A 144,179-nucleotide genomic window follows, 5' to 3' on the forward strand; every position below is an offset into this window, starting at 1 on the left:
AGTATAAAAGCCTAGGTCCCCATAAATAACCATGAAAATAACTTGAGTTTCATCGATATTTATCAGGTACTAAATGACGATGGAGTTCACTGAGTACAATTAACCCAAATCTTCAAGCAAGTCTTAGGTCTAGGATTTTCAGAGAAAACTTCAGAAAAAGTTTGGAAACAAAATATGGTTGCCAAATAAAACATAAAACTTGCTCAAGAAGCCAAAGCTTACTTTATATAAATATAAACGGAAGGAAAAACTAAGTGGATATGTCTGATTTCCCTCTAAACCTCTCGTTCCTTGTGACTAAGCACTTCTCTCTCTTTATAAATACGGGTCTAACAAGTTACAGAAACTTAGGACTATACTAACCAAATTCTCGTTCGTCTAACTAGACTGTTCAACGAAGATAATAAAATAATAATAAAGTATATGGTTCTTTTCAAGTTAAGGTCTTAACACTAAGGGCTTAACATGTCATCTAATAGTTGGGGTGGCGTATACTCTTCAGAAGAGTCCGCCAACCCAGACTTCACCTGAATACACACTCCAAGAATTCTTATACTTAGTCAAATTTAAGACCTTCCTACTTAGAACTCACTTTATATGTTTTACTTCTATAAACAGTATTCGAACACTAGGGCTTCACCAAGCGGATGTTACAACTATCCCCTACTTAGGAAATTTTGTCCTCAAAATTCACACATAAAAATAACTGAAGGAACTAATCTTTCATTATGCTATTTCTTTGTCAAGTAGCTTATTTAGGGCCATGATTCCTCCATAACACCTTAACCAAGGGAATTCTCTTATTTCTCAGTTCCTTAAATTTTCTGGCTAGAATACAGACTAGTTCTTCCTTGTAGGACAGGTTCAATTCAACCTCAAGTTCTTCAATCTATATCACATGATCAGGATTGGATCTATATCTTCTTAACATTGATACATGTAATACATTGTGGATCTTTAACAACTCAGGAGGCAAAGCCAATTTGTACGCCACTGGTCTAACCTTTTCCAAAACCTCATATGGTCTTACAAACCTCAGACTCAATTTTCCGTTTTGACAAAACCAAATAATCTTTTTACATAGAGAGACCTTTAGAAATACTTTATCCTCTAAATTCAAAGAGATTTATTTCCTTTTTAAATCTGCATATGACTTCTATCAGTCATGTGTAGCTTTTAAGTGACTACAGATGATGACAACTTTCTCTTCTGTTTTGCGTACCAAGTCTGGACCCATTACCTTTCTTTCGCTCAATTCCATTCAACAAGTAGGGGTTCTACACCTTCTACCATACAATGCTTCGAATGGAGACATCTTTAGGCTGGCGTGGTAACTATTATTATAGGTAAATTTGATCAAAGGGACATACTTATCCCAGTTTAATCCAAAATCAATCACACAACAACGCATCATATCCTTTAAGACTTGAATAACTCTCTCAGATTGGCTATCAGTCTAAGGATGAAACGAAATGTTAAACTTTAGCTTGGTTCCCAACGATTGTTGTAACTGATGTCAAAACCTTGAAGTAAACATTGGATCTCTATCAGACACTATGGATGAAGGTACCCCATACAGGCGTACTATCTCAACAATATATAACTCAGCTAACTTCTCCAAGGAATAAATGATATTCACTAGAAGAAAATGAGTTGACTTTGTAAGTCGATCAACTACCACCAAAATAACATTCTTCTTAGATGGACTGAGGAGTAGCCCCGAAACAAAATCCATGGTGACCCTATCCCATTTCCATTTGATAATTTCCAAAGGATACAATTTGGAAAAGGTAGAGTGAAAAATGTCGCCAATAGGAGTCAGACAAGTCAGACAAGTTGAAACATACTCTGAAATCTCCTTCTTCATACCTTGCCACGAATAAGAGTCCTTCAGATCTTTGTACATCTTGATGCTACCAGGGTGGAGTGAAAAAGGTCCCTGATGAGCTTCCCTCAACAATTCCTTTCTCAGTCTATTTCCCATTGGTACAAACAACCTATTCCCGAACCTGAGCTCACCATCATTGCCTATACTGAAGTTTATTGCTTTTCCAAATAACATCTTTTTTTTAAACCTGTCACACTGGGCATCCTTCATTTGTTCCTCTAATATCAGGTGGAGGCCTTTGGTGTCCCCTCTAGTCAAGAATTGGGGCCTCATAATCACTAGCCAATATGCTTTTCCTTTTCTTGTACGCCTTTCTTCGTTCATGGTTCGAAATTCTGGTGTCCCAGGCGTAGAGGAACAACACCAATCCATCCCGAAATAGGTTGGTTTCACAACTAGCTCCACTAGTAAGGCTCCACCATCGAACGTGGTCACCTTAACTCGAAGGGACAACAAGGCCACCATAGTCTTCCTACTTAAAGCATCTATCATGACATTTGCTTTCCTTGGGTGATATTCAATGATCATATCATAGTCCTTCAACAGTTCCATCCATCTTCTTTGGCATAAATTCAAATCATTTTGGGTTATCTAGTATTTCAGATTTTTGTGATTAGAAAATATGTGGTATCTTTCCTTATACAAATAGTGTCTCCAGAGTTTTAATGTCAAGACTACTGCTGCTAACTCTAGATCATGCATAGGGCAATTCTTCTCATAAGGTTTTAGTTGGTGTGATGCATAAGGTATGACCCTTCTTTTCTACATAAGGGCATATTCTAACATATTCTGAGAGGTGTCAGTAAAAAATGTATACTCAACACCAGGCTCTAGTTGAGCTAACACTGGAGCTTCAGTTAGGGCTACTTTCAATTCTTTGAAGCTCTGCTAGCATTCATTATTACAGACAAACTTCTTCTTTCTCAACAACTTGGTGAAAGGCTATGCTATAATCGAGAAACTCTTTACAAACCTCTTATAGTATCTATCCAACCCAGGAAGTTGCGAACTTCGGACACATTTTTGGGTGAGTTCCATTCCAAAACTCCTTTTACCTTAGCAAGGTCTACAATAATACCATATGTCGAGATAAAATGTCCCAAGAAGCGCATCTCTTTCAGACAGAACTCATTTTTTTTTAACTTTGCATATAACTGATGGTCACGCAAGGTCCTTAGTACAATTCTTAAATGCTTTCTCATGATCACTCTTGCTCTTAGAATAAACCAGTATATCGTCAATGAATACTACAACAAATTGATCTAAGTAAATTTGGAACACCCTGTTCATTAGGTCCATGAATACTGCCAGCGCATTCGTCAACCCAAATGGCATTACCAAAAACTCATAGTGTCTATATCTTGATCAAAAAGCTACCTTTGGCACATTATCATCTTTGATTTTTATCTTGTAATATCCTGACCTTAAATCCATCTTGGAGAAAACTGAAGCCCCACTTAACTGATCAAACAAGTCTTCCATCCTAGACAAAGGGTACTTTTTCTTTATTATGACCTAGTTCAGCTGACGTTAATCTATTCACAGGCGCATCGATCATCCTTCTTAACAAACAAAACTGGCACACCCTATGGTGATAAGCTGGGCCTAATAAAACCCTTACTCAACAAGTCTTACAACTGATCATTTAATTCCTTAAGCTCCAACAACGTCATTCTATAGGGTGTGCATGATATAGCTGTTGGAAACTCGATTTTGGAAAACACTGCAGAAAATAAATTTAGGTAAAAATCAAATTTTTTCTAAATTTTTTTCAAGACAAGAACTTTGTTGTGATATCTAAAGTAATAAACACTTAATCAAAATTGTACCTTTTGTATTTATCTAGGATGAACGCTTCGATCGAGTAGTCTTCTCCGTTAAACTTAAGCTCACGTCTATCAAGTGTGGGCTCGCTTTGAATCAGAAAATTTATCACAAAAATTACCAATGGGATAGTTTCATAATTTCTCTAAACTTTTGGGCCAAGTTGTAAATAAAAAAATATCTCCAGAAATTTTCTAAAATAATTTCTTCAGATAATTTTCTCTATAGAACTTTTCTCTTGAATTCAAGTGTGTGAAATAATGACCAAAAACTCTCTTTATATAGGGAAAGTTAAAGGCGTTCAACTATGATTAATCTTAATCACTTTAATATTAAATTAATATAATACTTATCAAGATAAATATTAGATTAAATTTAATATTAAATCTTATTAAATTAATAGAATATTTATCTACAAGATAAACATTAAATTAAATTTAATGTTAAGATAATCACTTTAACATTAAATTAATAAAATATTATTAAGATAAGTATTAAATTTAATTTAATATTAAATTTATTAAAATAATATTATTTTAGAATAGTTAATTTGAAATCAAATTCTCTTGTAGAGTCTCAATAGGAGTGTAATTCTTCCATTGCTCAACCACCCAAAAATCACTTAGATTTTTTAAATTAATTTTTAAATAAAATTCTTTAATCAAATTCTCTAGTTGAACAATTCTTACGATCACCCAATTTAATTCCACATGAAATAAACTGACTCAATTAAATTATTTCCAAAGTCATAGAATTTCCTTCTGATTCAAATACAGTCCGATTGAGCTTTTGTTGAGCTAGCAAAAAGAGTAATCGGACATATACAATTAGGCTCTAGTGATTGTAACTCTATCCAGAAGCATAGTTCCAATAATTTGAAATTACTTAATCATAGAGTCAGTCCTAAGAAGTACCATGATTGAAAACTCATTATTGTATACTCTTTACGAAAGCAATTCATCCAACTACTTTGTCCAACGACCTCGTCATGTGTGTGTTACCCTCATATGATAGCTTTGATTCATTTGTATTAAATTCGTTCACTCAATACAATCCTATTTTATATCATTGTCACTATTGTGTCATCTTAATGATTAATATGATCATTGTCAACAAATGACTGTGATAAATTACTCATTCGAGAACAAGTAACTCGTGGTCACATTCCATATTTATCAATCCACATAATGCCAATGAAAGGATATTGTTAATTTTTTAATTGAGCTATGAATTCCACTGTTGCTAGTAAAGCCATGCCATATACAAGTCATATACCCAACATACCGTCTATCAACTCGATCATCTTTAGAGCATAAGTCTCCACTTATATTAAAGCACGTGAGTTACATACGCATGGTCAGTGACTAACTCAGGATTTAGGTAAATCACACCATGAACGTCACAAGTGAATTATTTCACAAACGGATTCAAAATTAATTCATCTTGGTTCCATTCCAATATTTCATTCTTTCAATGAATACATCTATGTTTCTGCTCGTGGAGTCAACTACTCCGATAGCCAAGACTAGTCATCTCTTTAATTGGAATTGTAGACGACATAATAATCCTTCTCAATATTTGAATCAAATGCTCACTTTGATTTTTTTACGGGATTACAAACTCGTTTAGGTTATCTACTAAAATAAGTTGTCTTTCTCACAATGTAAACGTTCTTACAATGCCAGTTATAATAAGTTTGAACTTAGACAACCAATGAGCTAATATTTGCTTGTCATAATTTCACTATTCATGCAAAATATGAAAGACATAAATACGAAAGACATAATAGTGAAATATGAAATTAACTTTATTTATTTATTAATTATTTAAATAAATAGAAAACAGTTACATGTTTATTACAATATATGCACATTTCCCAACAATAGGAGTTATCCTTAGTTCCAACTCTATTGAGAACTCTATCTCTCTTTCAAGGGGCATACCAGACAATTCATCAGGAAACACTTCCAAAAATTCCCTCACTACCAATACTTGGCTAATTTCACTTTTGGACTTGGGCGTATCGAAGGTATACACCAAATAGGCATCTGCACCCTAAACAATCAATTTCATTGCAGACACCGTAGAAATAATTTTATTCGTCAATTTTGATTATTTATCAGAGAACAATATTTCTTCACCCTCAGCACTTGCAAGGCGTACACTTCTAGATCAACAGTCAACCATAGCATTATGCCTAGTCAACAAATCAAATCCCAAAGTAGCCCCAAACTCGTGAAAACTTAGCAATAGCAAGTCCACCAAAAACACATGCTCGCCAACAGACAAAGGACAATTCCTGATTCATTTATTCACTACTGTACTTTGCCCTGAGGGATTTGTTACCAAAATGTTCGTCTCAAAATACTCTACCTCAAGATTAAGACCCTCTATGACCTTAGTACATATGTAAGAATGAGTAGACCCAGGGTCAATCAAAACATAAATATCATTTCCAAGGAAAGAAAAGTTACCAGTTATAAATTCAGGTAAGTCAGTGTCTTCCTTGGCCTTCATCATATAGGCACAAGCTGAGGCGCAAAAACTTGTCTTGCTATAGTTCTTTTTTTATGACCCTTGCATTAAGCTGAACTTGACTATCATCTCTAATCTGCCTTCAATTTGGAACTTCTGTAGGCTCATTACAGATTGCTCCGTACTAAATTCAAGCTTAGACGGGCAATCTTTAATTAGGTAGTCTTTAGATCCATAATTGAAACAATCCCCTAATTTCTTTCTGTATTGACCACCGTGATTCCTTCTATAGTAGTTGCATTCAACTTTTTCCATTCTAGGACCTCCAGAACTTGCCATAGACGTTGCTGGCGTACTGAACCCTTCACATTTGTAGCCAGTGAACTGTGAGTCTTTCCTTGAAGCTGAAAAATTTCAGTCCTTTGGTTTCTTGAAACTGCATAGAGGTGGATGACTTGATATGCTTCTAATGTCCTTAATAATGGATTTCATCTTATGAACTTTGGTCGTTATCTCCACCAAAGTCTTGCATTTGGAGGCTACCACAAGAGCACAAATTTTATCTTTTAGCCCCAATTCGAACTTGTCACGCATCTCATTCTTTATTGGAAACATGTTCTTAACATATCGACATCCTGCCTTGTTTTAAATTAAAAATGTCTTTCTTCATTTGTTTGACAAACATCTCATTAATCTCTGAACTTTTCCAAGAAGAATTCACAGTTCACTATATGCTCAAGGGTAACACTGACCAAGGTTTCCTACCATTGGTATGCTACTCCTTTCAGTAAAGACATGACGCATTTAAGATTATCTTCTTGATTACACTTTAATTCATTAATGACCCTACACAGATGAGACAACCACTATTTAGCCATCGTAGGGTCACCACCCTTGCCACCAAGGAATTCCTTGGTGCCCCTTTTCCTAATCTTCCAAACAGGATCTATTTTAGAAGGAGCCGTTACAGGTGCAGGTGGCACGGGCTAAGTCGGGTGAACCACTTCAGGCTGTGGTTGAGGAGGGTGCTGAGGCTATTGTGGCTAGGGTTCTTATTCATTCCCCATAAACTGGTCAAATAGTTGGGTCATCATAGCAAAAAACATATTTTTTAATGTGTTTCCTACATTCTCAACATTATTGTTGTTGGCCATTGTAGCCTGTTCTTGGGTAGGGATATGGCTTTCCATCTCCTCAGTCGTTGCTTCCCTTAAACTATTAGACATGTTTCTTTTCTCACTACAAAAGAGATATTATCTTAGTACAAAACATTAAAGACTATGCCAGAGGTGTACTGTGCATGACACGAGTGTGACATTATCTTAGATTTCTTTGAGAATCAGCTAAACTTAGGCTCTGATACCAAACTTGTAACACCCTAAGCCCGATCCTAAGGAGGACTCAAGATTGGTGTCACTGTCTTAGAATCTTTTTCTTGAAAATTCGTACAAGCGTGGTCTTTATGAAAATATAGTTCAAATAAATATGAATTGTAAATCCTTAGTGAAATAAAAAATATATAGGATTATACATTTCCAAGGAAGAGGAAAAACATAGAATTGCTTAAGACCGTATTTGGCATAAACTTAAATTTAACTACAACGCCTTATATATACACATATAATTAGACAAACATTAATCATTCGAAGTAAATAATTTAATACTTTGCAAAAACATAATCACTCCACTGAGTTTTCATTGAAATAACGGTTTCAAAAGAGTAGCTTTAAAATACAAAATTCAGTCTTTGAATGACACCACTCTCATGTCATGCATAATACAGAATACTTAGAAACTCACGGAATAGATGTACTTCGAAAAGTGCTGTACTTCGTCAGCAATCCTAAGAAGGGAAGATAACTAAATAAGTTTAAAGAACTTAGTGAGTTCTAGAGCATACATCTCAGTTTCTTTATATATATCACCAATAAACCTTTCCAACTCAACAAATTATACAATTCGCCCATTGACGAGTACTATTCACAAATAGACTCTACTACAAACACTATTCCTTTGGCGCATACACTAAGCCCATGCAACCATGCAAACTACCTCCTTCGTGCCAACCATACCCAAGTCCATGATCAAGCCTTAGCATTCATTTCATTTGTTCCATCATGATTTGCTAATCTGGTTTGCATTAACACATGCCCTACCAAAGGCTACATAATCCCTTTTCATGTATCACGATCTGCCAGTCTAATGCTCATTTCATTAAAGGCACTGCCAAGATTTCATTTTCATAACTCAGTTCATATTGTTAATTTTAGAGATAATGGGTAATGGCTTAAACAAAAAGGAAGGCCCTTACTCCATTTACATAGACAACTAACTCAGATTTATAGCCATGAACCTTTATTCTCATACACAACATATCTTCTTATGGGATAAGAGTGCTTACCTTGGTCAAACAAAAACGAGAACATAATACACACATATGGAAGCAAGAAGGAACTCACCAGAAAATGTAACAAGATTAGGCAGCAAGACTTTTGCCCTTATCATGAGAGTTTTTAGGATTTTCTTGAGCTATAATATAAAGAGTTAATTCATCATATCATTTTACCTAATAAACTAAACAAGTTAAATAATAACATTAACAAGAAACCCAGAATCTGAAAGTTTTCTCACTTACACCTCAAGCTAACCCTAAAGCATAAAACTCTAGGGACCCGTAAATAACCATGAAAATAACTTGAGTTTCATCGATATTTACCAAGTACCAAACGACGATGGAGTTGGCTGAGTACAGCGAACCCGAATCTTCATATAAGTCTTAGGTCTAGGATTTTCTGAGAGAATTTCAGAGAATGTTTGGGAAGAAAATATGGTTGCCAAAGAAAGCATAAAACTTGCTCAGGAAGCCAAAGCTTACTTTATACAAACATACACAGAAGGAAAAATTTAGTGGATAAGTCTAATTTCCCTCCAAACCCCTTGTCGATTATGAATAAGAACTTCTTTCTTTTCATAAATGTGAGTCTGACAAGTTACAGAAACTTAGTTCTATACTAATCTAATTCTCGTTCGTCTAACTAAATTGTTCAACCAGGATAGTAAAATAATAATAATGCATATGGTTCTTTTCAAGTTAAAGTGTTAACACTAAGGACTTAACATTTTGTCTAACAGCTGGGGTGGCATATACTCTTTAGAAGAGTCCGCCAAACCACCAAGCTCGCCTAATGCAGACTTTGCCCGAAGGTGCACTCAAAGAATACTTATACTTAGTTGAATTGAACACCTTCTTACTCAGAACTCACTTTATAAGTCTTACTTCTATCAACAGTATTCGAACACTGGGGCTTCAAGAGGCAGAATGTTACATGAATTAAGTTTTATATTTTTATGATAGAAAAAATGTGATTTCACCATTTTACTAGCCTATATCTTTATAATTTTTAAAGGATTAAATCAAAATTTTCTCATTTTGGGGAGCCAAAGTGAAATTTTACCATATACTAATTTGAAATTTTAAAACTATAAAGGTACTAAAGGTAAAATTTTCCACTTTAGCGGGGGTTTAGAGCCCCTTCTAGCCCCTCTTGGCTCCGCCCCTGATGCCACTGTTACCCATATTGATTCAGTTGAAGGAGTTGATCATGAAACTGAAATCACACTAATTACTCTATTAGCAACCACTCTAATTGCCCTGCACAAAACCCAATTAGATTTAATCAAAAAATGGTTTATCACCTTAGTGCTTCCATTGACTCTCACAGTCGAGTCATCACCAAATTTTGAGATGAGATTAAAGTCGTCCAGCAAATCTGAGATAGTAAGATTGTTTTCCGCAATGACTTGTTAGCTTAGTTTAGGTAGTAAGTTTTGGTTGATTTTTAGGAAAATGAAGAGGAAATGTTAAAGTTTATTTAAACAAACTTGATTTTAATAAAGAGATTATAGAAATTAACTTACCAATTTAAAATGGGTGGTTTGAAATCAAGATTTGGGTGAAGAAAATGCAAAAGAAGATTTGAGAGAATGAAGAAAAATTAGTGTAAAAGATGAAAATGGTTTTTGTGAAAATAATTGTTCCCTTTGCATATCCCAAATGGAAATTTTACTATTTTACCATTGGTTTAACTACCACATAAGGACATCTCCTATTTCTAATCTTATTTATACACTTTTAGACATTGACCCCTTTAATTTTATCTCTTTTACAAATTAGTTCATAGGCCAAAATCTTAATTCCTAAATACCAACTAATTAATACAACTTAATACTCATAACTAGCTAATTAACGAACCATTAATTTGACATATTGCCCATTCCAGAAAACCTCTTGGTTTAACTTCTCAAAATGGCTCGATTTAGGAATTCTAAGCATTTATTTGAATTTTGGTTTTCCAAAAAATTTTGAGTGTTACAATAAAACGATAACATTAATGACCATTTAGTAGCAATTTAAAATTCAATGACCAAAATGTAATTTAAACCATACATAAATGACCATTTTTGCAGTTTACCCTTAATATTGTTAAAGTTAATGCAATTTTTGGCCCTTGAACTTAGCTACTAAGCTCTCATTGATTCCTATAATTTTTTGGTCTACTTTGATACCTGAATTTGATAAAATTTTCCATTTTAGTCCTTGAGCTTGGATTCCATAAAAAATGCAATGGTATAACATTTTAAGAATTCGTCACATCATCACTTGGAATTTTTAACAAATGTAATTATATGTTTTTTAATTTTTAGGTGATGATATAACATAATTTCAAGAAAATTACTAAAATGATATGAAAAATAATTGATTACTAAAATAATATGGATTTAAAATTATTTACCAAAATAATTTGTTTTCTACAATAAAAAAAGACTGGTGCAGAGAAGGTGTCGTCTTGAGCCTTGCAACATGTTTGGTTGGGTATATTGGCATAGCCATTACACCCCTATTCCGTGGGCCCCACTTAATCCCCCTTTAATCCTTTGTTTGGCTCAGTGTATTGCTAATACGGGTCTATTACATTACAGACCTAATCCCCAAAATCCACCGATTTCTAATCCCTCCATTTTGCTCAGTTTAGGTGTTGCTTCAGTTTACCCTCCCTGTTTTACCCTCCCGATCGGCTTCCCCTTTCCGTCTTCTGTTCCTTCCTTCTAGCTTGAGGTTTCTGTCGATTTGCTCCCTCTGTCTCTCAACCTTTTCTTTTCTTTTTCTTTACAACACAATTTACGCTTGGCCTTCTCAACCTTTTCTTTTCTTTTTCTCTCTGTCACTTTTTCGCTTGCTCTCAGTTGGTGGGTTTCCAAGTTACTGCAACTGAAAGGTAAACCGGTTTCTAACTCTCTTTTTCTCTCAAACTGCTTTAATGTTTGCAGCTCTAAATTTATCGCTGTTTTTTTCCCTGTTGATCCATTAGGTTCAAGAAATTGAGCTTTTTTCTGCTTCACATTTTATTTTGAGTGGTTATTTTCCTTCTTTACCATGTCAAAATTTAAGTTTGATTGGTTTACTTTGATGGGTTTGTGTTATTGGATTAATTTCTATGGATTTCTGTATTTTAATTAGCTTAAGTTCCGAGTAGAGTTCTATTTCTTAAAGAATGGAATGACCTAAAACTGTTAAATTATTATTCAATCCTTCGTGATACGCTCGGTTGTGTTGTTATTCAAATAAGATTATAAGAAATTTGGCTTATAACGCATGAATATGAGTTGTACCCTTTCTCTGCAACATAATTTTTCAGTTTTTGAAATGATCTAAATTTTGAGGTAAGCATTTGAAGTATTTACTGTACTACTTGCTGGCCTACCAGTTGGGAGTATGGGCTGGTTTGGAGTGGAAATAGAGGTGAAAGTGTATACTTTTGAATGTGATTTATGAATGGCCTCTACTTTTCATATTATCTTAGCTTTGATGCAGAATATTGAACTCTATAAACTCTCTTTACTAGATAAAATTGGTGCTTAATGGCTCTGAGTCACAACTCTTCAAGTTTGCCTTATCTTTTTTACTTGGTTTGGGTGTAATTTTCAAGGTTCATAACCTGAAGATTGATTCAATTCTTTTAATGACTGCTGTTTTTGGGATCCAAAAATCACATGAAGGGCATTTTTTTACATGCATAATACAACACATCTTTGGATGCCCTAAATTAAAAGTGAAAATTGATCATTTCATCAAGCAATATTGAAGCTTTCCCTAGTCAAATATAATCTATCATTTTCCTTTGAGGATGCCAAAATTTATAACTAGTGGACTTTACATCGTTTTTCATTTTATGTGGTTGGATGATAGCAAGTCGATGCCCTAAATGAATGGTAAAACAAAAAGATGGCTTGGAAAGAAAATAAAGGAATAAGCACTCGGGGAGGTCTATGTAGTATAAATCGGGGAGATTTTGATGTGCTGATTTCTTTCTACATGCATATCTACACCTAGCTGATTATAACTTCCCTGCGAAAATTTTGTCACCATTTTGGTTGCCTAGATCTTTATCCTTTTATTAGTATAACTCATCTTCTACCTAAGTTGCTTAATAGAATTGTTCATGCTTCTTTCAGTGAGTCCCAGTTACTTCTCTTTTAGAGTTTGATTTAATAGCAGGGTAGCAATTTCCACTGCTGGTTATATTTTGTTTGGTTCCTTTTTCATGTCTATGGTTATGGTTCCTGTTGTTGTTGCATTTGTTTTTATTTCACTGAACATATGTTTTGAGAGGAATTGGAGTCCCTGAATCGAATATCCTTATACTGCTTAACCGTCATCCTCGAATATTTTTGTATAATCCAGTTCAGCTTAAGGAGATTGTGGAGGAAGTTAAAGGAATGAGAATTAATTAGAAGTGAGTTAGCATAGGCTACAGCATTAGTATTTTGTAGGATGTGCCATGTTGCCCTTGAAGACTAAAGGAATTACTTTCTGCACGTTCATGTCCTGTTGTCTTGTTTCAGTTCATTATTTTGGTCTGAAACTTCTTGTAGTTGGAATTTATCAATGGAAGCAGCCATGTTTTTGTAGCTATATTCCTTTCTTCCATTGATGAAGCTTAAGCTCAACATTTTGCTTGACTTGCTATTAATTTAAGTCTCATTGGTTTGAAGTGCAATAGTGTAATGAGCTTCATTGGCTGCCTTGTTAGTGTCTTTTATTTTTTCTACATGTAAGCAGATTCGAATCACTGTCTTTGAAACAAGTTGAAGCCGGAGTTTAGCTTTGTTGGTTCATACAGTCACCTTTACAAGATGGTGTCCAATATAAATCAATGAAATACTTTTCATATGATACATAATGAAATTTTATTGCGCCTGGTGTATCTGACCACTGTTGTTCCAGTATATTGATGTTCTATGTGAAATTTTGTAGGTATTGGACTGTTAGCTACCGATTTGCTCCAGACATAAATCGTTGGCAAGTTGAAAAATGCTTGTTGATGAGCAAGTGGCAATGCTTTTACATATCATCTCCCATCACCTGAAAAATCGAGTTATCAAGCATCACTTTAGAAGGTCCGGGGAAACTATTAGCAGAGCATTTCATAGTGTTTTAAATGTTGTCATACGCTTACAAGATGTAAAGGTGCACAATAGAATTATTATTGCATGTTCTTTGCTCCATAATTTTATCCGAACCCATATGAGTATTGATCCTATTGAAGCGGAGGTGGGAGAAGGATTACCTAGTAATGTGGTGGATGAAGATGAACCGGATATCGCAAATATTCATCCATCGGATGCTTGGGCTACTTGGAGGATGGAACTAGCCAACCAAATGTTCAATGAATGGCAAGCATCTAGAAATTAGTTTGTGAAACTTTTGTGGTGTTTGATTTGATTTTTGTATTGTACTAAACTTGTTGAATTATAATTTAATTTCTTTTTATTCAGCATGTGTTATAATTTTAAATTTTTGTGGTATGGAGCTTTTGATTCATGATATTGAACTTAATTATAATTTTATAAAGTGTTCACCTTTTGATTCATGATATTAAAATAGTAATTAATATAATTTTTTTCTTAAGATAATTATGTCAGGTGTTCCAGAATCAAATGCTTCTTCTCAAGCTTCTCGAGGAACCAAAAGAAAATGGGTTCCAGAAGAAGATGCAGCATTGGTTTCTTGCATGGTGGACTTGCACAATGTTGGAACATTTAATGCTGATACCGAGTTCAAAGCCGGTTATTTAAACGAGTTGGAAAGAATGCTACAAAAGGCTTTACCAAATGCAATGTTGAAGGCGAAACCTAATATTGAATCGAGGATTAGGTTACTAAAAAGGGAGTGGTCAATCGTCTATGACATGCTTAATGGCCAAAACAATAGCGGTTTTGGTTGGGACGAGCATAAATGACTCGTTGTTGCTGAAGATGCGGTTTGGGACTCCTATTTAAAGGTAAGATTATTTCAAGTCTTTATTATCTTATTTTTACCAAACTTATAACTAATATGATTTCCTCATTTTTTTAGAGTCACTAAGAAGCCGCTCAATTCAGACATCGTTCTTTCCCTTACTACGACTAGCTTACTGCCATATACGCAAGAGATCGAGCGACTGAGAAAGATGCTCAAACAGCTGCTGATGTTCTTGAAGAAATAAATGCTGAGGGTGTACCTAATACATATATGGATGAAAAAAGAAACTCATTCTATGACTGCGAAGCTGACGTCTCTTTGGATGACATGGATGTTTCTGCTGCGGAGCCGCGACGAGATAGAGACCAAGGGGGTTCCTCATCTTCAAACAAGAGAAAGAAGAAATTTGATGCTCGTGATAATATGTCTTCTTCATTTGATGAGGCTGCCACTTTATTGGCTGAAAACATGCAGGCCATTGGCGATCAAATCAGTAGAAGTATTGCCTCCGATGTGGTAGTTCAGCAGAAGTCAGAAGAATTCCAGATCATCCAAGAGAAAGCTACAAATTTATATTCAACCTTATGGGAAATTGAAGGTTTAACCGACGATGAGCGGTATCGAGCTTTGAGTAAAATTCCAGATCATCCAACTCAAATGCTCGTTTTCTTTAGTTTACCTTCTGCTGCACGATTGGAATGGGTCAGAAGATTTCTTTCTGGCCATTAAAAATCAATGTTCAAACTTTTTGATGTTGTAAAACTATATAACATATGAATTATGATGTAGAATTTCATTTTCATCTAACATTTTCTTAATATAAGTTAATTATGTTTATGCAGAATATAATTCTCAAGTTATATTATGATTTTAGTAAATTCATATAAGAACATTTTATTATTAAGAATTTTATGAAATTATATATCATTATTAAATTATATTTAATATTAATTATCTTAAATTATATAAATTCATATAATAAAATTTATTATCAAGAATTTTATGAAATTATATATCATTATTAAATTATATTTAATATTAATTATTTTAAATTATATAAATTCATATAAGAAAATTTATTATCAAGAATTTTATGAAATTATATATCATTATTAAATTTTATTTAATATTAATTATTTTAAATTATATAAATTCATATAAGAAAATTTATTATCAAGAATTTTATGCAATTATATATTATTATTAAATTATATTTAATAATAATTATTTTAAATTATACAAATTCATATAAGAAAATTTATTAGTTATAATTATTTTAAATTTTATTAAGTCATATAATTTAATTAAAATATATTTAATATTAATTATTTCAAATTATATTTTATAGTATCATATATTATGATTTTAGTAAATTCATATAAGAATATTGATTATTAAGAAATTTATTAAATTATATATTTTAATTAAAATATATTTAATAATAATTATGTTAAATTATCTTTTATAGTATCATATATTATGATTTGTGTAAATTCATATAAGAATATTAATTATTAAGAATTTTATTAAATTATATATTTTAATTATAATATATTTAATAATAATTATGTTTAAATATGATTAAATTATTTATTATTGATATTAATAATTTTATTAAAATTTAAGTAACAATAACAATAATCATTTACCCAAACAAATTTATGCTAAGGGTATTCTAGTCATTTTAGTTTTTTCCATTATGCTATTACACCTCTATTCCATTAAACCAAACACAAGAATACTATTACGCCTCTATTCCATTACATTCAACTAAACAATTGATTTGCTATTACGCCTCTATTCCATTATGCCTCTATTCCAATACAGTGAACCAAACGTGCGGTTGGTCTTTGCATCGATCCTTTTTTTACTGTAGCATAAGGCATAAGACATAAGGTGGTAAAGGAGGGTTTCTGCCCAAATTGGAATATTTGCCAATTGGCACACTCCTTGTTTATTTGGGTAGAGATTCTCTGCCCCCACAAAACAACACGAACATGGGTAAAAATTTAAACATTCCCTTAAAAGAAATTCACAAGGCAAAAAAAAAAAAAAACAAGGCTCCTTATTTCTTTTAACTCTAAACCACCCGAAAAACCTAAACTACCAAAATAATCCATCAAAAAGTACAAAAATACATATGATCAATTTCAATTTCAAGGTGAAATTATAAAGTTTTTTTCTTCATTTTCATCTTTATAAATAATTTATATTTAAATAAATAATATTTATTATGGATTTTAAATAAATAAAATATTTATATGTATGTTTTGAATGTTATTGTAGAGATATTTGATTTACAAGGTTGAAATATTAAGCGATATTCTTCAAAAAAATCATTGCAACCAATTTGACTTGATTTTTTAAAATATTATGTATGTGTTATGCAATTTGTTTTTAACATTTATAGATGAATATTTATTATTGATAAATATGGTGATTAAATTGTATGTAAGGGTTTATGAAATTATCAATTTAATGGCATAAAATTTTACATATATAAAAAAATAAAAATAACTCTTTAAAATTCAATATTTTTTAAAGCGGACTAGACCGATTGGATCTAGAACCAATTGAGGTATTGGTCAGTGAGAGGTTAAAATTTGGTTGACCTGCAAATCGGTATAGACTGATTGAATTAAATTGGCAGTTGAACCAATTTTTATAAATTTTCATTTTTATTTTTTAATAATTTACTTGTTTCGAAACCATCAAATCAATTGTTCTGAGAACCCATTGGTCAGACTAGTTCAAAATCAATTCAACCGATTTTTAGCTATGTTCTATCAATCTATACTAGTTCGCAAATCAATCGGTTTTTTATCTCTCTCTAGATTGATATCTTAGCCGATTCCCAATCCGACTAGTTGATCTGGTCCAGTTTAGATAACATTGAATTTTAGATTTTTTTTTAAAAATATTTAAAATCTTTTTTATTTTTTATTTTTTATTTTTGAATTTTCAAAATGTTTTTATTTTTTTCATAATTTATTGTTTTAAATATATATAATTTTTAAAATTTTATGTTTTTATTTAAAATATGAAAAAATAAAATTTAAAATTTTTATGTACTTTTTAAAGGGTAAGAACTAGATTGACAAAAAAATATTAAAGACTAAAAAAATTATTTCAAATAAAAGAAACTACAGCAATTTAAGATCTTAAAATGAAAATATAAACTAAAAAAGATTACACAGTCACTTTTAGGGGTGTGCAAAATTCGGGTAAAACCGAAAAAATTCGGTTAACCGACCGAATTCGGTTAATCGGTCGGTTAACCGAATTTTTCAGTCGGGGTCGGTTAATTATTTTTGATTTTTCGTTAACGGTTAATTCGGTTCAAACCGGTCGGTTAATCAATTTTTCGTTAACCAAAAAATTAATAAATAAAATTATAATATATTAATAGGCCCACTTTCACCTAAACCCAATCTAAACTCAAGTATTCAACCCAACCCAACCCAATCATAAAATTAAATTACAAATAATTTAATAAATAAAATAAAATTTTAAAACTAAGACTAAAACTAAAGTCTAAAAGTCTAAAAATAATTTAATTATGTAGTGATTCAATTTGGTTAATTTGGTTAATTCGGTAATTCGTTAATTCGGTAATTCGGTAATTTGGTTAATTCGGTAATTGGTTAATTTTAACCAAAAATAAAAAAACATATAATTTTCGGTTAATTCGGTTAACCGACCGAATTAACCGAAAAAATTTCGGTTCGATTAATTTTTTTGAAAAAATTTCGATTCGGTTAACGGTTAAAAATTTTGAAAGGTCAGTTAATTCGGTTAATATTATTTCGAGTCGGTTAACCGGTCGGTTAATCGCATATTTGAACCTATTATTATTAGATGAAAAGATAGTATCAGATTTTTTATATATATATATTTTTTAAAAAGAGCACGAAAACCAACTGGTTGGTTACTTTACTCTCTTTTTTCGCCGAGGGAAAATCGGGCATGGCCGAGACTGAGAGCCAAGCACTTCCCACGAAACGACATCACCATCACCAAAACGACGATTCTGAAGGACAAGAGGATGATGATGAAGAAGAAGAAGAAGAGGACGGGTTGGAGAATGAAGAGGAAGAAGAAGGAGCAAGTCGAGTCGGTGAGTCACAGGGTGCTGGCGCCGCGCCTCCGAGTGATGATGCTGGATTGAAACACTCTCAGTTGGATACCCTACCCAATGATGATCCTCCCGATGGTAACTTATCATTTTTAAGTGTGTTTTTTATTTTTTTACGAATTTTGTTCTTTTCCCATAATTTTCGATAAAGTAAGCTCTTTTATTAAGGATAATGTTGTAATTGTTTTGAGGGAGTATATGGTGATCTCTCAGGGTTGCAGGTAAATTCTACTTCGGAATCCAAGGAAGGATCTGAATTTAAGGTTAGTTTTCTTTTAGCAGTTATAATCGTAATACTTAAGACTTCCATTTCGTTAAATTTTCAAAGTCTGAGATCATGTTTTATTGTTCTCATTGACAATGTTTTATGGTCTTCTTTTCTTTTCAAGGAATTAAAATTCATGACTTTGTTGCCTTAAAAGTGTTTCGCCTTTATGCTATCATGACCTGAAGTTATAGTGAACTGGATCAAGTACTTTGGACTTGATTATCTTAGTTTTCATAAGTAGTCAGTACACCCCATGGTTCTTCTCTATAGTTGAATTACAGGATGTGGTACCACCTCATATGAAGTCTGTTCTTTTTGTTGTTAAAAGTTCTCATCTTTGGAATCCAATAAAACTTATTCCCGATCATTTTAATGAAAGAATTCTTGGAAATTTGTGGGTTATTGCAAGGGAACTCAAGGATTGAATTTAACTTTAAATGTAGAAACATAAGCCAGATGGATAAAAGCGAATATCAACTTGGAAAATAAATGTGCAAAAGGATGCAGAATCATTCCCTGCTAACATTGGATTATCCTTGTCGAAGCTCTGGCAGTTAAAACTTAAAATGCTGTTGCCTTTTGCTCTATTTAGTGATTATTTATGTTGTCCTTCACGTTTGATCGTTGAATAAGTTCTTCAGAACAATTTCAATGATGTAAAAGATCTTTATTGCTTAAATTTTTTCTTGGAACTGCATGTCTTACCGCTTAAGTTTCTCTCAGAGAAAACAAACTTAGGAGAAAGGGACATATGTACAGTTCAATTTCTCTGTGATTGAATTCTTCTTTTAATGGAGTTCATCTTGGTTTAACTTTCTTAGGAGAAAGTTAACATAGCTGACCAGGAAGTTTCCCCTAGTTTGGCTGTCCTGAGTGCTGAAGCTCCAACTTCTTTGTCACAACAAGCACCAACTTCTGTTACACAAGGTATATCATCTGCTCCTACTCCAACTCTACAAGAACAAAGCCTTTCAGTTCAGAAAGTTAATGGTGCATCTGTGCCAAAAGCAAACCAGCAAAAGTCTTATAATCTTAAAATGGTATCTGTTGTTCCCATTGTGAAGACACCTGTGTCTGATGGTTACAATTGGCGGAAATATGGTCAGAAGCAAGTGAAGAGTCCTAAAGGATCTCGAAGTTATTATAAATGCACTTTCTCTGATTGTCAGGCCAAAAAGATAGAATGCTCTGATGACACTGGCCATGTAATAGAGGTTGTCAATAAAGGCATGCATAGTCACAAACCACCACGAAAAAATAACTTTACAAGGGAAAGTAAGATTGTATCCTCCGCCGCACGTGCTTCACATAATATTCAGCCCATCAGAATATTTAATGATTCTGACCCATCCACATCTTCTAAAGAATCTGTACCTGAAACAACTGTAAATCCTGAAAGAAAAGGACTGTTTTCTTGTGGCTCTGATGGGAATGGTGATGTGCAAGTGAAGGAAGAGCTCACGAGTGAACCTGAGACAAAAAAAAGGCAAGCATTCCTGTAAGCTTCTCTTTGCCTTTGTTTTCTTTTGTTTCATGATATACATATATTTATGTGCATCCAGTCTGTGAGTCTGGTTTTAATTGTTCCTCATTGTTTTTGATAATCAGTATGAAGAAAGGCAATACAGTTTGTTCTGATTCTGTCCTGAAAGCTCGGAAGAAACCTAGATTTGTTGTGCATGCAGCTGGTGATGTAGGGATCTCAGGTGATGGATACAGATGGCGAAAATACGGACAGAAAATGGTGAAAGGAAATCCTAATCCTAGGTGCCTGTTCACTTCTCATATTTTTCCCTAGTAGTTTTCATTATTTTATCCCTTTAAATAATTAGTCAATTCATATGGCTGCTCAGGCTTGTCATCATTGCAAATCTATGTTATGGTGGCTTGCTTCTTTTATGTGTCTGTAGTATGGGACCCAATCTCAAGGTTTACTACATTTCTTTGCTGTATTGAAATACTAGAAAAACCATTCATTTGTACAGTAGAGTTTTGTTGGAATTTATACTAGAGTGTTCCAGTGGCCTTCGTCCTTGCTTTTTTGGTCTCAGCACACCTTTTACTGTGTGTAAAGCTTTGTAAGTTTATTTGTTCAACAAATGTTGTCATTATATGTGCATCTATATATCTCTTCCGAACCAATACAAAATACTCTTATGAGGCTGTTGTAAAAGAGCCTGCTTTATGATGCTTCTGTTAATTCTCTGCATGACCAATTTGGTCCTTCCAAGTTCTTTCTTTTAACTCAGTTGTTATGTGCCAATTTATTTGAACCTGTATACATTCTATTGGTTTTGTTCTGATTTTTTTTTTGGCTGATGAATGTTCTCTAGGAACTACTATAGGTGCACTTCTGCTGGGTGTCCTGTACGTAAGCATATTGAGACAGCTGTAGATAATACGAATGCTATCATTATAACATATAAAGGTGTTCATGACCATGACATGCCTGTACCAAAGAAGCGACATGGCCAACCAATTGCTCCTCTTGTTGCCGCTGCTGCACCTGCTTCTATGAACAACTTACAACATAAAAAAACCGAAGGAGGGCAAAGCCAAGTTACATCAACCCAGTGGTCAGTAGGTACAGAAGGTGAATTAACTGGTGAGGCCCTAGATTTAGGAGGTGAGAAGGCAATAGAATCAGCTCGAACACTTCTGAGTATTGGATTCGAAATCAAGCCGTGCTGAACTTAAATGGAGCTTTTGTGTTAACATCAGGCATGTCACTCTATAAATACTGAACACAGGTTTGATTTTTCGTATTTGTAATTTTCCTTATTCTTGCTCTAGTTTCCTGTGAAGTTGAATGTTTTTCTGTTGTATTCCCTCTCAATCTGGTAGGAGCAAGGTTATTATAGTTGCGGAAAGAAATATAGATTTGATTGGCAACCCTTTTCTTGTCACCTTAGTTGGAACTCTGTTCCAATTACTCCCTTCTCTTTTTATGTCACATGAGCTGGAATTGAAGAGCTTAGCTGCTATGCATATTTGTTGGGGTTACAGGCGTACAGCTGCAGCATTTAAGAGCTTATCTATGCATATCTGATTTGATGAAAAAAGGGGTAAATATATTTTTTGCTACTTCGAGTTTGGCTTCAATGTTCTAGTTGGTACCTATGTTTTTCATTTGCGGATCGTTATCCAAATTTGGCCTTTGTCATACATTTTAGTCTTTTTAAAATTGAATGATGTGGACCAATTAGGTTTAGACATGTGGCAAGTACATCAGCTGATGTTGGTCCACATCATGCAATTTTAAGAGAGTTACAAATATGGATTAAAACGTGGGACGAAAGCCATAATTGGATACTAATCTGAAAAAGAAAGCATAGGTACACTCAAATTACCAAAAAGAAAGTGTATTTTACCCATTAAAATAATACACCGAAAAACTTTCTGTCGGCCTTTTTTGTGGTCACTGATTTTATATTCTTTTGGAGGTGCCTGGCCTAAACTTTAGATTTTGTCTTCCTTTGATATTAAAGGAATCTGGTTTACCCAAAAAAGCTGCTTCGAAGATAAAGCATAATTTTTGATCTGTACAAAATCAAAGTATTGCTTTTAGATTTTATATTGAAAGAGGTGCATGCTTCCAAGCACTACTGCTGTCTAACAATTTTTGAATTACTATTTGGCAACCCAAGATCGAACCCTAGCATTTTACATGTTAATCTTCTAACATTTCATGACCATGCCTGGATTCCTAAGTTTTAATGGGGGCTAAGATTGTGATATTTGCCATTTCACATGGTAAAGAACTATGTAGATTACAAATCCCTTTTTAAGCCCTCAAGTATATCCTTTTCTTTTCTTTCTTTCTTTCTTTATTTATTTTTTTGGTTTAATTGTTATGACTCGAGATTTGTAAGAAAAAAATCTAGTGGTTACTATCCAGATCTAGTGCAAAGCTTAGTAGGATAAAATAGGTACAGTTTGGAAGTATTCTAGGCATTTTCAGACAAGACATCCATCAAGACATTATCTCAATAAGAGAAGGAACCAAAGGGACCCAACATCATTAGTAGTATTGGGTACAATATAAGCATGTCCTGTAAGATGGAGCCCTTCCCCAAGGTCCTAGGGCACAAAAATTTTGCCCCTAACCATTATTGCCATCCTTTTAAAGCAAATGGAGCTTTCAGTGTATGTTTTAACTGTCCAACAACTTACAGGGTTAACACTTAAATTGATTCGCACTCAACCAGTCCCACTTATTAACCGTATGGTTGATAATCCGATGGCGACAGATCCAGTGACAGATCCAGTTTCCTGCAGCTCCCAATGCCAGGGTCTAGCATGTAAAACATCATATGTAATTACTAACCATTCTAGCTATACAGGGACCGGAAAAATTGTACATCATATCGTAAAACTTCCATGACAGACGGGCCCCATCAGTATTAGCAAATTCATCAGGTAATTTTAATTTACTTCAGATCTACAATCTAGCAAATTCATGATGCATGAGTGTTCATGAAATTTTATACACAAAACCACCTTAGTGAATCAGTCAATGTGATCAAACCAATGATTGAACCTGGAGCACCATCTACAGGCATCCAACATTGTTCTCAGGAGAAACTCAATTCATCGATAGATATGGATGGTTCTGATTCGATCATGTTATCTTTTTTTTTTTTCTCTTCGGGAATTTCTTTGATCCCGTTTTCTTCTTTTCCTTCTGCTGCTGTTATACAGTCCTGGAATCTGAAACAACTTGTGAGATGGTCGTTTGTTATTCCTGACACTTGCATGAAAGAGTAGATGACAGTAGGCCCCACACTTCGAAAGCCCCTTCTTACCAAATCTTTGCTTATGACATCTGCTTTTGGAGTTTTAACCGGAACCTGTCGAGGATATCTGAATCTGCTAACTATAGGTTTGTGGTTCACGAAACTCCAAATATACTTGTCGAATGACCCAAACTCGTCTATAACCTGGCATCATCAAAACCTGCAAAAAGTTAGCCGCAATGATAATCATAGCCACTATGGATAGATCAGTTATGGTACTTTTACTTCAGCAACAAGGGGCAAATACCGCTTACAAGTGATTTATGGAGCACTGTTTTCATGCCAACCAAGGTTAGAAAATGGTGCAAAGAACTAGAATCTACCTTAGATATTTGGTGTGCATTCTCAACAATAGCACGCAGCTTTAGTTCCGATAACAAGGAACTTGCTGTACTACCAGGAGCTATTAACTTCTTCTCATTCAATTTTGATACAGCAAGAGGATCGAAATCCGCAAAAACTTCCCTGCAATAAATTTGAACTTTAGAATTAAGTCTGCTTATTCAATGGAAGCAAGATCAAACTTCAATCGAAACAATACCTAAATATGTGTCTTTTGCTTAGGATAGCAGGCCATGTAAGTTCAGACAATGCACCAGCGAGTACGAGTAGCTCGAACAGTTTTCTGCACGTGGATTAAACAATTTTGAGCAAGAACTTCTAATCAAATGAAATGCTTTTTTATCAGATAAGTAATCATTTAATCAGTGATAACCAGATGCGAGCAAATTCGAGATCACATACTTATCATCATGTACGGGAACTCCCCACTCTTCATCATGGAAAGCAACATAACTCGGATCTGATGCCAACAAAGAAAACTAGGTGAACGGAAACATGAAAACGAGTGATTAAAGCATCATGGAAATAAGCACGCTCATTCAATGGAATAAAAACTCCGTCAAAAGTTAGTGATGCTGTGAAGCTGACAGTTTCTTCAGAATATAATGCTTGAACCTATAAATGTATAACCGATTTGCATTCATGCTATTAAACTGCAATACCATGTACAAGTGTGCAAAATTTAGAAATATCAAGTAAACGGATTGCGGATGAAAGTTGGAAAGATAAAATACAACACATTTTAACCTATTGCTCGATTTAAATCATAAAAATATATCAAAGTAGTATCGAGTTACAACATTTGTTATTAGATGGCACTACCAAGCATGTTAGGCTAATTTCTTTTTCATGGATTAGGAAAACATCAGGACTGATTAAACTAACACGTTCCAGATTCAGAATGCCTCCACCAGTTCTGTTCTGGTATCAGGCTGATAAAGTGGTTTCCAATGGTCAAAGGTCGGTACAATATCGACTTGCACTATAATGAACCAGTCGAAAACCAAAAGAATCATCTTTTGGAAATGCATACAAGATATAGCAAACTCACCCACGTAACTTGTATCATTGCCTCCGTTTACAAGCAAACCTCATGCATAGTAATGTTTTGTACAAAACCAACAACATTATGCATTAGAAGATCAGGTTTTTGATAAGAACAGTAAAGTTCGGTGATCGTAGTAAGAGAAAAGCCGCCATTTACATTTTGTCTAAGTAGAAAATTTGAGATACAACCCTATTTGGTTCATTTCGCTAGATGCTAAGCTTTTCTCGCGCCTATGACTGTAAATTAAACCTAACAGAATACTGCAGTTTTGCGATTGACGAACTCGAAAGGCATAAACAATACAAAAGGTGTTCTTAGTGCAGGGGAAAATTCCGTGTCCTAAGAGATAAATTTGAAAGGAAAATAATGTTAATATAATTTCTAATCAATATTTGAAAAAATAAAAAAGAACGCACCTGTATTTGGTGTCACCCACGCGCATCTCTTCCTCCTATGTGAATCACCAGGCAGTGAATCCAACCCGCCATCCGAAACAACACTTCTCGGAGTTGATGGGAATGGCTTCCTCCTAGTTCCTACACTATTAGACCAAATTAACCTACCAGTAGATGCTCGACTGTGAAATGAATCCGTGGAAGCATCAGACGAACATGAAGCGTTTAACGATAAGTTAGAATGTAGTAACTGTTCATGGCGGCGTAGCACTGAAGGAACAACACTAACAGAATGGGAATTAACTTTGGATGATTGAAGGCCATTTTTCTCCTCTGCTAAAGTGGCCTCAGCTGAACACTTTTCAATCTTCCTCGAAGGCTTTGAACCTGGTTTTCTTGCACTCAAAGAACCTGTCTTATTCCCCGCCGGTCCCAATACAGGCCTTGCCTCGGAATCGGCCATATTCATGGACCTCAGTCTCGGAGGACCGAACATATATATCAAGAAACCGATTAAACCGACACAAATTATCAAGATATCGGTGTTTCCGGAACCTCAAAGCAATTCTAAGTTATCAAACATTGCCTATGCAACTCTCAAACTACGAAAACCAGTAAAATCATCATATTACTCAAAACAAACAAAGCTTGAACTTACAGTACACAAGATCTCAGCTTTTGACCCTTTTCACCCCAGAAAACATAATCAAATTTACAATTCTACCATTCTAAGCTACATTCAAACCCTAAAAAAATCCCACATTACCACACAAAACCCACATTTCCTTCACCCTCAAAGTCTTCCAAAAAACCAGCTTGGGAACCCTAAAAACCAATAGCCAAACCAAAGTTAAAACCAAAACTCAGCTAAAGGGTCGAACTTTAAAGCTAAAGAAGAAAGAAACAAAAGAACAGGAAAAATGGGATCATGTTATATATATACACATATTTATTTAAAGCATACAAATTTAGCCCATTAAAAAAAAAACAGAGATTCCATTCTGCATTGTTAAAAAAAAAAAAAAGAGAAAAGAGTATCTAATTTCTATTTACCTTAAAAGAAAAAAAGGGGTTTTGTAGTATTTTTGTTCAGTCACTAGCTGATGAAAAAAGCTGACACACTTGCTGGCAACAAGTCCATATTTTTCTTCCTCCTTTTTTTTCCCGAGAAAATGCGGGAAAGTAACCGAGAAAATTCGATCAGGGGCTAGAAGAGGCAACAAGAAAAAAAGGGTTCGATCTAAAAGATTGAAAGTTTCTCTCTCTACATTACTATTATCTATATAATTCAGAGACGGAAGTAAAAAAGAGAAGAAGCCAAAGCGTGGAAGAGAGAGAAAAGGAAAGATTGGCTTTTTATTCACAGTATTTTCTTTGCATTTGGGAATAGAGAGCGACCTGTTTATTACTTGCTATTGCGGGTTACTGTTTTTGGGACATTTTTATCTCAAAAAAAACGTTTGCTTTCACTTCTTCCATTACATCACAGTTGGTAAGATTCGAGGTTTAAGCATCGACGTTTACGTTTTCTTTGTTTTTAGATTTTGATCTTTTCTTCTTAAACATAAACATTGTATCATCTTTAATTTATTATCTAATAATAACTAGAAATATATTAGATTCTGTAAAACAAAATATGTAAAATCAACATCAAACTCACACCCAATTGATTTTAAATTTCTCAACTTCACTATTCACTATTTTATTATTTCTTTTAAAATTTACTTTATGCTATATAATTTTAAAACCACATAACTACTTTTATAACCAATTATGTTATTTTCAGAAATTCTGGGTTTTAGTTATTATTATTATTTAAGTTGGTATTAATTAATTTAATAAATTATTTTTCAAGTGGTATAAATATATGTTAAAAAGGATTTAAGATCTAGTCTATTTATTATGCTAAATTTTAGGATTTAATTACTATTTTTAATGTGTAGAAAAAAGAATGGTCTAAATTTAAATTCAAAACTAATTAAGTTTTCAATTTTTTTAATGTTAAATGATTGATTTTAAAATTCTGATTAGGCCTTTAATAATAGAAAATGTATTGGGAAGTAATAATTTTTTTTTGTCAGTTCAAATGAAAAAATTCAAAGCAGACACATGTCTCAACCACCATAATGCCATGGACCGCCTAATAATGTTCGTCAAAGACTTTCCATTCCACATTCATTCTCATGGCAAGTTTGGCAATACTGTTTGGTACTCTGTTTTTTTGTCTTGATATATGCATCATGCGAAATTCCTTCATCCGCTCCAATAAATCTCTTACTCATCCCCCTAATAAATTCTAATATCAAATTTGATCACTCAACAAGTTAACTGCCTCTATAAAATCTATCTCTGAAATAATCTTTTTTTAACTTTATTCTCCCATACTAGTTTAATTGGTTATAATTATGTATATAGCACACTTTGAGTAGTTATAATAATTTAAAACATTATTGGTTATGAGAAATAAAATAATCTTTTTATACAATTATTTTTGTTTCTTATAGTACATTTAAGTAAAACCAACATAAAAATATAAAAATTCTAAAATTAAAATATATATTATACCTTTTAAAATAAATTTATATTCGTAAAATACAAACATTAATGAATATTTTCATATCTATATTAGCTTAAATTGATACATATGGCTTAATTTGTGAATCACACGAGATTAACAATAAAATTTTCTACTTACTTCATAAAGAAGAAATCGACTGAGTCCATATTTTCCTTAAAACAATAGGTGTTTAACTCTGTATTTATTGATTAAAAAATTGATTTGGTGCACCAAATAACTCATTCAATGAGGTTATTCTTTTAAAAGTTTTTTTTTTCATTTAATGTTTCATGATATAAACGGTACACTAATATTTGTAAGTTATCTGAGTTTGACTCGGAAAAATTTCAAATCGGTAGTTATCGAGTCGAGCTTGAGCAGCTCGAGTTATCAATCAAGTCGAATTTGAACTTAGTAATACTTGACTCAAACGGCTTACGAGCCTTATCAAATTTTTTTTATATATTATTAACTCTAAATTTAATTATTGAGTTAAACTCGAGTACAGAAATTGATAAACAAATTTAATCCAAGTCGAATGGACGGAACGTTGAATTTCAAATTTCAAGCTCTCAGCTATTTAATATGATAGAAATCAATTTAGGGAGAGGTGTAAGTTGAATGATAGTATCCAATGTGATCCCTCACCATGGGCATTCAATTTACTTGTCTCTACTCTAACAACTAATTATAAAAAGGAACATTTCATTTTTGGGGTTTAGTTAGTGATGTCAGAATCACTTTGACTCATTCAACGATATATAAACACATGGTTTTTAGTGTGTATTTTTTTTTGGATCAAACAAAATTTAATCATGTTTTTGAATTTCATTACTGAATTTTTTCCACATTTGTATCAGACAATTTTTTTAATTTAGCCGAATTTCATTGAGGAGTGATGACTTAATACTCGAGATCCTCATATGAAAATATTTAAAATTTTAATAAATGAAATAATATAATTATTTTTAAAAAAATTTATATGATGATGTGAAATAATCTTATAGTTTCATTTCATTATATATTAACAAAATTCAAGTTTAGTGATCAAATTAAAATATATATATCAAGTTTTAGAAACTAACATGAACAAAAAAGTTAAATAACAATTTGAGAAAAAAATCCAAAATTGAGGGATCAATTAGGGCATTGATTTTTTTTTAAAACTCAGAAAGTTTTAAAATTACATTGGATTTGAGATTAATGACATAAGGGTGGGTTTGGATGGGCGGTGGGATATGGTGTGTTTAGCTTACTTTTTATCTCACGCTAGAGTATATAATTTCATTGCCACCGTTGTCTTTACACTAACCATAGATAAACACACCACCAATCTAAACCTACCTTTAAAAACTTTTCCAGTGATTATACTTCTTAAAAGTTCCAACATTTTCAATAAGTAAAAGTTCAAACATTTACAAAACTTAAGTTTTTAGCAAGCAAATCAATATAAAAAAATCTATCAAATTCTAGAAACTAATGTGAATAAAAAAATTAGGTAATCCGAAAGCAATTTCTAAATTTAGGATCAAAATTTAAAGATGTTACATATTAAAATTAGGACATGTTATTACATGAAAATCTTAAAATGTGTTGTTATCAAATATTGATTTTTTAAAAGAAACCTTATCAAATATTGATAAAATTCAGGTTTAAAAATAAAAATGGATCTAATTATTAAATCCATGGATCAAAATAGATAAAAAAACAAATACTAAAATAAACCTAATTTATAAATTTAGAGAAAAAATGTATATTAACCAAAAAAATTAAAATCAGACAAAAAAAAAAACTTATTAAAAAAGTTGGCAGCTTAATCTATTGAAAAAGAAGAAAATTCATGGTGTTATCTCCATTTGCAGGATGTATAGTAAATAGTAGTACCCAGTTTTGAGTAATGCTTGAATTGAAGGTGATCTTTGTTGACCAGTCAAATTTACCCAAACCATACCATTTCATCTCACCAAAAACAAAAGGTAATTGGTACTTAGGTGAGTAATCTTCTCTATTGTCTACTTTTTAAGATGTTTTTTTTATTTTTCTTACCTTTATGGTGTAAGGTATTTTCAACAACAAAAACAGGTGAAATAGGATTTGCCCATTTTTCTATGTCAAATTCTCTATTCATTTCCTATAAATTATAACAATCTTCATTACTTGTTAAAAGTTTCATTTATTTTATTTGAATTAGTCCTTCTATATTAGCATAAGATACACACCACGTATTATTGTCTAATTACTTTGTTAGTGAAGTCAACACTTATAGATGAAAATTTTAATAGAATGATTAGTTTGCACTTTGATCTAACGTACAAAGACTAGTTTGATCATTTTTTTTAGTAGATGGAGCAAAATGCAATTCCACTCCCAATACAAAAACCACCATGGCACTTTTACAATCCACTTCCTCATGTTTACTGGAATTATATGTTTAAAAAACTTCAAGTTCTACTATTAGATCGTGCACTATCCGTAAGTCGAATATTAATTTTATTTCCTACTTAAATAATAGTAGTTAAAGCAGTTATAATAAATTTTGCTATTGATCTTATATCACGTGTAAGTTATGAATCTAGCTTCTATTATCTAATTTGATCTTTTTAATTTTTATAATATTTGAATTTTGAAATTTTAATCATGACTCGAATAATAATCAATAACTCCATTAACTAAAATGATATGATTTTTTTTGTAAATCTTCAATGGAAAGAACAAGATGACACCACATTACATATATGATAATATGTTTGCCGCATAATTTAACGGCCGTTATTTTAAACAAAATGAAAAATCAAAAATATAAAAATAAAAATAACCGAATTAAAATATACAAACCAGTCTAAAGATATTAAGAGCAGAATTTCACTTTTCAGAAAAGAAAAGAAAAACTAGTACCACTAATATAATAAAGATATAGAATTTGAAACCTAGTAACCTATTAGGTAGATTCATATATATATATATATATATATATATATGAGAGAAAAAGTGGGAGCCATCAACCGAGAAACATGGGGAAGGAAGGAATCAAGTTTTCTTACCAAGCACTTTTACTATATTTTAATGGCTGCCATTGAATTTTCTTTTACAGTGGGTGGGTGGGACTCTCTCATTTTGCCATTCCATTGACAAATATTTACCTATCATTAGTACAACAAAAGAAAGGATCAAAGTTAAAATACGTGAAAGAAGGTTTATAAAAAGTAAAAGAAGAAGAAGAAGAAGAAGCATGTCAAAACCCTTTCTTGCATATAATCAAAAGTGGGGTGAAAAAAGAGAGACAAAGGTTTCATTTCTTCAAAACCTCAAATCAAAAAAGATTTACTTAGTTGTTGGTCTCTACGCAAGATGGAAAAAAGCATAAAATGTAGCCTATCACTCATCATGATGTCTATGCATGTATCAATCACAAATCAAAATATGCTTAAGCCATGAATATCTATTTTTCTTTTGTTTGCGATTTCTAATGTGATTGGTAATTATATTAGACTTCAACTTTTAAATTTGGAATCAAGTTGGGTTAAAACTCATATATATATATATATATATATATATATATTCACAAAACTCAAAATTGAAACGTACTTATCACTCGATTAAATATAAGGTGACGATGCTTACCTTCTAATGTAACTGTCCATCACAAGTTGGTTGATTAGGGTTAAATGTGCTTTCTCTGCTGCTGGGGGAATGATGGCATCGACTATTTCTGTTGGATATAATTAGTAACATTCTAGAATACATTTATTCATTTCTTACATATATTTATATTTATGAATGTATTGACGGAACGTATAGATTGTAAATTAATATGAGCACTATTCAAATTAAAAATTAATGATTTATCATCTTACAAATTTAATTATTCATAAGCACTATTCAAATTAAAAGTGATGATTTATCATCTAATGAATACATTTCCATAGGACATGTTTCTCCCAAGGAGTATGTCCAATATGAAGGGTTGTGGCTTTTCAAATTGTATTCATTGATTGCATATAAATAGAGGCATTATGGTGCTCACAAATATATAAAAAAAATTACAATCAATTTTATTTTCAGAAGATGGAGTAAAACTTAGGGAATTCCTCGATTTGCTAATCAAAGCAAATTCAAAACTTTTGTAATACCCCGAAAATTACTACAGTAAGAAAGTAGGTATCCTTGATATAGTAAAATAAGGAAATAAAGTGACAAAAAGAGAAATTTTGAGTTATGGCAACATTGAGAAGTATATTATGACATATTAATTCAAGAAAGGATTAAATCGCAAAAGTGAGAAAAGTTTTGTTGACCAATAGTAAATACTCAAAATTTGAGGGGATAAAGTGTAAATATGAAAATTTGAAGGACCAATAGTGCAAATATTTTAAGGGTGGAATAATCTAGAAATTAAGGAAAATGGATAAATTAGGACTAAATTGAAAAGGTGGAGAATTTTAAGGGACTAAATTGTAATTTTACCAAATTAAGTGATGACACAAGGATGAAATTTTAAAATATTATAAAGGGTAAAATGGTCAATTAATAAGAGTGAGAAATCTAGAAGACAATGATGATGTTGGTGATATTTTAGATTAATTAATTAAATAAATATTAGTTTATTAATATTTTAAAGAGATATTTTATTATTTTATTATTATTTTATTTAATAAGGAGAGAAAGATGAAGAATTATCATCTTTTCCATGAACCAACGTGAGAAGAAGAAGAAAGAAAAAAGTTTTATTTTCTTTACAATTTGATCATTTCACCAAATATTTACCATTTTCACTTACAAATCAAAAGAATTTTCATATCCATCAAGAGAGAAAGATAACAAGGAAACTATAGGGAGCTAGAATATCAAGTTAGATTTAAGAAATAGAAGTTGGAGGAGAGAAAATCAAGTTAAAGGTTGAAACTAATAAGACAAGGTAAGAACATCAAGATTTCAATATATTTTTAAGTTTGATATTATTGAAAAAGCATGGAAATGATGTTATAGTAGAGTTTTCTTATATAAGGTCTTATGTTCTTGATATATCAGTGAAGGGAAATAAGTGAAAGTGATGGGAAATGTTATAGAGAAAGTGAATAAGGGAGTTATAAACTTAGTAATCAACATCTTGCACTAAAATAATTTTAGACAGCAGCAGTAGGTTAACTTTGAAAAATCACCATAAATCGTGGAAATCGAATTAGAGAATGAAAAAAATATGGAATTAAAGCTTATTGAGTCTAGTTTCTCATAGAATAAACGGTGTAAGTAATGGAATCGTAATCATGAGATATAATAAATTTTGTGAGACAATGTTAGAATGAATTTGGGTTCCCTATTTTGACTTTGGAAAATCATCAAAATTGGAGAAAAATAATTAGGGGTTAAAATTTAAAATTTAAAATTAATAATGAGTCTATTTTAATAGAAATAAATGGAAACATCATCCAAATTTTGTACTAAGAGATAATTAATTTTAGTGAAGAAGGGTCAAAACTATCGACAGCAGAATAGGGATGACTTTAAAGAATAAAATATACTTATTGGCTAAACCAAAATTATGAAAATTTTATGATAGGAATATATGTGAGTCTAGTTTCAGAGAAAATTAGCAGATCTCAATTCAGAGTTCTGTAGCTTAAGATATAATTAATTTAGTGACTATGACTCAAGTGAATATCTTGTTATGAGTAAAAAGTAAATAGTGGTATTATGTATATATCAAGGATGTGGAATGGAGTGGAGGGGAGGAAAATATATGTGAATATTCAGCTAATATGAGTTTATTTTAGCTAATTTACATGTTTTAGGTTCGAGACTAAATTGAATAAAAGTAAAATTTTTAGGGCAATTTTATAAAATGTCAAAAATGATCAAATTGCATGAAATGAATTGTTTTATTATTTAAATTAATAAAATTGAATGAAATATTAATTTGGATCAAGATTGGGCGGAAATTCAAGGAAAATGGAAAATTACCAAAATGTCCTTGAATTTTGGTATTTCTGCAAATTTAGCTTTGGTAAGTTCGCATTTAACTATATTCATATAATTTTGATTAAACTGAATGTTATTTGGTGATGAATATAATATATATGTGTGTTCTATTGTTAGAATTGAATTGAGTGAGAAATATGTGTTAGTATTGAATTGAATTTTGATTAGTGAATTTGAAATTGAAAGTAAACTTTGAAATGAATGAAATTGAGATGAAGTATGATTATGTATGAATATTTGATAATATATTGTTGGAAAGTGGAAAATTTCATCGAATTGAATTGTACATTGAAAGTGAAATTGAAATTGAAATTGAGAAAGTGATTTGAATACCCTATTAACAAATCGGGCTTAGTCGGATATAGTTGGCATGCCATAGGAATGAAAGAGTATGAGAATTTATCGGCTTTGCCGGTCAAGCACTATATGTGTCGTATTAGGCACCACGTGTGTCATTTAGGGCACTTTATGTGTCGTATACTACTTCTGATATATTGATCAGGTACTGAGTACCGTTTTAGACACAATGTGCCATATTGGCGTGTTTGGTTAGATCCGTATACCCGCCAAAGTCCGAGTCTGTTAATAGAGGTAAATGAATAATAAAGTCTTGTAATTGATATTGAAATGAAAGTGAGTTTGAATGGAGAATTGGAAACCCTATTAACTAGTCGGGTTGAGTCGGATATAATTGGCATGTCATAGGATTTGCTGATCAGGCACTTTATGTGTCATATATCAGGAACTTTATATGTCGTATTTCAGGCACCTCGTGTGTCGTTTCAGGCACTTATGTGTTGTATATCAAGCACTTTATGTGTCGTATTTCAGACACCTCGTGTGTCGTATCAGGCACCTCGTGTGTCATTTCAGGCACTTATGTGTCGTATATTGATCAGGTACCGAGTACCGTTTTAGGCACAATGTGTTGTACTGGTGTGTTTGGTTGGAATCCGTGTATCCGCCACAGTCCGAGTCTATTAATAGGGGTATTTAATTAAAAATTTAAATCAAACAAAATGAATCAGTTGAGCCATTAAAAAGAAACATGATTGTTGGAATTGAATTATTATTGGAAATATATTATTGAATTTAATACTCAATTTGGACTGAACGCGGGATTGAGTACAATCGTTCTGTGGCAAAGGATGAATTGACGGATAAAACCATAACTGGGTTACGGCACTACGAATCGTAAAGGATGAATTGATGGAAAATTACCCAAGTAAACTGAGGTTTAGCATTTGTTGTGAACTTTCGTGTTTACTATCTGTTTAGCTCTCATGAGCTTCTGTTCAGCCTTTGGGCTTTTGAGAACAATGTACTCATATCCGTAAGTTGTTCTTCGAAAGGTAAAATATCGGGAGTTGTCTTGAATTATATATATATGAATATGAAGAAATGGTAAGTGAATGATATGTTTATGACTTGTGTGTGATGCATATGGAATAAGCATGAAAAGTAAAGAAATGCAAATGAAAATAAAGAAATTATGAAGAGTTAAAGTTATATAAAATCCTACTAAGCTTGGGATAATATGTATAAGTGATATTGTGGATTTATTCATCCTGTGAATTAATGAATATAACTTCATGAGTATTGTGGTATCAATATTGGGTTATCATTGATATATATATATAGATTTCATATTTTAAATGAAATAATATGATTAAAGACTACATGAGCTTACTAAGCATTCATTGCTTACGTATTTATTTTTATTTACCCTACAGATTATCAGAAGCTCGATTGGGTTGGAAGCTTGTCGGAGATATATCACACTATCCATTGGTTCTATCGGTAATTTTGGATGATTTGATTCTGGTTATAATGGCATGTATAAGTTAATTTGGCCAACGTCGGCTCATTAATGTTTTAATTTTGATTGGTTTCAAATATGAATGCTAGATGAAATGAAATGTCTGATAATTAATTTGTAAGCTCCGGTAATGCTTCATAACCCTATTCTGGCTATGAATTTGAGTTAAGGGTATTACAACTTTGTTGTATCCCGGGAGGATCTTTGTCTTAACCCTCTAGCAACTTCGTGTGGGGGCAAATAGTTATCTTTGAAAAGCGTCATTCATGCCTAGAAGTCTACTATTTATTTCCATACAAGTCTTCGGTTCTATCGTCTCCACTCAATTATCCAACAATCAAAGAGAACTATTTTGGAGATGGCGACGGAGGCTACTACCGCATTCAAAGTGATGAACCAAGAGTTTGTGAAACTTGACCGATTTGATGGTTTAAACTTTAATCGTTAGGAGGACAAGATGTTGTTCCTTCTTACTATCTTAAACGTGGCGTACGTTCTGAATCCAAACCTACAACCTGTGGAGGATCTTGCTCCCAATGCAAACTCCGATGAAATTGTGAAAGTGGTTGAACTCAAGAAGAAATATGGAGAAGACAATTTCACATGTCGAGGACACATCCTCAAAACATTGTCTAATTGATTGTATGACCTTTACATGTCGATGCAATCCCTTGTGGAAATATGAAAAGCTCTTGAAGAGAAATACAACACCGAGCGACAAGGTATTGATAAATTTTTAATGATGAAGTATTTCGAATTCAAAATGCTCAATAGTATCCTGATCATGGATCAAGTCCATGAATTACAAGACCTTGTAAGTAGACTTCGTGACTTGAAAATTTTTATTCCAGAATTGTTACAAGTCAGGGCTATCATCTGGCCTTTGTCTTGGAACAATTATTGAAAAAAACTTCTGCATATGGTAGATGACTTCACTGTGGAGAAAATACTTAGGCATTTGTGTATTGAAGAGGAAACTCGGAAGCGTGATGCGGTGTATCTTCCCCAAAGTTCTAAGGTGAACCATGTGAGCGAGTCCAAGAACTCTCGAAATGGTAAACAAAAGGCCACATCCGAGATTAATGACATGCAAGACAAGAAGAAAGAATCTCGCAATTATTATAATTGCAATAAGAAAAGACACTATATTAAGGATTGCAGACTTCTCAAAAAGAAACAAGATGTCATAACTTCCAAAGCCATGTGTGTAATGACTGACAATTCAAGAGTTATGAACTAGTAAAAATCATGAAGTGCTTATGGGCAACTATCAATCGGATAAGGTGCTCGGTCAAGGGACGGTGGAACTCAACTTCACATTTGGAAAGAAATTAACTTTGACCAATGTGTTGCATGTTCCCAATGTGAGAAATAATTTAGTGTATGCAAGTATTCTGTGTAACAAGGGGTTCAAGGTTATCTTGAAATCCGATAAGTTTATCTTGCTTAAAGATGATATATATGTAGGAAAAGGATATTATAATGAGGGTATGTTCAAGTTAAGCATTGATATGAATAAAATTAATTATTCTGCTTATATTGTTGAATCTCCTTTGTGGCATGCGCGTTTATCACATTTTAATTTTAAAACTTTACAATATATGCAAAAGAATGGTTATATAAGTCTAATTAATGATGAGTTTGTGGATAAATGTGAAATTTGTATTCAATCAAAAATAACTAAGAAGTCGTTTCTTAATAAGTGCGAAAGGAATTCACAAGTGTTAGATTTAATTCATTCGGATGTTTGTGAATGAAATGGAACACTAACAAGAGGTGGAAAACGATATTTTATCACTTTTATAGATGACTTTTCTAGATTTACTTATGTGTATCTTATGAGAAATAAAGACAACGCTTTTGATATGTTTAAACGTTTTAAAAATGAGGTTGAGAATTTGTTTAGTAAGAAAATCAAAGTGCTTCATAGTGATAGAGGTGGTGAATATTTTTCAAATGAATTTAATGTATTTTGTAAGGAACAAGGTGTGGTACATGAGTGTTCTGCGCCTTATACTCCGCAACAAAATAGTTTGACCGAAAAAAAGAACCGTAATTTAGTAGATATGGTTAACTCGATGTTGTTAAATGCTAAACTTCCATATAATCTATGGGGAGAAACATTATTGATTGCGTGTTATATTCTTAACATAATACCATCGAGAAAATTCAAAATATCTCCATATGAGTTATGGAAGGGTCGAATGTCAAACTTAGATTATTTCAAAGTGTGGGGGTGTTTGGCTTACTATAGAGTTCTCGACCAACGGGGAACAAAATTAGGTCCTAAAGCCGTTAAGGGTGCATTTGTTGGATATGCCCAACACTTTAAGGCTTATCGTGTTCTTGACTTAGTGTCAAATACGATAATTGAAACAAGAGATGTTGTATTTATAGAAAATAAGGTTTTCAATAATTTTATAGATTCGAAAAAAGAATATCAACCAACGATCTCAAGTAATCAAACCAAAAGAAGTCTTTGTGATAATAAGGATACGGAGTTGAGGAAAAGTCAAAGAGTGAGAAAAGTAAAGGGCATTGGTCCTGATTTCATTTCCTTGTAATCTCTAGCATTCCTTGTTGAGGGAAATAGAGAATCCGTAATTAGGAAGATCCCCATAATGTTTAATGTGGATGGTGATCCACAATCCTATGGTGAAGCCATGACTTCTAGGGATGCAGCATTTTGGAAAGAGGCGATCAATGATGAAATGGATTCAATATTATCCAACAACACTTGGATTCTAGTTGATCTTCCTCAAGGATCGAATCCTATCAGGTGTAAATGGGTGTTTAAAAGGAAGGATACTCAAACAGGGGGTTCTCCAATCTTTAATGTAACAACCCGATTTTTGGGCCTAATTGGAACAGTGGTTTCGAGACCACAAATTCAACGAGAAAAAAATTATTTTTATTATATTTTTATGGTCTATAATTTCACGAAATTATTTTGTCAAAATTTCGTTCGAAAATTTCGACATTTGGGCACTCAATTTAGTAAAAAATGACTAAATTGTAAAAAGTGAAAAAGTTGAGTTCTACATGTTTGAAGCGTCCAATTGTTATGAAATTTTAAATTGGAGGTCCTTATATGGTAATTAGACCATTTTTTAAGTTGGTGGACAAAAATAGACATGTTTAGGCATGTTTCCAAAGTTTTTCATTAAGGGCATTTTGGTCATTTAGTTATTAAAATGAATTAAAAACAAAATTAAAAGCCAATTTTTGTCCATCTTCAAGCTATGGTGAAATTTTGTATGAAGAAACCATGACTAGGGTTTTTCAAGATTCCAAGCTCGATTGTAAGTCCATTCTAGCCCTATTTTTAATGATTTTTACGTTTTTAAAATCCTCGTAACAAGATCTAGCTATTTCTACCATTATTTTAAACTAGGGTTTGTGTTTAAAAATTTACCCATGAAATGCATGTATTTTGATATTTTATGGAAGAATATGAATGTTTGGGGTGTGATGAACGTCTTTTATTAAGTGATTTTCGATGAAAATGCCTAAAAGGATTAATTTGTAAAAGTTATAAAATATGTCACAAGTGTGTGAATAAGTGAGTATTGTGGACTACTATAGTTATTAAAATGGTTCGGCTAGGCCTAAAATGCAAGGAAATTGAATAAAAATTATTTTACGAGCCTAGGGGCAAAATCATAATTTTGTGAAACTCTAGGGGCAAAAATTTAATTTTTCCAAAGTGTGATTTTTGGACTAGATTGAATAATGTGAGTGTTTATAAGTTTAATGTGTGATTATAAATCAAGAACGACAAGAAAGTGACTTTGATCAGTGAAAAAAAAGTGAGAAAATATGAAAAATTTCCCGGTTGAACCTCCGAAATAGAAAAGATACGAATGAAGTGACAATAATGATCACATGTGTGGCATGGACTGTGTGCAGTCCACTATGTGAAAGTGATAGTAATGGTCACGTGTGTAGTACTATGTGCAGGTTACTACGTGTACTGAGTATCATTGATTATAAAGGTGGTTGCTATATGTTGATTCCACCGGGTACCATTGATTATAAAGGTGGTTGCTATGTGCTGACTCCACCGAAAATCATTGAAAATAAAGGTGGTTGCTATATGCTGATTCCACCGAATATAATTAATTATAAGGGTGGTGCTATGTGCTGATCCACAGTGTAACGGTTATTATTCCGAAGTGATCATAAGGAAATTGGCTATGTGAAAATACATATGATCACGTAACGATTAAGTGTAATCAAATAAGATCATGTGATGAACAATGTGCTCGATATTTAATCGACCCTTTGGTACAATGAAATCAAGCAATGAAATTATGAAAGAGTAAATTTAACAACAAAACAGTTTAGGACAACAACAGTTATGTGACTTTGAAAAATCACTAAAAACAGTGGAAATTGAATTAGAAGCTGAATGAGATGTAGAATTAAATCTGAATGAGTCTATTTTCACATAAAGGAAACAGAGTAAGTAAAAGAGTTATATATTTTTAGATATTTTAATTTTAGTGAGACAGGGTCAGAATGATTTCAAAATCCCCTATTCTAACTTTGGAAAATTGTTAAAAATTGTACAAAAATAATTATGGTCTAAACTTTATATTTTTAGAATCCTGAATGAGTATATTTTCAAAAGAAACAAACTAGAACATTATTTGAATTCTGTACAATGAGATGTTTAATTTCTAGTGAAGAGGGGTCAGAACTGTCAAACAGTGAAACAGGGGAAACTTTAAAGAATAAACTGTACTTATTGGATAAGCCAAAAATTTTAAATGGTAAGAAGATATGTGAGTCTAGTTTCGGGGAAAATTAACGAATCTTAATTTGGAGCTCTGTAGCTTGAGATATAAATAAATCATTGACTCTAACTCAGACAGTCAGCTTGAATTTACATATGGGAAAATAGTGAAAGTATGTATAATGTTGTTTAAGTGTGTTATACACATTAAGGATGAGGAATGGAGAAGAGGTGGAGGAAAAATTGGGAAATATATGAATTATTTGTGTATAATTGGTAATACATTAAATTATAATTGATAAATGATGAAATAGAAATGACGTATATATTTGTGCATTATTGGTCATGGTTTAAGCTCATGTGGGAAAATAAAGTTTCATAGTATGTGTGTATGGTATATTTGGTATATGATTTGGAATAAAGTAATGTCATGAATGGGTATTGAGTTAACACATGTTAGTAAGTTTGATACATGAATAAATATTGTGCTCATTCATGCTTATAATGCTTATGTTATATGTTTATTTAGCTGGCATATTTGGTATACATGCTTAGGCTTTGGCCAAGTTGTGGCGGGATTATGCCACGTTAAATCTATAAGTTATGCATCAAAATAATAAGTGCTTAAATGGAAATATGCTTGTGATCATGAAAGGGGAGGTAAGGTTTAAATTATTTAATCTTTAGTGAAATGGTTTATCATGTGGTTACTTCCAAAAAGAATTATGTTTCAATGCACTAGCTTGCAACTATGGTTGAATGATATGTTTATGTCTTGTGTGATAAGCATAGGAAATGAGTGTGGAAAGGTAATGAAATAATAAGTTCATACTTGAAGTGTAAAATGACGAAAAAAGAGGATGATGAGTTGAATTGATGTTGTTATTTAAGCTAAAATGATATTTTCATTGCAAAATTGAGAATTTCATAAATGTGTTAATGAATGGTATAATCGATAAACATTGAGTTAAATGGTAAATACGTATTAGTATTGATCTTAATGATATTGAATTTTAAGTGAATTAAAAGGAAATTGATAGTGATATGATTTGAATTGTAAGCATGAGAAATTGTGAAATGAATGAAAAGGAAATGAAGCATTGAATTGCATGAGTATGTGTAGGGTCTAGTAGGCCCTATTTATTATGAATATAATATTTATATAGTGAAGAATTATAAAAGTATATTAATAATTTGAAAATTTTAATTTAGATAAAATTTTATAACTCGGTTCAATACGTTTACAAGTGTATGTGTTCTGGTAATGTCTCGTACCCTATTCGGTGTCGAATACGGGCAAGGGGTGTTACATTTAAGGCTAGGTTGGTGGCTAAAGGATTTAGGCAAAAAGAAGGCTTATAATATTTTGACACTTATGCACCAGTGGCTAGGATGACCTCCATTCGAATTCTTATAGCACTTTCATATATCCATAAGTTACATGTACATCAAATAGATGTTAAGACGACTTTTTTTGAATGGTGATCTCGAAAAGGAAGTTTACATGGAGCAACCAAAAGGTTTTGTGCTTCCTGGGAATAGACATAAAGTGTGTAAATTGATCAAGTCATTATATGGTTTAAAACAAACGCCTAAACAGTGGCATGAGAAATTTGACTCGATTATCTTGTCATATGGTTTTTTACATAATAGTGTGGATAAATGTATGTACACTAAATTCACCGATAGATATTGTGTAATTATTTGTCTATCTGTAGATGGTTTGTTGATTTTTGGTACAAACATGGAAGGTTTTCGTGAGACCAAAGAGTATCTAGCCTCGAAATTTAAAATGAATGATCTCAATAAGGTAGATACAATTTTAGGAATAAAGGTGAAAAACATGAAAATGACTTTACACTAAGTCAATCTCACTACATTAAGAAAGTATTGGAAAAGTTTAAACACTTAAATATCAAGGATTTGAACACTCCATACGGTTCAAACTTCAAGTTAAGTGAGAATAATGGTAGGGCTATAACGCAACTTGAGTACGCTAGCGCAATCGGAAGTCTAATGTATGCAATGCATTGCACTAAACCCGATATCGCATTTGTTGTGTGTAAATTGGCAAGATTTACAAATTTTCCTAGTACCAATCATTGGAAAGGAATTTGTAGAATTTCTGGCTATCTTAAGAAAACAAAAAATTTGGGATTATTCTATAGTGATTATTTCGCAGTACTAGAAGGTTACTCGGATGCAAGTTGGATTACAAGTCTAAGTGACAATAAGTCTACATCGGGATGGATTTTTAAAATCGGAGGTGGAGCCATTAGTTGGGCCTCCAAGAAACAAACATGCATCTCACATTCAACTATGGAGACTGAATTTATAGCCTTAGCAGCTATTGGCAAGGAAGCGTAATGGCTAAGAGATAAAGTTGTGACCACAACGTAGGTTCACCATTTTCGTATATTGTGATAGTGAATCTACCATGTCTCGAGCGTACAATAAGGTGTACAATGGAAATTCTAGACATATAAGTTTGAGACATGAGTATGTGAGACAAATGATGAAGGACGGTGTAATAACTGTTACCTATCTTAAGTCAATTGACAATTTAACGGATCCATTGACAAAAGGTTTGTCAAGGGATTTGGTTAAGAGCACCACCCCTAATATAAGATTAAAATCATTCTAATCACATCATTGATAATGGAAACCCTACCTTGTTCTAGCCAAAAGTTAGTTTCCAGGTTCAAAAGGTAATAACAAGTTATCGAATGACAACATACACTAAGAATTAGGATTTAGTGTTTATATTTTAGGAGGATGAGTTTTACTCTTAATGGATAGACATTAATTGTGATGAAATCCACCTATATGGACATGAAGTGGTGCCGTTTCAACGAGATTTTCTTTATGGTTTTCTTTCGTACATGTTCATGAAAAGGGATGAGCACATGGCCATAACGGTGCTAAAGCAAATTAAATTCTTACTCTAATACTTTACGATTATGTGTGAAAATTTTTCAGTATTAACTTTAAGAGTGATAGTTTAAGCGACTAGCCACCATTCACTTTGTTGATACTCTAAGAGTTTGCACTAAAGGAAGGTTCAATCTGCGGACACCCTTCTTTATGCATAATCATTGCGTACTTATTTTTTGAAATTAACAATCTAGTAGGGGATTGATGGAAAGTATAGATTGCAAATTAATATGAGCACTATTCAAATTAAAAGTAATGATTTATCATCTTACAAATTTAATTATTCATAAGCACTATTCAAATTAAAAGTGATGATTTATCATCTAATGAATACATTTTCATGGGACATGTTTCTCCCAATGAGTATGTCCAATATGAAGGGTTGTGGCTCTTCAAATTGTATTCATTGAGTGCATATAAATAGAGGCATTATGGTGCTCACAAATATAAAAAAAAATTACAATCAATTTTATTTTCAGAAGATAGAGTAAGAATTAGGGAATTCCTCGATTTTGCTAATCAAAGGAAATTCAAAACTTTGTTGTATCTCGGGAGGACCTTTGTCTTAACCTTCTAGAAACTTTGTGTGGAGGCAAATAGTTCTCTTTGAAAAACGTCATTCTTGCCTCAAATTCTACTATTTATTTCCATACAAGTCTCTGGTTCTATCGTTTCTACTCAATTATCCAACATGTATTAGAATAGATGTATCTAGTTTAATGAATGTATTTAGATAAGATGTATCTAGTAGTCATGCATGTATTTAAATAGGATACATGAATCTGTTGAATCCAATACTCACTTACAACTACTATATAAATAGTTGTATGTGGTGAAGCATGGAAAAAGAGAGTATAAAGAAGACAAAAAAGCTATTTCTCTTCCACCTCCATCCAACAAAGTGGTATCAAAAGCTTAGTTCGATAGTGAAAGGAGATAACCAATAATGGAATGTTTCAATTTCAATTTCCTCGTCTTATAAAAGATAAAAATGAAAATTGGTGCCTCTTTATGAAAGCTCTAGTTGGCTCACAAGATGCGTAGGAGATCACACAAATTGGTTATGATTTTCCTTAAGACGAGGCATCTTTGTCGCAACAAGATAAGGATGCCTTGGCGAGGACAAGGAAGAAGGATCAACAAGCCCTCACCCATATCCATTAATGTTTGGATGAATCAATGTTTGTGAAAGTGGCTAATGCTAACACCACAAAGGTAGCGTGAGAGATTTTGCAAATTTCTCTCCTAGGAGCTGACAAGCTGAAGAAGGTTCGACTCCAAGTATTACATGTAATAATTTGTTTTCAGTGAAATCAGAACAGTGGTTTTGGGACCACAAATTCGAGTCTGAAAAGAAAAGTTATTTTAATATTATTTTATGGTTTGAATTATGATAGAAATATCGTATGAAAATTTTGTTAGGAAAATTTTACCTATTACATGTTTAATTGATAAAATGACCAAATTGCATAAAATGCAAAAGTTGAATTCTAGTAGCTAAAAGGATCAAATAGCTATGGAATTCAAAATTAGAGGTCCTTATATGGCAAATAGACCATTAAGAAGGGTTAGTAGATAAGTATGATGATTCATCCATGGAAAATTAAATAAAGAAAATGACAAAATTGGAAAGATGAAAAATAAAGATGAAAAATAATAAAATAAAAGAAAATATCACCATTTATATCATCTTTCCCAAAATTAAATACATGGAACCCTATTTAAGAGAAGAGAACTCAAGCAAGCTTACTTGGCTTAATTGGGTAAGTAATCTTGTCCCGTTTTTAGTAATTTTTATATTTTTGAGATCGTAATAGCTAAATCTAGCTATCCCGGGGATTAATTTGTAAAGTTATCAAAGTATTAAAGTTTTTCCATGGATAAATATGCATGAATTATAAAATTTATGGTAGAAAATAAAAGGTTGTTGATAGATAAACAACTTTTGTAAAGTAAATTTTGATGAAATTGTGATTTAGGGACTAAATTTTAAAGATGTAAAATTTATGGAAAAATTTTGAATTTTATGAATTACATGGGCTGCAAATGTTACATGTAAAAATTAGTTAGGTTTGGAATAAGGGTTAAATTACATGAATTTCATTTTTCCGAGCCTAGGGACGAAATCATCATTAATTAAAAGTATAAGGGCAAAATGATAATTTTGCCTAAGATGTGAATTGAATTGAATATGAATTGTATTAAATTGGGTTAAATTTACTCGTATAGATCTGAATAGATAAAATACGAAATTAGGTCGAGAAAAAGAGAAAGTGTCGTATTAGTAGACAACAAACCAACGAACACTTGTCAAGGTAAGTTCGTGCAACTAAATTGTGTATATTTATATTTTTGAATTGAATGCTGTATATGTTAATTGTATAAATGTCATATATATGAAATTAATCGTATATCCGCCAAATCCTGATAAATGTCAAGTCTCGTTTGAATAAATGAAATTCGATGGATACAAGATTTTCCGTATTGGTTGTGGTCCTGCATATGTTGCGAATACACCACAACTCGAAAGAGTGTCCCATTATTAGCCCTCTCGAGCTTCCCGTTATATGGTTATTGTAAGCTTCTCGTTAATAGCTCTTCAGAGCATCCCGATTGGTTGTGATTCTGCATGTGTTGTAGACACACCACAACTCTTATGAGCGTCCTGATTAAAGGCTCTTTGTAAGCTTCCTGATTAGTGGCTCTCCTGAGCTTCCTGATATGGCTCGCTTGAACTTCCCAATATATGGCTATTTAGAGCTTCCCATTAATGTCTCTTCGAAGCTACCCATTGTTGGCTTGTATAAGCTTCCCGATTATGGCTCTTATGAGCTTCCCGTTATATAGCCCGAATAAGCTTCCTGTTATATGGCTCATATGAGCTTCCTGTTATATGGCTCGAGAGAGAGCTTCCCAATTATGTGCTTTATTGAGCACTCCCAAATATGAATTGACAAATTATAGTTTGTACACTTCAAGTGTACTACCTGTGTATCCATTGATATTTCTAATAAATTCAAAGGGCAAAGTTCTGACATAGAATAATCTGAATTTGAGATAAATTATTATGGAAATGTACATGTTATATGGATATAAGATGTGGAAAGTATATGTATATAAAAATTTTTACATGATGAGTTCATCTTTGATTCTTGATATTCACATAAAGTACATGACTAACATGTTTCTTGAGATTATATGTGTTTAGGCAAATTGCCAAATTTTCTTTGGATGAATTTTGCATGTTTATTTTAAATATAAATGAATGGTAAGTTAATTTCCCGTTAGACGAACTTACTAAGCATAATATGCTTACCCTGTATTATTTTTCTTGTTTATAGTAATTCGAAAGCTCGAAGTGGTTGGAAGCTGGTCAGAACATCATCACACTATCCTTCGGCTCATTTCGGTATATGTAACAAACTAAATTTTGGTATAATGACATGTATAGGTTCAATTGGGCCATTGATGGCAAATATGTGTTTTGGTTATAAATAGTCATTGGAATGACTTGAGTTGGACATATTTTTGTTAAGTATATATATGTGTGGCTTCTTCATGTTTGTTGTGTTTGATGTGGTTGAGTGATAGATAAGTTATAGGCATATTGATGTATGAGATGAGATAGTGTAGTTGGTGTAAGTAAGCAAATAGATGTGACTTGGTCGTGTGACCTAATTCAGAGAGTTACACAGGTACGGGCACTGGCTGGAACACAGCCGCGTGCCCTATTTCGAATGCCCACACTACTTCACCACATGGGCATGTGTCCCCTGCACCTTGGAAAAATTTTGAGATTTTGCGAAAAATTCTCTTAGTACCCGGCTTAGTCCTGACTTGTTTCTAATGTATGTTTTGGGCCTCGAAGGCTCATATAAGGGACTTTATGAATAATTTTTGACATGAATGTTAAATAATATGAAATGTATGTATTTGTTCTGTATATTTTGGTAATGCTCCGTAACCCTGTTCCAGTGACGGATATTGGTTAGGGGTGTTACATTACAAGGTGAGTTTGAAACTTTACATATGAAAGAATTCAAGTCAATTTTGGATTATTATTCAAGGGTGTTGGCTATTGTTAATCAAATGAAGAGATATTGAGATACCTTAGAAGATGTTCTTTTATTGAAAAGATCATTCGTTATTTGGTTCCAAAGTTTGATTTTGTCGTTTGTGTCATTGAGTCAAAAGATTTAGACTCTATGACTATTGAACAAGCAATGGCTAAGTTTCAAGCACAAGAAGACAAATTCAAGAGGAGACAAGATGAGTCTTTAGAACAAACTCTCAAAGCCAAGGTATCTTTGAAAGATTTCCGAGAAGAAAAGAACCAAAGAGGTCGAGGGCATGGAACGGACGAGGATAAGGACAATGTTATGATCAATGAGGATGTGGAAGAGGTGATCGTGAAAATATCAACCACGATAATGGGAGCCCATCAACTAGAAATAATGGAAGAGTGAGGGGAAGAGGAAGAGGTAATTATCGAAGATCGAATGAAATGAAGTATGACAACTCTAGTGTTGAATGTTACAATTTCCATAAATTTGGCCATTTTTCTTGGGAATGCCAAAATGATTCTAACGAAAATGAAAAGAGAGTCAATCTCATTAAAGATCGAAAAGATGCAAAAGAGCCAACTTTATTGCTAGCACTCAAGAATGAAGAAAGCAATGATGCATGCATATGATATCTTGATAATGGAACAAGCAATCACATATGCGAATGTAAAGAGGCCTTTGTGAAGCTTGATGAGAAGGTTAGAGGCAATGTTTCATTTAGAAACTCTTCAAAAGTCTAAATCCAAGGGAAATGTACCATTCTAATTTCGCTAAAGGATGGTGGTCATAGCCTTATTACCGATGTTTATTATGTTCCCAAGTTAAGAAGTAATATTTTGAGTTTGGGGCAACTCATTGAAAGGGGTTATGAAATTTCCATGAAAGATTGTTTCCTTTGGCTAAGAGGTCAATATGCCAACTTGGTTGCTAAAGTATCTATATCGAAGAATAGAATGTTTATGTTGAATCTCAAGACAATTGAAGCAAAGTGTTTGAAGGCTAGTGTGAAAGATGAAGCATGGTGTTGGCACATGAGATTTGGCCACTTGAATTTTGGAGCACTCAAGGTTCTCATAGAAAAGAATATGGTTAAAGGTATTCCAATAATTAGCCATCCTAATCAATTGTGTGAGGTGTGTCTCCTAAGCAAGTATGCAAGATCAAGTTTTCCGAAAGAAGCAACATCAAGAGCAACCGAGCCTCTTAAACTTGTTCATACCAATGTCTGTGGACCAATCAATCTTCCATCATTTGGTAAAAGTAAATACATTTTGTTTTTTATTGATGATTATAGTGGAAAGATTTGGGTTTACTTCTTGAAGCAAAAATCTGAAGCCTTTGTTGCATTTAAAACTTTCAAAACTCTTGTTGAAAAAAAGAGTGGTTATAAGATAAAATCTTTAAGGTCTGATAGAGGAAGCGAATTCACTTCCAAAGAATTCAATAATTTTTTCAAACTACATGGAATTTATCATCCTTTAACGGTGCCTAGATCGCCACAACAAAATGGTGCAGTAGAAAAGAAAAAATAGAACTATTCTTAATATGGCTAGATGTGTGTTGAAGGCAAGGAATATGCCTAATGAATTTTTGGTCAAATTTATTTCTTGTGCAGTTTACTTGTCCAACCACTCACCAACAAAGAACATGAATGGTCTAACACCTCAAGAAGCATAGAGTGGAAGAAAGCCAAGTGTTAGACATCTACTAGTGTTTGGTATGATTGCTTATGCGTATGTATCCAACCAAGATAGATTGAAGCTTGATGATTGAAGTTCAAAATATGTTTTTATTGGTTATGACTCAAACTCCAAAGGCTATAAGTTGTATAACCCAAGCAATGGGAGGATTATCATAAGTCGATATGTTGAGTTCAGTGAACAAGCAAGTCAGAATTAGGAGGCCCAAGAAGAACAATCTTATGATTTCTTTCCTTAGTTTGAGGAAGAACAAGATACTGTGGCACTGGTGCAAGATGTGACTCTTCCATCTTCACCTGCTTCAATCCATAAAGCAACTTCCGAAAAAGGCTCAAGTGAAAGACCTTGAAAAATGAGAACTATATATGACTTGTATGATGCTACTGAAGCTATTAATGATTTGTTTTGTTTATTTATAGATAGTGAGCCACTTAACTTCGATGATGCCATGAATGACGAAAGATGGAGACTAGCCATTGATGAAGAAATAAAATCAATTGAGAAAAACAACACTTGGGAGTTATCTAAACAATCCGTTTGCTTATTTCTTTGGCGGCTCAAATGAAGTGGAAAATACATCAACTTGATGTGAAATCAACATTTCTTAATGGTTTCTTGGAAGAGGAAGTGTACATTGAGCAACCCATGGGATACAATGTCCTAAGACAAGAAGATAAATACAAAAGGTTGAAAAAGACATTATATGGGTTAAAACAAGCACCTCGTGCATGGTATAGCCACATCAACAAGTATTTTCGAGACAATGGGTTTGTTCAGTTTCTTCATGAACATGCACTCTATGTCAAGATAAATGATGATAGAGATATCTTGATAGTTTGTCTTTATGTGGATGATTTGATCTTTACAAGAGACAATCTAAATTTAATTGAAAAATTCAATTAGCATATGTCACTTGTTTTTTAGATGGCTGATGTGGGGCTCATGTCTTATTATTTGGGCCTAGAAGTGAAACAAACAGATGACGACATATTCATCTCGCAAAGAAGGTTATGCAAAACAAGTGTTGAAGAAATTTAAAATGCTTGATTGCAATCTTGTTAAAACTCCAATAGAGTGTAGAGTGAAGTTGTCAAAGTTTGATGATGGAATAAAGAAATATCCAACTCTTTTCAAAAGTCTTGTGAGAAGTTTGAGATATTTAACATGTACAAGGCCTGAAATCCTATTTGCAGTTGGTGTAATGAGTTGCTACATGAAAGCTCCTACCTCAGCTCATTGAAGGCTATTAAAAGGATTCTTTGTTACCTAAAAGGTACGATTAAATTTGGGTTATTCTACTCATCTTCTCATTACTTTCAACTCATGGGATTTTGTGATAGTGATTTTATCGGTGACATTGATGATAGAAGAAGCACGATTGGATTTTTGTTTTACTTGGGAGATTGTTGCATCTCTTGGAGTTCTAAGAAACAACCTGTTGTGACACTCTCAACTTGTGAGGCTGAATATGTGGCAGCAACTTCTTGTACTTGTCATGCTATCTGACTTAGAGAATTGTTGAAAGAACTTCAATTGTGTAACAACCCGAATTCAGTGGTGTCGGAAGCGATGGTTTTGAGACCACAATTTTCGACAAGAGAGTCAGTAAATATTATTAATTTAATATTTATGAACATTTAGTAAAGTCATATTAAACTTTAGTTAGGAAATTTAAATGTTTAAAACGCTAATTAAGCAAAAATGATTAAATCATAAAAGCAACAAAAGTTAAATTTTATTAGTTAAATATATTAAATGGCCATGAAAAGGGAAATAGATGGACTTAAATGGCAATTATGCCATGTCAATGGTTAGTAGACGGTTTGGTGACCAAACCCTTGATATATTCATGATGAAATTATAATATTAATATATTAATATTAGGTATTAAGTGATAAAAAGAAAGGAAAACATTTTTTTCTTTTGTTTATCTTCCTAAACGTGAGAAACTCCATTTTTGGAGCAAAGAAGGTTCGACCAAACTCTCTTCTAAGCTTGGGTGAGTTTTTGAGTTCCATTTCTTTTGGTTTTCATGTTTTTGAGTTCGTTTTAGCTTAGTCTAGCTAACCCGAAGGTTGATTTGTGAAATCGTTAGAAGTTTAGGGACTTACCATTAAGGTGATAAGTAAGTTTGTGAACTTGGTTGTTAAATCCTTGAGTTTGAAGGTTAAGTATAAGTGTTTTTTAATAGATGATTTTTGATGATTTTAAGTTTAAGGACCTATTTGAGAGTATAGTAAAATGCAATGTGAATAATAGGAAATGATAGAAAATTTAGGCTGAATTGAAGACATAGAAAAATTCGCTAGTTTAGTTTTTGCATGGATTGTGGTTAAATTGTGAATTTTGGTTTAAGGACTTAATTGTACCAATGTAAAAGTGTTGAGGGTAATTTTGTAAAATCACCTTCAAAAGGGTTATGAGTTTGAATTAATTAGTTTTAAGATGACTTTGAATGATTTAATTGAATAAAATTATTATTTAAATCAAGACACTCAACAATCAGACTTGAATCGTGGAAAGGCCAAAGTTTCAGATTAGTTGTTGGTACCTTTTTGTGCGATCGTGTAGTCGAGGTAAGTTTATTTAATGGTAAACTAACCAACCTTGTAATTTGATGAAAAATTTATTTATGTTGCGCTTTGTATATAAATTGTTAAGTTGATATTATAAGTTTGTGTAATTTAAAATAATGTGTGTAAAACGTTGAGGATTAGGGAATGATATGGAAACATGCTTCGTTTGAGCCTTATGAATACTTAGGATACAAATGACACGTCATTAGAGATTATACGTTTTCAGGTGTTGGTCTTGGGTGTAATAGCCCGAATTTGGGCCTAGTCGAAACAGTGATTTCGGGACCACAAATGTAATATTTTGAAAATTTCTACAGTAAGATATTATCCTTGGTATAGTAAAATAAGGAAATAAAGTAACAAAAAGAGAAATTTTGAGTTATGTCAACATTGAGAAGTATATTATGACATATTAATGCAAGGAAGGATTAAATCGCAAAAGTGAGAAAAGTATTGTTGCCTAAGAGTAAATACTCAAAATTTGAGGGGTTAAAGTGTAAATATGAAAAAGTTGAAGGACCAAAGGTGTAAATATTTTAAGGGTGGAATGATCTAGAAACTAAGGAAAATGGATGAATTAGGACCAAATTGAATAAGATAAGAATTATGAGGGACTAAATCGTAATTTTACCAAATTAAGTGTGACTCAATGATGGAATTTTAAAAGATTATGAAGGGCAAAATGGTCAATTAGAAGAGAGAGAAATCTAGAAGGCAATGATATGTTGGTGATATTTTAGATTAATTAATTAAATAAATATTAGTTTATTAATATTTTAATATGATTTTTAAATGATATTTTATTAATTTATTATTATTCTATTTAGAATATATATGAAAGGAAAGATGAGGAATTATCATCTTCTTCCCCATGCAACCAACGTATGAAGAGGAAAGAAAGAAAGAAACTTTTTTTTCTTTACAATTTGGTCCTTTTATCAAAAATTCATCATTTTCACTTAGAAATCAAAAGAATTTCCATGTCCATCAAGAGAGAAAGATAACAATGAGACTATGGGGAGCTAGAATATCAAGTTAGATTCAAGAAATAGAAGCTGGAGGAGAGAGAAAATCAAGTTAAAGATTGAAATCAATTGAGCAAGGTAAGAACATCAAGATTTCAATATATTTTTGAGTTTGATATTATTGAAAAGGTATGAAATTGATGTTAATGTAGAGTTTTATTATATAAGGTTTTATGTTCTTGGTATGTTAGTGAAGAGAAAATAAGAGAAAGTGATGAGAAATGGTGTAGAGAAAGAAAATAAGAGTGTTATAAACTTAGTAATCAATATTTTACACTAAAACAGTTTCGACAGCAGCAGTCGGTTAACTTTGAAAAATCACCAAAAATTGTGGGAATTGAATTAGAAGATGAATAAAATATGAAATTAAATCTTATTGAGTCTAGTTTCTCATAGAAGAAATGGTGTAAGCAATAGAATTGTAAACCATGAGATATAATAAATTTTGTGAGACAATGTCAGAATGATTTCGGGCTCCCCTGTTCTGAATTTGGAAAATCATAAAAAATTGAAGAAAAATAATTATGAGTTATAATTTATATGATTAGAATCCTTAATGAATATATTTTCAAATTAAATAAATGGAAACATCATACAAATTCTGTACAATTAGATAATTCATTTTTAGTGAAGAGTGGTCGGAACTGTCAGACATCAAAATAGGGGAACTTTAAAGAATAAACTGTACTATTTGGCTAAACCAAAAATTTTGAAAATTTTATGGCAAGAATATATGTGAGTCTAGTTTCAGGGAAAATTAACAGATCTTAATTTGGATTTATTTAGCTCAAGATATAAATGATTTAGTGACTATGACTCAAATGGACAGCTTTGAATAAATTTACAAGAAAATAGTGAAATTATAGATAATGTTACTTATAAGCATGTTATGTAAATTAAGGATGTGGAATGGAGAGGAGGAGGAGGAAAATAAATTTATGAATATTATGCTAGCATGGATTTGCATTTCAAATGGTTAATTTGCATGATTTGGGCTCGAGGACTAAATTGAATAAAAGTAAAACTTTAGGGGTAATTTTGGAAAAATGTCAGAAAAAGACCAAATTGCATGAAATGAATTGTTTTATTATTTAAATTACTAAATGGAATGAAATATTAATTTAGATCAATATTGGGTGGAAATTCGAGAAAAATAGAAATTTTTCAAAATGTCCCGAATTTTAGTATTTCTTCAATTTAGCTTTGATAAGTTCGTATGAACTATATTTTGTATAATTTTAATTGAATTGAATGCTATTTGGTAATGAATATTATATATATGTGTGTTTGGAATTGAATTATTATTGGATCTTTTGAAATGATTATTGGAAGCTCGATTGGGTTGAAAGCTTTTTAGAGATATATCACATTATCTATTGGTTCTATCGGAAATTTTGGATGATTTGATTCTGGTTATTGTATAAGTTAAATTGGTTAATGTTAGCTCATAAATGTTTTGATTTTGATTGGTTATAAATATGAATGCTTGATGAAATAAAATGTCTGAAAATTAATTTGTAAACTCCGGTAATGCTCTATAACCCTATTCTGGGGAAGGATACGGGTTAGGGGTGTTACATTGGGTGTCTCGTCGATGGCTGAGGTCCTGCATTTGTTGTAGATTCTCCACAGCTCGTGTGAGCAGCATCGTGCAACCTAACATCCCGACCCACAGCTCATGTGAGCAGACCCATTTCATAGCTTGTGTGAGCATTACATGATACGATTATATTTACATGTATAGGTAAACTTCATGTAAGCATAGTTCCCGTGTATCCTAAGTAAATTCATTTGGTTCAATGAGTATTAAAGTTAAAGCAAATGTATGAGATGTATAAATTTTACATTGGATGTATGTTGAATGTTATAAACCAGTTCAATAACTTGTGAGAATGGTGATTGAAATTAGGAATCAATTATACATATGAGCATGCTAATGGAATAATGCATTAACTTTATAAATTGAGCCTATTTGGTAAGTTTTTGTTTAAGTTTGTACGTGCTTACTAAGCATTATATGCTTATGTATGTGTCTTTTTTTTCTTGTATATCATCGGTAAGCTTGATCGGTTGGAATTTCGTTGGAGCACAATCACACTATCCAATCATCGTTTTGGTAGCTTTCGGTTACTTTGGTTAAGGTTATAAATGGCATGTAATAGGGCTTAAATATTATCTTGGTTTGTTTTGATTAGGTGCCAGATCTATTTGTGTTTTATTGCCCTTTTTGAGGATGTTTTGTAAACATGGTATAGATATGTGATGTTAAATTCTTACGCATGCCTTTTTGAATGTGAATAGTATTGATTGTTTTGGCAATGTTTTAGGCTTGTTTAAATGTGTTTTTAAAGTATGAAAATGGTTGTTTTTTTAATTTGGCTTGGAACTTAGGGGTTGGATGAAAGTTTGCTTTGTTTTAGGAGCTTTTTAAGGTGCACACGGCCTAGGCGGTTCCATAGGGTCATGTGGAAAGCCACACGACCTAGGCTATTCTACACGGCCTGGCCACACAATCGCGCGACTCCTATTTCTAAAAGTTTCAAATTTTTGCATATTTGTCTGTTTTGATTCAAATTAGTCCCAGATTATTCCCAAACTATTTTTGAGGCCTCATAAGCTCGATTTAAGGCCCCCATAAGTGTATTTTTACCCTGATTTTTATAAGCTATTGAATGTTATTGTTTATTTTATATTTTTGTTTCTATTTGATGATAAAGGTCCTAATTTGTACTGTAATGCTCCGTAACCCCAATCTGGCGACAAATTTTTTCCTTACTTTTTATCACTTAATACCTAATATTAATATATTAATATTATAATTTCATCATGAAAATATCAAGGGTTTGGTCACCAAACAGTTCACTAACCATTGACATGACATAATTGCCATTTAAGTCCACCTATTTCCCCTTTCATGACCATTTAATATATTTAACTAATAGGATTTAACTTTTGTTGCTTTTACGATTTAATCCTTTTTGCTTAATTAGTGTTTTAAACATTTAAATTTCCTAACTAAAGTTTAATATGACTTTACTAAATGTTTGAAAATATTAAATTAATAATATTTACTGTCTCGTCGAAAATTGTGTTCCCAAAATCACCGTTTCCAACTCCACTAAAATCGAGTTGTTACAAATTGCCACAAGAAGAAGCAACCAAAATTTGCATTGATAGCACTCAAGATCAAGTGGCGGATATTTTTACAAAACCTCTCAAGGTTGAAGGTTTTCGAAGAATGCGTGATAAACTTGGCGTAATCAAGAAAAGATCAAATTAAGGGTAAGCGTTGAATATAATTTGTAACATTCCAGAATATATTTACGCATTACTTGCATGTACTTATATTTAATGAATGTATTAGAGTAGATGCATCTAGTTTAATGAATGTATTTGGAGAAGATGCATCTAGTAGTCATGCATGTATTTAACTAGGATACATGAATATGTTGAATCCAATACTCTTCCAACTACTATACAAATAGTGGTGAAGCATGGAAAGAGACAATATAAAGAAGATAAAGTTTAATACAAAGTGAGTTCATTTCTTTTCTAAAAAGCTATTTCTCTTCTACCTCCTTCCAGCTATTTCATCAGGGGATGATGGCATGGGCTATATCAACAACCATTTGCAAAAGGGTATGCTAAAAATCTCTCAAAGGTGCATTAGTTTCATTTTGTAAAAGGGTATTTACTTCAAACATCCGTATCAAGTGAAATCATGAGCTAATACACAGATTGCATCAACAATACCATTGATCTAAGCAAATGGTGCAAGAAAGTTTCTAACTTTATTAATACTAACCTTTCAACCAGTGCAGTAATTCCATATGCTAGTGCTGTTGGGAGGTTTTGTAGAGTTTCTGGCTCTTTTTTTTTCCGGGAAAATCTGCTATATTAGTGAGCACCTGCAAAGGAGCTTGATGTTGGCATAGGCCCTAAGCTATTTGGACTTGCTTTTGATGAAGCCCAATTGAAAACAAGTTTAAGAATTTAACATCAAGAGCCCAGAACTATAGCATAAGGTCCCAAAAGGTGAGAATAGATCAGATGGGATGGCCGAGAAAATGGTGTCAATGCACCAATCAGTTTAAAAAGTGCAATGCTTTTGAAGCTCATGAGATTGGGGGTTCATTATAAATAACATAGACTACCCCACCTTGAAAAAAATGGTGGCCACCATTGTAGCGTCTTTGCCTTCTTTTCTTTTAGCTTCATCTGTTGCTCACTCTTCTTCTACTTCGTCTTTGATTTTCAACAAGTTACGGTCTTCATCAAGGCTTAGATTTTCTTTTGCAGTTGCTCCTTTGTGTTCTCGAAGAGCCAAGTTTATGGCACATACTCTCGCTTCCGCCAATCTTGGTCTTACTCAGCCCGCCAGCATCGAAAACCCCAAGGTCACCCCTCTTTTTTTGCTCTCTTGGGATTAAGAAAAAAATTGGGTTTTAGATTGAGAGTTTTGGGTTGAATTGTTTTTACCCTTTTGCTAATGGGATATCTATCTTTCTCAAGAAAAAAAAAAGGTGAACTTTTTGGTAGGTTTTTAGGATATGTTTTCTAAGAATTGACCTTTGAGGGCTATAGGCTCAATTGCCACTACTTAATATTCATATGATAAGGTCATCTTACTTAGATCCTTGGCCTCACTTTTGGTTTCAATATGTAAAGGTTGTTTCTTTGTGTGTGTTTCATTTTAGTGAAATACCAAAAAAATTATACTAAAATGGATGTTCTCTCTTTTGTTAAAAATGCTGGAAAGATAGGTTTTGCTGCAAAAGAGATAATTTTGTTTTCTAAAGAATTGATCTTTGAGGGCTATAACTAAACTTTGTCAGTATTTAATATTTATATGGTAAGATAATCTTAATTAGATCCTTGGCTTCATTCTTGGTTTCAATATGTAAAGGTTGTTCCTTTGTGTGTGTTTCATTGTAATGAAATTCCAAGACAATGATACTAAAATGGTTGTTGTCTCTTTTGTGAAAAATGCTGGAAAGATCGCATTTGCTGCAAAAGAGATCGATGTGGGAGAATGGAAAGGGGACATGCTTGCTGTTGGTGTCACTGAGAAAGACATGACCAAGGATGAAAACTCCAAGTTTCAAAACTCAATTTTGAAGAAATTAGACAGGCTGTTAGGTGGTCTTTTAGCTGAGGTCTCCTCCGAGGAGGATTTCACGGGGAAATCTGGCCAATCAACAGTTCTTAGACTTCCCGGCCTGGGCTCGAAACGGGTTGGTTTGATTGGTCTTGGACAATCAGCTTCATCACCATCTGCTTTCCGTGGACTCGGCGAGGCTGTTGCTGCAGCAGCAAAGACTGCTCAAGCCAATAGTGTGGCTGTGGTCCTTGCCTCATCAGAAGGCCTCTCAAATGAGTCCAAGCTTGGTATTGCTTCAGCAATAGCATCTGGTAATGCTTTTATGATTTCTTAATATCATGACTGATGTTAGTATTTGCAAAGATTGAGATTGATCAATGTTGAATGGTTTGCATTCTCATAGGAGCGGTGTTGGGAATACACGAAGATAATAGATACAAGTCAGAGTCAAAGAAACCACAGCTTAAATCTTTGGATATCCTTGGTCTTGGAACTGGACCAGATTTGGAGAAGAAGCTCAAGTATGCTGAAGATGTTTCTTCTGCCATAGTATTTGGAAGAGAGCTTGTGAACTCACCAGCCAATGTACTTACCCCCGGTATGTATGAGTGCTATTCTTGCTTTTCATCAAGTATAGAAAGCTGAATTTCGAACTTGGTGATAGGGCTGCTTTTGTATGAGAAAGATGAGAGAAATATTAAATTGTGATCTAATGTGTCTTTTTCTTGTTGCAGCTGCACTAGCAGAAGAGGCTTCGAAAATTGCTTCCTCGTACAGCGATGTTATATCTGCAAACATCTTGACCGCAGAGCAATGCAAGGAGCTGAAGATGGGATCTTACCTGGGAGTTGCTGCAGCATCTGATAATCCCCCTTATTTCATCCATTTGTGCTACAAACCCCTGAGTGGACCTATTAAAGCCAAGTTAGCATTAGTTGGAAAAGGATTGACTTTTGACAGGTAATTTCATATGTACTTACTGGCATATACTAGTAAGAAGATAGTTCATGTTTTAGTCACGGTAGGAAATAAAACAAGGATAAAGACGAGATGCCATAATAACGGGTTCTTCACTAAGTATATTTATGCGCACATCTCTAGTGTTACCACTAAACATGGGATCTCATTTTCCCTTTTTTCACTTATTTCTATGTGCAGTCTATTACACGCATAATTTGAACAAAATTTCTTCCTAATGCTATTGGGATCTTTCTAAAATGAGTGGTTGGAATACTACCTTTGTTCTTTTTTACCCTGGTGGGTATGTATACCATATAGGTTTTTAATACTTGTCTTAAATGTTCTTAGTGGTGGCTACAATATCAAGACTGGACCTGGTTGCTCAATTGATGTTATGAAGATAGACATGGGAGGTTCTGCAGCAGTTCTTGGTTCAGCCAAAGCTCTCGGGCAAATCAAACCTCCTGGAGTTGAGGTATGTCATTTGCTTGGTCTCATTTTGCTATTATTCCGCTCCACTACTCTCGCTGTATCCTTTTGAAAGTTGTATTTTAAAAGGGTGGGGGAAGGATGAGTACTATTTTCTTGTGTTTTATTTATTCATTCATGTTCGTATGCTTTTCCGATTTCTTCACGGAACCTATGTTGTCGCTTAGTAAAATTATCCTTACATGCAGGTTCATTTTATTGTTGCATCTTGTGAAAACATGATAAGTGGAACGGGTATGAGACCCGGAGATATCCTCACAGCGTCAAATGGAAAGACAATTGAGGTAATACTTTGTTTGATGTGATTAAAAGAAAGGAAAATCAAAGTATTCATAAACTATTTGGTGCTGTGACATTTATAACTGCAATAAGTGGCTTGTTGATCACTTTGCTGATTTTCAGGTTAATAACACCGATGCAGAAGGCAGGCTTACACTCGCAGATGCTTTGGTATATGCTTGCAACCAAGGTGTTGAGAAGGTAAAGCCAAATGATGCACATCCGGTTTTTGTGATGACAGTTTTAAACCTGATCTTATATGGACGATTAGAATTGTATTCTAAGACTACATTTGCTTATATTGCAGATAGTCGACCTGGCAACACTAACCGGGGCTTGTATTGTTGCTCTTGGACCGTCGATTGCAGGTATGTGCATGACATTTGAATTCTATAATTGCTGGAAAATAGTGTTATGCGTCCTTTTTTGTTAGTTTTGGAAACTTAAAGATTTTGTTATTTTTTAATAATTATGATGATCACTTTCTCGATGACAATTAAGCTTGGAGAAGCAATAGGGTATCTGAATGTTTTGCACACTTAATCATGCATATGGTAGGGATAACTACAAAGAATTTCCTTCTTTCCGTGGAAAGTTTTTTCTAGATTCATAGTTCAGAAGGCCATTGCATTTTCATTTGTTGTTGCTCAATTGTAGGCAAAAGTTCCCTCCATGTTTGATTCATCGGGGTTCTATTTCTTTTTTCAGGCGTCTTCACACCTAGTGATGAACTTGCAAAGGAGGTATTCGAAGCTTCTGAGATCAGTGGTGAGAAATTTTGGAGGATGCCGCTAGAGGAAAGCTATTGGGAGTCTATGAAATCAGGAGTTGCTGATATGGTAAATACCGGTGGTCGCCCAGGTGGTGCCATCACAGCTGCTCTGTTCTTGAAACAGGTAAGTGATCATTTTGACATTTTTATCTGCACTTTACACACTTGAATATTTGAATCCCCTAGTTACACTGGTTGCTAAAACTTGATTATTGAACTATGGTTTCACAGTTCGTTGATGAAAAAGTACAATGGATGCACATTGACTTGGCTGGCCCTGTCTGGAATGAAAAGAAGCGCGTAGCAACTGGCTTTGGCGTCTCAACTTTGGTGGAATGGGTGCTGAAAAACTCCTCTTAAATGAAGAACTTGGTCCATAACTATGAGGATGGAACAAAGAGAAGGATTGAAAACCTTTGTTTGTTGGGTACTGGGAGAACCATTTCATGAATAAAACATTTGGTAATTAAGGGGGGAAGGAAAGGGAAGCTAGATATATACATATATACGTGTGCGTATATATCCTTTGAGATTGTTTAAAGTAAAATTATGGAACCAAGTCTCTTTCATGGTGATTGTGTTCTACCTTGATGTTTGTGATATTTGGTTAAGTGAAGAACTTGGATAAACGTAAGTTTGAGCTTAATTGTTGGAAAGGATAACTACAAATTTTGAAAAAAAAAATGATTTAGATCATAAAATAGACAGAAAATATCTTGGTGGATGATACTTGTTCTTCTATTCACACATTAGAAAAGTAGTATAAATTGAAAACTTTCTCCTCTATGTGAACAAGGTTTTTTTTTTTTCTTTTGGTACATAAAAGATGAGAAAGAAAAAGTGCTTTTACAGCAAGCATCACCTTGTAGCAAGGATTAAGGCCTAAAAAGGACTGTAATTGTTTATCTCACAAGTCACATCATGAGTATTTTTAGGCTTAGACCTATAGGTGTTTATCTCACAAGTCACATCATGAGTTTGACGTGTATATCTGTTAGGAATTAAGTTGTAAAAGAAAAGACTGTCCAAATAAGTAACACCAAAACAGACTTGTGACACATAGCTGTCTGTTCGACACATTGGCCAGCTCAACTCTACTTGTTTTAGGTGCTATTGGATTGGACCCAAAAAGCTACCGAAGACTGAAATAAAGATGATTAAGTTAATTTTAGCAAATGAATTTGATAAGTAAATTCACTTTGGTACATATTTTTTATCCACTTAAATTAACAATTAAATCCATTTCAATCTATAAACATGTCATCAAATTTTGATCCAACTAGCTTGTAAACAGAACAATATTTTAAGTTGGATGGAGAAATGATGATATTACTTGCAACTTCGTTGAATGATTATTGTGCATAAACAAAATATCCCATCCCTTTCATGTCTTGAAGGTTTGATGATGAGCTTACGTCTTCCTCTGCTAGGAGATCACTCTCTCACCATCCACATTGCTCCCCATTGTTTGTTTTACTACACATTATAGAGCAGAAAAGGGGCATCAAAATCATACATGTTTGAGAGGTCTAAATCATTTTCCCTTTTTTTCTGGGAAAATATGATAGAAATGATAATAAATGGGTTATTCAATCTGCAATTATTATTCCTTTTAATGTTCATTTAGATAGAGAGTGACAAAGAGCTTGAAACCAATTCCAAAAACATGTAAACTCATCTTCTTTTTGGTTTAATATTCTTTTGGTACCCTCATATTTGTTTTTAATTAATATGATACTTATATTTGATAAAATTATACACAAGATAAATGTTTGTTTAGGGAGATCGAGATAAAATTATAAATTTTGGAGGTATGAAAATTGCATTATTATTTGTTTGGAGGGCAAAAATGAAACCTTTTCATTCAATTAATAACTAAAAGAGTTTAAATAGGATGATTTAATGGGGTAAGCTTGGCTACACAATTTTAGTCGTAGAAGATAATCATATCAAATTTTTAGTATCTACTTTGGGTTTTAAATTTGATAAATTAACATTATTAATTTTAGATATTAAAATATTTTTTATCAAATACTAGTATTATATTAAAAATATCAAAATTGAATATGAAATTATGTATTATGCCATTCCTTTTTTTTCAAAACTTGTCTCTCCTCGTGATTTTTACTACATACTAAGGATTTGTTTAAATAACATAGAGTAATTGGATGAAAATGTAACTATTAGGGTAGTAATTACATCCTTTTGTAATTACAAAAATTGTAATTCCACAAACGTATTTGGTATTAGGGTAGTAATTACATCTTTTGTAATTATATTGTATTTCCATGTCATCTTTGATAGTACAAAATAATAATTATGTAATTTATATTTTTAAAAGAATATTAATTATTATAAAAATTATCAATACGATAATTTTTTAAAACAACTAACAAAATTAAAATCAAATCATCGGTAATTTGATTGCTAATAAAATGATAAGAAAATAAGCATCATATTCAATTTACACTCAACACAAACTCTTTATCATTATCTATTGGTCATTGCCTGAGTTCATTATTTGAATCGAATTTGTATTGTCAAGATTATCAAGATCTCTTTCTTCCATGTACAATTCACACCGTTGATTATAAAACTTACATAAAACTAATTTGGAGAAAGACTTATCCTACATAACAATCCTTGATCCGTGAATTAATTTAAAATAATATATGTAACCTTTATAAAAAAATTTGTAAAGTGTTGAATGATTTTTACAACGCTCCTTATAAATAATATAATATTTTATTATAACTCTAAAAAATATTTTTATAAATAAGTTATGGTAAAAAATTATAACACTTTTTTAAAAATAAGTATATTATTTTTATAATATAGATAATTAACATATAAATAATGTATGTTGATTTTTTAGCCATAATTTTAGATTTTTAAGATTTAAACAATATAATTATTGGTTATAACTTTATAAATACATATAAATCATTTTATAATATATATTTTAAGACTTATAATATAACTATAGAAATTTTTGTCATAACCATCTCAAACATTCATATGTATTCATACTTATAATATAATTTTCATAACTTAAAATCGTATAAAAATAAATCTTTTATAAATTAAATCATGTATGAGTATTTGAAAAGACATAGAATAATTAGATTTAAGTATAATTGGATGCGTAATTATTTCGATTCTCACCTTCTATTAAGAAATGAAAATGTAATTAGGTGCTTCAATTATACTCAATTCAAGAAGATTCACAAATTACAATAGTTAACCAAATATGCGATCATTGTATAATTACACTCAAATACAGTTGCTAAGTTACTTTCTAAACACGAATTAAACCAAAAAAATTGATTTTTATTTTTAAAACTTTCAATGAATTTTTTAAAAAATGTTACCAGAAAACGGTGATAATTGTACGACATTGGGATTTTAAAAATATTGGATGAGTCTTAAAATATAAATATATTTTATTTATTTATTTTACATCAATTTAATCGTTAATTCGAATGCTTAAATGTGAGCCACGTGGATTATAATTAGACTATGGAATTAAATTATAAGTATTTACTATTTCAACAATTTAAATATGTTTTGTTTTTATTTGTTAAAATTATATTTTGGCATCTAACGTAATGGGTTAATTTTTAGTGTTTAATTTGGGTTTTAGGGTTAATTTAATAAAATTTATAATTAATCTTAAAATGATGAAAAATTCATAGCCATCAAACTATATTAAATAAATTCACAATTAAGACCAAATCTATTCTATTAATAAAACCATAAAGATGTAAACAATTAACTCTAAAATTTGTAATTAAAATTAAAAATTAATATATTTACTTTTGAGTACTAAAATGTATAATTTTATAAAATATAAGTAGCACATTAACATAAAAAAAAAAAACACAAGGCAGGCATTACGTTAAAAACAAAAAGAGTTATTAAGCCAAAACTTTAATGACGGAGTTAACATCCGAATTCTCCATGTGATGGGTATAGGTGCATTTACAATTTTGATTCTTGTGTTTTATTCTAGGTCAAATGTATTATTTTAATTGGGATGAACTGACCTGTTGGATAAAAATCAGTTAGTCTACTGTTTAGATAATAGGGATTAAACCAATCTCTGGACCAACCGTTCGAAACTGTTAAAAAACCAGAAACCATCCTATTTTATTTATATATATTTAAAATTTAATTATTATATTAAAACATTGCATTTAGTGATACAACACTAATGCTTCAGGGGACTCAATTAGAAAATTTAGAATTTAGAGACTGGTTTGAAATAAGTAAGATAGGTTGGGGAGGTTTGCTAGAATTTAATTTAACCATGTATGTATAATCCGCCTGCTTCTTCTTCTTGTTCCCAACTGAACCCTTTCTCCCTCTTCTTGTTTCTTGCTTCACAAACAAGAAAATTTAAACTTAATAAACACCAAACGCAAAGCAAAACATAGCAAAGCATAGCATAGCAAAGCAAAGCAGGCTGGTTTTTATTTTTTATTTATTATTATATATATATATATAAACTTAGTACCATTTTAGATGGCGGGGGGAAAGTGAGAATCCGGGTAATCGGGTCTAGATCCGAGCATAACCCATGGAGGGTCATAGGTTTCAGGTGGGATGGGTGTTCTCCGTTTTTCTTCTCTGCTTCTTCTTCTTCTTCCCTGCCCATTGCTTCTACCTCCCTGGTGTTGCCCCTGAAGATTTACAAAAGGTCAGTTTCTTCGTATGCATGCATAGTTGATGTAACATCATCATCATGCATTTTGACTTGTGTTTTCCATTCTGTTATTGGATTTTGTTTAGATCTGCGTTTTATCATGTCTAGAATCGCCATTTTGGTTTCAATGGTTATGAATAAGATTATCAAACATATTTTACAAAAAAATAAAGTTGTATTTGCCTGTACTTTATTGTCCCAGAATAAACATAAACAAAAAAAAAAAAAGTCCATACAGAGAATAGGAAAAGTTTCGAATCAATTTGTGACCACATAATTACCCTAATAGAATAAGAGAAGATTAAATTATAATTAGCTGTTAATTTACTTGGCTAAAACTCAAAAGCCTAAGCTAATTTTAAGATTTACGGTGCACTGATAATCCCACACCGCCTAGCGAGACAAGGTATAAGCTAATATCTCCTATAAAGTAGATGCGCGAATCCGGTCAAAGGTATGATCCTTCAGGCAGTAACGGGATATGATGAGTGGTTAATTCTCACAATCGTTGTGGGATGAGTGTCCGCCCCAAAGCCTGGTTACGACACTCGGGCACTCTCCTTTTTACCACCTGATCCCAATCTTGAAGGAATACTATAGTTAAAACAAGAACAAATTTTAGCCCAGATTAAAGCCTGGCTGGTTAATGGTGGTGTTGTGGATAGCTAGGCTCTTGTTGCTGTTTGTTGACCCAGTTCAGATTGATCCCCTTGGACCTTGGTTGCCAATGCCCATTAGGTTTTTACCAATTGAACCCTTGAGCAAAACCATCCAAGAAACTCTAATAGTCTAAAATATCAGTTTTTGAAATTCTAGCAAAAGAGGAGAAGACATGATTAGGGGTGAGCAAAACTCAATTCGACTCGAAAAATTGAAAAAAAATTCGAATTTCGAGTTAAACGAATCGAGTTATTCGAATCAACTCGAATTTTTTTTTCAAATTTCGAGTTCGAATTGAGTTGAGTTTTCGAGTTCGAATCGATTTGAGTTTTCGAATTCGAATAACTTGAATAATTTGAATATCAAACTATAATATTTTACATTTTTACCTCAAACTCCCAAACCTTTTTACTTTTCCCTAAAAACTTTTACTCCTTCCCACTTCCCCCCAAAACTTTTACTTCCCTCCCCTCCCAACCCCCAATCTACCCAAAATCCATTTCCCACCAAAATTTTACTCTCCCATTTATTTTTTCTCAAAATTTTACTCCCAAATACTCTCAAAACCTTTTATTTTCTCCCCAAATTTTTACTCCCTCCCACTTTTCCCCTAAAACTTTTATTTCCTTCCCATCCCACCTCCCATCTATCTCAAACCCTCCCCCCTCCATTTTTTTTTAATATTTTCCCTCCAAAATTTTACCCCCTATTTACTTTCCCTCCAACTTTTATTCCTCAAAACTTTTATTTTTCCCTAAATTTTACTTCTCACCCTTTACTCTCAAATAAAAATCAAAATTATCCAAAAATCACTAAACATAAATAGTAATAATTTTATTTATATCTACTATTTATATTATTAAATTAAATTTCACATTTTATATTATTTATATTATTGAATTGTTTAGTCATATTGAATATTTATATTAAAATTGAATTATTAATTATGCCATAAAAGATTCGTGTTAAAATTTTATATTGGTATCAATTTCACATTTTATTTTTAAATAACTTTTATTAAAAAATCATATTTTTACATTTAATATATTTTTAATTCTAAAATACATAGTGACAAGAATCAAGATAATTGAAACAACTAAGCAAGCAAAGAAGCTAACCAAGATATAAAAAATTAATAAATAAATTATGAAGTGATGAAAGTTAATAAAAAATTTGATTAAGGTGGACAAATTTTATTACGATGGGTGACAATGGTTACAAGGACCCAAAATCATTTTTTAAAATTTAACTCGAACAAATATATTCGATTCGATTCGATTCGATTCGATTCGAATTCCATCTCACTCGACTCGATTCGAGAAAACTTCAAATAAAATTAGGATGATAAAATGAGATTCAAAAACTCGATCAACTCGAAAATTTTCGATTCGATTCGATTTGATTCGATCAAATACTCACCCCTAGACATGATCCTTCAGAAATTCATTTTGAATCATTAAGTTTGTTTGCCTTATATATTATTGCCCCTGCCACAACATTCCGCATTTAGATACTACTACCGTACTATCAAGAGGATTAGCTGCCAAAGGTATTTATCCAGCGGTAGGATCCTTTAGACTCAACGTCTACTATGCTCCAACCTTGAATCGTTGGTGAGGAACATTATGAAACTGCGCAAAGGGTTAAGCAAACCTTACAGCGTTACAAAGAACTTCAGGACATTATAGCTATCATTGGGTTGGACGAATTGTGATTGCAGATTATTTGCCAAATGTTAAGTTTTCCTCCACGTATCTAATATGCCATTGGAATAGAATTATTGTCCTTTTGACTAAAATTTTGAAGACCTGAAATTTCATGTACATTGACCAGAGCTTCGAATGTCCAATGATCTTTTATGAAATGAAAAGGCTCTTTTAAGCCCCCTGAAACATGAACTTTCAAGCAATACTTTGGAGATTTTTTCCGATTGTTTATTACTTGGATAAAAAAGCAACTATATTCCTACTTTTTGCAACTTGAACACTTAGCCTTATCTCACCATCAAGCAACCTTTCAGTTGTGCCAAGCCTGAAATGCTTAAGATAAGCGGATTCCATATCTCAAGCTTTAACAATCTACAGTCTGGATCTGTTCATAGTATAAATGATGCTGGAATAAGTATTAATCTCTTACATTGCTTATCCGAGATATGTTTCAGTACTCACCTAAATTTTGTATTCGGAAAAGGAGTTCATTATTTTCATGCTTAAAATTTGAGGAATATTTACGATTGATTAAAGATTATGGATCTTTGATGCTCAATAATCAACATTGGGGATTTTCGAATTAAACAAGTGAGGGTTTAATGTATTTTTATCCTAATCTCCTTTTATGCAGGGGGATCCATTGTATGTAAAAGTGAATAAGCTGACTTCAACTAAAACACAACTCCCATTTTCCTACTATTCCTTACCTTATTGTCAGCCCGAGCATATAGTTGACAATGCTGAGAATCTTGGGGAAGTCCTTCGAGGCGATCGAATCGAAAACTCCCCTTATGAGGTGAGTTTGAACTCCTTAGATCACACTTGTGTATGTCTCTTTTATGTATTTTTGTTTCCTTAGAGATTTGTAGGATTGTTTGTTTGCAGTTCAAAATGAGAAAACCACAAATGTGCAATATCGTATGTCGTAAAGTTCTAGATAAGAAAACTGCAAAGGCGTTCAAGGAGAAGATCGATGATGAATATCGAGTTAACATGTGAGGATCTCATTATGAAAATCTTAATTATAGTTTTCCGTTTATTCTTTGGTTAGTGACTGATTTTTACTATGTGTTATTGATAGGATTTTGGATAACCTTCCATTGGTTGTTCCCGTAAGAAGGTTCGACCAGGAAAATGGTGTAGTGTATCAGCATGGATTTCATGTCGGTCTCAAAGGACGTTATGCTGGTGTAAGTGCTTGATTGATCGGCATTTCGGCATCTTTTTAGAATTTACTGGTTAGAATATTATTTCCGTGCAAGCAATGCTTGTTTTGCTGTTCTTACTTGCAGAGCAAGGAAGAAAAACAATTTATCAACAATCACTTGACATTTACAGTCAAATATCACAAGGATCCACATGCGGATTCGGCTAGGATTGTCGGATTTGAGGTCAAACCATTCAGGTTAAAATTTTCTTTATTTGTTACCTTTACTTTCTCCTACCAATGGTGTGTTTATTTTTTATGCTTCTTGGCAAATCATTTTGATGAATGCAGTGTTAAACATGAATACAAGGGTGAGTGGAATGAGAAGACCCGTCTGACAACCTGTGATCCCCAAACAAAACGTGCAGTGACTAGTTCCGAATCTCCTCAGGAGGTTGAAGAAACAAGGGAAATCATATTTACATATGATGTCGAGTTCCAGGTAAGGCCTTGTATGCCACTCTGTGAAAACAGAATGCGTGCTGCTTTTTACAGCTTGGTTACTCAACCTGATGATATTTTATTCTAATTGACTTGGTTCTTGTTGTCATCTTGCAGGAAAGTGATGTAAAGTGGGCGTACCGATGGGATACCTATCTTCTGATGGCTGATGATCAGATCCATTGGTTCTCAATCGTTAATTCATTGATGACTGTCCTTTTCCTCTCGGGAATGGTGGCTATAATCATGCTGCGAACTCTTTATCGGGATATCTCCAAGTATAACCAACTCGAAACGCAAGAAGAAGCCCAAGAGGAGACAGGGTGGAAGTTGGTTCATGGGGATGTTTTCAGGGCTCCAGCAAACTCTGACTTGCTCTGTGTGTATGTCGGAACCGGGGTTCAGTTTTTTGGTATGATTCTTGTTACCATGATCTTTGCTCTCCTAGGCTTCCTATCACCCTCAAATAGAGGTGGATTAATGACAGCCATGCTTCTACTCTGGGTCTTCATGGGCCTGTTTGCCGGATACTCCTCAGTTCGTCTTTATAAGCTGTTCAAGGGAACAGAATGGAAGAAAATTACACTCATAACGGCTTTTATGTTCCCTGCTACCATCTTTTCCATTTTCTTCGTCTTGAATGCTCTGATATGGGGACAGAAATCCTCTGGGGCGGTGCCATTCGGAACCATGATTGCTCTGGTATTGCTATGGTTTGGTATCTCAGTCCCCCTCGTTTTCATAGGTAGTCATATCGGTATTCAGAAGCCAACAATTCAGGATCCAGTGAAAACTAGTAAAATCCCAAGGCAAATCCCGGAACAGGCTTGGTACATGAACCCAACATTCTCCATCTTAATTGGGGGCATACTTCCATTCGGGGCTGTTTTCATCGAGCTCTTTTTGATCCTCACTTCGATATGGTTGCATCAGTTTTATTACATATTTGGCTTCCTCTTCATCGTCTTTGTCATCCTCATTGTCACTTGCGCCGAGATCACGATTGTGCTCTGCTACTTCCAGCTATGCAGCGAGGACTACCGATGGTGGTGGAGATCCTACTTGACTTCAGGTTCTTCTGCTCTCTACTTATTCCTCTACGCTGCCTTCTACTTCTTCACGAAACTCGACATCACCAAGCCTGTATCCGGAGTCTTGTACTTCGGGTACATGTTGATCGTGTCTTACTCGTTCTTCGTGCTGACGGGGACAATCGGTTTCTATGCATGCTTCCGGTTCACAAGGCTCATATACTCATCAGTGAAGATTGAATGATCTATTTTGAGGGGAAATTGCAAATTTGTTTCATCAAAAGTAATATCCCAAACAGAATCAGAAATGCAGGAAATCATTGGCCATGGAGATTGCCATTTGAGTTCAATTTTTGAATCATTGATCATACAAATTGTTTAATTATTTTAGCATTACAGGTTCATTGGTGTTACTGGTTTTCCTATACTCTTTTATATATATATATAAAAGGACAGATTTGACACAAGAATTTTAATAATGTTATAATTGAAGTTATATTTTTAAATCCAAAAATGGAGAGATTAAATTCTTTGACTCTAGTGTTTTCTTCTACTTGTTTAATTGGATCCATTACTTTTACTTTTTTTTTTAAATTACTGTTACTGTTTTTATGAAGCAATTGAGTGGGTAGAGGATTCACAGCATATAGAACATAGAGTTGATAATAATGACCCAAACATATTCACGTCGGATTCATAATATCCAGATTGTAATTTCGTTATATTCAAGCATACGAAACTTAGATTGAATCTAAATTGATTTAATTTGATTTAATTATAAAATTTAATCATTTAAATACGCTCAACTTGAATTCGTATTAATCTGAATATAAATTAATTCAACTCCAAGTGACATGAAATAAACTGAAACTCAAAATAACTGAATCGAAATGACTGAAATAAGTAACATAAAATAACTTGAAAATGATATAAATCTATAATGGTCTTATTTTAAGAACTCGAATGATTTAAACTCAAAATCTGATTCAAATCAAAATGGCCGAAATGACTCCATCTAGATTATTGAATGATAATGAACACAACGTTTGAAAAATTCCAAAGCAAAAGTGACTAAAATCATTCAAACTTGTAAGTGATTAATCCGAAAATAATCCAACGTAAAAGGACCGAAAGTGAAAATTTTCAAAAAAAAAAATATAGGAAACATGGGAATTGAACCCGACGTGAATCGAACACGCAACCTTCTGATCTGGAGTCAGACGCGCTACCATTGCGCCACGGATCCCTTGTCATTTTAATCTAAAAAATAAATATTGGTATTATCTTATTAGTGTGTCCTTGAACGAGGTTTGATTTGATTTCATAGTTTGTGGGGAGATTGAGTTTTTATTATACCATACGTGAAGTCTATCTCACTACATATATATAAATTTCGTCCAATTAAGATTTATTATGAATCGATATGAGTATACTTCATTTCCTTCTATGGGAACCCATGAGAAGCAGGGCATATCCATATCTGCATCTACAGCAGTAATCTAAGCTACCAATTTAGTTGTTTTCTTATGAATCAAATATATATTTTTAAATTTTACAACGCACTTTGTTTTTAGTTTTATAATTCACTTTGAAACGAATCAATCCAAATTTAAGAGTTTAAGTTAGGATTATACTACTAAAGACAACATAAGTACACATTTCTAGATAAGTTCAATACGGTTATTACTTAAAAATTTATTAAATGTCTATTTGTTCATTTACTTTAAAATGATAAATTACACTTGTAGTTATCCAACTATTGGTAAGTTTTTTTTAGGTCATCCAACTATTCGATATTTTCTTTTTTAGTCACCAGTCGTTAAATGACGGATGAAAAGATGATGTGGTAACTTTTAAAATTTACATAATTGCAACTTTAACCCTCAATGTTTACACATTGTGTATTTCTTTTTTCAATTTTGCTTTTCTTTTTGACAATTTCACCTAAAAAGTTAAAAGAAACAAATCCATAAGCTAAATTTGATCGTAGATATCCCCAAAAGGGAAACACCTAAAATCTAAGATAGTAATTTTCATTTTTTTCTCATTCTTTTAAAATTAACCTCTACTTCACAAATAAAAGTAAAACGCAAAAATAAAAATAAAAAATTATACAATGTGTAAATATTAAGGGTTAAAGTTGTTATTATGTCAATTTTAAAAGTTGCCAAGTTATCTTTCCATTAGTAAGTTAACAACAAGTGATAAAATAAAGAAAAATTCAAATAGTTGGGTGATCAAAAAGAAAAAAGTCAAATAGTTGAGTGACCATTTTGTAACATTTCATAGTTGAGTGACCAAAAAGAAATTTATTAATAGTTAGATGGCTATCGGTGTAGTTTACCCATTAAAAATTCGATTATAAAACTTGTAAAACTCAATATTTACTAACTTGTTAGGGCTGAACTATAGATAAATAGGTAATACCAAATTTTACATTATTTTCTTAAAAAAATATATTTCATTTAAACATTAACATATAAATAATGAAGATGGGAGTTTGTTAATAAACTTAGCCGTGAGCCTAACATGACAGTTGGTAACAAACGATAACTTGTATTGCTTAAGTTGTTGGACAATCCTTTAGTTTTCAAATTTATAAAACCTAACCAACGTACGTGTTGCTCTCAATACTCAATTTTTTAATTAATGAGATGTTTGAAACCAAAGGTTGTGACGCCAAAATCCTCCATATGATCCTTCTACAATCTTACAAGTATGTTAGGCATATATGATGAACATACATTTTTGATAACATGAAAGCATAAGTGAAACTATATTTTATGATTCGCTACCAACTAAAATATTATTTATGAGAAAGGATTGTATAAACTGTGATTTCACTCATTTTTAAGAAAATAACATATAAGAATTTTTCTCCTAATTTTCAGCATTTTCCTTCTTAAAAAATTCAAATCCAACTAAAAATACTAAAAATAATGAGGAAAAATTTAATTTGTCATTTTCCTATTGAAAATGAATAAAAATGACATGAAATCACAGTTTCATATAATCCCTTCTCATTATTCATCCTCTAATTTACACTACTAAATTTCAAATTCATTAACTTCTCATCTCCATCCTCGCCAGCTTGATTTCGTAGAAAAAGGGAATTGGTTTAGTCCAAATGACAGATGATGGATAGTTTTTTAATTGATAGATGGTTACGAGCTTATGAGAGCCGTTTTTTTCTCTGAGCCTCGATGCTTAAGGTATCTAAAATGGTGTTTCTAGCTAGTTGGCGTAAAATTTCGGGATCGTTTCCTTTGATGGGTTTATGAATGATGAGTTTGACGGAGCCTGAGTTGACGACATGCTCCATTCCTGCAGGCATGATTTCGCCGGTGCCGATTAAGGTCATAGGTATTACAGGCACTCCGGTTTTTGCTGCAACAGTGAATGCACCTTTCTGCGCAACATGATAAAACCAATGAGCATGATGATGATGATGATCCAAACAAATGGACCTACATGCATAGAGTATTAAGTTTATGTACCTTAAAATCACCTAACTTGCCGTCCTTACTCCGGGTGCCTTCTGGGAAGAAAAACACGGAGGCACCATTCCTTACCAGACCCATACATCTCCTAACAGCCTCCTACATGCCCATACCATTTCAAGTCCATATACAACAACAATACAATAATAGAGAAAACAAGGTAAATTAATATACCAAATGGCTTCTGATGTCCATGCGCTTTACCGGAATCATACCCAGAATATACATAGCCCACCCGATTCCTGGATAAAGAAATACCGTATTCTTGCCGATGAACTTGAAGCTTCTTCCCAGAGTTAACAGTGGATAGAAGTCTATCATACTCTGGTGGTTCGAAACATACACCGCAGGAGCATTCTGCGGGGGCAGATTCTCCAATCCTTCCAACTCGATATCGAAGAAGGGAGCAATACTTGCGGTTGCCCATAGTTTTGGAATAAGATTGTAAAATTTTGTCTTGTAGGGATCAAAGATGAGCGCCAAGGGATGAGCCACTATCAGGATCCCAAACGGTAAAACGCCTGCCATAACTGTCATACCATAGAAGCATACTCCTCTAAATTTCGGGCTCGGCTTAATTTCTGCACGTTAAAAGTTGGGAAAATTAATAAAATGGGAAAGCAGCAAGAGCTTAAAGAAAAAGGGTCAATGACTAAATAAAATAGCTCTTCAATGAAAACCTGATAAAGGATTGGTAGCATCAAGGATCCCAGTTCCAGCAAGTTGAGATCTTATAACGATGTATCTGGACAATTTGTTTGATCTATTGAATCCCTGATTTAGAGTAAAATAACACCGAGATTCACCCTCACGGCTCGCCTTAATATGCAGAAATTTAGGAACAGCTGCCAGAAAAAAGGAGAGAAGCTAATATGTAAGCCCTCAAGTAACCATTTTTAAACATTCTAAAAAGTATAATAAATGAACAAAATAATCACTTTTGCATAAAGAAGAAATAGGATTAGGTAGATGGAAAAGTGTATAGAGAGTGAGGAAGTTACAGAAAGGGAAAAGAGAAAGTGTAGAGAGTTGCATGGCGAATGCGTTGTGATGCCCCCGATTTTGGGTGTCTTTACAGATCCCAAATCGGTAGTTTAAGTGCGTGTTGTTGGATTTGTTTTAGATTTTGGCCTTTCACGCATTCGGCAAGGTGAAAAGGAGAAGCTTTTGGGGCATGGCGCTTTAGAGTTTGCCTATTTCAATTTGAAGGGACTGTGCCAGCGTTCTCGTCTTTGTATTTTGTTCATTTGCATTTATGCTTTTTTGCGCCGGACTTTAATCTTGCTTGTCCCGACATTCGTTCGGACAGTTTTTATCAAATTATAAAGAAAAAAGTTTTAAAAGTTATTATTTAAAAGAATTTAGTCATATAGGTTTTCTTTTTCTTTTTTGCAAAAAAAGAATTTATACCAAATGTGCTTTCTTTTGACATTTTAACTTGGTCGGTTAGTTAAATACTTACGTATTGTAGGTCTCAAGTATGCATATTTTACATAATTATTTGAAATATTTTACATATAAAAATAATGGTACTTAAAATTATTATTTTTACAATATCATAATTTACCATACAATGTATGTGAAAATGTAATAATATTTGTTATAATTATTTGAAATATTCCACGTATAAAAATAATGATATTTGAAATCATTATTTGATCTTATAATATTAGATTTTACCATTCCCACAACGTCGTGACGTGGCATTGCATCATTAAGACGAAGGAGGATCGTGTCATCGAGAGGAGGGCTTTCTTCTTGTCGTGATGTCGGCTGTTCGTCGATACGAAGAACACTTTCTCGTTGCGACGTCACACACTGTTTAGTCCAAAATACGAGGCATAACTCCACAAATCTCCACCTTGACTCATATTTGACTTAACTCTCTTGCCAAGCCTTGTTACGAGCCTAACTGATTCTTCATTAAATACTTACCAAGTCCAAGAAATGCTCGAACTTTGAAACTGGAAGGCTCTTTGTCAACATGTTGGCCGGATTGTGTTTTGTGCCAATTTTAAGAATTTGAACATCCTCTTGAATGATCACCTCTCGAACAAAGTGATAACGAATGTCTATGTGCTTCGTTCTTTCGTGATGAATTTGATTTTTGGTGAGATGTATGACAATTTGACTATCACAATATATGATACCCTTTTTCACTTACCAGTTCACTAAACAGACCCTTAACCGGATTGTTTTTTTTTACTGCTTTAGTAATTGCCATGTATTTTGCTTTAGTAGTCGGCAAAGCTACTATAGCTTGAACTGTTGCTTTCCAACTAATGACACAATTCCCAAAATCAAATAGGTAACCTGTGAGAGACCTTCTTCGATCTAAGTCTCTTGCATAATTAGAATCAACATATCCGACTAAATCCTTTTTAATTCTTTCGAACTCTAAACACATGTTAGAAGTACCCTGCAAATAAGTAACATAAAATGACTTGAAAATGATCTGTTTTACTTTAAAAACTCAAATGATTTGAACTCAAAATTATTTGAATTCAAAATTGATCCAAATTAAAAGGACCGAAATGACTCAATCTAGATTGGCTTGACTTGACCCAAACTAACCTTATTGAATGATAATGATCACAAAACTAGTCCAAACCGTTTGAAAAATTCCAAAGCAAAAGTGACAAAAATCATTCAAACTTGTACTTGTAAGTGATTGATCTGAAAATAATCCAACGTAAAAGGACTGAAAGTGAAAATTTTCAAATAAAAAAATAAGGGAAACATTGGGAATTGAACCCGACGTGAATCGAACACGCAACCTTCTGATCTGGAGTCAGACGCGCTACCATTGCGCCACGGATCCCTTGTCTCTCTAAGCTACAAAATAAGTATTGGTCTTGTCCTATTAATGTAATTGTAAAAGAAAAAAGTCCTTGAACGAGGTTTGATTTGATTTCATTGTTTCTGGGGAGATTGAGTTTTTATTATACCATACGTGAAGTCTATCTCACTACATATTGTCCAATTCAGATTTATTATGAACCGAGTATACTTCATTTCCTTCTATGGGAACCTATGAGAAGCAGGGCATATCCATGTCTGCATCTACAGCAGTAAAACTAGGCTCAGGGGGCTTTTGTAGTGCCACCAACTAAAACCAACCTTGGAGAGTTTGAAACATGTGATAATTTTTGTATTTCATCCAACAATTTTCTAGTTGAATTGTTTTCTTATAGATCAAATATATATATTTTTAGTTTCATCACGCACCTTGAAGCGAATCAATCCAAGTTTAGGAGTTTTAGGATTATGAATATGGATATTTTTTTTGAGTTGAAGGATTTGAAAGTTATATATTTTTCTGTTGTAAAAGCTATATATTAGCTGTTTTCTCATTGGCAATAAAGATATGAGGAATAGTTGTTTTTAATCTGAAAACACTTCTATTCTCTTCATAACGACCCTCCAAATTGTAACCTAGAGTTTTTCAGGTAGATGTAAGTCCCACAATTTCCTGTAAAATTGAGTTTCGGTGTCTGTAAGCAGTAAGGACAACGAAGAAGCAGTAGTGCTGGAGAGGAGTTGCTTTATAGCTAGAGCGAACGGTATACATCCCAGAATGTTTGGGTTGCCACACCAAATATCATCTGCAGCAGTCGAAGAAAGAGGAATATACAGAATCCAACGATCATCATTCGGGGAAAACAATGTATGAATCAAGTCAATTTTCCATGAGCTAGTGTCCGCATTAATTAAATCGTCCCAAAAGTTTGAATGGTGCAGGTAACCACTTATCCTGCCAAATTGAAACTGACTTTCCATTATTGTAAACCATTGATCAATAACCCTGTAGCACTCCAAATGAATTGGCAAGTAGGAGATGGGTTAGTCCCAAGCTGCGAATTAAGAAAATCAGTACTTAGCTTTACGACCTCCGGCAAGCACTAAGAAGACGCCAACCAAGCAAGGCAATATTGAATTTGCCAAGATCTCGGCATGTTTGCCACCAAACTGTGTCCAAAGGTGACATGTGTCCAATCTTATATATTCCTTTTTCTATTTTATTATTATATTCTATAATTTTATATCATCATTTTAGTTCTATTTGAAGTCTAAACATTAATCCACTCATTGTACATGAAATACATTTCCTCTAAATACCAGGTATGTTTATTAGGATTTGGGGAAATATTATAACACACCACCTCGGTTTGTGAAATACATTCTAACAGTAGATAACTTTAAAAGATTTATATACAGCAGGTTAATTTGATTATTTATCTTAATAAAATTAAAACCGAATTACCTAAACTAAATGTTGGCATTGTTTGTACAGGTATAAAAGTAAATTTATGAGAAATTAACCAAGCCTTCAAGGCGTGTATCGATGCTGTTTTCTTTAAGGTTCTATCCTCTCCACCTATATTATAGTGTGTAAAAGAATTATTGACAAATGAACAATGATTATTTATGTTTTGCATTAATGGAAACAATTCAGTGAGCAGAACATAGCAATGATATCAATTTAAGAGATATAACTCATCACTATAAATGGTGACAACTTTTGATTAATAATCAAATGACATAATTTCTCATTTTTGCTTACTTATAACTTTTCATTTGCAACTATTGAAACACTATATATATATATATATTCCATCATACACTATCTTTTTGAAGATAAAAATTGATTGTTCAGCCTTATTTATATGACAAAAAAATATTTTTCCACAGAACAAGGCCCTAGTTGAAGGCAAAGAGGTGTAGAGGTGGCAAATAGGTGAGCTCGGGTGAGCTTTTATTGAACTCGGATTTTGTTGGATGAGCTCTAACGATTTCAATTGATTTTGAAATTTGTAAGTTATAAATATTTTTATTTCGAATATAATAATTTATTTTATTTTTATATGATGCCGGTGCAATTTAAATTTGCCTTATAAAAAACTTAACTTGTATATATATGTAATAGAGTTATTTTATATAAAATAATTAAAATATTTATGTTATAAAATAAAGAGAGATGGGGAGAATAAAGAACAAAGAAAATATGAAAGCAATAGAGAACGTGCTTTTCTTGATCAAAAGGGTGATTACAATGCTTATCGAGTCTCTATTTATAGGCATAAGAAGTATAAAAGAGTAGAGATCTAATTCCAATAACTATTAGAATTTAAAGTACATTAAAACTTTATCTTAATCATGATGGACATCCACTTAATAAAATATTCATAACAGTTTATTGTATGTAAAATTTATTCTCCTATAATATTATATGAATTGATGAAAATATTTTTATTGTTCATTATTATATTATATTAAAATTAAATAACTTTTATCTTTCTTTTAAATTTATAAATCTAATTCTCATATTCTAAAATATTTATTCTCAAACCCAAATATATTATGGTAAGCTCAAGCCCAAATAAAATATTCATTATTATCCAAACTCAAAATAAACTAATTATAGCCTAAATATCAAGTCTAAAAAAAAACCCAGTACCCAAATACAATTTGTAAAATTTAAAGGCCAATTCAAAATCTAATTTAATAAAAATAATTTATTAAGATATTAAATTTATAATAATATTTTATGTATTGCTAGCTATAAACATGTATTTTAATATACAAAATTACCCATAACTATCGATGTTATATCTTTTATTATAATCTATAATACAATAATAGTTATATATATTAATAATTATAAAATGTATTATTTCGTTACATAATAGTATATCGCATACTATAACAATAGTACATAAAATATTAATTATTATAAGATATTATTGTTTATCATTATGTTGATTGAAATATGCTCTAAGTTTCTTTAGTTTTCATACATTTGAAAGTTAACTCTCCGACTATATTATATAGACTTAATGCATAATTTGGTACCTAAGTTTGATACTTCTTTCTAATGTGGCACTTGTGTTATTTTTTGGTCCAATGTGATACCAGATTAGACAAAAGTTATACATTTTGGTGCCTAAAGGTAACAATGTTAACTTTTTAGTGTTTAATTCGAGTTTTAGAGTTGAATTGATGAAAGCTCATAATTAACTAATAATATTAGCACTTAACTATTATTAAATCAACCCTAAAACCCAAATTAAATCAAATTTGTCATACTATATTTGACAAATTAAATAAAAATTAAACAAATTCATAATTAGCACTAAATTTATTATATTACCAAAATCATGAAAATTTTAAACATAATAATATTAGCAATTATTTTCATCAAATCTACCGAAAGCCCGAATCAAACACTAAAAGTTTACCTTTGGGTACCAAATTGTATAACCTTTTTCAAATACATGTACCACAATGAACAAAATAAAATAAAAATACCAAAAGTGTCAAACTCATATATCAAATGAATTTTAAACACGTTAAATGATTCAGTATTATATAATAGTATATATATGCATCAATAAAATAATATATATTCAAATTTTAATTATGTATTTGTTTTTGTAAGTTGATATGTGGATTATATATTATTATTATAGAATTTTACAAGTTACGGGTTGGTTCAAAATAGAATAGAATTGAATATATCTTTAGTTGCGGGAAGAGAAAAGTTTGAGATGCAACTCAATGTTTTGGAGTGGTGGAAGCAAACTCGAACAATGACAAGGGATTTATTTTATATCAATAAATGGAGGAATTATCTTACGCCTCATAATATTGAAATATTAATCTGCACTCATAATTGGATACGACATATCCACATATTCTGGTGGTAAGAGCTTTCAGTCATTAACTATATTTTTGTTATTTTACATCAGATGAAGAAGAAGATGAATCATTGAAATTGAGAAGAAATGTTGAGATGTTGAATTTAAATTGATTGAGTTATGAAGTATGTTGAGATTCTACATTTTAATTAGTTGTTTTATATTTTTATTCACATTTCTTTAAAATTTATTTACAAAACTTCTAATTTCAAATTTCAAATGACTTGATTTTATGTAATTTTATTAAGAATCAGATTTATGTATTTTGTAATATATTTTATTTTTAATTGTTAAACAACTTTTAAATTTTCTAAGATATTTTTTATTAAAAGATATTGGTTTAAAATTAAATTTATTATTAATGTTATTATTATTGTATAGTAAATCAATTTTAATCATTTGTAATAAGTATAACGCAAGTTATAGTATTATTAAATTAATATATTATCATTAAAGTTTAATTTTATAGATTTTAATAATTATTAAATTTATATATTTATTAGACATATATAATTATAACATTATCTTCTTTAATTTATATTTTTAAAATTTTATTTCACTTTATAATTTAATATAAAATTATTATTAATTACTTTTCATACTAATAAAAGTTTCATATAAATATAAAATGCTTATGAATTTATTTATATTTTATTTTTAAAGTAATATCATAAAATTATATTAAATATTAATGTGTATTATGGTTGTTCAGTTATAAATTCAAGTTCTGGGTCGAATTTATCTTGGGTTCAGGCCAAAATAGTTATGGGCTCGAGCTGTTCTAGGCTTGGATCTATTACAAGCTTGGGCTTTCTCGAATTCATATTGGAATGGGCAGGCTTTCTTGTTCGGGCATATTTTGCCAACTCTATATAGGTGACAAATAGGCAGGCTTAGATTGGGTTTACTTCAGACTCAGATTTCTCGGTCTCAAATTTTTTCAGATTCAAGCTTAGACTGAGCCAGGCGGGTTCTAACGAATTTATGTAATTTTAAAATTTTCAAGTTATAATTATTTTAATTTTAAATTTAATAATTCATTTTACTTTTATACAATAACACAATTCAAATTTGTATTGTAAAAAGAATGAAATATATATATTTAATAGTCTTTTATATAAAATAATTAAAGTGTTTATTGTATAAAGAATTTATTGTTCTATGATATTATATGAATTGACGAAAAGAATATTTTAAAATCAACATTTATTTTTATCAAACAACATAATTATATTCAACACATATAAAAATATACTAATTTACCAAGCAATTTCTATTATAAGTTCAACACTTAAAAAATATAGTAGTAAAATTTAGTACTTAATTTTTCAGTACTTAAAATTTTAATTTATCAAACGCACCTAACTTAAATAAAAAATACTTTTAGGCAATAAAATTAAATAAAAAGAAAATTCAATTTGATTTTAATAATAACGAATTTAACTTGTGAACAGAATATATTTTAATAATAACCAAAGTAAACTAATAAAACCTAAAAAGTTCAAATCCTTTTCTTTTGCTAAAATGCTAAATAAGCACTCTAAAAATAATAAAAAAATAATTAAACTCTTTTCGAAAAAGGTATCCAATTGAATCCTTTAAATCAAGATTGATAGTTAATTGAGCTCTTTGAATTCATTTTTCCATTGAAGCCCTTGACAGACTATAAGTGTTGAAGTGGTTGACGTGGCAAGCTGTGTGGTGGCTGTCAGGGAAAAACAATGACATGGTATGTCAATGTGAAAAAACGATGACATAGAGTGCTTAATTGATATTTATTAATTTGCTAGGGCTTAATTGATTTTTAAGTATTTTACGAGAGCTTAATTGTTTATTTAAATAAAAATTTATTAAAAATTCTCAACTTTTTTAATATAAATAATAAAAAGAATTATTAGAAATTTATAAAATAGTATAATTACTATTAAAAATTATAAAAAATTATAGAAATATTTTAAAAGTTATAAGTTTCTTAGAAAATTATAAAAAGATAGAAAATGATATAAAACTTACTGAAATTATTCAAAAATTATAAAAATAAAAAATATATATTACTTTTTTTCTCTCTCTCAAACTGTCTTACATCATACCTCAACCCATCGTTATCAACTTCTATAAAATCTACTTTCCTCAATTAAAACATTACCCCTCACTAAAGGTGTTTATAGGCTGAGTTAAGCTTAAGCCTGATTTCAAAATATTTCTAGGCCCAAGCCAAGTTAAACCTAGCCTGCTCAAATATCTTGTTTCACCATTTTAAAAATAATAAAAATATTTTTGTTCAAATTTAATTATAAAAATATACAAAATATTAAAATATATTTTTATCTATATATATATATTATTTTTGAATAGTAAATTGTATTGCACATGAACACCTCTACCCATCACTTACCTTAAGCTATCAAGCACTAAACTCACCATCACTCAAATCCTCTACTCAACACCCCACACAAGTCTAATCATCATTACGCTTCAATTTCTCTATATCCTTATTACCAAAACCAAAAACTCCAAACCTGTAAAATAAAATAAAAAATTAACCTTTTTTATATTTTCAATTTTTTTATAATTTTCAATATTTTAAATAAAATTTAAAGAATTGTTTACTTTTATAAACTTTTTATTATATTCTAAAAATATTGTAATATTAATAATTCTTATAATCTTTTGCATTTTTTGTTAATAACAGAAATTTTGAGAAGAAAAATTATAGAAAAAGAAGAAGAAAAGAAGAAAGTTTAGAGGAAGAAGATGAGAGCAGAGAGAAAAGTCGTGACTATCATTCCATAATTGTTTTCCCTTTAGCCTGATTGGTGATAAAATAGGAGAATAATGGATCAAAACAAATTGGCAACTATCAAAACAACTTCCATCAAAACATACTGTTTCAATTAAAAGACATGGACCAAAACAGTGCTGTAAAATATCCTTTAGCGCACCGTTTAACTAAAGAAATTAAAACGCAGTGTTTTGGTAATTAAAACCACAGACCCTTTACACTTATTCAACTGAAATAATAGAAAATTGAAAAGGTTGAGTCATTTCCCTCCAAGAGCAGATTCGTTCCATATCAATTTCTCCTTTCCTAAAAAACGGTCCTTGTCCTCAAGGATCAAAAGCTGGATATCTCTGGGAAAGGTCACTGAAGCTTTCCTAGGTAGAGTCTTCAGGAAAGGTGTTGGCCCACTCCACCAAGACCTCGGTGACAGCTTGATTTCCTCTTTTAACCATGCACTGATCCCCTATTTTGATTGGAACTTTTGGAAGATCACCATTAGTGCCCACCAGCGGAAGTAAGGGTGAGACAAGAGTGTGGCCGATATGCTTATTAAGTTGAGATACATGAAACGTTGGATGGATTCGTGATTCATAAGGAACGGTCAGTTTGTAAGCTTGATTGGGTAGAGACCATAATATCTTGGTGATAATTTCTGGTTGGCCACTTTTTTGAGTGAACATTAACGATAAGGTTGCAGCTTGAGATACACTAATTCACCAACCTGAAATTCTCGCTTAGATCTTTTCTTATCAGCAAGCTACTTCATGCGTCCTTGAGCCCTCTTCAAATGAAACTTAAGCAAGTGTTTAGCTGCTTCCTTTGCTTGTAAACTACTGTCAACAATAGCAAGATGCGAAGAACCTACAAAATAGGGTTGATGCAGTGGAGGTCATTGGCCATAAAGGGCTTCATATGGTGTAGTTTGTATGGTTGTATGATAGGTAGTATTATACCACTACTCTGCCAAGGGAATCCAACTCACCCAATCGCTGGGCTTTTCACCAGTCATACATCGTAAGTAGCCCTCCAAACATCTATTCAATACCTCTATTTGGCCATCAATTTGAGGATGATAAATAGTGGATAGATGTAGCTTGGTGCCCATATGCTTGAACAGTTCTTATCAGAATGTGCTAATAAAAATCTTATCTCGATCCGAGACAATGGATTCAGGAGCACTATGAAGCTTGTAAACTTGACATAAAAAATTCATGAGCCATATTGACTGTAGTGTAAGGGTGAGAGAAAGTTAGGAAGTGACCATACTTAGTCAACCTATCTACCACAACCAGTATGGCGTTCTTCCCTTTTGAATGAGGTAACCCTTTGATAAAATCCATGATAATAACAACCCAAGCTCGGTCTGGAATGGGGAGGGGTTAAAGGAGACCAGGTGATGCTGCTAAGTCTGCCATACACCTCTGACAAATGGAATATTCCTTTACCCTTGTTTTAACATCCTTCGATAACCCTTTCTAGTAGAGCATACTTGACAACCTGTGTCTGGTGGCATGAATTCTAGAGTGTCCACCAGTCAAACTAGCATGGAAATAATGAAACAAATCTTTCCTCAAGTCAGTATTATTCCCCACAACAATTTTCCCTTTTCTTCTAGAGGTTTTACTATCCTATGTGAAATTTGGGTGAGAAGAGGCTTGTTGCTGAAGCTCCTTGATCAAATCCTACAACTTAGCATCTAGCCTAATGGATTCCCTCACCCTATCCCAAAGACCAGACCACACAATGCTAACCATAATTTGGAGTAACTGACCCTCCTATTCGTGGGACCTCCTAAATAAGGCATCTGCCACAATATTCAAAATGCCTTTCCTATAGGTGATAGAATAGTCATAGCCTAACATTTTTGCCACCCATTTTTGTTGATATGGGGTTATGGCTTGTTAATCAGATAAAAAATCTAAGACTTTAGTGATCAATCATTATCAGAAATGGCCTTCCCACAAGATAAGAACGCCACTTCTTAACTGCCAATAGGACAACTAATATATCATTTTCATAAATTGATAGTGCTTGATATCTCACACCTAACCATTTGCTGAAATATGCTATTGGCCTCCCTTTTTGCTGAAGAACGGCCCTAACTCCCTGGCCACTAGCATCTACATCCACACATAACTATTCCTAAAATTTGGGAAGAGTCAACATAGGAGCTGAACAAACTGCTTGTTTTAGTTGCTCAAAAGCTGCCTGTGTGTCTGTGTTCCACTTCCACACAACATTTTTTTAACAAAATAGTCAAAGGCTTGGCTATACCTCTATAATTCCTGATAAATCTTTTGTAATACCTAGACAACTTGAGAAAACCCCTTAAATCCTTGACGGATTGTGGTTGAGGCCAATCTAAAACCCTATCAACTTTGATGCATCCATGGAAACTGTCCCTTGTTGAATAATATGACCAAGGTATTCCATATTGGAAGAACCAAAACAACACTTGCTCATTTTGGCAAAAAAATTATTGCTCCTTAACACTTGCAAAACTTCTTGTAAATATGACAAGTGCTCATCCCAGCTGCTAGAGTAGACGAGAGGATGTCATCAAAGAACACAAGTACTGACTTTCAAAGGAGCCTCTTGAACACTGCATTCATCAAGGTTTGGAAGCTGGAGGAAGTATTAGTGTAACAACCCATTTTTAAGTGGTATCGTAAATAGTAGTTTCAGAACCACAACTCCGATGTATCAGTTCATAAATATTAATTAATATTTATGAGGTCTTTAGCGTGGTGTTTAAATTTAGTTATAAAATTTTAACATTTAATTAGTCAATTAAGTGAAAGGATTAAATCATAAAAGTCAATAAAGTTGATCTCTATTACTAAGAGTTATCGAATAGTTATAAAAAGATAATTAAAGGGACTAATATGATAATTATATCATTTGGGAATATGGTATTGTAAAGTTGTGGTATATGATACTTGGTATGATTTTAGGTTATTGAAAATGACATATTTTGGTTGTTTAAAGGTGTGTTTATAGACTTGTTGATACGACCACGCTCCGAGCAACTCCTTGGACCAGCTATTTAAGTGTCGATTGCAAGTATTTGCGAGTTGAATTAGTTCAATTCCAGCTGGTTGAGCTCAATTCAGCTCAATAAATTCATTTCAGTTTTCTTTAGTTTTGCATTTTATTTTGCTGGAATAATTTTTAGTTAATTTAGTTTAATCTACTTAATTAATTTAACTTGGTGTTAATTAAGTCACTTAATGTGTCTTATTATTTTCGGCATTAATAAGTTGAGTTAATTAATTTGTCTAAATTACAACACCATTTAATTTCATTTGAGCTAATTTAATTTGTCTTTGTTCTACGACCATTTAAAATGTCTTAAGTCAAGACAACTTAATTGGGTTTATTTAAAATGTCATGACTAAAATTTAAGTGCAGATTTTTACATTCATTTGATGTGAATTTAATTCGTTTTAATTGTCTGCAGTACATTCATCTTTTGGACGGCAAGGTGCATGGATAAATTCAATTTTGAGTGATTGTTGGTGTTTTCCAAGTGATTTTTCAGCCAAGCTTTCCATCTCTCCAAGAATGAACATTCGGCTACCCAAAGCTCTTTTAAAGGTCATTTACACCAACCGAACATTCCTTTCACATTGGGGTGCTCATTTTCGTTTGTTCCCATTGCTTGATCATTCAAATTCTTTTGTTCACACCTTTGTGGCTATTGAAGTGTTCCAAGCACTCAATTAATATCAAGAATGTTCAATTGAACCAAAGAGCCTAATTAAGTGATGTTCAAGCATTTGGATGCACCCAAATTAATGCTAATCACCCTCCAACGTTTTATTCATTGTTTCAATGATTTGTTGCCTCTAGAAGCTGTCCATTAACGTTCCCTATGGTTATGAAGCTTCAAGGAAGTTTCCTTAAAAATTCTGGAATTTTTAGATGTCTAATTAGCTCCATAAAGAGCCTATTCGGCTAACTCTTGTAAAGCCAATAAATAGAGGCTTATTTTATCATGAAAAGGACTTTTGCCATTTTGAATATTGAATTAAGTATTTTGTGAGGAATTCTTCTCTCAATTTCGTCCAAAGACTTAGTTGGCTTATCTACTAGTTAGTGGCGTCAACCTTTGTCCTTTGCAACCCGAACTTATCACTTTTAACCAAGTGTGGCGTTCAACTATACCGAGGTTCCTATCTTCGTTAGATAGTGGGTCGAGGTCCTATTTACATCCTTCTTAATCCACCTTAAAGACATATAAGAATCGGGTCAACTTAAACCCTTAAAGTTGGTTCACTCTTATTTTTAAGCTTTCCATCCATTCTACCTTAAAACGAAACTCCAAACCTTTTAATAAACATTTTCTTTCATTTTTAGCCGAAGTACCTTATATACCATTGCCATTTTAACCTTGATTGAACCATTAACATCTTTGTTGGACAAACATAACCTTTTGAATCAAGTCGAATGAAACTTCATCATTAGAACGATCGGGCAACAAAAACGACTCGGAATCATCCACGAGGCCGGGGTGTATCATTTGTTTATAGACTAATATGATAATTATATCATTTGGGAATATGGTATTGTAAAGTTGTGGTATATGATACTTGGTATGATTTTAGGTTATTGAAAATGACATATTTTGGTTGTTTAAAGGTGTGTTTATAGACTTGTAAACATGTATTATGAATTGGTTTAGGTACCTATACAATTGGGTGAGGAAATAACAAAATTTTGGTCATGTTTGGGTACACACAGCCTGGGATACGGGTTGTCACATGACCGTGTGTGACATACGGGCAACCCACACGGGTGTGTGCCTTGGGCATGTTAGGTACATGATTCATACGGGCTAGCACATGGACTGAGACACGAGCATGTGAGCCAAGTCAGTGAGTGTAAGGAGAGTACACGATTGGGCACACGGACGTGTAGGATAGCCACATGGCCATGTTTTGAGCCATACGGTCTGGGCTCTGCCACACGACTTGGACATACGACCGCGTGACCTTTGTAAGTGAAATTTTTTAGTTTTTCATAAAATGTTTTGATTTGTTACGATTTGGTCCCTGATTACTCGAAAGCTATTTTTAAGGCCACGTAGGCTCGATTTAAGCCCCGTAAATGCATGATTTATTACATTTCAAATTTCATATGTATTTATTAAATCAATTTGAAAATTAATTCCTATTGGCTATAAATGTTCTATTATGTACGATAATACAGTGTAACCCTATTCCGGTGACGAATATAGTTTATGGGTGTTACAATTGGTGAGCCGAAAAGGCATCACCAAAAAATCATAGTGCCTCTCACGAGTCTTAAAAGTTGTTTTGTGGATGTCTTAATCCCATATCCGAATCTAGTGGTAACCCGATTGTAAATTCAATTTGAAAAAATGTGTAGTTGCCCCGAGTTCATCTAACAATTCCTCAATGATAGGAATTGGAAACTGATTCTTAATGGTTATCAGATTGAGCTGCATGTAATCTATACACAACCGCCAATTGCCATCTTTTTTCTTATCCATCACCACAAGAAAAGAAAATGGACTGGTACTGTCTCTAATAATGCCAGCTTCCAATGTTTCCCCAATAAGCTTTTTAATTTCTACCTTCTAAAGAGGGGGATATCTTGTTGGATCGTCGGCACCCCTACAGCGCAGCGAAAAAAATAAAATCAGTGACCCTAACCATGGATCCATGTGTGAGGACCGAATCGGGGTGATCAAGGTTACGAAATTACCTAATGTTTATTCAGAGTACACAGCAACACCTCAACAACGAGTAGTCTGATCTGCTGTCGAACCAAGCTGCAATCTATCGTGATCCCGGCCTCTACGTAATCTACCCAATTGACTACGAACGGAAGGAATCCCCAAAACAGTTTTGAGAGTTATTTTTCTTTGACGGCTGCTAGACTCAAACAAAGAAAAACAGGATTATATATATATCCTTTTGTTTTAGGGTTTTTAGGAATTAAATAAATATAATAATATTTTTATACCGAAAATTATAATTACATTAATTATAATATAAGTTTGGTAAACCATATATTTATTTGATTCTTATGCTAACCAAATTCATGTCCTCATTATACATACAACAACCTTGTACATAATGTGTTGGAAATTTGATTACCGAATTAAATTAATTCTATAATTAATTTAATTCAAGTGACCCCAAAAACAATACCAACTATGGTTTATTTCGTTCATTTCAACTATAGGGTGTGACCCTGTAGGTTCCTGTAAAGTTAGCAGTAACACTAGAATGATTCTAATGCTACAAAGAATGAGTGGCATCTAGCAATGCATCATTGCTACCTAAGTCACAAGAGATCATGATTCGACATAACCTTTTTTTATGATTAACCTTTTATGCAATAATCCTTAAGTCTTTTATCTCTGGATTGGACACAAGTCATGGAATAGTCACACTTGCATTGTCCATTCTACGTTCATTGATATCTTAAGCAGACTGCGATATACAAATAAGTATGACATCTAATATCAACTTATTTGAGCATGGCCATGCATTTCTAGTCTCACTTAATCAAGTGGCCTAAGATATTACTCCTATTATGTAGGAGGGACTTATCCTATATCGACCAACCATATCCCTCTACATAGATTGTGGTATATCCAACATCGCTTTATAGAATAACCGATTCACGGTGTACGTTTGACTGTATCAAAATATATAACTCACGATGTTGGGATTATGATGATCTCAAGTCTGAGGATCATATAAATATTAATCATTATGAGTAATGTCGTGACAATTCCATAATAATCCAAGAAACATACTCATAACGGGTCACCCAATATGTTGTTCTCTAACACACATATTCATGTAATGATTCGACATTCCATATTAATGACAACTCTTTATCATCAATCAACTACATGTTAGTCTTAATGCATTATCGTTGTCCTATCTAACAATAATACTTGACTAAGGAAATTTTAAGAATAATCATATTATTCTCAGGACATTATTATAAAACAGTTTATTTATATACACAGAAAAGAAACTGAAATAATAATGGTAACGCCTTATATTAATAAACATGATAAATCAAGTATGTTATTACAACCATCTCATGATTGATCTTTGGGCATACTCTAACAATCTCCCACTAGCACTAAGACCAATCACTTATATATCTAATACCAAGTGACTTAGTGTGACGATCATGCTTCTGTTGTGTCAGAGGCTTAGTCAAGGGATCAGCAATGTTATCATCTGTAGGTACTCTGCATATCTCTACATCCCCTCGATCGATAATCTCTCGAATAATATGGTAGCGCCTAAGTATATGTTTGGATCGCTGGTGAGATCTAGGTTCTTTAGCTTGTGCAATGGCTCCATTGTTATCACATCGGAGTTCTATAGCATCTGATATGCTAGGCACAACCCCTAGTTCAGTAATGAACTTTTTGATCCAAACCGCTTCTTTTGCTGCCTCACTGGCTGCAATATACTCGGCCTCTGTTGTAGAATCGACTACTGTACTTTGCTTTGAACTCTTCCTGCACACAGCACCACCATTAAGGCAAAACACAAAACCTGATTGTGATCGAGAATCGTCCTGATCGGTTTGGAAGCTAGCATCAGTGTAACCTTTTACACTTATCTCTTCCTCACCTCCATATATTAGGAAAACATCCTTAGTTCTTCTCAAGTACTTAAGGATATTCTTGACTGTGGTCCAGTGACCTTCACCGGGATCTACTTGGTATCTGCTCGTCATGCTTAAGGTATATGAGACATCTGGACGGGTACATAACATGGCATACATGATAGATCCAATAGCGGAAGCATATGGAATTTTACTCATGCGTTCTCTCTCTGTGGAGTTGAAGGACACATTTCCTTGAGAGTGAAATACCATGTCTCATAGGTAGGAATCCTCTCTTAGATTCTTCCATCTTGAACATTTTCAAGACTTTGTCTATGTATGTACTTTGGCTTAGACCTAGTAGTCGTCTTGATCTATCTCTATAGATCTTTACTCCTAAGATGTAAGTTGCTTCACCAAGTCCTTCATAGAAAAACAACTTCCTAACCAAGTCTTAATAGACGCAAGGTAGGTATGTCATTTCCTATGACAAGTATGTCATCCACATACAATACCAAGAATGTTATAGTGCTCCCACTAACTTTCTTGTAAACACATGGCTCATCTTCATTTTTGATAAAACCAAACTCTTTGATTACATCATTAAAACGAAGATTCCAACTTCGAGAAGCTTGCTTTAATCCATAAATGGATCTTTGTAGCTTACATACCTTTCCAGCATCCTTTGGATTGACAAAACCTTCAGGTTGTGTCATGTACACATCCTCTTCAAGTTTCCCGTTAAGGAAAGCTGTTTTGACGTTCATCTGCCAGATTTCATAGTCATGAAATGCAGCTATAGCTAGCAAGATCCTGATGGATTTAAACATAGCTACAGGAGAAAAGGTTTCATCATAGTCAACACCATGAACTTGGCGAAAACCTTTAGCGACTAATCGCCCATTGTATGTTTGTACATTACCATCCATGTCGGTTTTCTTTTTGAAAACCCACTTGCACCCTATGGGCTTAACCCCTTCGGGTGAGTCAACCAAAGTCCATACTTGGTTTTCATACATGGAATCCATCTCAGATCTCATGGCTTCAAGCCATTTCTCAGAGTCTGGGCTCGTCACCGCTTCTTGATAAGTCCTAGGCTCATCTTGATCTATCAGTAGAACATCACCATGCGTTGTAACGAGAAATCCATATCTCTCAGGTGCTTGGCGTTCCTTTAAAGATCTACGCGGTGGTTGTGTTTCTACAGCAATTACTTGTTCCTCAACCCCTTGTAGAACTTGCTGTTGTTCTATCTCTGGTTCAGTGGTATTTTGCGATTCTCGAACTTCATCAAGTTCAATCTTTTTCCCACTTCCTTTTCTAGAAACAAATTCTCTCTCTAGGAAGACACCAGTCCGAGCAACAAGTATTTTGTTCTCAGTGGGATTAAAGAAATAATATCCTTTGGTTTCTTTTGGATACCCCACAAAAATACATTTTTCAGATTTGGGATCAAGCTTATTAGACATCTGACGTTTAACATAAGCTTCGCAACCCCAAATTTTCATAAAAGACATATTGGGACGTTTCCCAGTCCATATCTCATATGGTGTCTTTTGAACCGATTTAGATGGAACACGATTTAGTGTGAAAGCAGCTGTCTCAAGTGCATGTCTCCAAAAGAAAGTCGACAAATCAGCATGACTCATCATGGATCGAACCATGTCTAACAAAGTTCGATTTCTTCTTTCAGAAACTCCATTCCATTGAGGAGTACCAGGAGGAGTAAGTTATGAGACAATCCCACATTGTTTCAAAAGATTATCAAACTCTAAGCTCATATACTCCCCACCTCGATCAGATCGAAGTGTCTTGATAGTTTTTCCTAGTTGAGTTTGTACTTCATTTTTGAATTCCTTGAACTTTTCAAGGGATTCAGACTTATGGCGCATGATATAGACATACCCATATCTACTGAAATCATCAGTGAAAGTGATGAAGTAATGAAATCCTCCTCTAGCTTGTATATTTATTGGCCCACATACATCAGAATGTATTAGGCCCAATAAATCACTAGCTCGTTCACTTTTACCAGTAAAACGAGACTTAGTCATTTTTTCCAATAAGCAAGATTCACATACTTCAAATTGTTCAAAAACAAATGAATCCAAGAAACCATCTTTATGGAGCTTGGATATGCGTTCCTCACTTATGTGGCCCAAACGACAATGCCATAGATAAGTTTGATTTGAGTCATTTATTTTTAATCTTTTAGTATTTATGTTGTAGATGGGATTCATTTGATCTAAAACATAGAGGCCATTATTCAATTGTGCCGAACCATAGAAAACATTATTGAGATAAAAGGAACAACAATTATTCTTAATAATTATCTCAAAACCAATTTTGTCTAAACAAGAAATTGAAATAATGTTTTTAGTCAAACTGGGCACATAATAACAATCCTCTAAACATAAACCAAGTCCACCAGTGCAAAGATAAATTATATGTTCCCACAGACTAATGCAAGAACTTTTGATCCATTTCCAACTCGTAGGTCCACATCTCCTCTAGCCAAAGTCCTACTCCTTTGCAGTCCCTGTACAGAAGTACAAATGTGAGAACCACAACCAGTATCTAATACCCATGAAGTAGTAGTTGATAAATTAATATCAATAACATAAATACCTGAAGCAGACGTTCCGCTTATTTTGGCCTTCTTGACTTCCTCAAGATAGATAGGGCAGTTCCGCTTCCAATGTCCAGTCACACCACAATGAAAACAATTTCCTTCCTTAGCAACCCCTCCTTTAGGTTTCAATGTAGCCGTTACTTTTCCAGGCTTGGGCCTACCTTTGCCCTTGGGCTTTGTCTGAACTTTGGCCTTTCCCTTGCCTTTATTATTACGGACCATCAGTATAGGCTTGGGTCCAACCTTTTTCATGTTGCCTTCAGCAGTTCGTAACATACTGAGCAACTGTGGCAGAGTCTTATCAATTTCATTCATATTGAAATTAAGGAAAAACTGACTGTAGCTATCTGGCAACGATTGCAAAACAACATCAGTGGCCAACTCTTGGCTCAATGGAAACCCAAGCTTAGACAGGCTTTCAATATAGCCAATCATCTTAAGGACATGAGGTCCTACTGGGCTTCCTTCAGCCAGCTTACATTGGAATAGGGCCTTAGAGATATCGAACCTCTCTTGCCGTGCTTGCCCCTGATGTTCTTTCAGGTGCTCAATCATTTCATAAGCAACCATGTCCTCATGTTGCTTCTGAAGCTCAGGATTCATAGTGGCAAGCATAAGACATCCAACGTCTACCATGTCATCGAAATGCTTTCTGTAAGCGTCTCTATCAGCCCTCGAGGCATTAGTGGATGGCTCGTTAGGAACTGGTTGTTCAATGACATATAATTTCCGTTCTTGTTTGAGGACAATCCTCAAGTTACGGAACCAGTCAAGAAAATTTAAACCATTCAACTTGTCCTTCTCAAGGACCGATCGCAATGATAGTGTATTTGTATTTGCAGCCATAATATATCTACAACAATAAAATTATGCGTGTAAAAATTTATCAAATTTATATTAATCATTAAAAGGACTTAATTAAATGATGTTCCCACTATTTTACTACAAAACTAATACCCTCATACGTTAGTTTCGGAAAGGCTTTCTTGAAAAGCATTTCAAGTGGGTTAAGGATCCATATTTCACCTCCTCTTAAGTCAGCTTTGGCTTTACTCTCAAGATTATGGTTATCTAGGTAAGCAACACTTGCTAATTACATCATATGTAACTCCTAAAGTTTGGTGAACAACTCTTGTTCTAATCATCTTATGATTTATCCAAATTACTTGCCTCTAGGTTTCTAATCCTATTAGAATAACCTAGTCAAGTCATTAACCAATTTTAACCTGCGAATATCACTTGATTATTCTTCGCGTTTAACCAAGATAAATACTAGTATTTCGCTTTAGCAAAACCTACACAGTATTGATCGAGGCCTTAACGAGGGCAAAATTGGAAGGCTATGTTGACTTAATATTTTTATAGAGGGATTTTATTAAGATCGTTTCATCTCACCAATTATGGTTTACTATAGTCCATTTAGCCATTTAATTGATCTCATCAATTAATGCGGTTTATTATTATCAAATTTTAACATGTTTAAAATTTGGCATGCTTTAGACATCCATAGCATCTCATACATGAATAAAGCAATAAATAAATGCAATAGTTATAGCCCATAAACTAAGGTGGCGCAACCCAAGCCAATGGGAGAACCAAAAGGAAACCTAAAGGTGTAAGCCGGTTTTCAAGCTATCAGTCCACACTGGTTGGTCCATCTTCCTTCTCGGCTAGCCCACAGCAACTCTTACAAATTACAATATGTAGAAACTTGTTTTACATACGAGGGAGTAAGATGAGAAGAGAAATACAAGAGAATAGTAGTAAGGCACGACACGCAGGCCGTATTTATAAAATTACAACCTTTTTATCAAATGGGCCGTTGGGCTATAACTATGCATTTCAAACACCGTGCAAGTCAAAAATAGCATACATAATTAAACACTTTATTAAGGTGAATTATAACATATCCTTTCAACTTTTATGGCCTACCAAGTTTTATTTATCATAAACATAATTTAAGAAGATGGGGCTGAGGCAGCAGAGGGAGCGGGATTTGATAACTTTTATCAACAGAATCGTGTTTTCGGGATTTTAATCCCTGAGGTTTCATGCCGGAACAACCCTTGTTCCTCAAACATGTAATCCATTCTGGAAACTGTCAACACCACCGTCGCACCATTATAGATCTGTTAACACTTAACTGTAATAACATAAAACCAAATAGGCCATAACATCATGATTAACATTTAATCCATTGTCAAAAGGAACGATTATCAGGTTACTATTAAACGATTTAAACAGTCGAAATTTACTAAAATTAAAGCATGCATCTCATACAATTGCATCACCCAAGTATTTAAACCCGATTTCGTATCACACAAGTGGCTCTGACACCACTGTTGGATCGTCGGCACCTCTACAGCGCAGTGAAAAAAAATAAAATCGGAGACCCTAACCATGGATCCATGCGTGAGGAACGAATCGGGGTGATCAAGGTTACGAAATTACCTAATGTTTATTCAGAGTAGATAGCAACACCTCAACAACGAGTAGTCTGATCTGCTGTTGAACCAAGCCGCAATCTATCGTGATCCCGGCCTCTACGTAATCCACCCAGTTGACTACGAACGGAAGGAATCCCCAAAACAGTTTTGAGAGTTACTTTTCTTTGACGGCTGCTAGACTCAAACAAAGAAAAACAAGATTATATATATACCCTTTTGTTTTAGGGTTTTTAGGAATTAAATAAATATAATAATATTTTTATACCGAAAATTATAATTACATTAATTATAATATAAGTTCGGTAAACCATATATTTATTTGAATTCTTATGCTAACCAAATTCATGTCCTCATTATACATACAACAACCTTGTACATAATATGTTGAAATTTGATTACCAATTAAATTAATTCTATAATTAATTTAATTCAAGCGACCAAAAACAATACCAACTATGGTTTATTCCGTTCATTTCAACTATAGGGTGTGACCACAGAGGTTCTGTAACGTTAGCAAGAACACTAGAATGATTCTAATGCTACAAAGAATGAGTGGCATCTAGCAATGCATCATTGCTACCTAAGTCACAAGAGATCATGATTCGACATAACCTTTTTTATGATTAACCTTTTATGCAATAATCCTTAAGTCCTTTATCTCGGATTGGACACAAGTCATGGAATAGTCACACTTGCATTGTCCATTCCATGTTCCTTGATATCTTAAGCAGATTACGATAGACAAATAAGTATGACATCTAATATCAACTTATTTGAGCATGGCCATGCATTTCTAGTCTCACTTAATCAAGTGGCCTAAGATATTACTCCTATTATGTAGGAGGGACTTATCCTATATCGACCAACCATATCCTCTACATAGATTGTGGTATATCCAACATCAGTCTTTATAGAACAACCAGTTACGGTGTATATTTGACTGTATCAAAATATACAACTCACGATGTTGGGATTATGATGATCTCAAGTCGAGGATCATATAAATATTAATCATTATGAGTAATGTCGTGACAATTACATAATAATCCAAAAACATACTCATAACGGGTCAGTCCAATATGTTGTTCTCTAACACACATATTCATGTAATGATTCTGACATTCCATATCAATGACAACTCTTTATCATCAATCAACTACATGTTAGTCTTAATGCATTATCGTTGTCCTATCCAACAATAATACTTGACTAAGGAACTTTTAAGAATAATCATATTATTCTCAGGACATTATTATAAAACAGTTTATTTATATACACAGAAAAGAAACTGAAATAATAATGGTAACGCCTTATATTAATAAACATGATAAATCAAGTATGTTATTACAACCATCTCATGATTGATCTTTGGGCATACTCTAACATATCTATAGGGTCAAATCTTGACCACCTTAGTCTCATCCATTAGTAAAACTCGATGGTCATGCAACTTAAGGGGAGGGAGTTCTTTTGATATCTGAAAAACATCTTCAAAGCCGACCAATAATTGTTGTAAATCCAATGGAAGATCTTGTGAAGTCATATGGAGCATTGTATGACTGTTTAAAGCCAAAAGCATTGGACTAGGACCCTTATCCAACAAGGTAAAACACTTAGACTTTTGGGGACATGTCAACAATTGAAGACCTTCGGGAATGATCCATTGTAAAGAACAAGAGTTGCCTTTATACTTGAGTAGCATGGTGAGAGCAACGAAGTTCTAAACAATCGAACCTAAGGACAAAAGCCACTAAATTCCAAGCACTAAATCACACCCTTTGACAGATAGACCATAAAGCCAGTTTCAAATTTGTGTTCTTGAGATTCCTACAAAATAGACTTGTAAATTCCTTAAGTAGCCAAACTCCCTCAATCAACAATCATCACCTTCAGCTGGTTAGATGGTGTAACAAGCAAACCTAATCTCTTGGTCAACTTGTAATTCACAAAGTTGTGAGTACTTTCTGAATCAACTAATATTATAACCTCCTGCTGGTTGATAGTAGTTGCCAAACGCATGGTATTATGCCTTTTGGATTCCTTAAAAGCATGTATAAACAGAATTGGTGAGGTTGCCTCAAATTCTGAATCCTCCAATTCTGGCTGATCGGGCAATCTTGGAGCACCACAAGAGGTTGGAGCTTAGTATCCACTTCAGACTTAATAGAAGTTTCTATTATGAACTGATACAGTTGATACTTAACGCACTTATGCCCTTGAGTGTACTTAGAGGCACACTAAAAGCACAATCCCTTCCCTTTTTTATCTTTCATTTTAGTCTGAGATAATGACTTGGTAGTAGGAAGTTTAGGAGTTACAGTTGCTGGCAAATTCTTTTTGACCTCTATTGGAGAATGGACAGAAGCATAATCTTTAAAACTGTATAGATAAGGTTTAGAATACCCCAACTATTGATCAGAGGGGCCTTCCTATAAGGACTGGCTATGAGACCCTCCACTTACCTAGCTATTTTAAAACCCTCCACTAGTGTGTGGGGCTTAAATAACCACAAATATTGACATATCTCTCACTTCAAATTACTAATGAAAATACTCAATGCATAGCTTTCTGGTAAATGAAACTGGTTCGGAAGACTTACAAATAGATCGTGGTACTAATCTACTGTACCCTGTTATTTAAGAGAAACCAACTCCATAATGGGATCCAAATATGTGTCAGATCCAAAACGATCCTGGAGACCACTTGCATAGATCTCCCATGTTAGTTGTTGAAGGTCTCATTGACGTTAAGAAAAAATTGGTGCCAATCCAAAGCTTTTCCTTCAATATATAGCATCACCTTTCGAACTTTGGCATGGTCAAGAACTAATTCAGCTTCAAAAAACTGCTCCAGCTTAGACCACCAACCCCTGAAGTCAACTCCAGTGAAACAAGGACACTCCATTTTAAAACCTCTGGTTAAAACTTCTAGGCCACTACACCGAGAGGATGCTCCTCTAGGTTCCATTTTTGATAAGGTGGAACCATAAATGCTTCTCGAGGGGGGAAACCAGATGGCTGCTCCCCTAAAATACCCTTACTCTTATCTTTGGGAAGACTAGGAGTAACAACAGGTGATGGTGGTCCGATGTACTGGTCCAAGAGAGATTGCAGCTCTCCTTTCAAAGTCATTTGCATCTCCTGAAAACAAACATCAAGTTTGGCATCTAGCTGAGAAAACTCCTGTTGCAATTGGTTGATGTCCTTCTATAAGCTCGTTGTCACACCCTCGTTGGCCATGAAGATCGCTAGGCTCTGATACATTTGTTAAGAGTGAAAATTTTGAGAAGAAAAATTACAAGAAAAAAGAAGAAGAAGAAGAAAAAGAAAGTTTAGAGGAAGAAGGTGAGAACAAAGAAAAAAGTCGTGACTATCATTCTATAACCATTTTCCCTTTAGCTTGATTGGTGCTAAAATTGGAGAATAACGGATCAAAACAGATTGGTAGCTGTCAAAACAACTTTCATCAAAATGTACTGTTTCAATTAAAAGACACGGACCAGAACGGCAGTGTTTTGGTAATTGAAACCACAAACCCTTCATACTTATTCAACCGAAATAATGAAAAGATTGAGTCATTTCCCTCCAAGAGCATATTCGTTCCATATCATTTTTATCTCTAACAATTTCTAAAATTGTATAATAATTTATAATATTGAATGATTTTTCAACAACAATTTTTAAAAAAGAATAAAATTAAACAAGTAATCATGTCAACCGTTACGTCAACTGAAGGAAAAATAATTTCAAAAACTCAATTAATTACTAATCATAATTCAAACTGTTCAATTGAATGCACTTCTCAATAAAACATTAATTTTTAAATATTATTAGAAGACTTATTTAACATTTTAATCTTTTCATTATTTATTCTTGTCCCTAATTTTAATATCTTATACTTCTTTTCTAATTATTTTCCAATTTTGTGAAATTTCAATAACTTATTTTTTAAAGAAAAGAAAATAGTCAAATAAAATAATATAAATACTAACAGTTTTAAAACGTGCAATTTAATAAGGGATTGAAGCACCTCCATTGAAATAACACTCACAAAGTCGCAATCAAAGAAAACAGAGTCATAAAAGAGTGGAGCATTGAAAATGCATTTATGAGTTGCATTCACTCATTTCAGCAGTGTCTTGACTATTGATTTGACGTTAAGCTTCTTCAGGTCTGTATATGACTGGCCACACCCGACAAACATCACCGGTGCTCCCGATATGTACACCATTGACAACGCTGCTCCAACCTACACCAATTTTCAGTTGCATCACAAAACTAACACATTAATGGCAGTCTGATAACTCCTACCAACTCAAAAGATCAACGTTGTCAAATTATTTTACATCCAACTATTAACACATGAATCAACCCACTCTATAGACATATAGTTCAATCCGTCAGCCTAATTTTTAATGATATTATTTTTTTAATCCATATAGTAAGTACATATATTTCACGTTCAGTCGGATTAAACTGACATTCAACACTGACGGAAAGACCTAATTAACACAATAAATTCTTTGAAGACTCTATTTGTTTAGACTTAAAAATTTAAAATTCAAGCAACAGTTTAGTGCCGTTTGCTGCTATTAACTCTAAAAAATCTACATCTATATTTTGATGCATTGGTGGTACACCATCACGGAACCAGAAGATGAGTCGTCACAAAAAATAAAACACTGTCAGTGCATTCCAATAGGAAAGCCTTATCAAATTTTACCTTATCATCAATAGTGTCAAATTTGGTGAGCAGAATCCCATCTATCAATCTAGGAGTAGGAGAAGTAGAGAGGTCAGCCAATTTCTGCAAGAAAAAACAGGGCAAAGCTTTATATATAGGTACAACAAATAGGTATAATACTAGAAAATACAAATGCTTAAATGTGGAAGTAAAACCTGATTGAATTTTGATAACTGGTCAACAGCATCATTTCCAACTAGTGCCTCTCCCACAAATAAGACTAGATCTGGATTGTTGAGGTATATAAGCTTTGAGAGGGCTCTCATTAGTGGTTCATTATCCTGATAAGCATAATATAAGTATCTTTTTAGAGGTACAATAGATTTTTCAGGCTTCAGAAAGAAATGAAAATTATGAAGAGAACACACACCAAGCACGCTAAAGTATAAAGTGTACAAAAATAAATAAACTGATTTAGAAGATACCTGCATCCGACCAGCTGTATCGACGAGAACAACATCAGAACCATTACGAGTGGCCTCCTGAATTGCTTCCTTTGCTACAATTGCAGGATCTTTCTCATACCCTTTCTCAAAAATAGGAATCTGACAAGGTGCAACAAGTAGCAAGTCAGATAAAAAAAAACTGTAGCTATGCCAATAATACATGTTGGTACATGAAACAATCCGCCTTTGAAGATAATGGCCCAAATGTGTCAAAAATATAACATTTAAGATTGATGTGATACCTGGAGTCTACGTGCATGTGTTCTCAACTGCTCAACAGCACCAGAACGGAATGTATCACAAGCAGCCATCATAACACTAACATTGTGCTGCAGAAGCCAGTAAGCAACCTACAAAACAACATTGACTTTGAAGGTTGGCCAACTGTACCAGAAAGCGTGTCCCTAAGTACAAAACTGTATATAGAGCAGTTAAATCAGCTTAACCTTGGCGAGATTAGTTGATTTCCCAACTCCGTTAACGCCAACAAAGACAACAACATATGGCTTCCTCTGTTCCTTGGCAGCATGTACATCCCTCAGTATGTCAATGGAGCGCCTAGGAGTTAAAATACGAACAAGGGCATCTTCCATGGCAGCCTGCAGTCACGGATTACAATACACAAGTAAATTTATAGAAAATTAAAAGGCAGGAAAGCTAAAAGAAAAAGAACAAAGAAAAGTTATGTTGGAAAATTTGCAGACCTGAACTGTCGAAGAGACCCTTGTGAACGAGGCCAGCTTTTTCCCTTCAAGACTTGCAGCTACTGATTCACAAAGCTTCTCAGCTATCTCTTCAGCCTGTAAATGCCACATAAAATGGAAGATCCTCAGAATGTTCAGACGCACTAATACATCAGAAATCAAGTATGTCAAATTAGCAGAAGACATACCACATTCTTGGTCATAAGCCCATCTTTGAGAGCCTTCAAAGCTGGTTCCAGGTCTTCCTTCTCCAAATTAGCCTTTCCAGCAATACTGAGCCCAACAAAATAGATAATGAATAAATGATGCAATTGCATGGTAAATTCAACAATGGTGATGATTAAAGCTTCTCATGCAAGTTGTATAAAGCCCACATGAAACATGGCCTAGGAGCATATAGTACTTTTTCCAAATTAAAGCTAGCACAATAAGAGTCATCGTAAGATAAGATGAGAAACGAAAAAGACTCAAAACTCCTTTTGGCTAGATTAAGTAACAATGAATAAAAAAATGATGTCTAACTATTTCATTCTTTAACTGGTAAAGCCTAAGAGAAGAAATCTCAAAAATTGACTACTTATGCCACCTTCTGCACAGTTTACTACTGAGCCACATAATAACAACATTGAAGTGATCAACTCATTAAACCACATCTGCAGCTCCTGTTGAAAGTGGCTTTATGAACAATAAATAAAAAGCAATGAGGACATACTTTGTGACAAACATCTGAACATTGAACACAATATAAGCTATGGATTTTAAAAAAAAAGGGGGGAGGGGGGTAGGGCCCTCCAATTTCAAAGAATAGATGTATCCAACAATAAAAGTAAGGACCAAAATGATGGAACTACATCAATAAATTACCTCTGGAACATAGAGGAAAACCAACCCTTTTTCTTAGCTTCAGGCTTGCTATCCTTCTGCACGTTGTCATCTACTTCACCTTCACTATCACTGCTGATAATCTCTTCTACGTCCATCATACTTTCGCCTTGATTTGCTGCAACAACTTCTATATTGTCATTTCCACTTCCGTTTCCATCCACTGGATCAGTAAAGTCCAGTTTTGTCTCCGGAGGTGCATCATCCCAAACTCTATTCTTCTTTGTAGCCTTTTTCTTAGGGTCCGGCTTGGAACCCTTGTTAACAACAGTATCAGTTTTCTTTCCACCTTTAGTTCTTTTCTGAAGCTTACTTACATCAAAAGCACTAATATTGGAGCTAGTATTTTCTTTACCATTAACAACACCTGCCCTAGGTTCTTCCATCTCAACATGATTACCATTGGAGTGTCCATTCTCCAATTTATGACCTTTCGCTTTATCACCATCCCCACCATCAGTAGCCAAGCTACCCTCACTCTTCTTACTTCCTTTATCAGAACCAGCTTTCTGCACCTGCCCTTGCTTCTTTTTATTATTGACAGGCTTATCCGTCTGTTTTGATTTCTTTAACTCCTCAGCCCTAGCTTCTGCCTCCCTCCTAAGCTGCCTAAAAGTTTCATCGAAGTCATTATAAACCGTCCTTTTTGGATCATAAATCTCCGAAAACTCACGTCTCACCATCGCAAGAAGCTCATCCACATACAATAGATGGAGAATACGTTGATACACAGCAACGAATACAAGACCAAGCTCATTATGGAATGTCCACTTGAGGGTATAAGAAGCTCCTGGGGCATCATAGCTATATGATGCTGCACCAGACCGTTCCTCCAAAAGACAGGACCGGATCAAGGTGTCAATTGGTGACCCTTTAAGAGCATTTCCAAGCTCTTTACAAGTCCAGAGGATTAACCCTCCTCTGGTAAATATCAGCAACTGCTCTAACATACTTTAATCTCAATAAATCTCCTGCAATAAAATCAAAGAAAGCTCAAAATTTCAAATGCCCAACAAATTTAAATGATTTTTCAAACAAAAAAACTTAACGTTTTTTCTCCATCCTTTAGAAAAACAAATCCTATATTAGTTCAGAACATCACGAGACATGTTTCAATAATTGAACTAAGAAAGCATGGATTTTGAAAATTACTCATTGAAACAAGCAAAAGACTTTAAAAATGAGTTTTTAAAATGATCGATTTGGTCTTTTCTTGAAGGAAAAATAATAATTATAAAAAAAAAGAAAGAAAATCATGATCCGCAATAGAAATTCAACCTAAAAATCTACGAAACTAGGTTCGAATTCAAGCCGATTCTTAGATCACCGAATCACAATCAAAGATAAACCTCAACGCAAGCATAGAAATGAAAAAAATTAAACAAAATCGACATAAAGCAGATTCATATAAACACTGAAAAAAGTTAATAAAAAGGAAAAATACCTGTTTCTTGGAAATCTTCAAAATCCTACAAAAAGAAAAAGAAAGATAAAAGAATACAAGAGGTTAATTTGAAAGAGAAAAAATTAAAAAGAAAAAATTTGAGAAAATGTTTATGGTGTGGGTGTATACATAGGTCGTTTAATTAAATAAGATTAAAAAAAAGTGGAGTTTTTGGAAGGGTAATAAAAAGTGAATCTGGGTTTGACCAGATTTCTTCAACGAGACAAAATTGGGCGCACGCCACAGTAAAAAAAAAAAAAAAAGCGTTTTAAATATGACTCTACTTTCTTTCTTTCTTTTTTATGAATTTACTCCCTAATTTAAAAACTAAACTTTAATTTAAATTTATTATATTTTAGTATTTAGAGTTCTGATTTGGAAATTAAAGTGTTGTTGATAACAGATATTTAGATTTAATATAATGTTTTGTTTGATAATTTATTGAAATAATTTCAGTGATTTAAGTTTTTAGACATGTTTGATAACAAATATAAAGGATCATGCACAATTCTATGTGGAAGTGTTCGAGTCTCTTCATGTGCGGTTATTATGGTTGAGTTCTAATTCTATCAATTTGTTAGCTTTAGTATGGATTGTAATTACCCAAACTATTTATTTGTGATAGTTTAATAATTGTGGATACTTTAAAAAAACTATTGAAAAATAAAATGAGGGTGCACTTAATAAAAAAAAATACATTTATTCAATTTATACTTTTATTTTGTCTTTTACATTATCTATTCATCTTTAAATTATAAATCAATCCATAATAATTTAAAATAATTATTTTATTATTAATTTGGACATTTTAAAAAATATTTATTTTTAATTTATGATATGTTTATATTTAAAATTTTAATTTATATAAAATATTTTTATATTTAAATTCAAATAAATTGTAAAAATATAAAATAAAACATTCAAAATTTAACATTTACATTAAACAAACAATATATTTATATTCGACATTTAATTTGATGAAGCAACTTTTATAATTCAGGTTAAATACTTATTAAATTCAACTTTAAAAATTTAAGAGTTAAATTTTAATAACATTACCAATTGAATTTTAATTTTTATACAATACTTAAAATTACCCATAATTCCTATAAATAAATACACTTTAGCATGCATTTGAACCCAAGTTTTCTTGCACTTGCAATAATACCTATATTAACCGAACTAAGACTCAATCGATAATTAAATTCTAATTTTTAAATCATATAAGTAAATAGATTAAATTTCTGAAATTAAAAATAAATGAATTAAGTTTCAAAAGGGACTGAATACAGAATTAGACCGAAATAAAATAACTGCCACGTCACGGCAATGTTTTTACTTGAGGTTTTAGGACATTTTGGGGGAGTTAAGAAACAAGAAAAGAAAATCTATTAAAACCGCGTTTCTGGAGTTACAATGTACGCCACGTGTCGGCAAGTTTCTGAAGTAACGGAACACTGCGTTTTACACCGTAACCATGTTTTATGCTGCATCACGTTTATTAGAGGTAGCAATTGGGTGGGTCAAATTTCAAATCGGATAAATCTGAGTCTGGTAAATTCAAGTCCAAAGCTTTTTGAGTGATTTTGGATTCAGTTTTGGGTTTGGATTAGTTTTCAATTTTTTATTATTTTGGGTTCTCGCAAAATTCAGTCAGGCCGGCCCTTAAAATAGAAAATTATTGTTTTAATCATTTAGAAAATTTTAAAATTTTAAATTAGTAAAGGTAAAATTATATTTTGATCCCATTTAAATTTATGAAAAATTATTTTGATCTTTTAAAAATTATAAAATATAGACTATTAAAAATTAAAATTTCATTTCGGCCCTCCTAAAAAAGTTTTCTAGCTTCGCTCCTGTGTATGGGGTGAAATTTATTAAAATCAATTCAACTAAGCTGTCAATTTTCAAGTTTGGAAGATTAGTCGATTTGCAACAAATTTTTAGATAGAATCCAAGCATTTTTGGGCTGAGATGTCTACATAGAGTTTGAAGAGTTATCTCCTAGCTTCAAAATTCACTTTTAATAATCAATTTCAAGTCCAGGAGCTCAAGTTATGACCATTTTATTGAAGATTACGCGAGCAAAATATTTGGACGAGATTATTAGGGAAAATTATGATTTCAAACTTGAATTCAAGTTTAAATCATATTGGGTTCAAGTTTAAGGCCTAATTTTAATTATATATGACCCCAATATTTTGTATATATATATATATATATTAAGTTTTATTATTTTCTTATTTATTTATTATGAATTTTAAGATATTTTTAAGTATTTAAAGTTGTGAGGAGTTCTATGTTTCTTAGTCAACAAGAAAGTTTAGTTTTACTAAAACTACTTACAGCACGTTTGGTTCGCTGTATTGGAATAGAGGCGTAATGGAATAGATGCGTAATAACAAATCAATTGTTTGGTTGAATGTAATGGAATAGAGGCGTAATAGTATTCTTGTGTTTGGTTGAATGGAATAGAGGTGTAATAGCATAATGGAAAAAACTAAAATGACTAGAATACCCTTAGAATAAATTTGTTTGGGTAAATGATTATTGTTATTGTTATTTAAATTTTAATAAGATTATTAATATCAATAATAAATAATTTAATCATATTTAAACATAATTATTATTAAATATGTTATAATTAAAATATATAATTTAATAAAATTCTTAATAATCAATATTCTTATATGAATTTACTCAAATCATAATATATGATACTATAAAATATAAATTAACATAATTATTATTAAATATATTATAATTAAAATATATAATTTAATAAAATTCTTAATAATTAATATTCTTATATGAATTTACTCAAATCATAATATATGATACTATAAAAGATAATTTAACATAATTATTATTAAATATATTTTAATTAAAATATATAATTTAATAAAATTCTTAATAATTAATATTCTTATATGAATTTACTCAAATCATAATATATGATACTATAAAAGATAATTTGAAATAATTAATATTAAATATATTTTAATTAAAATATATGATTTAATAAAATTTAAAATAATTATAACTAATAAATTTTCTTATATGAATTTGTATAATTTAAAATAATTATTATTACATATAATTTAATAATAATATATAATTTCATAAAATTCTTGATAATAAATTTTCTTATATGAATTTATACAATTTAAAATAATTAATATTAAATATAATTTAATAATGATATATAATTTCATAAAATTCTTAATAATAAAATGTTCTTATATGAATTTACTAAAATCAAAATATAACTTGAGAATTATATTCTGCATAAACATAATTAACTTATATTAAGAAAATGTTAGATGAAAATGAAATTCTACATCATAATCCATATGTTATATAGTTTTACAACATCAAAAAGTTTGAACATTGATTTTTAATGGTCAGAAAGAAATCTTCTGACCCATTCCAATCGCGCAACAGAAGGTAAACTAAAGAAAACGATCATTTGAGTTGGATGATCTGGAATTTTACTCAAAGCTCGATACCGTTCATCGTCGGTTAAACCTTCAATTTCCCATAAGGTTGAATATAAATTTGAAGCTTTCTCATGCATGATCTGGAATTCTTCTGACTTCTGCTGAACTACCACATCGGAGGCAATACTCCTACTGATTTAATCGCCAACGGCCTTGATGTTTTCGGCCAATAAAGTGGCAGCCTCATCAAATGAAGAATACATATTATCACGAGCATCAGATTTCTTCTTTCTCTTGTTTGAAGATGAGGAACCCCTTGGTCTCTATCCGTTCTATGGCTCCATGACGAAACATCCATGTCATCCAAAGAGATGTCAGCTTCGAGTCATAGAATGAGTTTCTTTCTTCATCCATACCTGTAGTAGGTACACCCTCAACATTTATTTCTTCAAGAACATCAGCAGCTGTTTGAGCATCTTTCCCGCTTGCTCGATCTCTTGCGTATATGGTAGTAAGTTTGGTCGTAGTAAGGAAAGTACGATGTCCGAATTGAGCGGCTTCTTTGTGACTCTAAAAAAATGAGGAAATCATATTAGTTATAAGTTTGGTAAAAATAAGATAATAAAGACTTGAAATAATCTTACCTTTAAATAGGAGTCCCAAACCGCATCTTCAGCAACAACGAGCTGCCTATGCTCATCCCAACCAAAACCGCTATTGTTTTGGCCATTAAGCATGTCATAGACGATTGACCACTCCTTTTTTAGTAACCTAATCCTCGATTCAATATTAGGTCTCGCCTTCAACATTATATTTGGTAAAACCTTTTGTAGCATTCTTTCCAACTCGTTTAAATAACCGGCTTTGAACCCGGTATCAGCATTAAATGTTCCAACATTGTGCAGGTCCACCATGCAGGAAACCAATGCTGCATCTTCTTCTGGAACCCATTTTCTTTTGCTTCCTCGAGAAGCTTGAGAAGAAGCATTTGATTCTGGAACACCTGACATAATTATCTTAAGAACAAAAAGAAACAAATTATATTAATTACTATTTTAATATCATGAATCAAAAGGTGAACACTTTATAAAATTATAATTAATTTCAATATCATGAATCAAAAGCTCCATACCACAAAAAATTTAAAATTATAACACATGCTGAATGAGAAGAAATTAAATTATAATTCAACAAGTTTAGTACAATACAAAAATCAATACAAAAGTTTCACAAAATTTTCACAAACTAATTTCTAGATGCTTGCCATTCATCGAATATTTGGTTGGCTAGTTCCATCCTCCAAGTAGCCCAAGCATCCGATGGATAAATATTTGTGATATTCGGTTCATCGTCATCCACCACATTACTAGGTAATCCTTCTCCGACTTCCGCTTCAATGGGATCAATACTCATATGGGTTCGAATAAAATTATGGAGCAAACAACATGCAATAATAAATCTATTGTGCACCCTTACAGGATAGAACAATGGACTCCTAAGTATTCCCCATCTAAGTTTTAATAACCCAAAGCATCTTTCAATAACATTACGTGCTGAGGCATGTTTCATATTAAAAAACTCTTGCGGAGAACTTGGCTGATAACTCTGACGCCACTCGTTCAAATGATATCGTTGTCCTCTAAAAGGTGCAAGAAATCCCTCATAATTTGTGTATCCAGCATCAACTAGATAATAACAACCTATAAAATATTTTTTTTAAAATGATTAATTCAGCAGAAAAGGTTTGATCTTAATGAACAATATCAAAGTCCTCTAACTATCCACTTTATTATGAGGAACTTTTAGTCCATGTCTTCTACTAATGGCATCTTGAAGAACCCGTCCATCGGCAACTGAACCTTCCCAACCAGGAAGAACATAAACAAATTGCATCTCAGGTGTACAAACACCTAGCATATTTGTTGCTATGTCACCGTTTCGCATTCGATATCTAGGTTTATCAACTGTTGGAACCCTAATCTTGATGTGGGTTCCATCAAGAGCACCTAAGCAATTCTATATCACATGATATAAAACCTTGAGTTAGAATACTGATTTAAATCTAAATCAACTAAATGTTGTACAAGCTATATATAAAACTCAATCCAATACCTTAAACCATTTCCACCTTGTGTCAGAAGAATCGGCTTTAATTGGCTACGGCTTTTTAAATAACACATCTTGTAAGCGTATGACAGCATTTAAAACACTATGAAATGCTCTGCTAACTGTTTCCCTGGACCTTCTAAAGTGATGCTTGATAACTCGATTTTTCAGGTGATGGGAGATGATATGTAAAAACATTGCTACTTGCTCATCAACAAGCATGTTTCTTGACGAATTCAATCCCCCTATCGATTCTAACATCTCACATAGTTTTAAAAAGGCAGTTCTATTCATCCTAACTTGTTCAATACAAGTCTCGTCACTAGCATATACAAGCCTTTTCACATAATCCCGTTTTGCATAAAAATCTAAGGTATAGGACCTAATCCTTGGTCTATAAGTCTGTAGGATAAGGCTGGCACCTATTCTAAATAAGAACCAAATCACAATTCTACAGATTTCCAACCATATTGTCAATGCAATACCAATTCTTTTACGCCTCACACTTTGTGCAATTAAAGGCGATTTGAGCCATTCTTGCAACATATTAAAATTAGAACACACTATCAAAGAATTGAAGTTGCAATTACACATTATCAAATAAAAATAAACAATACAAATTTAGAACACACGAAACAAAAAGTATCTACTAAATGATATCGTTGCAACTTTAATTTCATTTATTTATCAATCATAAAGCATGTATAATTGACCTAAAATTAATTGTTGGTATATGTACAATTGACCTAAAATTAATTGTTGGTATTTGTTAGATTATAACTAAACTCATTATAATTTAAAATTATAAAGCATGTTCAAAGTTTGAACATTGATTAGTTTATTTATTGATGATTAGTTTAATTAAGGTGACCTAATTTTAAAACAAATAAAATAAAGAATGATGATTTGGTTTAATAATGAAATTGAAGTTTTAAAAATTTTATAACATTTTAAATTTAAATTTCATTTCAGTATAAATATATTGATTAGTTCATTAAAGCATGTTCAAAGTTTTAACATTGATTAGTTTAATAAAGCATGTTCAAAGTTTGAACATTGATTAGTTTATTTATTTATGATTAGTTTAATTAAGGTTTTCTAATTTTAAAACAAATAAAATAAAGAATGAGGATTTGATTTAATAATAAAATATTAAAGTCCTTATTTTAATTATTGATTAGTTTAATTAAGGTTTATAATTATTGAAGGAATTGCTATTTTCGCATGAGAACTAATAAATTTAAATAAATCATAGTTCACCTTCATATCAACAACAAAGTTAAGAGATTTTGGTTGGCCAAATTTAAAAAAATCCTAAAAGGATTAAATTGTATTACTAAATAATTAGAAGGTTTAATACTGCAATAAATCTCTTTTTATTCAAAGGAAGCTAGATCCCTGCTTGCCCTCCCTTATATTAACTATAGTAATTAAGGTATCAAAACTTGTTTATTTTTTATTGCCATCTTTTGATTATTTATTTATTCATTTTTGCATATTTTGGTTCTTCTTATGTGCAACAAATTTTGTGGTATGATTGAGAAAAATATTTTGTTAAGCAAGAAAAACTGGAAAGAAACTAAGCGTGATTATCTTTACAAGTATACAATCAAGAAGTTTCATGTAATTTGTATCACAGTTTTGCTTGCTCCAGAATTCTCATTTTGAGTATGAAAAGTTTTAGCGAATGTAATTTTAATGGCAGTAAGGTTACAAGGTGGTTGTAAGGTTGTAATTATGAGTGTAAGTCAATTTAAATGAAAATTATAACATATTTCTCTAAAAAGCCAATTTTTTTGAATGCTTTTACAATAATTAAAGGAAAAGTATTTTAATGAAATTAATTACTTGCTTTTACAAGTTTTAGCGAATGCTTTTACAATTTTTTGAAAGCCAATTTGAATGCTTTTTTGAATGCTCTTTGATGAAATTAATTACTTGCTTATTTTAATGGTGACTTTTCCTTTGTATTATTATGGTTTATGTTCAAAACACATGCTCTTGAAATCATACTCTTATCCCAATCTATATGCTCATTAAAGACGGTTTTAAAATTCTCATTTTATACATTATCACTCAATCACAACTTGGTTGACATTTAATAAAATTAAATTATTATAAACAGAGTGGTCCTGCAAGTAACTCGTTTACAGCATTTGATTTCCATTTTCATATTCTACTGACTAACAAATCAAGAACAAATCAAGTTCCAGTTTCATATTCTACTGGTTAACAAATCAAGAACAATTTCCAGCAGACAATCAATACAATTTCCAGAACAAATCAAGAACAATATCAAAACAAATGCAACAATTTCCAGTTTCATCTTCTACTGACTAACAAATCAAGAATAATTTCCAGCAGACTATCAAAACAACTGCCAGAACAATTCAAGAACAATATCAAAACAAATGCAACAACTTCCATCTTTTACTCACTAACAAATCAATAACATTTTCCAGTAGACTATCAAAACAATTTCCAGAACAAACCAACAAAATCTTTATCGCCTATAAAGTCTTTAAATATGAAGCAAGTAATCTCATATTTCCGTCAAACAGGCTGACTTTGACTAGAAAACCATGGTCAAACACATCTTAAAACAATATAAGGCCTGTTACATTAATGTATCTAGGAAGGTTTGATCAATCTCTCTTCTAAAATATACAAATCCAATTAAAATCTTTGCAATTTTGAAGGTTTTTGGAACTATGGTATTTTTGTTTTGCAGAGTACTAGGAAGCATTGTTATTGTAATTGGCCTGTATCTAGTTTTATGGGGTAAGAGCAATGACCAAACTCAATCGACATCGGACATCATGGTGGTGCGAGCTGATCAACAGATGGCTATAATTAATGGTCATATTGAGAATCCAGATCCTGAGTTGATTCCGTGGATGCGAGCCACCGACAAACGGCTACAATTAAAGGGAATATAAAGAATCCAGATCTTAAGTTTATCACTATAGAATGATGATCGGGATGAGACCCTAAAATCTAATCAAGTAGTCATTAGGAATAGATAGGAAGTTTTTCGTTTTTTATTTAAGAACATCAAATCAACCTCTCGCTACATGAAAATTGAATTAAATATGAAATGAACATTGATTGCAGAGATTTGAGATAAACATCTAATGTAATATAATCTAATGATTGTAGCTTAAGACTTGGATTGAATATTCGTGTTTCAATTAATAAATAATCCCAACATCGTATCTTCCTGTGCTAAATGATCAAGAAAATAATAAAGGGATTCAATGATAACAGAGACAGAGATAACAAATCTATATTTCAATCATATACATGCACAACAATTGAAGATAAACATCTCTTTTACTTCAATGATATATGATGACTCAAAATTCAGATTTAGATTTTATGATTAAATCGAGGAAGAAGTCAATGCACTAACAAGGCAGTGATTCGAATCTGCTTACATGCAGAAAAAACAAAAGACACTAACAAGGCAGCCAATGAAACTCATTACGGAGAGAAAAGGACACAATTTTATTTCAGAAAAAAGACATTGTGCACAATGTATCAATACATACTTGCCTGTCATAAGCCTTTCATTACATAACAAAGGAAAAGAAATAGCAATAGAAACATGCAATCGGGGAAACTAACCTATAAAGAGAAAATCGGGGTAGAGTGCGATGAAGAAGAACCTGTAATCAGAAAAGGGGAAACCGATTAGGTGAACAGTGCAATAATCGATGAAGACGTCAATGCAGTAACAAGGCAGTGATTCGAATCTACTAACATGCAGAAAAAAGCTAAAGACACTAACAAGGCAGCCATTGAAACTCATTACAGAGAGAAAAAGAGAGTTAGAAAAATTAAAACAGTTTTAGAGCAAAAGAGAGTTAGAAACCTTTACCTTTCAGTTGCAGTAACCTAGAAACCCACCAACTGAGAGCAATCAAAAGAGTGACAGAGAGAAAAAGAAAAGAAAAAGGTTGACTGGTTGAGAAGGCCAAGCGTAAAATGTTGTAAAGAAAAAGAAAAGAAAAGGTTGAGAGATAGAGAGAGCAAATAAGCAGAAGCTAGAAGGAAGGAAGAGAAAACGCAAAGAGAAGACGATCGGGAGGGTAAAACAGGGAGGGTAAACGAAGCAGCACCTAAACTGAGCAAAAGGGGGGATTTGAAATCGGTGGATTTTGGGGATTAGGTTAGTAATGTATTAGACCCGTAATAGCAATACCATGAACCAAACAACAGATTAAAGAGGGATTAGGTGGGGCCCACCGATTAGGGTTGTATTGGCTATGCCAATACACCCAACCAAACATGCTGTTATTGTTTAGATTAATCAGAGTTTCATTAAACGTAAGAGTTTTATATGGACGTAATTAACTAGCATATATAAAGACATCTTCATTATTCATTAAATGTACTAATTCAATTATTAATGAAGTTTTCAACTCTTGGAGTTAATTTCTTTCATGCAAGATTGCTTTCTTGTAATTTTGAGAAGTGATTTTTCTTCTTGATTTTCTTTTAGGAGTCATAAGAATTCATTCTTCATCCTTCAACTTGAAGGATTATTTTTAGGAGGGTTGACTAGAGCCATTAATTGAATTTGTTAGGGTTTATATCTCAAAGGGTTTAGTTGGACAACTATCTTCTATCCATATCCATCGGTTTATTCAATCCATCTTCCACCTTTTAATTTACGTTTTCTTTATTTATCTATGTTTTGAATCTTTATTTTTTTTCTTGAATTTCTTCTTTTAGTGTTTTTTTTGTTTTTCTTTATTTATTCTTTCAGGTTAGATTCAAATATTTTTTCGAGTCGAACAACTTGAATACGATCTCGATCTATTGCCCCTATCATTTGGTATCCGATTTGAGCGTTTTTGAATTTTTTTTCTTATGCTAAATAAATTGTTTTCACTCATTTTTCTTAAGAAACCTTTAAAAATTATTTTTACCCTGAAATTAAAAAAAACATTGATTTTAGTTGGTAAACTAATTCAAACCTAAAACTAACCTAGACACAAAATGATATGAAATCAAAATAACTTGAACAAAAGTTGAAATAACTTAAAACCAAAATAACTTAATCTAAAACCTAAAACTCAAAATCAACTTATCAAAATCTAAAATGATTCGAACCTAAAATTGACATAAACCCAAAAAGACTTGAACACGAAATTGACTTGTAAAGCAATCCATCTTATTTACGTAGGAACTATTTTTTTATCTTGTGTGATGCACAAGTTTAATTGTATGCATAAATTAAATTTTGTAATATTCCAATAATATTTATATTTAAAAAGGAATAACAAACTGATATAAATATTGAATTTTGAGAATTATGATTGTAGATACTCAGTTTTGGCTACTAACATTTTTATCCTTCCATTGAGATAAAAAATATTATATTTCTAGAAATTGTGCTACTAAGCGTACCTCTTTCGGAGCAACAACTCTTGTTTAGAGTAGTTGTTGTTCAGAACAACTATTGTTCAAGAATAGTTATTTTTAGAATGGCTATGTTCAAAATAGGGCTTTGATTAGAATAACTGTCATCCAGTGTAGTTGTTATTTGTGAAAAACTCCTATTGAGAATAGTTAAAATCTGGAATAACCCTTGTTTAGAATAATGACGTTTCAGGAATAACTATATTTAGAACAACCATTGTTTGGAACAATTTGTATTTAGAACAATTGTGCTTTTCTGGAAGAGCCATTATTTAGAACAAGCTTTACCAAGAAAAGCATCACCATAGAACAACTCTTATTTAGAACAACTTCTACATTGAGAACAACTATGCCAAGAACAACTCACTTTTAGAACAAGTCAAAATAGTCATTATTCAAGGGACAACTCTTATCCAAGAACAACAATCGTCTTGTATTTCAAGAGATGTTTTGAGAAAAAAATTTCACATGGTACTGCTTTGCCAAAGTAGAAGAAATGGAAGTAACCTCGAAATATGGAAGGGTTCTTGGGTTATCTTCACTTTTGGGATGTCCTAGAGAACTTGGCTTGATGGATAATATATGGAGGCAGTTAAGAGTTCTCCTTTTAACTTTTCCTATAATGTTGAGTGTTTTTTCCCTCTTTTCAAGAACATAGTGAATTCTTCTTCACTATTCACCATCATCAACAAAACCTTTCACTATCCATTATTGATCATTAATGTAATTATAATTGAAAATTAATTACATTATTCATATTAATTACTAGCTTTGTAACTTTTATTCTTGGAACATGACAAATATGAGCCTTTTGTTGGGAAATGTGCCCATATTGTAGTAAACATGTAACTATTTTCTATTTATTTGAATGATGAATAAATAAATAAAGTTAATTTCACATTTCACTATTATGTCTTTTGTATTTTCATCTTTTATATTTTGTATGCATAGTGAAATTATGACAAGCAAATATTAGTTATTGATTGTCTAAAGTTCAAATTGAAGATAAGTGGCATTGTAAAGAACATTTACATTACGAGAAAGACATCTTATTTCAGTAGATAATCCAAATGAGTCTGTAATCTTGTAAAAGAATCAAAGTGAGCATTTGATTCAAATACTGAGAAAGATTATTATGTCGTCTACAATTCCAATTGGGGATATGGCTAGTCTTGGCTGTTAGAGCAGTTGACTCTACGAGTAGAGACATAGATGTATTCATTGGTAGAATGATACATTAGACTGGACCCAAGATGAATTACTTCTGAATCCATTTGTGAATTAATTCACTTGTGACGTTCATGGTGTGATTTAACTAAATCATGAGTTAACCATGCGTATACAACTCATGTGCTTCGATATAAGTGGAGGCTTATGCTCTAAAGATGATCGAGCCTATAGTCGGTATGTTGGGTACATGACTTGTGTATGACATGGGTTTACTAGGAAGAGTGGAATTCATAGCTCAATTAAAGAGTTAATGATATCCTTTCATTGGCATTGTTTGGATTGATAAATATGGAACGTGACCACGGGTTGCTTATTCTCGAACGAACAATTTATCACAGTCATTTGTTAACAGTGATCATAGTAATCATTAAAAAGAAAAATGGTGACAATGAGATAAAATCAGATTGTATTGAGTGAATGGATTTAACTCAAAGGAATCAAGGATATCATATGAGGGTAACAAACACATGACGAAGTCATTGGACAAAGCAGTTGAATGAATTGCTTTATTAAAGAGTATACAACGAGGAGTTTTCAATCATAGTACTTTTTGTGGACTGACTCCATGATTAAGTAATTGTGAATTATCGGAATGATGCTTCTAAACATAATTGCAATCACTAGAGCCTAATTGTATATGTCTGATTGGTCCCTCTGCTAGCTCAACAAAATCTTGAACGGACTACATTTGAATTAAAAGTAAATTCTGCGCCTTTGGAAACAATTTAATTGAGTCGATTTATTCTATGTGGAATTAAATTAGGTGGTTGTGAGAATTGTTCAATTAGAGAATTTGATTAAAGAATTTTCTTGAAAATTTAATTTGGAAAATCTAAGTGATTTTTAGAAAAATTAATTTTGATCAAGTAAAATTAAATTAACCAAATTAATATGACATTTTTAGAAGTTAATTTTCAAGTCAGACAATTAATCTAATGGGTAATTGAACTTGAAAATTGGATCTAAGATCGTAAATTAGGCCCAGGGGCCCAAAACCTAGACCAAGACCCAAAAACTGATCGAACCGGGCTCGGTATGTGAAATTGGGCCGACAGTCCAATTGGTGGCTAGACCGGATTGGTCAGGTTGTCATTAACCCGAATCGAACCGGTAGTAGCCGAACTGGCTCGAGGTGCCGTAAGGGTGTTGCATTTGCACCACCGGTCATGATGGTGCCGGTGGCTGCAACAGCAGCGTCCCAGTGGTCAGGGGTGGTTGGTCGTCGGTGGTTGAGCGGTGGAAGAGTTACACTCCTATTAGGACTCTACCGGAGAATTTGGTTTCAGATTAATTATTTCAAAAATAATATTATTTTAATAGTTTAATATTAAATTAAATTAAATTAAATACTTATCTTAATAATATTTTATTAACTTAATATTAAAGTGACTATCTTAATATTAAATTTAATTTAATGTTTATCTACAAGATAAACATTCTATTATTTTAATAAGTTTTAATATTAAATTTAATCTAATATTTATCTTAATAAATATTATATTAATTTAATATTAAAGTGATTAAGTTTAATCGTAGTTGAACCCTCTAAACTCTCCCTATATAAAGAGAGCCTTGGGTCATTATTTACACATACTTGAATTCAAGATAAAGTTGTAGAGAGAAAATTCTGTGAAGAGATTATTCTAGAAAATTTCTAGAGATATTTTTCTGATTTACAACTTGACCCAAAAGTTTAGAGAAATTACAAAATTATCCCACTGGTAATTTATTTGAAAATTTTTCTAATTCGAAGTGAGCCCACATTCTGTAAACGTGAGGATAGCAAAGAAGACTACTCGGTTGAACACTTATCCTAAATGAATCGAAAATGTACAATTTTGATTAAGTGTTTATTACTTTAGATATCACAACCAAAATCTTGTTTTGGAAAAATAATTAAAACTCTGGTTTTTCCCTAAATTTATTTTTCGCTGCATTTTCCAAGCCCATTTTTTCCACCACCTTTCATAACTGGTGAAATGACTTTTTGGCACTGTTGGCATTTTTGTACTCTTAAGGATTCTCTCTAAAATTCTCTCAACTTCTTTGTTAAGCCTAATCGTCATTCAAATTTCCTATTTTTCACCTTACCGACCATCGCCTACCACTGCATTCCGTGTTACTAGATTTGCTTAAATCTTCCTCTCCACCTTCTTCCAGTATATCCCATTCACTTGTTTGAAATGCTTCATTTTTCCATAAAAAAAACCCTCTACATTTTGGCGATTCCATTAGGGGCGAAGTGATTATAATAGGTGAAACCTTTCCATTCATCTTTTACGAAAAAACATAAACCTCCTACAAGAAGCCAAGGCGCAGTTGTTCTTGCCTCCATCCAAGAATTGATAAACATGATTCAAGCATCTCAAAAGAGGATTCAAAGCTTGAAGGAGAATGATAGACAGATGATGGAAACCATTTCCAAACTTGCATATGCCTCTTTTGCTTCACAAATTCAACATATGAATAGATATATGAATACTTTTGATGGAAAAATTCTTCCAAATGTGAACACCAAAAACGGAAACAACATACCCATTAATCCTTTGTCATTTGGAAACACCAACACCAACATTGCTAATCTCTCTGTCACTATTACTGAACTCTCACTACTCATCGTGCTTCTTCTGGTATTGCAGGCACCTCTACTGTGATTTCTTTTAAAACTACTTCTTAGGGTTATGCCACTAAGGAGGAGTTTTAGAGGTTACTTGAGGAGAAGAATAAGAGCTTAAGGTTTTCTGAGTTTGATCTCAAGCTCTCATACCCGATTAAGGTAATTGCAAAGCCATATCCCAATGACTGTACTAATCCAAAGTTCAAGCAACTTAAAGGAAGACCGATGATGCCCGTTAACATGTGATGAAGTTTGTGGAAACACTTGGAGTAGCTGGGTTGGATAATGACTTGAAGCTGAAAGAATTTTCTAACTCTTTGACAAAGAAGGTATACACCTGGTAGGTCAACTTTACTCCTTGTCTTGTTGAGTCGAGAAGCTAAATGTGTAAGATGTTTGGTGAGAAGTTATTTCCACACATGAGAAGGTTAATTTGGTTGATTTGGGAAAAGGGAACCAAAAATCAAGAGAAGATCTTATAGAGTATATTAGCGCTTCAGGGAAAGAGTGTTGGACAACCAAGATTCCCATGATAAAAAGGGGTTGGTGAAGGTATGAATCCAGGGAATGTTTGATGAGTACATGGTGCATTTAGAGAAATACCCCTACAGTGAATGCAATTCAGGGAGGAGGTAGAGAAAAAAGAGGCCCACCACAACCTAATTTGCGTCCCAAAAGAGATAATGTGAGAAGAGGGCAAAATAATGATGTTGGTTCTCTATTTCTCCACCATCTCTTGTTCCATTGGATTGAGTTAAGGAAATTGTCCAAGAATGGATCATGTTCGCCAATTGTTGAAGAAAAATCCAACCCATGATATTGTGGTTTTTTTTTTTTGGAAAAACCCAGTTTAAAAACGATTGTCTATCACAACAGAAAATTAAAATTTTGAAAATCTAGCTGGTTTGTGATATTTACAGCAATAAGCTTTTTCCTTGAAAAAGTACTTATGGTTTATGTGAGACAGATCCTAATAGATATATTGAGAGAGAATTGTTTAAGGTCATTCAGTTGAAAGCTTGACAAATTTAGGTAGTTCTATTTAGGATTGTTCTCAATAGAGAACGGACCGAATATCAAACTAGAAACGATTTATTACTTTTAGTAGGAACGCAATTCTCTCTCAATAGAAATCGACAGAATTGTTATTCCCAAAAAATAGAATTTATACTTAGAAAGTAAAATCTCACTATTTTTTGGTAGGATAACAATATTTAAAACTTTATGAATTGTTGCAAATAGTTCTACTAGTGTCATCTATTTATAGGGAGAGATAGGAGAATCAGGGTTGAATTAGTAGAACACAAATAATACTTATTTAATAGAAAAACTAGACTTCTATTTTAACTAGAAGAGGGGGTGGCACTCCCTAGTTAAATACATTAGGGATGTTGCCCCTTATATGTAATATGAGGGAAGGGGAGTTTGGGTCTCTCTTATATTGGATCCAATTATAAGTGCTTCTTGAACTTTTAACCCAACACTTTATAATTTAATCCAACCTAATACATGTTTTTCTATTTCCCAAAATAAATATTATTTATAAATTAATTTAATTAGATAAATTAATTTTCCAATTAAATAATTTTCTCAAGCCAATTCTAATTCGTTAAAGCCATACAACTTTACCGTAAAAGAATCTATGAGAAAATATGTTTAATTTCCACAATCAATCGATTCAAAATGACTAATTAATTTAATTTAATTTTGAATTTTAATTATTTAATTTAATAATTTGAAAACTTAAATTAATTCTCAAGTCATGTCTATGCTTAGTGAGAAAACACATTCATTTCTGAATATGACCGCTTTCTCTAACTTTATCATTTCCATCCATTTTTGTTGATTTGATTCTTTATGCAATTCATTTATGGTTTCAAATTATTTATAAGTAAGTTTCAACTTTTAGCATATTAATTGTAAACTCATTTAGTCACGAAGGAAGGACCATCTAAATCTGAAATGGGGAGGTACCCAAGGAGGTGGGAATATAAATCAGAATCAACAAATGTAACACCCCCAACTTGTATCCCTCATCGGAATCGGGTTACGGAGCATTACCAGAGTTTACAGATCAAATAGACATAAATTTCAAACATTTCGTATCATATAATATTCAGGTTAGAACCAATTAAACTCATATATATTGTCCCTTATTCGAGCCCTCGAGGCCCAAAAAACGCATTAGAAACAAGTCGAGGCTAATTCAGAAACTCAAAGAATTTTTCGAAAATATTAAAAATTTTCAAAGCTATAAGGTTCACATGGCCAGAATGCACCTTAAATAACAAGTTTACCATTCCTTGCAAGCTTGGACATTAAGAAATTCAAAAATCATTCCTTTAACCAGTTCAAAACACAATTATACACATTCAAAACATATTAAAATAATCATCCTAGGTGCCTAACCAATGTACCCTCATTGGTACCATATTTATATCATCAATTTATAAAATCAAAACATCATTCAAATTCAAATTATAAACATACCTAATTTAATCCATTTTACCTAGTTTATGAATATTTAAACATCAATTTAACATGCCATAATAAAACTTCAAAAACAAACACATGTTTATATGTATATACCAAACCAATATTGTAACACCCCTAACCTTTATCCGTGGCTGGAACAGGGTTACAGAGCGTTACTGGGCTTTACAGATCAATTACAAACAATTTCATATCATTACACATTTCATATCATAACCAGAAATAATCAATCATATCGTCCCTTATATGAGCCAACGGGGCCCAAAATAAGCATTAGAATCAAGTCGGGACTAAACCGAAACTCAATTTTTTTTTTACAAAATATCAAGATTTTTCCAAGATGCAGGGGACACACGCCCATGTGGGTAGGCTGTGTGGCTCACATGGTCAAGAGACACGACCGTGTCTTAGACCGTGTGGGCATTCAAAATAAGGGCACATGGTCGTGTCCAGCCCGTGTCCATACCCGTGTAACTCTCTGACTTGGGTGACACGGCCAAGCCACACGCCCGTGTGTTAGGCAGTGTGACAATACTGACTTGCATTAAATAAGGTGCAGGGGTCACACAGCCAAGCCACACGCCCATGTGAAAATTTTTGAGCATTCTATTTTAAAATTTTAAAGATGTAGGGACACACGGCCAAACCACACGCCCATGTGCTTGGCCGTGTGTCACACACGACTGAGACAAACGCCCATTTCTTTGCCCGTGTGAACGAAAATAGGCCATTTCCAAGGCCACTTTTCTCACACAATTTGTCTTCCACCTACACTTACACTTTAACACTTTCACTAACCAATACAAGACATTTAAATCAAGCCAACATCAAGTATCATGCATGACATTTCAATACATATAACCAAGTGCCCAGTTTTATCAAATTAACCTAATATATATATAAACATCTTTGTACTAAATATCTCATTTCAAACCAATCACCAATATACCTATATGATTTCCATCATTCATCATTTCAAACACACATTAAACATATATAGACTCTTATATACACATCAAAACATGTCTATCACAAGCCATCCCAATGACTAATTACAACCAAAACATTTACATGCCAACATTGGCTAATTAACCTATGCATGCGATTATAACCAAAATGAGTTTACTATATATATACCGAGAAGACCGATTGATAGTGTAACACCCCAAACCTGGCTTAGACGTTATGGTCGAATCTAGCGATGTCACATGGAAAGGGATTTGAAGACAAGATTGTCGAGTTTAAAAACTGTTATAGTAAGTTAGCTTTTATTTAATTAGAAAGAAAAACCAGTTGATTTGCTTTAGAACTTGTCTCTTAGTGGAATCTTTTGTAACCAATTAATTTAGGGAAAATCATTTCTATTTACGAAAAACCTTAGTTTTTTTTTGAAAAAAATCGTGTTTTGTGGAGTTACGATTTAAAAAAAATCCATAAAAAACAGTATAAAGTCCCAAATTTAAAGCCAACCAGTCCATAGTTCAGAAGATACATAAAAAACCCCAAATAAGTAATAAATTCTAGGCATTAATGAAAAATAGTCTAAAATTTACGTGTCGTCGAGTCCTCCGCTACACCGACCCGTCAAGTCTGAGGATTACCTGTATAGATTCAGCAGAGAAAGGGTGAGTTTTCGCAAACTCAGTGTGTAATCCCTACAGAAAACATGCATACAGATAATCAACAGAATTCAGTTAGATAGAGTTTGAGGCCTGTGCCCATCACAGAATCAGTTTGGGCCTTATCCCATTCAAATACAGTATCAAAAATACATTAGGGCCTTGGCCCATATCAGATACAAAATGCAGATACAGTAAATCAGAGTCCTACCCACCAGCCTCTACAAACCATCTCCGTCCAACCCTCCACACCATGTGGGGATTAAATCAACCCACCCATCCCTACACACCATGCTGTACCGAAATGCGGCACATAATCAGAAAGTTGTAGCTGAGCGGCCAGATAAAAGGCTTAATAGCCTTTCAGACACTTCCTCCAAATATCATCAACCCACCCTGATGTAATGCAACATACAAAATATGTCATGCCATTATGCAATTAATAGTACATATATTCAGATATCATAAGTCATGGTCGGTATAGAAATCAGACAGATAGATCACACATATAGGGTCTAAGTAAAGCTTACCGACCCTACAGTAGGTCCACAGTCGACTTGGGTGACCCGTGCAACTTTACAGAACTTTTCAAAAAATGGGCTCACATGCCCATATGGCCCACTCGGCCCAAATTGGCCTTGGCCACGTGTTCCATTTTTAATGTAACCCGTGCTAGTTAATTATTCATATATGTTTTCACTATTTACTTATATGTTCCTTCAAAGTTGTCTACTTAAGTCACTATTACTAAATTATTTATATCTTAAGATACAGAATTCCGAATTAAGATCCACTTGATGTATTTGAAACTAGACTCAAATACTTTTCTACCATAAAATTTTATAAATTTTTGGTTTAGCCAATAAGTACAGTAAAATCTTCAAACTAACCCCTGTTCTGCTGTCTGACAGCTTCGACCCTTCTTTGCTAAAAATTAATTATCTCTTAGTACAAAATTTGGATGATGTTTCCATTTGTTTCTATTGAAAATAGACTCACTAATAATTTAAAAATTTAAATTTTAACCCCAAATTATTTTTCTTCAATTTTTGATAATTTTCCAAAGTCAGAATAGGGGAACCCAAATTCATTCTGACCTTGTCTCAGAAAGTTTATTATATCACACGATTTACAGTTCCATTACTTACCCCATTTTTTCTATGAGAAACTAGACTCAATAATATTTAATTCCATATTTTTTCATCTTCTAATTCGATTTCCACAATTTATAGCGGTTTTTCAAAGTTAGCCTACTGCTGCTATCCAAACAGCAAGCAATTTCGACCTTTCGCGGAATCTTTTTTTTTTTGCGATCATTGAATTCACCAGTCTGAGCCTCCCCCTATGCCCAAATCACAGAGAAAAAACATTACGACTTCAGTTGTTAAGAGATTCAAGACAGAAACAAAGGGAAACACTTACCGAAACTAAGCAAGCACTAACCGCGTGCGAAAACGAAGGAAAATGATTGGATTAGGGAAAAATCAAGAAGAAGAAAAGGAAGAGAAAGATGAAAAAACTCAGAGAATTTTTGCAAGAGGAAAGGGAGAAGAATAAACAGCAGAATGTTTTTGGAAAAAAGAGTCAAAATTGGGTTGTGGGGAAAAAATAAAATAAAATCCCTATAACCCCCAAAATCCCTTAATCTTCTCCCTTAATTTCTACTACACATCCACTACTCAGAATCCCCCTATTACACAACTCTATCCTGAAATCTAAGCAAAATAAAAATAAAACCCTTGTCTGGATAAGGATTTGAACACAAAACCTCCACCATAATAACACACCATATAACCACTAGACCAGCAGGCCCATTCTAATGTAATTTACCCAACAATCAAATAAAAGCCTACTGAACAACAGTAAGGCCTAATTCATTCAAAATATCAAAATTTTCCCAAGCGAAAGCTTGAACTTGGGACCTCCCAAACACTCCTAGAACACATAACCACTAAAGTTGATAGATATTGTGTCATATTTTCACAATAACAAAATTAGAAATTTTGGGTCGTTACAGATAGTGTGATGTAGCCCTGACCAGCTTCCAACCTTTAACGAGCTTCCGAATTACTAAAAAATAGAAGAAAATAAAACAAAGTAAGCATTTAATGCTTAGTAAGTTCGTACAACAGGAAATTCACTTACCATTCATTAATATCTTAGGTAAGCGTAAACAATACATCCAAAACAATTTGGCCAATAGCCTAAACACATACTCTCATCAAACATGTTAGTCATGTAATTCACATGAATTTCAAGAAACATGTATGAGCTCATCAAGTATCAGATTTCCATGTTCATAATTTTCCACTTCTTGTATTCATATATCAATTCCATGTATTTCATGCATATACAGGTAATGATTCATTTCGAACTCATAATTTCTCATTGTCAGGATTTTGCCCATTGAATCATTGAAAATATCGATGGATACACGGGTAGTACATGCTAAGTGTACAAAAATATAATCTGTCAATTCATATTCAGGAATGCTCATGTGAGCATATAAACGGGTAGCTCTTTGGAGCCATATAATAGGAAGCTCATGTGAGCCATGTAACGGGAAGCTCTAGAGAGCCATTAACGAGAAGCTCATATGAGCCAATATCGGGAAGGTTCAAACGAACCAATATCGGGAATATTCAAGCGAGCCAATATCAGGAAGCTCCGGAGAGCCAATTAATTGGGAAGCTCATGAAAGATCTTTTAATTGGGAAGCTCCGAAAAGCCATATAACGGGATGCTTATAAGAGCTGTGGTGTGTCCACACCACATGCAGGATCACAACCAATCGGGATGCTCCGAAGAGCTATTAACGAGAAGCTCGCAAGAACCATATAACGGGCAGCTCAAACGAGTAAAATATCAAGATGCTCATGAGAGCTAATAACGGGACACTCTTTCGAGTTGTGGTCTGTCCGCAACACATGTAAGACCACAACCAATTCGGGAACCCTGTATCCATCGAATTAAATTTATTCAAACAGGACTTAATACTTGTCAATCATCGTCAGATATGTGATTAATTTCATATTCATGACAATAATACAATCACATACAATTCTATTCAACTCAATTTAAACATATAAACATACAATTTAGTTACATGAACTTACCTCGACAAATGTTCGTGTACTTGAAAGCTACTAATCTGTTACTTTCTCTTTTCCACGATCTAACTCCGTATTTGATCTATTCAGATCTATACGAATGAATTGAACATAAATTTATATTCAATTCAATCCAATTCACATCTTTAGAAAAATTACCATTTTGCCCCTATACTTTTAATTAATTATGATTTCATCCCTAGGCTCGGAAAATAGAATTCATGCAATTTAATCCTTATTCCAAGCCTAGCCGATTTTTCATATAACAATAGCAGCCCATGTATTTCACGAAATTTAGAATTTTTCCATGAATTTTACATCTTTTCAATTTAGTCCCTAAATCATAATTTCATCAAAATTCCCTTTATAAAAGTTGTTTATCTATCAACAACCTTTCATTTTCTACAACAGAACTTCATAATTCATACGTACTCATTCATGGAAAAACCCTAACACTGTTATAACTTTACAAATTAATCCCTGAGATAGCTAGATTAAGTTAGTATGATCTCGAAAACATAAAAATAATTAAAAACATGACAAAAATACTTACACAATTAAGCCAAATAAGCTTGCTTGAACTAAGGATTTCATGGTTAGGGTTTCCATATTTTTAATTTGAGAAAGATGATGAAAATGATGATATTTTATTATTCAATCTTTTCTCATCTTTTATTATTTCATCTTTCCAATTTAGTCATTTTCTTTATTTAATTTTCCAATAATGAATCATCATATTTAACTACTAACTCCTCTTAATGGTCTATTTTCTATATAAGGACCTCCAATTTTGAATCCATAGTTATTTGACCCCTTTAGCTACGAGAATTCAACTTTTGCATGTTATGTAATTTGGTCATTTTATCAAATTAAACATGTAATCAGTAAAAATTTTTAACAAAATATTCATACGAAATTTCTATCATAATGTAGTCCATGAAATAATATTAAAATAATTTTCCTTCTGGACACAGATTTGTTGTCCCGAAACCATTGTTCCAATGTCATTGAAAACGGGCTGTTACAACTCTCCCCCCTTAAAAAATTTTCGTCCTTGAAAATCTTACCAGTAAAGAGGTTCGGATACTGCTTTCTTATTGTTTCCTCAAGTTCTCAGGTAGCTTGTTTTATACCATGTCGTTGCCAGAGAACTTTTAGTAAAGCTACCTTTTTGTTTCTTAATTCTTTCATTTCAAGTGCCAGAATTTTAATCGATTCCTCATTGTATGTCATATTAGGCTGAATCTCGACCTTCGTTGGAGAGATAATATGTGAAGGATTCGACCGATACCGTCGGAACATAGACACATGAAAAACATTGTGTATTCTATCAAGTTTTGGCTGCAGAGCTAATCGGCACGATAAATTTCATATGGCCTGATAAATCATGGACTCAATTTTCCTTTACAACCAAACCGAAGAACTTTCTTCCAAGGTGTAACTTTCAAGAATACTTTTTGCCAACTTGAAATTCTATTTCTTTTCGCTTAAGATCTACATAGGATTTCTGACGATCAGAAGCTGCTTTTAAACTATCTTGGATTACTTTTAGTTTTTATTCGATTTCACGGATCAAATCAACTCTATGTATCTTTTTCTCACTGACCTTAATCCAATGAAATGGAGTTCTACATTTACGACCGTACAGAGCTTCGTACAGTGCCATCTTTATACTTGACTGATAACTGCTATTATATGTGAATTCTACTAATGGCATATATTTTTCCCAATTGCATTTGAACTCTAATACACAGAACTGAAGCATGTCTTCAAGAATCTAAATCAAACGTTCAGATTGACCATCCGTCTGAGGGTGAAATACAATACTAAAATGTAATTGCATACCCAGAGCCTTTTGTAACTTGTTCCAGAATCGGGATGTGAACTGTAGATCTCTGTCTGAAATAATGGAGGCTGGCATTCTATGTAGCCTGATAATCTCAAAAAGATATAATTCTGCTAATCTGTCTTGAGAGAAATCCATACTATCGGAATAAAATGTGTAGACTTCGTCAAATGATCGACGATTACCCAAATAACATCTTTTTCTTTTGGAGATAAGGGTAACCCTGATACAAAATCCATAGTAACTCTTTCCCATTTCCATTCCGGTATTGTGATTGGCTATAATAAACTTGAAGGTACTTAATGTTCAGCTTTAACTTGCTGGCATATCAAACAACTAGATACTAATTCAGAAATATCACGTTTCATTCCTGGCCACCAGTACATCTTTATCAAATCGTTGTACATTTTACTACTCCCCGGATGCACAGACATAGTTCCATTATAGGCTTCATACAAAATTCTCTGTACAAGTTCTAAATTATTTGGTACATAGACTCTGTCTCGGAATAACAGAAAATCATCAGGTCCAATCTGAAATTTTGAATCGAAAGTCAACTCATATTGTACCCGTTTAGCTTGCAACTCATTATCATTTTTCTGGGCTTCGAAAATCTGTTGTAGAAATGCCAGTCTAGCTTTTAACTTAGCTAAAATTGAGCCATCATCAGACAATAATAATTGGGTATTCATTACTTACAAGGCAAACAGAGACTTTCTAATTAAAGCAACTGCAACCACATTTGCTTTTCTTGGATGATAATCGATAACCAGATCATAATCTTTCAACAATTCAAGCCACCTGCGTTGTCTAAGATTCAAATTTTTCTATGACACCAGATACTTTAAACTTTTATGATCAGTGAATATATGGCATTTTGCACCAAACAAATAGTGTTGCCAAATTTTCATTGCAAAAACAATAGCTGCTTGTTCTAAATCATGTATCGGGTAATTCTTTTCATGTGGTTTTAGTTGTCTAGAAGCATAAGCTATTACTTTACCTTCTTGCATCAAATCACAGCCTAAGCCATTCAATGACACGTCACTATAAATCACAAATTCCTTACCCGATTCAGGTTGGACTAGAACTGGTGCTTCAGTCAATAGAGCTTTCAACCGGTCAAAACTTTGCTAACATTTATCAGTCCATTCAAATTTCATATCTTTCTGTAATAGCTGTGTCATCAGTGAAACTACCATCAAAAACCCTTGTATAAATCTTCGATAATAATCGGCTAATCCTAAAAAATTTTGACTTCAGACACATTTTTCGGTGGTTTCAAATTAACAATAGCTGATATTTTATTCGGATCCACTCTAATGCCTCCAGCGGATACTATATGTCCAAGAAAACCTACTTCCCGAAGCCAAAATTCACATTTGCTAAATTTAGCATAGAGTTGTTTTTCACATAGAGTTTGTAGAACAATTCTTAAATGATTAGCATGCTCGATTTCATGTCGAGAATATACCAGAATGTTGTCAATAAATACCACCACAAATCTATCCAGATATGGTCTAAAAATTCTATTCATCAAATCCATAAATACTGTAGGTGCATTACTTAAACCAAATGACATCAGAAGAAATTCATAATGCCCGTACTTGGTTCTGAAGTTTGTTTTTGATACATCTGAGTCTTTCACTCGTAACTGATATTCACCAAAACGAAAATCAATCTTTGAAAACACTATGGCACCTTTTAACTGATCAAACAAGTCATCAATATGGGACAATGAATACTTATTCTTGATTTTTAACTTTGTTGAGCTGCCAGTAATCAATACATAATCTCAATGATCCGTCCTTCTTCTTAACAAATAGAACTGGTGCACCAAATGGTGAATAACTGGGTCGAGTAAAACCCCTATTAGTTAGGTCTTGCAACTGTGCTTTGAACTCTTTTAATTCTGTATGGGTCATTCTATATAGTGCTATAGATATCGGTGTTGTCCCTGAAACAAGATCTATAGAAAATTCCACTTTTTTGACTGGCAGTAATCCGGGTAACTTCTCCGAAAATACATTAGGATATTTACAAACCACTGGCACTGATTTAATCTTCGATTCAGATACTTTAGTGTCCAACACATAAGCAAGATAAACACCATACCCTGTTTTGACATATTTCCGTGTTGACATAGCTAATATCACATTAGACAACCCATCCATTTTATCTGATTCAATATAGAGCATTTCCCCATTTTGACATTTCAATACAATATGCTTTTGTTTACAATTCACCACGACATCATGTTGAGTTAACCAGTCCATACCCAAAATCACATCAAATTCATCAAATGGCAATAACATCAAGTCAGCTGGGAAACAATAACCTTGGATCATTAAAGGACAATTCTTCCAAATTTTATCCACCATCACATACTAGCCCGGGTGTTCGATACTTTAACCACGAATTCAGTGGATTCAACAGGTAAATTTTTATTAGACACTAAATTCATGCAAATGTATGAATGAGTTGAACCGGGATCAATTAAAGCAATTATATTAGTATCAAAAAGAGAAAAAGTACCTGTGATAACATCAGGTGCAAAAGCATCCTCACATGCACGAATAGCATATGTTTTGGCTGTTGCTCTAGCTTCAGATATTATAATTGTATCTTTTGTCATACCTCGTCTACCGCTCACATTGCCAAGATTATGAGGTGGTCTACCTCTTGTAGCGGGGTTGCCCGGCCTTGCAGTTTGAACAATATCTTTTTCAAGCTTTTCTAGGCAGTCTCTGATATAGTGGTCAAAGGAACCACATCTAAAACAAGCTCCACTTTTCATGCGGTACCCTCCAAAATACAGTTTACTACAATGCTTACATTTGGGTTTGGGGTTTCCAACACTACCTGCACTTGCTACAGATGTAGCCTGAGATCTTGGATTGGAGCGTTGAATACCTCTGTCTCTCCTAGAATACCCCGCAGACGTGGTAGAATGATCATGATATTTCTCTGAGGCTGACTGATATAACTTTCCAGTAAATCTTTTACTGGAAGTCTTAGCTTCCATCTTAGCTTGTTTCTTTTCCTTACTCAACTCTTCAGCTTTATGAGCTCCACTGACTGGTACAATAAATTCTTTTAATTCAAGAATCCCGACTAACAATTTTATGTCTTCATTTAAACCCTCTTTAAACTGCTACACATGCAGTTTTAGTCGGGATACATTCTCTAGCATATTTACTCAGTCGAACAAATTCTCGTTCATACTCAGATACGGTCATATTCCCCTGTTTAAGCTTTAGAAATTCTTTCCTTTTCTGATGAAGGAATCTCTGTCTGATATATTTCATTTTGAATTCAATTAGGAAAAATTCCCATGTGACCCTTTCCTTCGGTACAACAGAAATTAAGGTGTTCCACCACTGGTAGTCTGAGTCTTTTAACAGAGATACAACACATTTCAAGCATTCATCTAGTGAACAAGACAATTCATCGAGAACTCCAATGGTATTTTCTAACAAAAATTCAGCTCTTTCTGGATCATCATCAGCTTTAGCTCTAAATTCCTCTGCCCTGTATTTATGAATTTTATCTATCGGAGGCTTATAGATTCTAACAAGTTCCGTACATTGAGATATTTTGGGAACTAGTTGAGAAACAAGAGGGGTGGAGGTTGTTGCACAGCCGAATTTGTTCTCACAAATCCTGTAAACCACTCATTCATCATTTGGAAGAAGGCTTCTTTAGCCTCTCCTCCTTGGCCCTCAGATATGGGCCTTCTACTGCTTGAGGCTGCTCTTTGAATTGAAGCTTAAGCATTGCTTTCAGCTACTTTGGATTCAGCTCGGTTGGATGACATTACTATATGAAAAACATGTTTTAAAATGGTGAGAAGATATCACACTATCATGGGTTATATAATGGCATGTATAGCTAGACTCGTGTACGCTACATTAATTCGAGAATCGACTAAATCATAGCTTAGAAACCTATAAATGAAACACCCCTAACCCCTACCCATCGTCGAAACAGGGTAAAATAGTGTTATTGGAATTTACAGATTAAATACAGAAACATTCGTATCATTACACATTTCATATCATAAACCAATAATAATCAATCATATCGTCCCTTATTTGAGCCCTTGAGGCCTAAAATACGCATTAGAATCAAGTCAGGACTAAACCGGAAACTCAAAAAATTTTGCACAAAATATTAAGATTTTTCCAAGGTGCAGGGACACACGCCCGTGTGGCTAGGCCGTGTGGCTCACACGGTCAAGAGACACGCCCGTATCTTACACCGTATAGGCATTCGAAATAGGGACACACGATCGTATCCAGCCCGTGTCCATACCTGTGTAACTCTTTGACTTGGGTCACACGGCCAAGCCACACGCCCGTGTGTTAGGCAGTGTGAGAATACTGACTTGCATTAAATAAGGTGCAGGGGTCACACGACCAAGCCACACGTCGGTGTGCTAGGCCGTCTGAAAATTTCTGAGCATTTTGTTTTAAAAATTTATAGATGCAGGGGACATACGGCTAAACCACACATCCATGCGCTAGGCCGCGTCTCACACATGGCTGAGACACATGCCCGTGTCTCTACTCGTGTGGACGACAATAGGCCATTTCCAAGGCCACTTTTCTCTCCCAATTTGTCTTTCTCCAACACTCACACTTTAACACTTTCACCAACCAATACAAGGCATTTAAATCAAGCCAATATCAAGTATCATGCAATACATTTCAATACATATAACTAAGTGTCCATTTTTATCAAATTAACGTAATATATATAAATATCTTTGTACTAAATATGCCATTTCAAACCAATCACTAATATATCTATATGATTTCCATCATTCATCATTTCAAACACACATCAAACATATATAGACTCTTATATACACATCAAAACATGTCTATCACAAGCCATCCCAATGGCTAATTACAGCCAAAACATTTACATGCCAACATTGGCTAATTAACCTATGCATGCGATTATAACCAAAATGAGTTTACTTTATATATACTGAGAAGACCGATGCAAACTGTGATGTAGCCCTGGCTAGCTTCCAACCTTAACGACCTTCCGAATTACTATAAAACAAAAGAAAATAAAACAAAGTAAGCATTTAATGCTTAGTAAGTTCGTATAATAGGAAATTCACTTACCATTCATTTATATCTTAGCTAAGCATACAAAATACATCCAAAACAATTTGGCCAATAGCCTAAACACATATCCTTATCAAACATGTTAGTCATGTAATTTACATAAATTTCAGAAAACATGTATGAGCTCATCAAGTATCAAATTTCCATGTTTATAATTTTTCACTTCTTGTATTCATATATCAATTCCATGTATTTCATGCATATAAGGGTAATGATTCATTTCGAACTCATAATTTCTCATTGTTAGGATTTTGCCCATTGAATCATTGAAAATATCGATTGATACAGGGGTAGTACATGCTAAGTGTACAAAACTATAATCCGTAAATTCATATTCAGGAATGCTCATATGAGTATATAAACGGGTAGCTCTTTCGAGCCATATAACAGGAAGCTTTTTCGAGCCATATAACAGGAAGCTCATGGGAGCCATGTAACGGGAAGCTCATACGAGATAATATCTAGAAGATTCAAACGAACCAATATCGAGAATGTTTAAGCGAGCCAATATCGAGAAGCTCCAAAGAGCCAATTAATTGAGAAGCTTATGAAAAAGCCTTTAATCAGGAAGCTCCAAAGACCATATAACCGGACGCTTATAAGAATTGCGATGTGTCCACAACACATGCAGGATCACAACCAATCGGGATGCTCCGAAGAGTTATTAACTGGAAGCTCGCAAGAACCATATGACGGGAAGCTCATAAGAGCCAAAGATCAAGATGCTCATGAGAGCTAATAATGGGACACTTTTTCAAGTTGTGGTGTGTCTGCAACACATGCAGGACCACAACCAATTCGGGAACCCTGTATCCATCGAATTACATTTATTCAAACGAGACTTAATACTTGTCGATCATCGTCGGATATGTGATTAATTTCACATTCATGGCAATAATACAATCACATATATACAATTCAATTCAAACATATAATCATACAATTTAGTTACACGAACTTACCTCGACAAATGTTCGTGTACTCGAAAACTACTAATTCGTTACTTTCTCTTTTCCACGATCTAACTTCATATTTGATCTATTCGGATCTACACGAATGAATTTAACATTAATTTATATTCAATTCAATCCAAATCATATCGTTGGAAAAAATTACCATTTTGCCCTTATACTTTTAATTAATTATGATTTCGTCCCTAGGCTCGAAAAATGAAATTCATGCAATTTAATCCTTATTCCAAGCCTAGTTGATTTTTACATATAACAATAGAAGCCCAAGTGTTTCACAAAATTTAGAATTTTTCCATGAAATTTACATATTCTCAATTTAGTCCCTAAATCATAATTTCATCAAAATTCCCTTTACAAAAGTTGTTTATCTGTGAACAACCTTTCATTTTCTACCATAAAACTTCATAATTCATACATACTAATCCATGGAAAAACCCTAACACTTTGATAACTTTACAAATTAATCCCCGAGATAGCTAAATTAAGTTATTACAATCTTGAAAACAAAAAAAATAATTAAAAACGAGACAAAGATACTTACCCATTTAAGCCAAATAAGCTTGCTTGAACTTAGGCTTTCGGGTTTCCATCTTTTTAATTTGGGAAAGATGATGAAAATGATGATATTTTTATTATTTAATATTTTATCATCTTTTATTATTTCATCTTTCCAATTTAGTCCTTTTCTTTATTTAATTTTCCAATGATGAATCATTATACTTATCTACTAAATCCTCTTAATGGTCTATTTGCTATATAATGACCTCCAATTTTGAATCCTTAGCTATTTGATCCCTTTAGCTACTAGAATTAAACTTTTACATATTATGCAATTTGGTCATTTTATCAAATTAAACATAACCGGTAAAAATTTCTTTAAGAAATTTTTACATGACATTTCTATTATAATGCAGACCATGAAATAATATTAAAATAATTTTCTTTCTGGACTCAGATTTGTGGTCCTGAAACCACAGTTCTAATTTCACTGAAAACGGGCTTTAACAAATAATAAATTTATAATCTTATTTACATTTAATCCACAAAATAACTATTATTTAGACACCCTAGGTACATGCTGACAAAAAAGGATAAACATCACCACATTTGAGATCGGGATCGTTGTTGGATGCTGTATCGACAATCAAAAGTTAAGTACCTAACCTGCTCACAGAAAACAAAATCGTACGCTGAGTAAAACTGAATGGTATTTCTATAATCTGAATAATTAGAGACAATAGATTACATATCTATAATTGAAATTTAAAAACATATTAATATTTAAAAATCACCACGACTACCATATTCCAACTCTTTGAATTCATACATGATAGCATATCATAATTCATTTGTTTCACAATATCCCAATTCTCATACTTGCTATATAAATAACTTTTCACAATTTAATTCACATTTCATTCAAACAATGACATTATCCATTCCATATTCAATTAATGAGTAAATCACTCATTTATTCCATGTATTTACAACATATTTCACATTCTATTTTCAGTTCACTATATCACTTCCTTCCTCATACCATGTCGTTTCAATATCAATTATAAAATTTTATTTTTTATTTACCCCTATTAAGACGACTTGGACTCGGACAGATACATGGATCCAACCAGACACACCAGTTTGGCACCCAGTGCCTCATCGAATAATTTGAAGTACCAAATACTCACCTCAATACTTACCATATACATTAAATAAAAAAATACAACAATTAATGACTAGTTTCAAATTATAGAAATACAACCAGAAATTTCGAGCTATTCGACGTACACTTTATCTTTCCCCTTTTTGGTCAAGGATTCCGGTACGACGTTAGTTACAGGATTAAAACAATTAAAATTCATCAATACAACACAATTCAATTTCATATTGAATATTTTAATTTTTACTCAATATTTGCCTAATTTTGAATTTAGTCCCTAAACCGAGACTAATTTTATTTCTTTACATTTTATTCTATATTTTCATACAAATTCCACTTTAGACTAAATTTAATTCCCTATTTTTACTTAAATCCCTAAATTTTAAATTGTCACAATTTAGTTCCTATTACTCAAAATTTACACTTTATTCTACAATTCAATCCTTTTTCATTTCTAACTTAAAAATCTATCAATTTAATCCCTAATACTAATATTATTCAACATAGAAAACACTTAAAAACTCAATAATTTCTAAAATTTCGACATGGGTCGGGTAGTATTTAACATTGGGATTTCAAAAACATAAAAATTACAAGAAAATGGGACAAAATTGACTAACCAATGGTACTAGGAACTTTGAAACCCCTAAGGCCCTCTGTCTTTCTCCTTTTTCCCTGTCTTTTTTCTTTCTTTCTTTATTTTCTGTTTCATTTTATTTTGTTTCCTTTTTCTATTTCTTTTTATTACTTATTTTATTACTATAATATAATATATATACTTAAACATTAAGATTTTATATTATAATATATAGAATACACTTACACATATTTTAACCTTATGCCGCCTCATTTTAAGATAATGGCATAATTGCTTCTTTAGTCCCTTTAAATTTTCTTTAACCTATAATTCAACTTTCACACTTTATGCAATTTAGTCCTTTTACCTAATTACTCTTAATTCATGCAGATTCACTTAACCAAAACCTAATTAACTACATAACTAACTTCGTAAATATTTATTATTTACGAGTTTGATTTATAAAAATGGAGTCCCAAAAATGTACTTCTCGACACCATTGACTATTGTGTCGTTACAATTCTTCCCCCTTAATAAATTTTGTCCCTGAAATTTACCCGAAAAGTGGTAGGGGTACTGAGATCTCATAGTTTCTTCCAGTTCTCAAGTCGCTTCCTCAACACTATGACTACGCTACAACACTTTCACTAATGGAACTCACTTCTTACGCAATTCTTTCACTTATCGTGCCAAAATTTCAACTTGTTCTTCTCTGTATGACAAATTAGGTTGAATTTAAATATCCTCTGTTTAAATAACATGAGATGGGTTCGATTGATATCTTTCAAGCATTGAAACGTGAAAAACATCATGTATTTTTTGCAATTCCACAGGCAAAACTAAACGATATGCAACTGGTCCCACTCTTTCCGCTATCTTATACGGTCCAATAAAACAAGAACTCAGTTTCCCTTTTAAGCCAAACCTCAAAATTTTCTTCAAAGGTGAAACTTTAAGAAATACTTTATCACCAACTGAATATTCAATATCTCGACGTTTCAAATCTACATATGATTTCTGTATGTCAAAAGCTGTTTTTAATCTATCTCGAATTTTCTTAACAATGTCTTCCATTTCTTGAATTAATTTCGGCCCGATTATTCTTCTTTCACTCAATTCCATCCATAAAGCAGGTGATCGACACTTATGACCGTATAAGGCTTTATACGGAGCCATTGGAATACTCGATTGAAAACTATTATTGTATATAAATTCGGCCAAAGGTAAGTAACGCTCTCAACTTGATTCAAAATCAATAACACAAGTACCAAGCATGTGTTCCAAAACCTGAATAAAACACTCAGATTGTCAGTCAGTCTACGGATGAAAAGCTATGCTAAAATTAAGTCGCATACCAAGAGATTCGTGAAATTGTTTCCAAAGTCTTGAAGTAAACCGTGAATCCCGATCAAAGGTTATCGACATAGGAACACCATGCAATCTTGCAATTTCTTGAATATAAACTTCAACAAGCTTTTGAAGTGACCAATCAATCCTGAATGCAATGAAATGAGTTGATTTCGTAAGCCGATCAACAATCACCCAAATAGTATTTTTCTTACTTTTTGATAAAGGTAACCCCGTTACAAAATCCAGTGTGATATAATCCCATTTCCATTCATGAATAGAAATAGGCTGAAATAATCCGGTGGGAACTTGATGTTCTGCCTTAACTCGCTGACAAGTTAAACATTTAGTCATATACTCGACCACATCTCTTTTCATTCCTAGCCACCAATAAGATTCTCACAGATTGCGATACATTTTCGTTCCTTCAGGATGAAAAACAAAAAGATAGTCATTAGCTTCGCGAAGTATCAACTCTTTCAATTCAGAAACATCCGGAATGCAAATTCGGTTATGAAACCTAAAACAACCATAATCATCAATGTTGAAATTTTCTAATATACCATTCTGAACCATTTCTCTTTTCTTCGCCAATTTGTCATCTTCTAACTTCGCTGACTTGATCTGATCAAACATCACTGGTTTGATTTTAAGTTCAGCTAATAGGATTCCATCGTCATGATACTGAGCTGATTAAACGTTGCTCGTAATTCAATCGCTACTTTGCTACTCAACACATCAACTACAACATTAGCTTTACCAGGGTGGTAATCAAAAACACAATCAAAATCTTTCAAAAGCTCGACCTAAAAACACAACTTCTAATAACCTGAATTCATACTTACTAAGCTTCCTGTATAATTGTTTCTCTCTAATACTTGCAAAATAATTCTGAGGTGTTGTTCATGCTTGTATTCAGATTTCAAATAGACTAAAATATCATCAATAAAAACTACCACAAATTGATCCAAATATGGTTGAAAGATACGATTCATGAGATCCATAAATGCTGCCGGAGCATTTGTAAATCCAAAAGCCATCACTAAAAATTCATAATGACCATACCGTGTACGAAATGTCGTCTTTGATACATCACTTTCTTTCACTTTCAACTAATAGTAACCCGATCTCAAATCAATTTTTGAAAAGACAGAAGCTCCTTTTAGCTGATCAAATAAGTCATCAATATGGGGTAGAAGTATCGATTCTTAATCGTCAATTTATTTAATTGTCGATAATCAATACAAAGCCACATTGAACCATCTTTCTTTTTGACAAAAAAGCACTGAAGCTCCCCAAGGCGATACACTAAGGCGTATAAAACCACCATCCAATAAGTCTTGTAATTGTACTTTTAATTCTTTCAATTCCGTAGGTGACATACGATAGGGGCATTGACACCGGAACTGTACCAGTAAACACTTCAATTGCAAACTCAACCTCCCGATATGGTGGTAATCCCGGTAATTCCTCAGAAAACACATTAGGAATTTGACAAAACGGAAGATATTGTCTATAAATAGAAGTACGTCTTGTTTATTAACATCTCAAAAAATATTCCGCCATAGTTAGGGCAGTCAATCCAACTCTCATAGGAGCTCCTGGCGGTTCATTAATCTGACCGTAGATTAAGGCCACTTTTGATTCCGTAAGATTTTGTTCATTAATTACTCAAATTCTTTCATTTCCATGTAAAGATCATTTCCTTCACGAGTCCGTTTACCTACCCCAGCCAAATACGGATACGCCCCCATGAGCTTTGGCAATGTTGTTGATCAATTTCATAATGAGTACTGTTTTACCTACCCCAGCCCCCCCAAGTAGTCCGATTTTTCCTCCACGACGATAATGAGCTAAAAGATCGAATACTTTAAATCCTGTTTCAAAAATAGATAATCACAAACACTTCAAATTTTACTGCACTGACTATCAACAGAATTTGTATTGATAACATAAGCTAGAAAAGCTTCACAACCTTGATTAAGAAGTTTATTAGCTCGAATTGCTGAAATGATACGAGTTGAACCACTTGTTCGAATACCATTCACCTCAATCTTATCACCACTTTCACCCTGAACAATAAACTTCTTTTTACAACAATCCAGAATCACCCTGTGCTCCGTAAGCCAATCCATACCCAAAATCACATCAAAATCACCAAATGACATTATCAACAAATCAACAGGGAAGGTTATATTCTGTATTATTAACGAACATCTCCTACACACTTGATCCATTAACACATATTGTTCTAATGGACTAGACACCACTATCGATACTCTAGACGTATTAGATTTTAAACTTCTCGACTCAACCAATTTAGTATTAACATATGAATTCGAAGATCTCGGATCTATCAAAGCATAAACAGGTTTTGAATGTAATAAAAATATACCTGTTACAACATCATCAGCATCACCATCCTCACGAGTCTGTACAACATAAGCTTGAGTTGGAGTTCTAGCCTCTAACTGTTCAGTAACAGCATCATTTCCCTTTCTAGAATCGCCTCTCGAAAATAAACCACTTCGACTTGACTGCAACCTCTAGAAGCAAGCATAGATCTTTAAGGAGTAACAGGTGTAGCATTCTCATTCTTCAGGCATTCTCTAACAAAATATTCTATAGATCCACAGTGAAAATAGCCTCGAGTTAACTTCCAACATTTACCACGGTGTTTTTTTCCCACAATGCTCACAATTCGGAATATCAGTATCAAAGGATGGACTTCGCACACTACCCGTAGACATAGTCGGCTGTCTATCACGGTTTCTATCAATTCTGTCTGACTTAAAATTTGATCTCTAGCTACCATGAAATTCTTTTTATCTCTTTGGTTATGGATTTGAACTTGTAGCTCCAAGAGATTTCCAACAGTATGAGTATTCTCAGTCTTTTTATCAAAACCCAAAACTCGTTCTACCATTCTTGCCTGTTCCACCAAATCTGCAAACTCAGTTATTTTGTGTGATACTAACTGTAATCGTAACTCATCGCGTAACCCATGCAGAAATCGCTTGCAACTGTCAATTTCAGTCAGCACAAATTCAAGAGCATACCTACTAAGTCGCGAGAACTCTCGTTCATGATCAACCACAGACATTTCACCTTGTTTCAACATCACAAACTCTTGTTTTATGTCTTCAATATACAATTCACCCACATATTTCTTTTGAAATTGCTTTTGAAAGAATTCCCAATTTACTTGATCTGCGGTTACATGACGTGTCACTAACTACCACCAGGTATATGCTTCTCCTTGCAGTAGAGAAACAACACATATTAAACTTTCACGCTGGTTGCACTCAAGTTGTTGCAAGACACGTTTAGTAGATTCAATCCAAATTTCGGCTGCAGAAGGACCAACTTCTTTCAATCCTAAAAATTCTGTTGCACCATATTTATGCAATTCTTTAATCGGAGCTCGACGAAAAGTAGGTGTAGATGCAGTAGTGGATGTGGTTCCCGCCACTCGCTGAAAAGCATCAGTAATAGCTCTAAGTAATTGTGAATAATCTCTTTCTCCACTATTACCTCATCAACATTAGGTTGTTGAGTACTAACTGGATTAACACTTGGTGTTACCGATTCGGTTTCATCTAATTCATTAGAGACATCATCTCCGGTATACATATCTTGATCAACATTGTCATTATAATCATCCAACATTTTCAACTATAAAACAAAAAGAAATATAAATCAGCATCCAGATCCTAACTCAATTTGACTAAATTATAGCATGTACCTCTAGACTCAATACCGAGCTCGATTTACTCCGAGAATCAACTAAACCTATAAAGCTTTGATACCACTAAATGTAACACCCCCAACCTGTATCCCTCACCAAAATCGAGTTACGCAGCATTACCGGAGTTTACAGATCAAACAGACATAAATTTCAAACATTTCGTATCATATAATATTCAGGTCAGAACTAATTAAACTCATATATATTGTCCATTATTCGAGCCCTCGAGGCCCAAAATATGCATTAGAAACAAATCGGGACTAATTCGAAAACTCAGAGAATTTTTTGAAAATATTAAAAATTTTCAAAGCTGCAGGGTTCACACGGCCGTATGGCCAGAATGTACCCTAAATAACAAGTTTACCATTCCCTGCATGCTTGGACATTAAGCAATTCAAAAATCATTCTTTTAATTGGTTCAAAACACAATCAAACACATTCAAAACATATTAAAATAATCATCCTAGGTGCCTAACCAATGTACCCTCATTGGTACCACATTTATAACACCAATTTATATTATCAAAACATCATTCAAATTCCAATTATAAACATACCTAATTTAATCCATTTTACCTAGTTTATGAATATTTCAACATCAATTTAACATGCCATAATAAAACTTCAAAAACAAACACATGTTTATATGTATATACCAAACCAATATTAAATTTATAACCTCATTTACATTTAATCCACAAAATAACTTTTATTTAGACACCTTAGGTACATGCTGACACAAAGGGATAAACATCTCCGCATTTGAGATCAGGGTCGTTGTTGGATGTTGAATCGACAATCAAAAGTTAAGTACCTAACCTGCATACGAAAAATAAAACCGTACGCTGAGTAAAACTCAGTGGTATTTCTATAATCCGAATAATTAGAGACAATAGATTACAAATGTATAATTGAAATATAGACACATAATAATATTTAAAAATCATCGCAACTACCATATGCCAACTCTTTGAATTCATACATGATAGCATATCATAATTCATTTTTTTCACAATATCCCAATTCTCATACTTTTTATATAAATAGCTTTTCACAATTTAATTCACATTTCATTCAAACAATGGCATTATCCATTCCATATTCAATTCATGATTATATAACTCATATATTCCATGTATTTACAACATATTTCACATTCTATTTTCAATTCACTATATCACTTCCATTCCTCATACCATGCCATTACAATATCAATTATAGAACTTTATTATTTATTTACCCCTATTAATACAACTCAGACTCAAACGGATACATGGATCCCACCAAACACACCAGTTTGGCACCCAGTGCCTCATCGGATAATTCGAAGTAGTAAATTGACACCCAATGTCTCATCGACTCGAAGTCGAAGAAGTCCCTGAACTCATCCAATCCTATGGCATGCCATCTATATCCAACTCATCCCGATACATTTAATAGGGTTTAATTTCACTTTCCAAGTACAACCAAAATTCAACTATCATATTTTCACACATAGATATATTCATTTCAAATCAATAATCAATATATTCATAATATATATATCAATTCAATCCATTCAATCAAATTTAATTCAATTTAAAGTCAAAGTGTCAAATACTCACCTCAACACTTACCATATGCATTAAATAAAAAAAATACAGCAATTAATAACTAGTTTCGGATTATAGAAATATAAACCAGAAATTTCGAGCTATTCGACGTCAACTTTATCTTTCCCCTTTTTGGTTGAGGATTCCGGTACGATGTTAGCTACTGAATTAAAACAACTAAAATTCATCAATACAACACAATTCAATTTCATATTGAATATTTTAATTTTTACTCAACATTTGCCTAATTTTCAATTTAGTCCCTAAATCGAGACTAACTTTATTTCTTCACATTTAATTCTATATTTTTATGCAAATTCCACTTTAGACTAAATTTAACTCATTATTTTCACTTAAATCCCTATATTTTGAATTTTTACAATTTAGTCCCTATTACTCAAAATTTACAATTTATTCTACAATTCAATCATTTTTCATTTCTAACTTAAAATCTATCAATTTAATCCTTAGCAATAGTGAAAATAATCCTCAGAGAGATGGGAAGAACACGTGGAAGAAATTATGCTCCGCTTGGGTACAATTTTAGATAACCTGAGTATTCTAGCTCTGAAAGAGGGAAATGTGGAAGATGATCCTATGGATGACTCTCCAATCGATGATAAGACTCGAAAGGTAGAGGAAAACATGACAGAACTTGAACTGAAGGAGAGTACCAATTCAAGTGGTAAGTTTATACCATTCCCACGAAGGCTCGAGGACAAAAAGGAAAAGGACGAGGTTGAATTTGTAAGTTTCATGAAGTTATTTAAGTCCCTAAATGTAAATCTACCCTTACTGAAACTCATTGATAAAATTGTGAAATATGTAAAGTTCTTAAAAGAAATAATGGTTAGGTAAAGGAAACTAAAAAAAGGGCAACAAATAAGTATAAATACACCCCTTAAGCTAAAAGATCCGGGTAGATTCATTGTAACATCCCTCGTCTGTCTCAATTGCTGAAATTGAGCTACAGGATGCTATAGTAAAAAATGGAACAACTATAGATATTTTAATAGAGAACTCAAGTCAAAGATCATTAAATTAAATTACTTTAGTCAATCAAAACAATTTTAAACCTTTTCCAAGCTTTGTACGAGCTTTCGTAAGCTCTAAAATTGACTCAAAATGAAATAAGAACCAAATTGCAACGTTT

General features: G+C 32.8%; 6 protein-coding genes and 3 non-coding genes across 11 annotated transcripts; 4 read left to right on the forward strand and 5 right to left on the reverse strand.

Moving 5' to 3' along the window:
* Positions 1-18,395: 18,395 nt before the first annotated feature.
* LOC105772909 (probable WRKY transcription factor 32) lies at positions 18,396-21,784 on the forward strand. 2 transcript variants are annotated; one of them, XM_012594400.2, is made up of 5 exons: positions 18,396-18,702; positions 18,838-18,887; positions 19,714-20,390; positions 20,501-20,659; positions 21,226-21,784. In XM_012594400.2, the coding sequence occupies exons 1-5, from the start codon at positions 18,456-18,458 to the stop codon at positions 21,581-21,583; spliced, it is 1,491 nt and encodes a 496-aa protein (XP_012449854.1). In that variant the 5' UTR covers positions 18,396-18,455; the 3' UTR covers positions 21,584-21,784. The 2 variants fall into 2 exon arrangements, with proteins under 2 accessions (XP_012449854.1, XP_012449855.1); XM_012594401.2 differs by having other exon boundaries at positions 19,714-20,378.
* Positions 21,785-23,187: 1,403 nt separating this feature from the next.
* Positions 23,188-26,866, reverse strand: LOC105772910 (uncharacterized). Its single transcript, XM_012594402.2, has 6 exons — positions 26,527-26,866; positions 25,495-26,298; positions 24,433-24,490; positions 24,230-24,313; positions 24,012-24,153; positions 23,188-23,832 (listed from the first exon to the last, which is right to left on the reverse strand). Exons 2-6 carry the CDS (start codon positions 25,967-25,969, stop codon positions 23,467-23,469), a joined length of 1,125 nt encoding a protein of 374 aa, XP_012449856.1. The 5' UTR covers positions 25,970-26,298; positions 26,527-26,866; the 3' UTR covers positions 23,188-23,466.
* Positions 26,867-56,975: 30,109 nt separating this feature from the next.
* LOC105773246 (leucine aminopeptidase 1) lies at positions 56,976-61,109 on the forward strand. Its single transcript, XM_012594971.2, has 10 exons — positions 56,976-57,259; positions 57,860-58,274; positions 58,367-58,561; positions 58,698-58,923; positions 59,272-59,398; positions 59,601-59,696; positions 59,815-59,892; positions 59,999-60,059; positions 60,400-60,587; positions 60,695-61,109. The coding sequence occupies exons 1-10, from the start codon at positions 57,032-57,034 to the stop codon at positions 60,821-60,823; spliced, it is 1,743 nt and encodes a 580-aa protein (XP_012450425.1). The 5' UTR covers positions 56,976-57,031; the 3' UTR covers positions 60,824-61,109.
* Positions 61,110-64,707: 3,598 nt separating this feature from the next.
* On the forward strand, positions 64,708-70,730 carry LOC105774593 (transmembrane 9 superfamily member 10). Of its 2 annotated transcripts, none has more exons than XM_052632294.1 (7): positions 64,708-65,162; positions 68,169-68,333; positions 68,407-68,532; positions 68,619-68,727; positions 68,830-68,942; positions 69,036-69,186; positions 69,303-70,730. In XM_052632294.1, exons 2-7 carry the CDS (start codon positions 68,275-68,277, stop codon positions 70,458-70,460), a joined length of 1,716 nt encoding a protein of 571 aa, XP_052488254.1. In that variant the 5' UTR covers positions 64,708-65,162; positions 68,169-68,274; the 3' UTR covers positions 70,461-70,730. The 2 variants fall into 2 exon arrangements, with proteins under 2 accessions (XP_052488254.1, XP_012452588.1); XM_012597134.2 differs by having other exon boundaries at positions 68,423-68,532.
* LOC128042201 (small nucleolar RNA Z279/snoR105/snoR108) lies at positions 65,645-65,747 on the forward strand. Its single transcript, XR_008197406.1, has one exon. It is a non-coding gene; the product is annotated as a small nucleolar RNA Z279/snoR105/snoR108 (small nucleolar RNA).
* Positions 70,731-71,390: 660 nt separating the features above from the next.
* Positions 71,391-71,462, reverse strand: TRNAW-CCA (transfer RNA tryptophan (anticodon CCA)). The gene has a single exon. It is a non-coding gene; the product is annotated as a tRNA-Trp (tRNA).
* A 1,528-nt stretch (positions 71,463-72,990) lies between these two features.
* LOC105774790 (1-acyl-sn-glycerol-3-phosphate acyltransferase BAT2, chloroplastic) lies at positions 72,991-74,981 on the reverse strand. The gene is made up of 5 exons (XM_012597367.2): positions 74,718-74,981; positions 74,397-74,561; positions 73,891-74,297; positions 73,714-73,815; positions 72,991-73,625 (listed from the first exon to the last, which is right to left on the reverse strand). The coding sequence occupies exons 1-5, from the start codon at positions 74,749-74,751 to the stop codon at positions 73,389-73,391; spliced, it is 945 nt and encodes a 314-aa protein (XP_012452821.1). The 5' UTR covers positions 74,752-74,981; the 3' UTR covers positions 72,991-73,388.
* A 1,484-nt stretch (positions 74,982-76,465) lies between these two features.
* On the reverse strand, positions 76,466-76,537 carry TRNAW-CCA (transfer RNA tryptophan (anticodon CCA)). Its single transcript has one exon. It is a non-coding gene; the product is annotated as a tRNA-Trp (tRNA).
* A 23,308-nt stretch (positions 76,538-99,845) lies between these two features.
* On the reverse strand, positions 99,846-104,267 carry LOC105773413 (uncharacterized). The gene is made up of 10 exons (XM_012595305.2): positions 104,103-104,267; positions 102,641-103,629; positions 101,965-102,049; positions 101,777-101,872; positions 101,519-101,671; positions 101,315-101,422; positions 101,052-101,171; positions 100,782-100,907; positions 100,606-100,689; positions 99,846-100,131 (listed from the first exon to the last, which is right to left on the reverse strand). Exons 2-10 carry the CDS (start codon positions 103,606-103,608, stop codon positions 100,006-100,008), a joined length of 1,866 nt encoding a protein of 621 aa, XP_012450759.1. The 5' UTR covers positions 103,609-103,629; positions 104,103-104,267; the 3' UTR covers positions 99,846-100,005.
* Between the last annotated feature and the right edge of the window lie 39,912 nt (positions 104,268-144,179).

The sequence above is a fragment of the Gossypium raimondii genome, chromosome 6 (assembly GCF_025698545.1).
Source record: "Gossypium raimondii isolate GPD5lz chromosome 6, ASM2569854v1, whole genome shotgun sequence".
Classification (NCBI taxonomy): Eukaryota; Viridiplantae; Streptophyta; class Magnoliopsida; order Malvales; family Malvaceae; genus Gossypium; species Gossypium raimondii.

Coding starts and splice junctions, on each gene's coding strand:
- LOC105772909 (XM_012594400.2), top strand. CDS start 18,456: ATGGCCGAGACTGAGAGCCAAGCACTTCCCACGAAACGACATCACCAT. Junction 18,703..18,837: donor CAATGATGATCCTCCCGATG/GTAACTTATCAT, acceptor GTGATCTCTCAG/GGTTGCAGGTAAATTCTACT. Junction 20,391..20,500: donor AAAAAAAGGCAAGCATTCCT/GTAAGCTTCTCT, acceptor TTTGATAATCAG/TATGAAGAAAGGCAATACAG.
- LOC105772910 (XM_012594402.2), bottom strand. CDS start 25,969: ATGTTCGGTCCTCCGAGACTGAGGTCCATGAATATGGCCGATTCCGAG. Junction 24,154..24,229: donor AGCAAAAGACACATATTTAG/GTATTGTTTCGA, acceptor AATTTATTGCAG/GGAAGTTTTTGCGGATTTCG. Junction 23,833..24,011: donor ATGCACACCAAATATCTAAG/GTAGATTCTAGT, acceptor TGATGATGCCAG/GTTATAGACGAGTTTGGGTC.
- LOC105773246 (XM_012594971.2), top strand. CDS start 57,032: ATGGTGGCCACCATTGTAGCGTCTTTGCCTTCTTTTCTTTTAGCTTCA. Junction 59,893..59,998: donor GCAACCAAGGTGTTGAGAAG/GTAAAGCCAAAT, acceptor CTTATATTGCAG/ATAGTCGACCTGGCAACACT. Junction 60,588..60,694: donor CTGCTCTGTTCTTGAAACAG/GTAAGTGATCAT, acceptor ATGGTTTCACAG/TTCGTTGATGAAAAAGTACA.
- LOC105774593 (XM_012597134.2), top strand. CDS start 65,043: ATGGAGGGTCATAGGTTTCAGGTGGGATGGGTGTTCTCCGTTTTTCTT. Junction 68,334..68,422: donor TCGAAAACTCCCCTTATGAG/GTGAGTTTGAAC, acceptor GTTTGTTTGCAG/TTCAAAATGAGAAAACCACA. Junction 68,533..68,618: donor GATGAATATCGAGTTAACAT/GTGAGGATCTCA, acceptor TGTTATTGATAG/GATTTTGGATAACCTTCCAT.
- LOC105774790 (XM_012597367.2), bottom strand. CDS start 74,751: ATGCAACTCTCTACACTTTCTCTTTTCCCTTTCT. Junction 74,298..74,396: donor TGCTACCAATCCTTTATCAG/GTTTTCATTGAA, acceptor TTTAACGTGCAG/AAATTAAGCCGAGCCCGAAA. Junction 73,816..73,890: donor TGGACATCAGAAGCCATTTG/GTATATTAATTT, acceptor ATGGGCATGTAG/GAGGCTGTTAGGAGATGTAT.
- LOC105773413 (XM_012595305.2), bottom strand. CDS start 103,608: ATGTTAGAGCAGTTGCTGATATTTACCAGAGGAGGGTTAATCCTCTGG. Junction 101,873..101,964: donor GGCTTATGACCAAGAATGTG/GTATGTCTTCTG, acceptor TGGCATTTACAG/GCTGAAGAGATAGCTGAGAA. Junction 101,172..101,314: donor CACATGCACGTAGACTCCAG/GTATCACATCAA, acceptor GCACCTTGTCAG/ATTCCTATTTTTGAGAAAGG.